The following is a 121,896-nucleotide window of genomic DNA, read 5'->3' as shown; positions in this document are numbered from 1 at the left end:
TTTTTTAACACAAGTAAGACACAGAGATGCCTTTATTTTTTTAAAGATTTATTTATTATTATGTGTACAGTGCTCTGCCTGCATTTATGCCACCCACCAGAAGAGATCATTAGATCACATTATAGATGGTTGTGAACCACCATGTGGTTGCTGGGAATTGAACTCAGAACCTCTGGAAGAGCACTCAGTGCCCTTAACTTCTGAGCCATCTCTCCAGCCCCCAGAGATGCCTTTATTAAGCAACATAGCTAATGAATTGATGGAATTCCCACTGCATGATGTCACACTTCTTTTTCTTTGTTTGTTTGTTTTTCAAGACAGGGTTTCTCTGTGTGGCCTTGGCTGTCCTGGACTTGCTTTGTAGACCAGGCTGGCCTTGAACTCACAGCAATCCACCTGCCTCTGCCTCCCAAGTGCTGGGATAAAAGGCGTATGCCACCACCGCTGGCTTGATGTCACACTTCTTAACTCTTGAGGTTCTTCCTGTGTATCCTTCCACTTTCATCAAACTCTTCTTTGGGCGGCTACATGGTTTCCTTGATTGATGACAACAATAAGTTCAAATGAAGTATTTGGGTGTATTCATGTGAAAATGGTGGTTGTTTTCATGATTGTGTCCTTCTTTGTAAGAGCCAAATCTGAAGAAGAAATAAGTGGCATGGGAAAACGATTCAGAAAGGAGGATGTTCTGCAGAAAACTTCAACCCCAAGTTTTTGTACTTTTACCTACTTATCACAAAATGAGTATTGAAAAGATCAACTTATAAAACAGCAAGTGATGAATCAAATGAAACAGAAATTTCAAAGAATTTATGGGAAAGGTAGGTTGAAATTTTAACTCCAAAGCTCTTTCCCTGGTTATCACAAAAGCCCAAGTGCTCAGGAATCATCAGTTGATAATGCTGCTGGGAAAATGTGTAAGTTTTCTCTCTGGTCCAGGGCTTAAATACTATCTACTTTACGGGTAAAGGAATCAAGGCACCTGAAGGTTTATCTATGTGGCTTGGTACCTATACACAATCTGTCTAGGCCCAGGGTTTCTGAATTACCCTAAGGTGTTCATGTGCCACAGGCTCCCTTTGTTTCCCTGAAGGATTACTAACCACACAGCCTTGGCCGATGGGATGCAATGCTCAAGGCACTGAGAGCTAAGACCACAGCAAACGAGGCCATGGACTTTCTTTAGTCCACTGGCAGCCATGATCACCTGCCAGTCTCTGTACTGTAGGTGACACCATCTCAAAGCAATAGTGAATAAAAAGTAATAGCTGAGCAGAACCTTTAATTCTGTTGTTCTTTATCTACAACTCAGAAAGAAAGAAAGAAAGAAAGAAAGAAAGAAAGAAAGAAAGAAAGAAAGAAAGTGTCCAAGGACATAAGAAAGAGCTCCTGGCTAGGTGGTAGTGGCACACGCCTTTGTTTCGAGCACTTGGGAGGTAGAGGCAAGTGGATCTATGCATATTTGAGGCCAGCCAGGTCTACAGAGTGAGTTCCAGGACAGCCAGGGCTTGGCTTGTTACACATGGAAACTCTGTCTTGAAAAACAACAACAACAACAAACAAAAAAGAAAGAAAGAAAAAGCTCCTAGAAGACAGGTTATGATAACAAAAGAATCAATGTGCAAAACCAACAAAACCGATCAACTAAATATAATACATCCATACAATGAATATTATTATGCAAACATGAAAATGATTCAAGGAAATTATTGTGGAAGAAAGTTTATAACATACTACTTGGATGAATAATACCAGATTCACAAATAGGATACACACATGCATATATGTGTGTTTATGTGTGTGTAAATATACATAGATCATAGATCACCATATATATTCAACATATGTAACATATTGTATATATAATATATTAAAAATATTGTGTATTTTTATACATTTGCTAGATTAGCATTATTGCATGGTATATACACAAGTGTGAGGTCAGCAGCAAAGTGAGGCTTTCCAATGCTCACACCCTCACAGAAACATCAGTTTAAACAACTATCCACATGCAAAAATACCTGTACAAAAGTTAAGGAATTCAGGTGAATGATAAAAGCACTAGAAAGAAGTATACATCTAATTATTTATTAACACATCTATGATACACAAGATATGTGAATTATTTCATCAATAAAATGGTTACTTCCATAGCACTCATACACTACTGTACTGATGGTTATATCTTGTGAGGCTGGTCATTATTATAGCTCACAGGGTTCACAGGCATGCAAGATTGTTGAATATTTTTCTCCTCCAGTAATGTAAATAGAACCTTCTGGCACAATGAAAGCTAGTCAGAAGGGCTGAAGCTCCCAGGTCACTACCAGCTTGATTTCTCCATGTCCCATGACTTAAGTATGTGGTGTCTTCTTCAACAAGGTCTTACCATCAACCTATAAAGGTTAACCAGGAGCAATGGTGATAGCCTGTGATGTTTGGGCATCTATGGGACCCTACTCACCAACAGCTCAAAAAGATGTAACCTATACCTGGCACTGGGCTTTTTATTTGACAGCCTACGGTGTTTGGAAGAGGCATTGTCCCACTGTGGTACAGTACATCTATTTAAGTGTATATTAGAAAGTGTCTTCAGTAGTAGGTTCCCTTAAGGCACTTTCAGAGGCCTTTAGTGTTAGTTGACAGCTTCTGGAGGAGGAAGAATATGTTTGGTTCAGGACTGAGATCCTTGAGAGGTTACCCTCCCCCCAGTGGATGATCCTCTGCCCACCCACATACAGGCAGCACTGAGTGGGCTCAGTGAGTTTAAAGACACAGAGAGAAAACATGAAATTGGGTGAGAGAATGATAAAGGATAGAAGTATTAAGGGGGAGGGGAAAGAGGTAAATATGGTCTTAGTCATGAGTTATGAGATGTTTTGCATAAGCCTCCCAGAACTACAAAGAAATATCTTCAGTAGATTAATCAAGTCCAAAGGGAAGGTATCAGGGGAGAAAGAACACAATAAAAGACCCACAATGCCATCAGGAAAAAAATTGTTTGATGGCAGCTATAAGTTCTTCCCTATCAATTACTTTAAATGTAAATGGATCAAATTCTCTACCCACGAAACAAATTGAAATCAAGTGAGTTTTGTTTTGTCTTGTTTTGTTTTTTAAGATCCAACTATAGGCTGCCTGTACAACTTAGTTTATCTTTTAATAGCTTACACAGGCAGAAAGTGAATGGTTGCGAAGACACTCCATTCAGCCAACAACCAAGAGAGAACAGGGTGCCTAGGCTTATAACAGAGTAAACAGGCTAAAAACTTGTCACGACCCTTCCAGTGGAGTCTGTGTGACAAACATTACTACAGAACCCAAGGTGACGACCCCTACCCAAGGGAGAGCCTCCTGGAATGGGTCTGGAGTTCCTGCCAGGAGTAAATGATTGCAGTTTTTCTTCTCACTCATTTGTTTTGGAATATCCTGTCTTTGTTTTTGTTCTTCTGACCTACTATCATGTCAAGAACTTTTCAAATGTAGCTGTGTTGCTAGGAGATGCCTTAACTTGAGACCGCAGCCAAGGGTCATCCAGATGGCTTTACCACCAAGTTCCATCCCACTTGTTAATAAAAACATGACTAAGGATTAATCATAGTTTATATTATGATTTATAAATAAAGCGTTTGAGAAAGCTCCAGACAGTGACGCAAGAGCTAAGGAAAATAAAAAACTGTCTTGACTCACAGATGTTTGGAATAATGAGAGAACACTGACCTTTGATAAAGAGGGCACATGCGTACTGATACCAATCCAATGACTTATGAATGATTATTCAAGATTGATGACAACTTTATTACTCTGCATCCTGTATTTTGAATTGTATGAAAAAATATATCCATGAAAACACACACACACTTCAAAAATGTATAAAAAACCTGGCTTGCTAGTCTGCAAAATACGTTCAGATTCAAACTCTACCCCTGGTTAGTCTCTGTTCGTCACCTGCCTATCTCTGCCCACTGACGCTTCAAAAGCTCTCGGTCCTAACAACCTGTACCAGACTAAGACAGCCCGTTACAAAAACTGTCACAAGAGACAAAGACAGTCATCATATATTGATAAAGGGCGTCGGCTCATCAATGCAGTGTAGCAGCCATGCGCCTATATGCATGTGACATCAAATCACCTAAGGATATAAAGGGAGATTACACGGGAAAGCAGTCATAGAAGAGGAATTCAAAGCCATTTCCAACAACACATGCAGCATGAAACAGATCCACCACAGCACTGTCGCAAAACGAACTCAACAGATGTACATAGAATATTTCATTACAGCAGCAGAGCAAACATCCTGTTCAAACTTGCACACGGAACACTCTCCAGAACTGGTCCTTTGTTATAATAAATTTAAGATTTTTATCTTGATAAATGTAAGATCACTAGAGCCATATCAGGTATCTTTTCTAAACACAGTAGTATGAAACTGGAAGTCAATAGCCAAAGGTCAAATTGCAGAATTCACAAATATGTAGAAACTAAGACAGCATTTTCACAAATGACCAATGACTCAAAAAAAAAAAAAAAACTAATAAGAAGGAAAAATTTTAAATATTAATATGAGTTTAAATGGAAATACAACACACCAAAACATACAGGCATCGTAAGATCAGTTTTAAGGGAGAAGCCTGTGGCGGCAACTGTCTGGATTAAGGGGGAGAGATTTAAAGAGCCAACTTTATGCCTTAGCAAGCTAGGGAGAGAAGAAACCAGAGTCAACAAGATCAGAGCAAATAAATGAGAGGACAGAAAAATAAAAGATCAAAGAGACTGAGGGTCAGCCTCTTAAAAAGATTTAAAAACTGAGAAGCCTCTAGCTACACTTACTAACAATAAAAAGAACCCTCAAATAAAATTATGAGTAAAAGATATCACAGAAATGCAAAAGATCTCCAGAGTCCTCCATGGGCAATTACACACCAGCAAACCAGATAGTCTAGAAATGGATTTGTTCACAGAAATATGCAACCTACCAGGACTAAATTGTGAAGAAATATAAAATATAAGCAATTTAGATATGAGTAAGAAGGTTGAGTCAGTTATCCACAGCCCCCCAAAAATCAGTTGGTGCCAGCCATCCTCAGACTCTCCTAAGAAATTGAAAAAGAAGGTACCCTTCAAATAAGCACATTTTATTAGGTCAGAATTTTGTGATCAGAGAAGTTGAAAGAAAAGCATGGGGGCTGACTAGACATTTCTCAAACAAACAAACAAACAGAAAAACCTCATTGTAAGAGCTGACAGTTATGTGGGGGAAGTGCTGCAGACCACTAAGCAAGGAAACACCGGTAGAATTACAAGGAAGGGCATGGTCCTGTAAGACAGACAGACGAGTGTTGCTTCTCTGTGACCTGGCTAAGGAGAGGAGTCAGCGTAAGGAATACACTCAGGCTGGGGTTCTAGAGTTCCTGCTTTCTATACCTAAGCCTTGGGCTGGGTACCAGTGCTTCACACACTTAGTGTGGGCCTGTAATTGTGGCCATGAAGAAGCAGATTCAGGACAATCAGGATGTCAAGTCATCTTTGGCCACATAGTGAAGTCTGGGCTATAGAACCCAAGAGAGGAGGGGAAGAGGAGGGAGGGAAAGAGAAAGAGAAAAAGAAAGGCAAGAAAGATAGGAACAGAGAAAAGGGGGGATGGGTATAGTCTTCCAAAGAGAGGATGAGCCTTGAAATTTCATAAAGACAGTGATAGGACAGCTGAAAATGACTGAGAGAAAGATGGTGACATGCTGAACCCACCTCCGCGTGGCTTTCCACAGGAGGAAGGGGAAATGGAAACCTCATGCCGAAGGGAAGCCAGGTGGCCCTGGTGAGCAGTGAATTGGCAATCTTGCCCTCAGCTCATGCCCGTGGTGCACACAAAACCTCAGATCTAGTTGGAGGCTTTGGTGACATGGTAGATCCTCTCAGCATCTAGATGGGTCAGCAGTGGAGAAGAGTCATGTTGTGCTCCTCCGTGTGATTGCGTGGGGTGGCGGTTGGTGTCATATTGAAGGGGACCTGCTGTTTGAAGCTAAGCCATCTTGAGCTGAGCGCCTGAGAACAAGTCAGAAGAAAGCTTGAATTTGACTGGACAGAGCTTCAGAGTGAGGGACAGACAGCCCTGGGGGCTGTTGTGGAAAACAGGGAGGGAGGCAGATGCTGGCAAGCCAAATATCACAGGTTCCAGGAAGCTCTGCTCAAGCAAGGGCACGCAGGAAGGGAGGCAGCACGCCCAGACGCTGGGAGCAGATGTCATGAACTCTGGACTTCGATGCTTCTGAGCCTTAGGTCAGCAGGTATACCGCTGGCAGTGGATGGGTGGGGGGGCTCCTGTCTGCTATTTACTACTGTAGAGTCCGGAACACTAGCAGGATAGGAGGGTATCTGACACCCACAGATGCGTTGCCTAGATGGCATGATCAGTTCTTGTGTGTTTTGGCAGTATGGAGATCTCAGTTCTGTGGTTGCTTGGCCCATTTCTGGTATACACCCAAGATGTCCTCAGTGAGAATACCTACCTCGGGAGGCTGTGTGTGTGTGTGTGTGTGTGTGTGTGTGTGTGTGTGTGTGTGTGTGTGTGTGTGTGTGATGGGGGAGTCTTGGAAGTGTCAGAGAACCTGCCCAATGTAGAGGAATTTTAATTCAGAACATGGCTGTTCTGGCAAGAGCTTACATCCAAAGACCTAGGTCTATGTGATCTGGCTAGAATGCAGACACACTGGGACGTGGAGGCACACACCTTTAATCTCAGGAGACAGATAAGCAGATCTCTGAGTTCAAGGCCAGCCTAGTATAGAGCAATTTTCAGGTAAAGAAAGTTTAGGTCCTGGCATGGTGCTACACGCCTTTAATACCAGACAATAAAGGCAAAGTTAGTTTGTAGAAGGAAGTACCCATGTTTGAAAGTCATGTCTAAACCAGCCTTTAATCCCAGCACTAGGGAGGCAGAGTGAGCAGGAGGATCGCTGTGAGTTCGAGGCCAGCCTGGTCTACACAATGAGTCCAGGACAGCCAAGGCTACACAGAGAGACCCTGTCTCGAAAACAAAGTGATGTCTAATTAAGTGGCAGAGAAAGTGACAAATCAGAGAAAGAGCTGACACAATAAGATATGCCTAACTTCACAAGAACAGAGAGGAAAGGGAAGCTACTTAAGGGAGCAACACAGAGAGTGAGGGAGAGAAAGGAGACATTTTTACCAGGATAGTTTTACAGAGAAGCTAAAGACTGAACAAGCTAGACAGAATTGAAGTCAGAGTGAGCCAGAGGATTCGAAGGAGCCAGAAGATTAGAGCATATTGCTAGAGTTAGTCTGAGGTCAAGAAGAGCAATTCCACCAGAAGATGAGAGAAGCCAGTTTGAATCAGTCAACTTGAAGACAAGTTTGAGCCAGAACAGCTGAGTTGAATCAGCCAGGTAGAGCTCAGGACAAGAAAGGGTGAGCTTATTAAGCAGTAACTCTCAAAGGCTGAAAGCATTCTAGGCCTAGATTAGATTGTATGGAGGCTAGGAGCTTCCAGGACTAGGCCCAGGTTAGCAGGAGGCAGTAAGCTTCAGACAATTAAATCAGGTGAATAGAAGTTACTTTTACAGCCTAGCCCACAGATAGCAAAGCTAAGTGTGGCCAGCAGCAGCCCCTCCCTGGTACTCAAGAGAAGCTATTTAAGTGCAGCAGCTCTGGCAGTTGGTAAACACATGTCCAAGACAAGCTCAGCATCTGTGTAAGCACAGGAGAGATGAGAGCCTCCAGGTTCAGCGGACAGAGCTACCGTGTTTGGAGCTCACAGTCCACAGTTTTTGAGAATCCACAAAGAAGCCAAGCCAACCCTGTCTTTTTTCTTGTGCTTCCACTTTCTTTGTACCGCACATCTTCACTTAGTTATAGTAAAAAAAAAAAAAATCTTTACAGGTCCTGAAAAGATGGTTCAGTAGTGAAGAGCATCTGTTGCTCTTACAGAGGACCTGGTTTCAATTTCCAGAACTCACGTGATGGTTCACAGCCATCCTTAACTCCAGTTCCAGAAGATCCTGTACCCTCATCCGACTTCCGCAGGCAACAAGCACATACATGGATCACACACACGTATGCAGGTGTGGTGGTTTGAATAGGTCTGGCCGTCTTAGACTCATGTGTGCGAATACTTGGCCCTGAGGGAGTAGCACTATTAGGAAGTGTGACCTTGTTGGAGTAGGTGTAGTCTTGTTGGAGGAAGTGTGTCACTGTGGGTGTGGGCATTGAGGTCTCTAATGCTCGAGCTATGCCCACTGTGGACACAGATCAAGATGCAGAGCTCTCAGCTCCATCTCCAGTACCATGTCTGACTGCATGCTGCCATGCTTCCTGCCATGATGATAAGGGACCGAGCCTCTGAAACTGTAAACCAGCCCCAACTAAACGTTTTCCTTTATAAGAGTTGTCTTGGCTACGGTGTCTCCTCACAGCAATAAAACCCTAAGACATCAGGCAAAACACTTATACATAAAAATATAATTAATAATTTTTTGTTATTTTTTTATTCCTTTCATACATTCACCTAATTTTGTTTGCACATTTTTTCATTATCAGGAAACCTTTAATTTTTTCTTTTTGTGTTCATTTATTATTTATTCTTCCCTCCTCACATCTTTTACCTTTTTCTCCTTCATTGGCACAGAAACTAACATTTAATCCAGGGGAGTAGAATAGAAGATGCAGCAATCAACCCACACAAGCTATAGCCACTTAATTGCCAACAAAGTGTCAAAAAGCACACACTGGGGAAAGATGGTCTCTTCAACAAGTGGTCCAAAAAAACTGAATTTCCACATCTGGAAGAATGAAACTAGGGCCTCATTTTGCTCCAGAATCAATTCAGAATCCACTGGAGGCCTGAAACTTTGAAATTGCCAGAAGAAAACATAGGCAAAACACTCAAGGACACAGGTGAGGCGATGAACCTCCTGACAAGGACCGCAGCAGTCCAGACAGGAGCCAGCAGACCTGGCAAGTGGGGCTGCCCAAAGCTTAAAGGTTCTGCACAGCAAATGAAACCATCACCAGAATACAGGGGGGGAAAAAACTCCAAAATTTGAAAACAAAAAAACAAAAAACAAAAAATAAAACATTGCCAGCTATACATCAGCCAGGTAATTAATGTCTAGTATATATGAAAGAACTGTAAAAAATAAATATAAAAAACCACCCAAGCAGTAAATTGAGCTAGTTAAATGAATATACAGTTCCCAAATGAAGAAACATGAAAAGCCAACAAAATATTTGAAAAAGTATCCAATACCCTCAATCGTATGGGAAATGAACATTAAAACGGCTTGGAGATTCCATCTTACTCCAATTAAAATGACTATCCTCAGGAAAATAAGTGACAATAAAGGCTGGTGAAGATATGGGGGAAGAGGATACTTCTGGTCTGCTGAAGGGGATGCAAACATGGGTAGTCACTATGGAAATCCGTGTGGAGGCTTTTCAAAAAGCTAAAAATGGAATTACCATATGGCTTATCCATAGCACACCTGGGTATACACCCAAAAGACCACAAATGGACATTCCACAGAGACCACCTGCACATGCACATGTATGACCTCTCTACCCACAATAGCCAAGAAATGGAACCTACCTCAGTGTGCAGAACCTATGAGTGGATGAAAAAAAAACATGTGGCATATACACACAATGGAATCTTACTCAGTCAAAGAGAAAAACTGAAATCATAATGTCTTCAGAAAGTAGATGCAACAGCAAATCATTATAATAAAATAAGCCAGACTCAAAAAGACAGGTACCACATGTTTAATGTGTGAAATAGAGATTGAAATGTGCACGTGTGTGTGTGTGTGTGTGTGTATGTGTGTGTGTCTGTGTGGGATGAACACTGTAAAGGGGAGTGTGGATGAGAGGAAGAGGAGGGCGAGGAGATGAGGAACAGACAGCAATGAATACTTGTGACGTGACTCCATCACGCCGCCTGGGAGAAGGAGAGCAGGAGGATGGCAGAGGGGAAGAGAATGAATAAGAACAGAAGGATACATTATGTTTGAAAATTCCGTAATGAAACCCGTGACTTTGTATGCTAACTTAAAAGTTGGATTTTAAAGGGGGGGTCCAGGGAGATAGCTCTGTCAGTAAAATGCTTGCTAGGTAACCATGGAGTTTGACTCCTAAGACCTACCTTTTATTTATTTATTTTTATTTAATTGATTTATTCAGATTACAGCTCAATTGTTTTCCCCTCACTTGTATCCTCCCCTTCCTCCCTCCCTCCCACTTTCACCCTATTCCCCTCCCCTAGGTCTGTGACCAAAGGGGACCTCCTCCCCCACCATATGGTCATAGGCTATCAAGTCTCATCTTGGTAGCCTGCTTATTCTTCCTCTGAGTGGCACGGGCCTCCCCACCAAGGGGAAGTAAGAGCCACATTTTAAAAGTCAGGTGTGGTGGCATGTTCTTGTCTTCCAAGTACTGGAGAGACAGGGACAGGCAGATCGAAGAGGAGTGCTGGCCCAGCCCATTTAGCCTAATCGGTGAACTCCAGGTAGTGTGAAACTATTTCAAACAACAAGAACAGCTCCTGAGGGATTAGGAGTGATGCATCCAAGGCTGACCTGTGACCACACACACTGGAATATTACTCAGCCGTTAAAAAGAAGCAAATTCCATCTTCTGCTGTACCATGGATGAACCTAGAGGCATTATGATCAGTGACCTAACCAGTCACCTGGAGCTCAGGCTGTCATCTCAGCACTTGGGAAACAGAGGCAGGAGAATTGCCAGTTCAAAGCCAGCCTGGATTAGATAGCAAGTTCAAGGTCATCCTGAACAACACAGGGAGACCCTGTTTCAAATAAAAATTTAAAAACAAAACAAGGACTTGAGGCACAGCTAGGTGGCTGAGTGCTTATCTAGCCTGTTTGAACTCCAGGAGAAAGGAGTTGGGGGAGAGAGAGTAGAAGCACAAGGGAGCATGTTTTCTCATGTAGAGCTTTTTAAAAGTTATACTTGCAGAAGCAGAGAGCATGGTAGCAGTGGTCACCTGAGGCTGGCTGGCAGAAGGCACAGGTCAAAGGATGTGACTTCAATTTTACAGGTAAGTAGTCTGTCTACGTCTAAGGCATTGTGACAAAAGTTAATAATGATACAGCAAATATTTAAGACTACTGAAATACTGTATCTCAAGAGCCCTGAGCAGGATTTAGTAACAGAGACAGGTCTTCCCCCCCCCCCCCCGCCATGCCTTCCTCACTCTTGTAACTGAGCAAGAAAATAGGTCTAGCTCAACCACAGCTGTTTTGGCTCAATCTGCAGTTGTGACTCACTAAAAATAGGTTTTGGGGGCTCTTGCCACACTCCTGGTATGTGAAAAATAAAGAAAAAAAAGACATTGTCTCTGCCCAAAAGTTTTATTTTCCACTTAGGAAGTCATCTCATTCAGCAAAAAGATGGAGCCCATGCTGGCTAGTTTTATATCAACTTGGTATGAACTAGAGTGATTTGAGAGATGGGAGCCTCAGTTGAGAAAATGCCTCCATAAGACTGAGCTACAAGCAAGCCTTTAGAGTATTTTCTTAATTAGTGATTCAAGCGGGAAGGCCTGGTCCATTGTAGTGGTGGTGGGGAGGTGACCTCTGTGGTGGTGGCCCTGGGTTCTATAAGAAAGCAGGCTGAACAAGCCATGAAGAGTAAGCCAGTACCCTGCATGGCCTCTGCATCAGCTCCTGCCTCCAGGGTCCTGCCCTGCTTGAGTTTCTGTCCTGACTTCCTTCGATGATGAACTGTGATGTGGAGGCATACATGGAATAAACCCTTTCCTCCCCAACTTGTTTTTGGTCTTGTTTTTTTCATCGTAGCAATAGAAGTTCTAACTAAGACATGTGTTCTAAAAGTGATCCGTGTTCAGTAGGAACTGCACTTTGAAGTTTAAACTTGTCCTGGGCTACTGACATGCAGTCCTGCCTGTCTTCTCCAGCAAGAACATGGAGGCTGACTCCACCAGCACTTACACGGCAGGAGAGAAATACAGTAGTAAAGCAAGGCTGGCTTTTCCCTCTCCTTACATTAATCACTACCCTCTGGTGCAGTCTCCTCCCGGGATGCACGAGGAAGCAACCAGATGAAATGAAGTGCAGTTTTGTCCCTGACAAAGTCTAAGAAACTGTTGCAGCTATGACCTAGTCACGTAGAAATGCCCAGTGATGAAAATGTCTAGGGCATGCTCAGTGCCGGGGTTGACATGAAAGTCCTGTCTCCCCATCCACTGTGGCAGAGAAAAGAGCACATACTCAGACCATATGCTTGACAACAGACAGATCTCTTGGACAACCACTATTAAAAACTAAGCAAAGTGAAATTCAGTACCTCTTTCATTGTAGAATGCCTGCAGCGTAAGAGAATCACCCCCGCGGTGTGAACTGCCCATTAGAATAACTTGGGGAGACTTTTTTTTTAAGTCCTCAAACCAAGCACCGCCACAGGGAGTGCTAACAAGTTGAGCTGGGGCAAGACTAAGCAGGACAGTCTTCAAATGCCCTCAGGCTGAGAGGAAGGTGCAGCCAGTGAGAAATCACAGCAAGCCCGTGGTGCCAATGGACTTGCTCTCTTGGGACTAGTCCTTTATGCGGAATGTAGCGATATTCCGCAGCCTGAACTGCCCCCTCTACAAGATGTTGGTAACAACAGTTAATGACCCAGTGAGTTAAGCTGAGGTAACACATAGAGAATCTAGAACAGAGCTGAGATCCGGGGACAGGATGCTCAAATAGTCACTGTCATGGTCATATGAATGGTGATGTTGATGATGATGATGATGATGGTGGTAACCGTGGTGATGACGATGGTGGTGATAGTGGTGGTGGCAGTAGTGGTGGTGATATGATGCTGTTGATGGTGGTAGCGCTGCTGGTGATGGTGACGATGATGATGGTGGTAGTGATTGATAGTGGTAATGACAATGGGACATTTTTCTTGAGGTTAGGGCTACAACCCATTTCTTCGTTCCAGAAAGCAAAGATTATGATTTCAACCCATGAGTCAGAATCTTTATCGTGGCTTCCTGTATTTGAAATAAGGGTCTAGAATCTACCACAATTTTGAGCTCACATGAGGGGCTATGCGGGCTCTGTTAGGGCACATGGCAGCTTGTATTTGCTGTCTACAGTAGAAAGGCGCTCGCTGAGGCCCTCACTCACCTGGGGTTGAATTGGATGCTCTTGGGAACTGCCCTGTAGTCTATGACCACGTTCTGGTTGTCTCTGTAATTGGCAGGGTCATCGGGGATCCTGAATTTGGCCATCTGAATCTCAGAGTCACTCAGCTCAGCATGAGAAATTCTTGCATAACCCAACCTGGAGCAGAATTAGAAATGGTTTGTAAAAAGTTTCATTATGAAAATACTCTGGTGAGTATAGCAAAGGCCCAACCAAAATCCAGAGAATGTAATGGCTAACACCTTCCGGATTAGGCTAGTTTCCTGTTTCTAATTTGGCTCTAAGTTGGTATCATGGTTAGAATTAACTTGACTTAATACCCTAAATATTAACAGAAATGGTAAATAAATAAGGAATGTGTGCACAGATTTAATTAACTCCACCTAGCAACCTTGCTCTACTTTTGTACTGGAATAAACACTCTAGGGACACAAACTGCTTTCCATATAATTATGCTTTGAGTTAATAACAGGATTCTTTCAGAATGACAGAAGTGCATGCGTAAATGTTCTTACCTTTCAAAATCCAAATATCTCATGTATATTTCTAGGCACATTTACTAGTCTAAAATCAAAGATTTTCTATGTCTGAAAAATTATTCTACATCCTGTTTGGGTTAGAGTTTTCGGCTCTCTGGAAAAGTCAAAACAACTTGTAGACATTATCCAAACAGTTCCTAGCAAAGTCCTCAGGCGGGAAAGTGGGGGACCTTGGCAAGAAGGAGTTTCTTGTCAATCATCTAGATTTGGTCTCTTCCAAAAAGGATATTTGCATAGTTTTCACTCGCTTAGGGATTTGATGAAGTAAAGTTGTGTCACGGTATTTTATGTTTTGGGAGGTAAGCAGGTAGTAAAATGAAGTCCTTGCTCTCACTGACCATAGGTTCTAGTTGGAGGACAAATTCAACAAGTGTGTGTGTACAAAATCTATCAGGTGGTGACTGACAAGCCCCGTGGGAAAGTCCAGGGAGTAAGGAGTGCTGATCGGCAGACATTGCTGCCTCACAGAGCATGCTCACAAAGCAGCTCTTTGAAAAGTAACCATGGAACAAGACACTGGATGATAAGGAGCATGCAAGACAGACGCTGGAGTGAGTGTAGGGGAAGGGATAAGTAAGACAAAGGCTCAGCGGTAGGTAGGAATGTGTGTGTGTGGGGGGGTGTGATCAGTTGCAGCAACAGTGAAGGGAGAATGTGAAAGGCAAAGAACTTGGGAGAGAGGGATGCAGATGGCAGAACCTTCCCTGCACACACCTGTGAAAAGAGAGGGATGCAGATGGTAGAACCCTCCCTGCACACACCTGTGAGGAGAGAGGGATGCAGATGGCAAAACCCTCCCTGCACACACCTGTGAGGAGAGAGGGATGCAGATGGCAAAACCCTCCCTGCACACACCTGTGAGGAGAGAGGGATGCAGATGGCAAAACCCTCCCTGCACACACCTGTGAGGAGAGAGGGATGCAGATGGCAGAAACCCTCCCTGCACACACCTATGAGGACTCAGATTCCTATGCCAGAGGGAGGGAGAGGAGGGAAATTGGAATCCACCAGATGGGTTGAGGCAGAGATCTGAGATGGCTCCTGTGTAGAGCACATGCCATGGAAAGATAAAAGAAAATGGGGCACCAGCCAGAGTGGGGGGACAGGAACGCTGATACTGGAAACCCTACGAGAAAGAAACAGCAAGCAGGAAGCAGGGTTGGGGAGGCAGCTCACCTTCCCATGACAAAGAGGGACAAGACCTGTGGCCATGTCAGATGGAGATCAAAGCTGTCACACAGGTTAAGGCTTTGGGCTAAGCTCAGGCACTGGAGCTCCGGTTAATTCTAAGTCACTATCTGACAAATCCAGGCTGTTTCTTTCCCAAATCTTTAAGATCAAAGTCTTAGCCTGTTTCATAGACATGACCTTCAACGATCTTCCTTAAGTCCTTTACGATAAGGAATAGGAATATGACTATATAAATAACTTCCTGAAGCAGGGAGGCTCCTCTTGTTGTTCGGGTATTATTATTATTTTAGTTAATTTATTTATTTTTTGAGTGCTCTATCTGCATATACACCCACATCAGATCACCTTGTAGATGGTTGTGAGGTACCATGTAGGTGCTGGGTATTGAACTCAGGACCTCTGGAAGAGCAGCCAGTGCTCTTAACCACTGAGCCATCTCTCCAACCCTGTTCAGCTGTTATTTATGACTACTAAGTGCAGGGCAGTGAACAGGGTGATTGAGAGACAACGCTTAAAAGGCATACAGCAAGGAGGGGCCATGGGATCCCTGGACAAGAAGGCAACCCTGTATCACCCAAAGGGAGAGCCCTCACCAGACACCAACCCTGATGCCTTGGTTGCACAGGTTCTAGAAAGGAGAGAGAGAGAGAGAGAGAGAGAGAGAGAGAGAGAGAGAGAGAGAGAGAGAGAGAGAGAGAGAGAGAGGGAGGGAGGGAGGGAGGGAGGGAGGGAGGGAGAGACCAATTATCATAAATATGCTGTGTCTGATGGCTTATCATTTTGGCAACTTGCAACTGCTACACCTATTTAGTCTACATCAGAGTTTATTTTCTAGAGTCCTGATGTCCTATGACAAACAAATACCTGAATGCAGAACGAAATAGAAACAGTGTTCTCAGTCTTCAATATGAAACACTTTATGGAGCATCTGGTTCTTCTACCATAGCTCTTTGGAAACATTGTGGCAGTAGTCAGGCTAGCTGTCCTGCAGCTCTCTGCCTGGGCCACTTAGGGTCTTTAAACCAGTGTTATAACCAGAATGACCTTTATTGCCCCAAAATGGTTCCCTGGACTTCCTTCAGTAAGTACACGAGCCAAGTAGGTGTGTGGTCCAAGGGCCAGTAAGGTCACCACCATGCTTCTACTTAAAGTCCTTCATAAGAGTCCATAGAACCTTTCTTGGTCTGCTCCCCTCCCTCCCTGACAATGTTAACTCCTCTTCCAACCCCAACACACACTAACACTTGTGTTAGGGCCTCTGCACTCTCTGGTCCCTGTACCTGGAAGGATCACCTCCCAGTGGTACCGTTCTTACTGTGAATTAGTCAAATACTACTGTATTAAATAGTTTACAATGCCCTTATGATATCATTAAAGTTGCTTATGTAGTTCTGCCTTCTTGAACTATTAGATGTCAAAACTGTTAAATAGTGTAACCAACAAAAATCAAGATTTATAAAGAACAGGAAAAAATTAATTGCTTCTATGACACCTTGCCTTCTAGAATTTATAGGCTTTTGTTTTGTTTATGCTGGTGCTCACCTGGTCAGGCCCCGGTACATGATGTACTCGCACCATCTGTCGCGATCTGAGCTGTCAATGTCCTATTCAAGAGCAGAGAGAACACTTAAAACATAGAAAACAATGCCCTACTTTGAATTACCTAAAAAGACAAAAAGAGAAGAAAAGAGGGGGAAAGAAAAGGAAGGAAGGAAGGTGAACTAAGGCGCAGATTATTTTCCCACCACCCTCCTACTGATCCTCCATGCGTGGATTATTCATTCTCTCTGGAGGTGGTTTTTGAGTAGTTACTATGCCCCCCTCTGTCTCTAAACTGATACCAGGAACACAGAGATTACACAGAAAGATGGGTAAGTCGGTGCTTACACTGTGATCTCCCCTCCTGCAGCTCTCCAAGTCTATAACTCCCAGTGGAACGGAGAGCCTTCATACCAATCCTCAGCCCTTCCAACCCGGCTCTGCACATCTGCTACACCCAGGAGCCACAGTGGCTTGTTTGAAAGGATGCACATTGGAAGGATGAGCAAAGCCCTGGTCCCTTCCCTTTTCCTTCCCTTGCCTCTGTGCAGAGGGGCTCACATCTACAGATCTCCAGTTGACTGGGGCTACTTAGCACAAAACCTGGTGTTTGGCTTTGGTCTGCGTTTCCTAAATTGAATCATGGACACATTCAGGAGCAATCAAGAGTCTTTTGATGTTGAGGGCTTGAAACCAGGCTCATTTTTCATCAGAAAAGAAGAGAGATTTACTTTTCTATGTATTGGAAAAAACTATAAATGTGGGCTTTGTGGATGAAAGAAAAAAATCTCTGCTTCCTTCTTTTTAAATAGCCTATAAATAAAAAATTTATATTCTTGACTCTTGACCACCTCTAAATTTCAACTATTAAAATTTAATTTAAAATATATTTTATATTACTAAAACTGCGCCACAATTTATGATTTTTATTTGCTACATGATACACAACTGGATGTTAATTGTATTGCTGTTTACATTACAGATAGCATTTGCATACAAAAGACAGCATAAATAAATCTTAGAAATTAGGTTTAAAATGTTAATAAATGTAAAAAGCAAATAAATAGAAGAAATAATGTTCTGTTTGTCTTAGGAAAGAGATAATAATTTAGTCATTTAGCTATAGATGCCAGGGCTCATCAGCTGTGAATGTGTTTAACTGTTATTTCACTTCATTAGGATTTTATACGATGTTGTAAAATTTTAAGACTAGAGAATTTAATTATTCATTTCTTAAGGAGAAAAATCTATTCATCCGAGCATATATGATTAAAATTCCTCTATACGTAACTTAATTCCCTTGTAGAAAAACAGTATCAGACTGCATTGCCAATCAAAATAGCATTTAACCATTAATACAGGAAACCAACAGCAGACCACATGAAAAGCAAGGCTTGCACCCATTTCTCAGAGGGAAAACTGATAAGCCCTAGGTTTTCCTTTGACTCTTTTGAGCTCTCCCAGGCTCTTTCCTGAGTTTGGTGCTTTCTCTTCCTCAACACGCCTTAATAGCTATCAGTTGGATAGGGTTTAAACACATCCCCCAAGGCATCATGGGATGGAAGCTTGCGCTCCATTAAGGCCACGTTGAGATGTGGAAACCCTGTAGGCCAGGGCCTAGTAGAAAGTGGTGAAGTCATGGGGCGCCTCCTTCAGAAGGGACTAACACTGGTCTCACAGGGGCAGCTACATCTAACTAGACCAGAGCCAGCTGTCACGAATGCAGCTACTCCCTGTGCCCCGCCCCCCTTCCTAGGGCCGTTTCCTTTTACCTTTCATCCAGTGTGTTATGATGTGGTGGGATAGCCTTCACCAGAGGCTGAATAGATTAGGGCTGCCCAATCCCATGATGCCAGCCTCCGAAACCATGAGGCAAACATGTTTTCTTCATAAACTACCCAGCACCAGGTGCACTGTGGCAACACAAGCTGGAGCCGCAGAGGCGCCTTTCTGTGTCCTCTTGCACTTCTTTTTTTTTTTTTTTTGACATGTAAATTATTATATATTGACCATGATATATATTATACATATTAATTATGTATAGCATATATGTGTATTGATATACAGCATATAGCTAATATTCACTACATGCATATGAATATGTACTCTATATATGATAGCATATACACTGTATATACTTACATATATATCATATATATAAAGTTTATTTTTCTGATCAGTTTTTTTTTTATTAATTTATTCTTGTTACAAGAAAATTTGCTCACCCATGTTCATAGCAGCCTTATTCGTAATAGCCAGAACCTGGAAACAGCCTAAGTGTCCCTCAGTAGAAGAGTGGATAAAGAAACTGTGGTACATTTACACTATGGAATACTACTCAGCTATTAAAAACAAGGAATTCCCGAAATTTGTGGATAAATGGATTGAGCTAGAAATGATCATAATGAGTGAGTTAACCCAGAAGCAGAAAGAATCAAATGGGATATACTCTTGCACTTCTTAAGCCCCTCAAGGAAGGGCGTCCACACTGGTGCCATGCAGGATTGCCTGTGTCCTTGACCCTTATCTCTAACCCTGATTAACCTCTCGTCCTTTGGATCTCTCCACTAGGCCACGCACACGCCCCAAACTCAGCCCAAAGCTGAGTTCATCCTCTTTGCAATACTATTTTCCTTCACATTGTTCTAAGGATAGTTAGAGTGGTAAAACTGGTCCCTTCTCTACAGATACATCTCCAGACACGAGGTTCAAAACAGAAAGGACAGAAGTCTCTGCTGAGCCTAACCAAACACAGCAACTGTGTTCTCACTATAAAGGAATGCGCATCGTATTCTGGTGCGCGGATCCGTCTCTTGGGTATTTGGCTTGTATATTATTTCCTGAGAGCTCGATGGTAAGGCCCTGTGTGCGTTGGAAGCCACTCTTTCTGATGCTCCCTCTCAGCTTTTACTCACATGCTTCCTTTTAACTAGCCTTGACAGTGTGTCAGATTTCATTTTCTAAGCACAGTTACAACAGCATCTCCCTGGGCACTTGTGCCACTTAGGAGGTCAAGTCCTAGAGGACAAAAGAGGGAGGAAGCCAGTCAGGCCAAGTGTAGAAGCCATGGTCCTGAGCCAAATGCTGTAGTACCCAAGAAACAGCTCACTGGCCCTGCGTAAAGCACTAAGCCTTGTCCACAGCACAGATAGTGAACCAGCCAGTGTGTTCTGTTCATTTAAAGCACGGGCTATGTAGAGAATATATGAAGTTGTCAGGGTGCTGGGAAGGTGACTCCATTGGAAAGGGGCTTGCCACACATCCCTGGGTTCAGATCCCCAGCACACATATAAAAATCTGGGCACAGCTGGAAGGCACTTGTGATGCCAGCCCTGGGAATCTAGGCACAGCTGGAACACACTTGTGATGCTAGCCCTGGGGATCTGGGCACAGCTGGAACACACTTGTGATGCCAGCCCTGGGAATCTGGGCACAGCTGGAACACACTTGTGATGCTAGCCCTGGGGATCTGGGCACAGCTGGAATGCACTTGTGATGCTAGGCCTGAGAATCTGGGCACAGCTGGAATGCACTTCTGATGCTAGCCCTGGGAAAGCATATATAAGCAGATCCCAGGGTCTATCCCATGAGCTCCAGGTTCAGTGAGAGACACTGTCTTAAAATAATGTGAAAAACAATGGAGGAAGACACTTGATGCTGGCCTCTGACCTCCAATTGTGTTCTCTCTCTCTCTCTCTCTCTCTCTCTCTCTCTCTCTCTCTCTCTCTCTCTCTCTCTCTCTGTGTGTGTGTGTGTGTGTGTGTGTGTGTGTGTGTGTGTGTGTGTGTGTGTGCTGGTCCCTTAAGTAGTTTCCCTTCCCTCTCTCTTCTCCTGAATATTGAGCATATCCTTTCTGTTAACACTTTCTCTGATTTGTCGCTTTGTCTGACACTCAATTAGACATCACTCTTTTTTCTTTTTCTTTTTCTTTTTTTCTTTTTTCTTTTTTTTTTTTTTTTTTTTTGAGACAGGGTTTCTCTGTAGCCTTGGCTGTCCTGGACTCACTTTGTAGACCAGTCTGGCCTCGAACTCACAGAGATCCACCTGCCTCTGCCTCCCTGAGTCTGGGATTACAGGTGTGTGCCACCACGCCCCGCTGGGTTGGATTTTTTTCTTTTAAGCGTACAGGAATAAAGAAGCATTTGACCTGACTAAACTTGTTGTACCTTCATGTTGCCATGATCTGTGAGCTGTAGGTAATCTCTGGAACCAGGCTCTGAAGTGATATAGCCCAGAAATATCACTTGGTTCGAGCAGTTTTTCAGTAGCTTTGAAACCGCAATAGCCTGTAGCTTCCTGTCGAGGTCATCTCTGAAACAATGCAAAAAGGGACTCCTTAATTACATGTAAAACAATTATATTATATGCAACTATATGTAAAACAATTTTTAAAAAGAACCGAGGGATCTGCTCAAACTACTGCACTAACCAAGGACAATACAAGCAGTAAACATCAAACCTCTACTCTGATCTACCCAATGGCCAGGAAATTCTCCACAGTTATGTGGAGAGAGGGGACTGACTCTGACATGAACTCTGGTGCACCACATTTGATCATCTCCTCTTGATGGGGAGGCCTGATGGCACTCAAAGAAAGGATAAGCAAGCTACCAAGATGAGACTTGATAGCCTATGACCATATAGTGGGGGAGGAGGTCCCCCTCAGTCTTAGAAGTAGGGGAGGGGAACAGGGTGAAAGCAAGAAGGAGGGAGGAATGAGAGGATACAAGTGATGGGATAACAATTTAGTTGTAATCTGAATAAATTAATTAAATAAAAAATTAATTAATAACAATTTGAAAAAATGAAATAAATAAAGTTGAACTGGTAAATATATATATTTTATATACACACACACACATATATATTATATATGAAAGTGAGCATGGTCAAGACAGTGAGTGATCAACTGTTTTGTATGTGTCCCTGAGTATGCCAATAAAGTTCCTTCATATTCCTTAAGAAATGAATAATAATTTAAAAAAATAAAAAGAACTGATAGCCAAATTCTCCCAAAATTGCCTCAAACAGGGTACAAAACTAGAGAGATTTCTGTTGGGAAAAAGGTCTGAAATTTTTACAATGAACAACACACAGACCAGCACTTCAAATTGGCCTGACAAACTCTTGACTATGAAAAACCTTTCTCCAGAAACCAGTGAGTCAAGTTGATTTAAAAATCTCTCTTGGTTGCCCACACAATGGCGGTGCAAACTTTTTAGTCCCAGAACTCGGCAGGCAGAGGCAGGCAAACCTTTGTGAGTTCGAGGTCAGCCTGCTCTACAGAGTGAGTTCTAGGACAGCTGGGCCTACACGTGAAACTCTGTCTCAAAAAAACACAAAGCAAAACAAAATCAAACAACAAAGACCAACAGCTCTCTTGGGCCTTAGCACTGAAGGGCACTTGCTGCTCTTGCTGAGGAATTGAATTTGCTCACAACCACCTTTGACTTCAGCATCCAGGCATCTGTTACACTCTCCTGGCCTCCTCAGGTACCTGCACTCATGTGCACATCCCCACTCACAGGCGCGCACACACACACACACACACACACACACACACACACACACACACACACTTGAACATAAAACAAATCCTTAAGTTTCTATTCCAACTACGGAATTTGTTCAACTTTTCTTTACTGTTACTGAACTACGGCAAGTGTGGGCTGTAGTTGAATGGTACACACTTGCCTCACATGCACCAAGGCTCTCTGTTTGCTCTCCAACATGGTCAGTAAATATAATACATACACAAGTAAAAGAAGAAAGTGTGACAGGGATGTGAGATCTGGCCACCGGCACCACAGCTAAAGAACTAATGGCCAAATAAAAGCTCTGGGGACACTGGTAAGAGGGAGAGCTGTGGCCCATAGAACAGCCCAGGCTTTTGTAATACACACCGTTACTTCAACGAAATGTTCTCTGAATGTCTCCTCTGCTCTCTTGCCCAAATATTGGCTGGGCACTTTGCCTTTAATATACTAATTACTGAGGGCATGAAACAGATAAACAGGCAAGTACATTAAGCTCCTGAGGGCCTTATTGTCTCAGAAAAAAGGGAACATCATGCTTGCTATGACCTATCAGGAGAATCCAGGCACCTCAGGAGTTTCGAACAAAGTGAGTTTAATATAGGGAATTGGGGGAATTGGTTACTTGGGAGATAAGAAGCCAATCAGGGACCAGTGACGCAATCAGGAGTGGGCAGCAATGAAACACTTAACACCATGCCTGCCGCTAGAGGATGGACAGGCAGAAGTGACACTACAGAGTCAGCATGAAGTCAACACTGGATAGAGGGAGACAATCCAGAGGCTTCCATGACGGAACTGGGGCCACCCAGGAAGGAACGGAACCCACAGAAGAGACGCGACTGCTGCCACAGATGTCAGGAAAAGCCCAGAGAAGGAGTGAGAAAAGCCCTGGCTTCTCTTTCTTCCTACCTAGCCTCTCATTGGCTAAATCCACCTAGAAACCAGAAGGGAAAGGACCTTGGGAAATGTGATTCCTTGTCGTGTACAGACATGGATGGGTGTAAGGGGCAGATCTATAACTAAGCAAGTAGGTGACAAAGACCAGGCATTTTCATAAAAGATTGATGAGTGCTACAGGGACAAAGTGAGATCAGGAAAGACCATCAGGGACCTAGAAGATTGGAGAAATCCAGCTGAAGGAGGCTGAAGACAGGGCTTAGCTGTGTAAATATGTGTAGATAGCCAGTGCTGCCTGCCTATCCCTTGTTTGTGAAAGCATGAGGAAAGAAAAGAATGTCGCTTAGTGCCCTCAGATCCCAGCAATACAGCTATTTGTGCCAATAACCCTGTAAGGAGAGAGGGTGTACATCTCAATTGTTATCTCATCCCTCGTATCCTCCCATTCCTCCCTCCCTCCCATTTTCCCCTTACTCCCCTCCCCTATGACTGTGATTGAGGGGGATTTCCTCCCATTGTATATGCTCATAGGGTATCAAGTCTCTTCTTGGTAGCCTGCTATCCTTCCAAAAATATGGAATGCTTCATGAATTTGCGTGTCATCCTTGTGCAGGGGCCATGCTAATCTTCTCTGTATCGTTCCAATTTTAGTATATGAGCTACCAAAGCGAGCACAACCCTAGTGTCTTCATCTATGAAATGATGCCGCTATGGCACTTTGCCTACACAACATGAAGATTAAACACAGCCACACATGTACGGAGAACTGCTACCCAGGTAGCTGTCATGGGCTTACATAGCCATCTGCATTTCATGCCTGTACAACCAGAAACACAGGGAAAATAACCAAAGATGCTTTTTTTTTTAAAGAGTAGGAAGAAAGGCTATTTCATTTTTTAAAAATCAAAGCAATATGTTAATAATACTTCCTGGCATTTTTATACTATTAGGTAAACCACAGAAACCCACTCATGATTCCCAAAGTGTGTCACCACGAAATCCACCAGTCTGTTGGAGACGTTTACTGTCAGGGTTATGGCTGGTGCGATCTCGCCCACTGGCGATGGAAGAAGGTGATGCTCCGATCTCACAATTGGATACCGTGACAGCACCATAATCCTGCATGAGAACGAGAAGAAACAGGACAGTATGGGTCTCAGCCTGTCACACGGCTGAGATGAAGGAAGTGCACTAAAAAAGTCATGTCCCATGGCAACATGGCAGGCACCCACTGAGGGGCACTCAGAGCAGGAATGTGGCAAGGACCTCTTCTATGGAAGTCGGCTTGCTAGTGCATTTCCCTCTGCCCACTTAGCCCATCTTGCTGTGTCACTAACCACAATTACGAAGTGTGTTTCAGCAAACGCCACAGAAACACGAGAAAGGCAGCATTGATAAAATGAAAAGCCCATTTTACCTTTGCTGTTGCGCTAGCAACCTCCATCGCCACTACCCATCTACACCCCCTCGCTCAGTAGCTTGTTTTCTTCGTGTGTAGCACACATCACAGTCTCAGATTGTCTAGTTTATTTCTTTGTGAACATGTTTATAGTTATCACTCAGCGTCTACAGAGGGCTGCCTCCAGGATGCCAATAAACACAGAAATGCTCAAATGATTTAAGTGTCTTATGTAAAATCGTGCCATATTTACATATGATCCATGCATGTCTTCGTGAGTGCATTAAGTCATCTCTAGGTCATTTATAGTATCTAACTCAATGTCCATACATCAGCTTATTTCTATTAATTCAATGTAGTACTTAATGGGTGGCAAACTCAAGTGTTACTTTATTTTGGAACTTTATGCTTTTAAAATACTTTATTATTCATGTTTGTGTGTGCATGTGTGTGCACGCCTATGTGTGTGCACCTGTCTGTGCTCACAGAGGCTGAGAGAGGGAGTCGGATCCCTCAGGACTGGAGTGCTGGTATTTGCAGAGATGCCCAGCTTGCTATGTGTATGGCCTGGCACTGATGCTTCCCTCTAGCCTTGAATGGCTGGTCTACATGAAGAACCAGTAACCATCCAGCCCCTAAGAAAATTCGTGACTACACATGGCGTTAGCGCCTCCCTTCCTCCCATGATGAGCCACTGTGCCACAGGGACAGCCTCAGCTTCCCACCCCAAGCCATTGCGGCTGCTGCTTCAGGACTCTGATCAGCATCAATTCCCAGGGTCTCCTCACCCCCAAGTGTGATCCCTGGTGCTCGGCCCAAAGTCTGTATAGAAGCCCAATTTCTCCCCCAGCCACATGGTTAAGTCGTTGTTCCCCATGTAGGGCTTAGAAGCATCACTCTCCAAAATGGTAATAAAATCTGCACCTGTTTGGGGAGAAAGGTCCAAAAGCAGACAGTGAGGAAACAGTATAAAAAGCAGTTAGCAAAAACTTTATGGATTTTGTTATTGCTTTGTTTTTGTTGAGGCAAGGGTCCATTTGGAGGTCAGGGCTGGCCTTGAACTCACGATCCTTCTACCTCTATCTGCCAAGTGCTGGGATTACAGATCTGTACTACCACTCCCAGCAGAGCGTTACTCCTGACCCTTGCCATTACTCATTAACCCCAAAATAAATAATTCTTATGAATCACAAGAGGAATGGACTCAAATCTGTGCTGGATGCTTAGAATTTAATTAAAGCATGGGACATCTTAAGATGGAGAAAAGTATGACTTTTCTACATTGTTAACTTTTTGTGTTTTTTTTTTTTTTTTCAAGAAAGGGTTGCTCTGTGTAACCCAAGATGTCCTGCACCTACTCTATAGACAAAGCTGGCCTTGAACTCAGAGATCTGCCTACCTCTGTCTCCTGAGTTCTGGGACCAAAGGGGTACACCTGCCTGGCTCATTGAAAAAATATTCTTGACACTTTTCCCCAAAGTTCAAATAATCTTCATGTCTTTAACAAATTCCCAGTTTATATTCAGAAACAGTAAAATAGTGCATATTGGCTTTTTATATTTTTTGAGACAGGGCCTTATGTAGCCTAGGTTGGCCTCTTAATGTAGCTAAGGATGAAGCTCTGTCCTGTCTTTACCTCCATAGTGCTGAGGTTACAGGTATGCACCATCTTGCCTAGTTTACTCAGTGATGGGGATTGAACCCAGGGTTCTGTGTGTGGTACGCAAGCACTCTGCCCACTAAGCTACAGCTCCAACCCACAGCGGCATCTCAGTCCAAGGCAAAAGCTCCATGGTATTGATATAAAATACGAGTTTATCAGCTTTTCTTGGACTCTGGACTGATGTGCCTGAGCCTTCTAATCACAACTAAAGAAAGCACTGTGCTTGTGGAGACCCCGGACACTCGTCAGGAGCTGTGCTTCAGATGAGGGGAAGCCAGAACCTTTATCCCTTTGCTGCCACGCTGCACACGCCATGCAGTGTGCAAACCTACACCCGCACACACTGTGGGATGCTTCATAACAAGGATCTCCTCAAGGTCACAGAGACAAATAAGATTGGCCCTGGAGCTTAGGAAAACAATTTTCTTTTTAATTTTATGTGCCTTAGCATTTTGCCTGTGTGTGTATGCATGTGTGAAGGTGTTGGATGCAACTGAAGTTACAGACAGGTGTGAGCTGCCTGGGTGCTGGGAATTGAACCTGGATCCTCTGGAAGAGCAGTCAGTGACCCTAACCACTCGGCCATCTCCCCAGCCCCTGAAAACAATTTTCATCACATTAAACTCCTTCTTCTTTGTAATCCAATAGTCTCCTGGTCGTCAACAGCAGGGTCCTCAAGTGGCAAGAGGGACCAGCAGGAACATCTCTAACAAGAGATGGATCTCCACAGTAGGAGGGGCTGTTCAGGACCAATGAGGTAATTTCTCCAAAAGACAGCCGTGGTGCAGAGCTACAAACCCGGGCTGACCACAGAGGGAAGCAAGCCGCTTTAGGGACTTAGCGCGCAGACAGCAAGCCTAAGACCTGGGGACTTGGCAAAAATAAAAAGGAACAACAGCAGTTTCTCAAAACCTGGAGCCAATTCCAGAAAGACTCACCTGTCTCCTTGAGCAGTTGAGCAGAACGCTCTAGATTTGACCAGCCCTGGTTGTCATAGCCAAACCTGAAAGGCCAGATGGCAGCTGAGACCACATTGGCTGGCGCCTGAGGGATTGTCAAAGTGATAATTTTGTATAACTGTGACCAGTGGAAGTTTGGAGCCCCCCAGCCTTCTCTGCCTCTCCCCTATCAAAACCCACACTTCAGCAAAGGAAATCCCATAGATTTAGTCATATTTAATTCATAAAAATGAGGTGCTCACCCTACGGTCCTCTCAAAGTAAATCTGTGAACTGCTAGCTTAAACTTGGCACCTCAAACAAGTGTTTGGGAAAACGTTTCTAAAAGGCATCGCTTATAATAAGAAAAATATAGAAAGAAGTGGCCTAGCTGCCCATACAGGGAAAAGAGTAGATGTGTTGCTACACAGACTAGAACAATATCTATCCCCCAATAAATTCATCCCACCACAGAAAAATATCATAAACACATGAAGTTAGACCCATACGGCTGAACCGTATACAGCCTTAACAGATGAAGTTGAGCTGTATGTTTCCATATGAGTGAATTAAAGTAAGTTGCAAGCAATTCAGATGGAACTAAAAACACAGACACAGCAATACTGTCTAGGGGGTTATTAATATGCAGTAACACTGCAGAAATCCATGAACATTTTTTACGATTTATTTATTATTATGTATACAGTGCATTTCCTCCATGTACACCTACAGGAGAGAGGAGGGTATCAGATCACATTATAGATGGCTGTGAGCCACCATGTGGCTGCTGGGAATTGAACTCAGGACCTTTGGAAGAGCAGCCAGTGCTCTTAACCTCTGAGACATCTCTCCAGTCCCTGTTTTTGTTTGTTTGGTTTTTAATGGCTTGGGATGGGGAGGTGGCTTAGCCATTAAAAACGTGCACTGAGTTCAGGTGCCAGCATGCATATTTTTTGGCTCACAACTGCCAGGAACTCTAGCTGCAGCGGATCCAACACCTCTGGCCTGCAAAGGTTCTAGCGCTCAATTGCACACATTCATTTGCAGGTACATGCACACATCATGAAATTAGAAACAAGATAAATTTCAAACAAACAAACAAGGAAAACCAGTGGTTACTCAACGTTATGGCCTAGGGCTCATGATCTCCAACACTTGAACCCCACATAGTGGTGCTACTTTGGGAAGCCGTGGGACATTTTGGACATAAGCTTTGTGGCAGGTGAAGGATTGAAGGGTTTATGAGTTTATGGCCCCTAATGTGCCCAGATGTAATAGGTCACCAGCCAAGCGCCCACCACCACATAACAAACCCGATAAAAGGCTTCAGTCCCAGCAGTTGGCAGAGGCAGGAGGATCTCTATGAGTTACCAGGTAGCCAAGGCTACATAGAGAGACTGTCTCAAATATGTGTGCACATATATATGTGGGTATGAATGCATATCGTGTATGTGTGCATGGACGTGTATATACATGTGTGTGCATGTGTGTGCATGAAGGTGTGCACATGAGTACGTGTGTGTTCATGTTTGTATGTATATATGTATACGTATGTATACATGTGTATGTACTAATGCATGTGTGTATATGTGTGAAAGTCTGTTCATTGGTGTATGTTTATATGTGTGTCCATGTTTGTACACATGTGTGTGATGTTTGTGTGTGCAGATATATACATTTATGTATGTATATGTGTGTGTGTGTATGCGTGGGTATGTGTGTATGCACATGTGTGTGTATATCTGCTAGAAAGAGTATGCATGAGTGTATTGAATATGTGTGTGAGCATGTTTGTATGTGAGTAAGTGTGTGTGTGTGTGTGTGTGTGTGTGTGTGTATGTATTCTAAATCTTTTTACTTCTCTGTATTACTTCACGTGAATCACCTGTGTCTTGGGCCTTGGAACACTGAAAAGCCTCCTACATTATTTTTTGCCTATAGCAGCCATGTTCACCTCTATCACTTCATCCTTCACAGACGTCTCACTGAGACGGTGAAGCCCTGTGTGATGAGGCGCTCCCTAGCCTGTATCATCCTTCACTCCATAAGACCTCAGCCATGCAGGCCACTCAGGTGCATATAAACACGATAAGCTGCCTCTCACTCAATCCTTTATACACATTGCCTGGCTCAATCACAGCTAACTGACTGTCTTTTTTTTTTTTTTTAGTCAACTTTCAAGTCTCATCTCAAACGTCAGAGAAGTCGTCCCTAACCACCCAGACACTAGCTTTCCACTTCACAATCTTGCTTCCTAAAAAGCCACCTGGTCCACAGCCAGAGCCTTTCTTCATTTGTTTTCATCAATACCATCTTTATCCAGTAGAATGCAAAGTGTGGGAGAGCAGAGATCCTGTCCAGCTTCTCCTATGTACCTCTGGCTCCAGGCACAGCAAGAGGCAGTCAATGAACACTTGCCAAATGAGTAAGTGAATGAATAAACAAACAATAAACCAAATTCAAACAACCTTTTAAAAAGAATTTCTGGCTGACATCAATAGTAACAATAATAACTAACATAGAAAAAGCAACCAAAAAGTGCTTATATTGATGGTTTATTACTATCCACTTAATAAGAAACAGTTACTGGGGTTGGTGCTGAGCACTACTTGGGGGAGGGGAAAAGACAGAGAGAGGAGAACCAGAGGAACATGGAACTAGTCTTCCTCCTTTGTATTCCTTTTTACTTAATATCAAGACATTTTCCCAGGTAGTACAGATTACTAAAATTCAGTGATAACTCTCAAACTTTATTTTATCTCAAACTGTAACTCTGGCTTCACTATGAAATACAATTATCTTTTTACCAGGACAGATGGAAAACATAGTATTGCAGTGACTTGTTCTTGCCTCTGTCTCTTTCTGGAAGAGAGGGGGAACATCTAAACATTTAAAATTACAAGACCCAAAGGACAATAAAATGTCCACAGTATGCCAATCTGTAAGATATACATAATTTACAAAAATCAAGATTTGTTTATCAGATGTTCCTTGAATCAAAGAATCTCATATTCATGTCGTCAGCAATCTCTATCAAATATAAAATACTCTTTTCTTTTATAATTTTATATTAAATCATTAGTGGAAAAATAACTCTACACCTCAAAAGCATGAGCAAGTTGCCATTATTACTTCCTAAACCTTTACATTCTGTGATCAGCCTAAAATAAAAGAGATGGGACCCAGGGTCTTAAAGTCACTACACCCAGGTCTAGCATTAAATGAAAATCATGATATATAAATAGCAACAAACAAACAGTGTGTTGAAGGCACAGCCCACACAACAGGAAAGAAGCTTTGTCAGCTATTCATCCGACACCAGACTAGTATTTATAATACATAGAGAACTCAAAACCATTTAAACAACCAGTTCCCAAATTGTCCCAGTAATAAACGGGTTAATGAAGCAAACCAACCATTCTCTTCAAAGGGATAAATGTAAATGGCTAATAAGCACAAGGAAAAGTGTCACATACCATTAGCCATCAGAAAAATACAAAGTAAAGCTGTGTTGTGAAGATGACCATTGTCCTGAGAACAAACGACAACAAATATGGAGACCGGGAACCCTTTAGGCTCTGCTCACTGGCATGTGAAGGAGCAGACCCACTGTGGAAGCCAGTATAGAGGTGGCTCAGAACACTAAAACCACAGGGCTGCAGAGATTGTTCAGGGGTTAAAAGAACATTTACTGTTCTTACATAGAACTTGGGTTTGATTCCCAGCACCCACATGTAGGCTCCAACCATCTGTAACTTCAGTTCCAGGGGATCTGATGCCCTGTTCTGGCCTCTGTGGGCACCAAGCACATACATGGTGTACAGACAACATGCAGGCAAAACACATACACAAAATAAAAGCAAATACATCTACAACAAAAACTGAACCACAAGCACCATACAGTCAGTCTATACCACGCCTGGATGCCTACCCAAAGGGGTCTAAGTTAACATACCACAGACATATTTGAACATCAATCCATGTTATTTGCTGTAGTATTCACAATAGCCAATTCTTGTAACTAACCAAGATGCCCATCCATAGATTAATGAGTAAAGAAAATGCAGCACAAATGCACAGTGGAGTTTTATTGAGCCATAAAGAAGAATGAAATTACCTTCTTCTCAGCACCTCATGGAACCTTCCAGAAAACTGGCCATATACATGCTCACAAAGCAAGTCTCCATAGGTACAAGAAAATTGAAATAACTCCCTGTATTTTATTAGACCACCATGGATTAAAGCTGGACTTCAGAAACAACAGAAAGCCTATAAACTTGTGGAAACTGAACAACTCTACTCAATGAAAAAATAAAGAAAGAAATTAAAGACTTCCTAGAATTGAATGAAACTGAAGGCACAGCATACCCAAACTTATGGGACACAAAGAAAGCAGTGCTAAGAGGAAACTTCATAGCACTAAGTGCCTTCATAAAGAAAGTAGTGAGATCTCATACTAGCAACTGAAGAGCTTACCTCAAAGCTCTAGAACAAAAGGAAGCAAACACGCCCAAAAGGAGTAGACAGCAGGAAATAACCACCCTCAGGGCTGAAATCAATAAAATAGAAACAAAGAGAGCAGTACAAAGAATCAACAAAACCAAGAGCTGGTTCTTTGAGAAAATCAATAAGATAGACAAACCTTTAGCCAAACTAACTAAAAGGCAGAGAGAGAATATCCAAATTAACAAAATAAAAAATGAAAAGGGGAAACTGGGACAGACGGGAAGGCATCCTATTGGGACTCTAAATGAGAGACGCATGGGAGAACAGCAAAATAAAAGGATCCAGAGGGTCCTAGAAATCTACAAGTAGAACAATGTGATAGGCAGATTTGGGCCCAGGGGTCCCGCTCAAACTAAGGCACCAGCCAAGGACAATACAGGAGGTAAACTTTAAACCCCTTCCCAGATCTAGCCAATGGTCAGAATATTCTCCACAGTTGAGTGGAGAGTGTGATACGACTTTCTCACATACTCTGGTGCCTCACATTTGACCATGTCCCCTGGAGGGGGAGACCTGGTGGCACTCAGAGGAAGGACAGCAAGTAGCCAAGAAGAGACTTGATATCCTATGAGAATATATAGGGGGACGTAATCCCCCTCAGGAACAGTCATAGGGGAGGGGAATAATGGGAAAATGGGGGGGGGGAGGAATGGGAGGATACAGGGGATGGGATAAACATTGAGATGTAACAAGAATAAATTAATAAAAAAAAATGCAAAAAAAAATGAAAAGGGGAAATAACAACAGACACCTAGGAAATCCAAAGGATCATTAAGTCTTATTTTAAAAACTTGTACTCCACAAAATTGAAAAAAAAAGGAAAATTGTTATAACCCCTAAGGAAATTGAAGCAGTCATTAAAAGTCTCCCACCCACCACCCAAAAAGCACAGGTGGTTTTAGTGCAGAATCCTACCAGACTTTCTATATTTGCTAATACCAATACTCTTCAAATTATTCCACAAAATAAAAACAGAAGGAACATTCCTTACTAAATCCATTTTATAAGGATACAGTCACCCTGATACCTAAACTACACAAAGACTCAACAGAGAAAGATAATTTCAGATCAATCTCTCTCATGAACATTGATGCAAAAATACTCAATAAAATACTCACAAAGTGAATCTAAAAACACCTCAAAAAGATCATCCTCCATGATCAAGTAGGCTTCATCCAAGAGATGTAGTGATGGTTCAACATATGAAAATCTATCAATGTAATCTACCACATAAACAAACTGAAAGAAAAATAAAACCACTTGACCATCTCATTAGATCCTGAAAAAGCCTCTGACAAAATCCCACACCCCTTCGTGATAGAGACCAAGGATACAGGGCACACACCTAAACAAAATAAAGGCAAAGGACAGCAAGCTGAACGCCAACATCACATTAAATGGAGAGAAACTTAAAGCAATTCTACTAAACTCACAGACAAGACAAGGCTGTCCACTCTGTACCTATTCAATATAATACTTGAAGTTCTAGCTAGAGCAATAAGACAGTTACAGGAGATCAAGAGAACACAAATTAGAAAGGAAGAAGTCAAAGTATCATCATTTGCAGATGTTATGATAGTATACATAACAGACCCCAAAAATTCTAGCAGGGAATTACTACAGCTGATAAACACCCTCAGCGAAGGGGCTAGATACAACATTAACTTTAAAACATCAGTATATAAAAACAATAAATGGGTTGAGAAAGAAATTAGGGAAACAACACCTTTCACAATAGCCTCAAATAATATAAAATATTTTGGTGTACATTTAACCAAACAAGTGGAAGCCCTGTATGACAAGAACTTCAAGTCTTTGAAGAAAGAAATTGAAGAAGAGTACTACAGAGCAATAGTAATAAAAACTTCATGGCATTGTAATAAAAATAGACAGGGTGACCAATTGAATCAAATTGAAGACCCAGAAATAAACCTAGACACCTATGGGCACTTGATTTTTTACAAAAAAAAAAAAAACAGATTTATGCAATGGGGGAAAATAAAGCATCTTCAACAAATGGTGCTGGTCTAACTGGATGTGTACATGTAGAAGAATGCAAATAGATCCATATTTATCATCCTGAACTCAAATCCCAAGTGGACCAAAGACTTCAACAGAAAAGCACACACACTAAACCTCATAGAAGAGAAGGTGGGAATAGCCTTGAATGCATTGGCACAGGAGACAACTTCCTGAACGGAGCACTAATCATGCAGGCTCTGAGATCAACAATTAATAAATGGAACCTCATGAAACTGAAAAGCTTCTGTAAGGCAAGGGACATTGTCAAAAGGACAAAATAGCAGCCTATGGACTGGCAAAAGAGCTTCACCAACTCCAAATCCAACAGAGGGCTGGTATTCAAAATATTTAAGAACTCAAGAAACTGTAAATTAACAAACCAAATAGCCCAGCTAAAAAAAAATGGAGTACAGGGAAATAGAGAGAGAGGGGGCTTAGCGATTAAGAGCATCAACTGTTCCTCCAGGGAACACAGGTTCAGTTCCCACATGGCAGCTCACAACTGTCTGTAAATCCAGTTCTAGAATATCTGACACCCTTACACAGACATCCATGCAGGCAAAATACCAACATACATGAGATGAAAATAAAATTTTTTAAATGGGGTACAGATCTAAACAGAGAATTCTCAACAGAGGAATCTCTAATGGCTGGGAAGCACTTAAAGAAATGTTTGACATCCTTAGTCATCAGGGAAACATAAACCAAACGACTCTGAGTTTCCATCCTAGCCCCTATCAGAATGGCTAAGATCAAAAACTCAAGTGACATCTTGCTCTGGTGAGAATGTGGGGCAAGAGGAGCACTCCTCTATTGCTGGGGGTCAGCGGGAGGTCAAACTTGTACTGCCACTTTGGAAATCAATTTGGTGGTTTCTCAGAAAATTGGGAATAGATCTACCTCAAGACCCAGCCACACCACTCTTGGGCGCTCTACTATACAACAAGGACATTTGCTCAACTATGTTCGTAGCAGCTTTATTCATAATAGCCAGAAACCGGAAACAAGCTATACGTCACTCAACTGAAGGATGGATAAAGAAAATGTGATACATTTGCACAATGGAGCATTACTCGGCTATTCAAAACAATGACATTATGGAATTTTCAGGCAAGTGTATAAATCTAGAAAAGTTCATCCTGAGTGAGGTAACCCAGACCCAAAAAACAAATATGGCATGTACTCACAAGTGGATATTAGTGCTAAAGTAAAGGATAACCATGCTACCATCAATAGACTGAAAGATGATATGTTACAAGGAGGGCTCAAGGCGAGATGTGGGAATCTCACTGAGTGGCAGGGGAATGGGGCACGGGAGCAGGAAAAATCAGGCAGGGAGGGAGTAGGGGAGTTAGTACTGGGAGAGACAACTGGAATGGTGAGGGGGGCATCTCTGGAACAAGCTAGAAACACAGGGTAATAGAAACTCCCAGGAATCTATGAGGGTGACCCTAGCTAAGAGTCCTAGCAATGGGGATACGGAGCCTGAACCAGTCATCGCCTGTAACCAGCAAAGACTTCCAATGGAGGAACTGGGACACCAACCCAGGGACAAAACGTACTGCAGCTTCAATCTACAATTTGTCCTGCCTGCAAGATTTGCACGAGTAAAGATAGACCAGAAATTGAGGGAATGGCCATCCAATGACTGTCCCAGCTTGAGACCCATGCGAGGAAACCTATAATTGACACTATCAACGATGCTCACGTCCCTTGCCAACAGGACCCAAGCAAAAACCCCCATCAGAAGAGCTTCACTCAGCCACTGATGGAATCGACTGCAGAGACACACGGCCAAACAGTAGGTGGAATATAGGGACTCCTGTAGGAGACAGAGAGGAAGGAGTGTAGGGGCCAGAGAGACCAACAGAATCAACTCTCTGGGTCCATAAAAGTTCACTGGAACTGAACCACCAACTAGAGGGCATGCATAGGATTGACCTAAGCCCTCCTCACATGTGTAACAGATGTGCAGCTTGGTCTTCCTGTGGGACTCCTAACAGCAGGAGGGGCTGTCTCTGACTTGTTGCCTGTCTTTTGGACCCTTTCTTCCTACTGGGTTGCCTCATCCAGCCTTAACAGGAGGAGATAAGGCTAGTCTTGCTGCAGCTTCATGTCAGAACTGGTTGATATCCAGGGGAGGCCTCCCCTTTCCTGAAGAGAAAAGAAGGAGAAGTGGGGGATGGGGCAGACGGGGACTCGGAGGACAGAAGGGAAAAGAAATTGCAGTTGAGATGGAAAGTTAATTAATTAATTAGCTAATTAATAAAAAGTGAAATTGTGTCATTTGCATGAAAATGGATACAACTAGAGACCATCAGCTAGATTCAAAAAATAAATATCATATTTCCCCTTATATTCATAATCTAGATATATGTAATATATATAAAGTCATATATATATTTGAACAATATAAAAGTAAAAGGGGGGCTGGAGAGATGGCTCACTGGTGAAGAGGACTGACTGCACTTCCAGAGGTCCTGAGTTCAATTCCTAGCAATCACATGGTGGCTCAAAACCATCTATAATGTGATCTGATGTCCTCTTCTGGCCTGCAGGGGTACATGCAGACAGCACTGTATACATGATAATAAATAAATAAAACTTTTGTTTTTAAAAGTAAAAGGGAAGACTATGTGAGGAGAAGAAGTTATCCAAAAGAAAAGACAGAGAGACAAAAATAAGTAATTGGAGTGAATATCTATAAGCATGCATGCAAATTTTATAATGAAACCTATTACTTTATATGCTAGGTGAAAAATTTAACAAAAAAGGAAAAAGAAAACACAGAGAAAGAAGACAGATTATTATATACATATACATATGTGTGTGTACATATATAAAAATATATAGTAAAATTCATTTCAAAAATATTAATTACTTACCCCTTGGCCTAACTTCCTCTCATAGGTTTTGTTTCGTAGTCCTAATCCCAATAACCCAACACCAACAAGCAGCCACAAAGCTAAGTAAAAAAAAAAAAAAAGAAAGAAAGAAAAATAAAGAAGAAACATTAAAAAGAAATTAAAATTTTTAAATAACCTTTTCAACATTATATCTATTGGCCAGGGAGTCTGTGTAGGACATATATACATAACCATACTTTATAAACCAAAGTTTTAAAGAACATTCCCTGAGACCATCTCAAGAGCAGTGAACATAAAGTAAAAATAAATTACAGAATACACAAGAAAAATTATTTTTGTGGGTACAAAAACAATAGGAAAAAACATGCTGAAGAGCCAAGCACACAAAGACGTTAGATGTCAGAAATTTAAGACTCAAGATATAAAGTGAATATGCCTAGTGTGTTTAAAAAGAAGAAGGCATGCCAAAGAGTGTCTGTGGAGTGTAAGGCTAAAAACAAAATAATCAGGGACATTTGTAAAGAAATAAAGCAGACTTTAAAAAAAAAAAATAGAGGTAGAGTGATGGTTCGGCAGTTAAGAGGTTTGATTCACAGTGTGAGAACCTACATCTGTCTATCACTCTAGTTCCAAGGGATCTGCTTCCATGGGCACCAGGCATGCATGTGGTGCACAAACATACATGCTGGTGAGCAATCACATACATAAAATAAAGTGAATGTTTTAAAAATAGAAATAAAAATATATAATTTAATGAATGAGAAAAACCCAATGGGCAATAGATAGACCATATTAGACAACGCTTCAAGGAGAATCAGGGCAGAAGCCAACAAAGAGGTAGAGGTACTTACTAAGTTTCATGTATTTTTCACTCCTTCTCAAAAGCACTTTAGGACTGTTTTTTGTTTGAAGAAGAAAGTCAAGGTTTCTTTTAGGTCCAAACAGCATACTCAATCCAATAATTACCATTATGGTCCCTGTTAAGAGAGAGGGGGGGGGGGGGAAAGAGGGAACCAATATAACCCAGTGCTAAAATGTGAGGCCAAAGTTTCAATACTCAGTATCATAAAAAATTAATAGATCTTAGAGAGAGGAAGAGAGAGAGAGAGAGAGAGAGAGAGAGAGAGAGAGAGAGAGCACGAAATTGGGAATAAAAAGACGGCTCAGTGATGAAGAGCACTTACTGTTTTGCAGAGGATAGCATGGGGGAAACCTAGCTGGCACTGAGCTGGAGGCTGAGAACGACACTAACAGCCTGCTGCAAGGTGTGTCCACGGATGTTAAGAGAGTCACCAACCATTTAGGTCCACTCAATAAAGTGAAGGCCATATCTGACACTTAGGCCAAGAACCTGACACTAGACAGGTCACGGGTCCTAGAGGAAAGCCTACTTCCACTACCCTGCTGGACGGTCATAGCAATAACATGACTCCTAACGATACACCGCTACACGTATAGATCCTACATGGTCATAGCAATAACATGACTCCTAACATGTATAGATAGTACCTCACTCACTCAACCCTCATGAGACGAGCTCCTTCTTGCAGAAGATGTTAACACAGAGACCCACAACCGAGCAATGCACAGAGAATGAGGGGCTTCACAGTGCTCAGCCCTAAAAGAGATGCCCTTTTTCACACTCCTCCACTCAAGGCTCAGGAGCTATGCAGAGAAGGGGGAAGAAATGCTGCAAACGGATGACTCCAAGGAAACAGCGCTTTCCAGACTCAATAGAATTGATTCCCAGATAAGCTCACAGAGACTGTGGAAGCATGCATAAGACCTGCACAGGTTCAAACCAGACAAAACCCCAGCACAGAGACTGGGAAGTAGGCACAATGTCCTTCCCCTAACCCAGAAGCGAGGAAAAGGAAAAGCAGTTTTTCTCAGTGGAGTGACACTTGGGTCTATGGAACACATCCAAGGCAGGCATCGTGCTTAATAGTGGCGGCCAACATAAATCAGACTCCATGATTTTTTGTGCGCACTGTTTGCTTGTCTTTTTATTATTATGTTTGTTTTAATAGAGAGAAAAAATGTAAAGTCGGGTAGGTAGAGAGGTAGGTCTTGGAGGAGTTAAGGGAGGAGAAAGAATATAATCAAAATATATGAAATTTGCAACAAAAAAACCTAACAACAAATAAGTCCATTTTTTAGAAAGCTACTCAGCATCACCAACTTTCCTTGCCTTGCTTCTATGGCACTCTTACTAAAGAAGGTTCTCATTTGTACAAAGCTGATATAAATCATGTTCTCATGGTCCTATGAGTAAGAACGACCTAGAAAAGCTCACCATTGACAGAGCTCCAAAGCATCAAAGTTAGGCACAGCACAGCTTTTACTTTCACTCTCATCCTCCACCTGGCAGCACCCTGAGCAAGCTGGGGGAAGGGAAAGGTAGGACACTGGAGAGAGCAGAGTCGGACAGAGTACACCCACCTGAAAGAAACCACAAGGGTTACCAAGTTTGCAAAGCCAGGCAGCTGCAGGGAAAATGCGGGAAAGTGTGCATAAAGTCCCACCTGCAACCAACAGACTGTTTGCAATTGCTATCTACTGGGAGAGGGAAAAGCCAGTTTCCCTCAACAGAGTGACACTGGGTATATCAGCCACACTCCAGGGTGAGTCGCATGCCCAGAGGGATTGGTCCACACAAATGGGACGCCATGCTTTTTCTGTGGGTTGTTTGTTTAGTAAAGAGAAATATTGTAAAGCTGGGTGAATAGGGAGGTGAGACGGTGGGAGGATTTGGGTCATGGCTATCTATTCCTCTAAGGAGTTGAGAGCTCTAGCCAAGACTAGACGAACTGGGGAATTTTCAAAAGCTTTCCCTCGAAGACCATGTTTCACTTAACAGTCAGTTTTCCAGAGCACCCTGTCCTGGCAGATGTCTAGCTCATGGGATAGGACGGTGGGTGTGAGATGCAGTGCTGGGAGAGTGGTGGGTGTGAGATACAGTGCTGGGAGAAGGTTGTGGGTGTGAGATGCAGCACTGGGGGAAGGTTGTGGGTGTGAGATGCAGTGCTGGGGGAAGGTTGTGGGTGTGAGATGCAGTGCTGGGAGAAGGTGGTAGAGCAGAGCTGGGAGAGTGGTGGGTGTGAGATGCAGTGCTGGGAGAAGGTGGTGGAGCAGTATTGGGAGGAGGTGGTGGAGCAGTGCTGGGAGGAGGTGGGGAGCAGTGCTGGGAGAAGGTGGTGGAGCAGTGCTGGGAGGAGGTGGGGAGCAGTGCTGGGAGAAGGTGGTGGAGCAGTGCTGGGAGAAGGTGGTGGAGCAGTGCTGGGAGAAGGTGGGTGGAGCAGTGCTGGGAGAAGGTGATAGAGCAGTGCTGAGAGAAGGTGATAGAGCAGTGCTGAGAGAAGGTGATAGAGCAGTGCTGGGAGAAGGTGGTGAGCAGTGCTGGGAGAAGGTGGTGAGCAGTGCTGGGAGAAGGTGATAGAGCAGTGCTGGGAGAAGGTGGTGGAGCAGTGCTGGGAGAAGGTGGTGGAGCAGTGCTGGGAGAAGGTGGGTGGAGCAGTGCTGGGAGAAGGTGATAGAGCAGTGCTGGGAGAAGGTGATAGAGCAGTGCTGGGAGAAGGTGGTAGAGCAGTGCTGGGAGAAGGTGGTGAGCAGTGCTGGGAGAAGGTGATAGAGCAGTGCTGAGAGAAGGTGATAGAGCAGTGCTGGGAGAAGGTGATAGAGCAGTGCTGGGAGAAGGTGGTAGAGCAGTGCTGGGAGAAGGTGGTGGAGCAGTGCTGGGAGAAGGTGTTGGAGCAGTGCTGGGAGAAGGTGGTGGAATGTGGGTGGAAGTCATGCCTCTCCCCCTGGAAATGTTCTGGTATCTGTTTTACCCATGTGTGGTCCCTTCCCCCATTCCAGCAAACTCTTTGGTACCAAGTGCTTTTCATTTCCAGACCCTGACACCATGCCAGGAGCATAGTGCATGCACAATACTTTTATGAGAATAAATGGGCAAATATAAAACTGAAAGCATGGGCAAGAAGAACTGAGCACAATGCCTCCCCGTTACCTAAGGTTTTACTGTCAAAGGCCTTGACAAGCTTTAATCCAATATTAAAGTGGTAGCCAGTTCTAATGGCTCACACCTGTAATCCCAGCATTTTGGAGGCTGAGACAGAAAAATTCACATGAGTTCAAGGGTAGCCTGATCAACAGAGTGAGTTCCAGGCCAGCCTAGGCTACAAAGTAAGCCTATGTCACAAAAAGAAGAAAGAGAGACTGACAGTGTTGATTTTCTGTATATCTGATATAAATGAGTAACTTCCTTTTTTCCAGGAAAGTAACTTTTAAAATATTAATGTGAAATAAGCTTATGAACATTTAATTTTGGTGAATTTATAACACTAAAATTTACACACAGGCTTTACTTTGGTTTAGACATTTTTTTTCCTCAACTGGTTGATTTTATTTGCTTGTTTATTTGAGGCACTATGTAACCCTAGCCAAACTGGAACTTAGTATAGAGACTAAGCCAGCCCAGAACTCACAGAGATCCACCTGTCTCTTGGGATTAAATGCATGTGCCACCATGTCTGGCAAACCAACTCAATTTAAAGGCCAGCAGAGGAATGAATGACTATTGTAGAAGTGCACTTAATTTGAGCAACAAATGATGGAACTTATTTTTTCATTACAATTTAGACATCCTTCCGGGTTTTCCTCAGCCAGAGTCCTCAGCCAGATGCTTCCAGCCATCATATAAGATGCTGAGTCCTGGCCAGGCTTAGGGAACTTGGCTCAGTCCCCTTAACCAGATCTGTTTCCCTGTACTCACCCAAAAGCACATCCGATCTTTCTCTAGCATAGACACCTCCAGGAACAAACTTGAAAGCTGTGCACCAGGCACAGAAAAATACTTCTAGAACATAAAGGCTCATGCCAGTGGCCATGGCTCCCCCAGGGCTTGTCCCTGAGTTCACAAGATGTCCAAGCACTTGAGGCCACATGGAGCCCGTGAAGACTGCTAGTACACATCCAGAAACAGCTGCTGCCCATGTGCGCAAGTAAAGGAGACCCATGGCCGAAGAGGCTCCTGGTTGTAAGGGGGGGGGGGGAGGGCGGAGAGGGAGAGAGAGAATATGAGTCAGGCAAGAGAACAGCACAGTTTGTGGCATGACCAGTATACAGCAGGTGACCAGAAGGCCACTCGACTCTCAACTCCCAAGCAAACCAAGGGACGGCAGCTCAATGTGGTCTGCTCAAAGTCACAGTGCGGCACTGGCACTCCTAGAAGTAGAACAGTCCAGCAAATCTCAGGCCAATGCTTGTCCTTTGGGAAGGGGTAGGAGTGGGCACAGCAGTTGCTAGCCTTACCATCTTTGCAAAACTGGAACCATGTTTATTAAATACAACCATCCAGATGCAAATCAGTAGGAAACACAGGATCCGCATGGTTTCTAGAATATTTCTGCTAAGGCGCTTCCTAAGTAACTTTTGCCCATCTTTTTATACATATTCAGTGCTACCCAGCAGTATACACACTGGCTTCTCCAACCACACCAACTCAAGAGACGGCACCATTAGGGTTCCAGAGACAGCTTCGCTGCTGGAGCAGGTCTGCACTCTGCTCACTGGTTCTCCAGAGCCTGCCGGGTCAGGACTGTGCATTCTACCTGGTCCATGGCAGGCAGTGACTTAGCCAATGTCGAGCCTACACTGAGGTCATGTAACTTCGTCCCAATTTCTGTGAAATCAACTTTGATCCATCCATATCTGGCCTTACATAAAATATATATGTACACACACACACACACACACACACACACACACACACACGTTTTGAGACAGCTTTTAGATGTCCTAGAGTTCACTCTGTACACTAGGCTGGCCTCAAACTCACAGAGCTCCACCTGCCTCTGCCTCCCAAGTGCTGGGATTAAAGGCGTGCGCCACCACTACCACCCAATGACAATATATCTTTCTGTTAGCATCCTTCAAGATATCCAAAGGAGACACTTCACTGTTTGGGGCGATGACAGTGTATCTGAAGGTGAGTCCCACATACCTGTCACCCACCAGGCTATCGCAGCATCATGAAGCCATGATGAGCCAGAAAGCATCAGTCCAGTTACCAGGCCCAGCAGAACCACACCTCTGTAAATAAGTGGAAATAAAAAACAAAATCAAGCAAGCATAGATGAGAAGTCTATCTGCCACCTCTCGCTACATCCACTTATATCACACTGTGGATATGAAACGACCGTCTAATGGGAGCCCCGGGAGCCAGTACACAGGACACTCAGGGAGCGCTGACGGGAGCCCCGGGAGCCAGTACACAGGACACTCAGGGAGGACTGACGTTCAGGCTCAGTGAAAGGGCATACGCCTAGCATGCAGGAGACTCTGGGCTCAATACCCAGTGCCAAAAATGAAATAAAGCAAAGTACAGCATGGTTGTAGCCACACAGCCAACAAATGACACCCGTAGTCTCTCTTGGTCCACGTAGGCACAACAATTGAATTTTCAGCTCTTACGTCACAACTCACAGCAGCCCCTGACATTTCAAACAGCTCTGCCAAAGACCAAAGCAAAAGTCACTGGTGGCATTTGTTCGGTTTCCCTCTTTTTCTACCTTTGTCCTATCTCACTGCTGCTTTTATGTAGTGTCTTCGTGGCTAAAATAAGTGACCGTTTGACAGGTTTTTTTTTTTTTTCCTAATTTTTAACTACCACAAGATATTTCATTGTTTTGCTAATTTTTTAAAAATAAAAACAGGAGGAAGAATTTAAAAGGTGGGCTGGAGATATGTCTCCGCGGTTAAGAAGACTCAACGCTCTCGCAGAGGACCAGGGTTTGGTTCCCAGGATCCACGTGGAGCCTCACAAACATCTCTAACTCCAGTTCCGAAGAATCAGACACCCTCTTGTGGCCCCCACCAGCTTCCGGCACACACGTGTTGCACAGATAGGCATGTGGGCAAAACATTCATATACATTAAAAATAAATAAATAAATGAAGTAAACTTGAGTGGAGACCCACAACAATGGGAGCTGCAACATAAGTAGCTGAAATCTGATTTCAAAGTCAGCACTTGCGACACACCAGGCACGGATTTAGGACTGTCGCCTGTGTTATCCTCTTAAGTTTGTGAAGAAAGCAATACCTTCTTGCCCATCTGCAGGAGAGACCATGGGAAAGAGTCCTGGCTCCTAGTGACACCGTGATCTGTCTAACAAGCACCCAGTGATGACACTGGAGGGACGGAAAAGAATGACCAGCAGACAGACGCCACGCCTTCCCCGCCACAGGCAAGGGATGCCTCACACCTCCCATCCGGGAACGTGGGGACTGATAGAGCCTTCAGCTTTCCCACAAGCCTCCAGTACAAAGCGGACACCCTGGTGGCTCCTCCTCACAGGGAATGGAGCCAAACTCACCCGAATGGGTTCGGATCAGGCCCTGGGTGGGGATGACCACTCACTGCCCATCTGGAAACAATAGAGACCTCTCCAAAGATCCAGTGAGTGAGGAACAGCAGGCTCCCGAAGGCAGCACCTGGCAACAGCCAACTGGATGGAGAGCCTGGGCCCTTGGCTACCTCACTGGGTTTCTTCCCCTCGGGGTTACCGTAGTCGCCACCTAGAATTTTTAAAAAAGGAAAGAGGGAAAGACGAAGGGCAAAGGGAGTGCAGCCTTTCTCTTTTTTACCGGACTCTTGGCGATTGGAAACGGCCCATGGCTTCAAGAAGCCCGCTGTAGGAGAGGGGAGATCACCAAGTAAGAAGGTGACTGTGCCCAAGCTATGCGATGGGAGGGATCACTTCTGCCTAGCTACGGAGTGGTGTAGAAGGGAGCAGGTAAAACTGTCAAGTAAAACTGCAGAAAGCTACAAAAAAAACGAGTGACAGAAGTATGGGCAGGAAAAGGTTCCGTGTATCTCCAGAGAACAAGCGATCGCCAACATCCTAGCGCAAAGACCTCATGAAAAGAACATTCTGGGAACCCAGATCATTGCGTGATGATTTGCCTCGGCCATGAGAGCCCCTATTCCTGTCCACGACTCTCCGCACTTTGACTGATTGTTTTGAGGTCTGCTCCATTACTAAGCCCATTTTACAGGGTAGAATGCAAGCCCAGAGAGATCAACTACCTGGCCCAAGACCACACGGTCAATAAAGAGAAACTGACATTGACATAAGGCAGTGTGCCTTCCTAACTAGGTGTCGTGAAGGCCTGATCCTGAGCACTTTTAGCAAGAGACTGGTCAAAGCCACAACTTCACATGCTAAATTGGGGCCATGGGAGGCAATGCTGGCAGGAGGATTCCTTTGTACTCACACAAGAGCTTACTGGAGAGACTTCCACGGGAGAAGGCTTCTATGGGACAGAAGGGCAACCCTGGGGTCTACCTGTGGGACTGGTGGCCTAATTTTACTGAGAAGAAGAAAGTTATTCTGACAAGAGCGAGGTCAGAGGAAGGAGTAGGCGGAAAGTTTGGGGAGGGGAAGAGGCAGGAGTGGGTTGATGAGGACAGAGAGAAATCAAGGACCTAAGGATCAAGCTGGGAGTCCAGAGAGAGGGCTCATCTAAGCTGTATGTATTGGATAAAATGCAGTGGGCTGTGCTAAGTGTTTCTAGCCCCTAGGACCCCATACAGATACATCTTCAAAGAGAAAGTCAAAGAACACCCGCTGTATTAGAGACGCGAAGGGTCTGAAGTCTGGACATACAGGATACAGAGAATGGAGACTCCCATCCTGTGCAGAGAAATGGGAAGAAACAGAGGCAAGCCGAGTTGAAGGACAGGATGTGCTTGAGTCCCCGATGGACACATGGGCACCTCACACCTGTGTCTTTGTGCCAGCCATGTCTGCCCTGGCAAGGAATGGGGCCCATCGTCTGTGTCTGCTCAACAGGAGGAAAGGTTGGAACGGAGCAACAGTGCAGAAAAGCAATTTTCACAACGTTAACTTAGTCTGTAGAGTGCTTGCCTAGCTTGCACGAGGTCCTGGTTCGATTCCCAGCACCAGTGAAGAGAAGAGCTCTTCTTCAGATGTGCTACTGCACAGGCTGGAGTCAGAAGCCGCCACCCTGGGTAAGCTGAGTCTGTCCTTACCTGTCCCGATGCAGTCAAACACAGCAATGGCACTCAATGCCAATATTACTCTGTTGGACATCTGAGAACTCCAAATTGGGTTTAACGATGTGTACCATATGCGGAGGACAAGGAGGAGAATGTGTCCCAAAATGAACCCCCAGATTCTGAGGTACCTGGAAGTGAAAATAGCTTATTAAAGACAAAGTGTGGACTCGACGTACTACACCCGCTGTGGATTGGTTACCCAGAATGTGGGTCTGCAGTTGCCTTGCTGGACATCTTCACTGATGCTCTTTACTTTAGAGTCCAGTGCCTATGCATCTTATAATACTTTTCCAAAAAAAAAATATATTTTATTAATTACTTGAGAATTTCATACAATGTACCCCGATCACACTTGCTTTCCATTCTTCACAGATCTACCCTCCCTCCTCACCCACACCCCCCAAAAAACCCATACCAAGTCCAATTTGTGTTGCCCATGAGACCAGAGAGATGCCTTAGCATGTTAAGGTACTTGCTGCCAAACCTGGCTACCTGAGTAGGATTCCTGGGACTCATGTAGTGAAAGGAGAGAACCCATTACAGCAAGCTGTCCTCTGAGCTCTACACATGCATGTACACTGCACACACACACACACACACACACACACACACACACACAAATAAAATCTTTAAAAAAATACATCTAATTTTTAAAATGTTTAAACTGTATTGGGGCTGGAAGTAGAGCAAAACAGCAGGAAGAATACTGAATATGCACAATGCCTCGGTTTGGCCCTTCATACCAAGAAAACAAAATGAGATCGACGGCAAGAATTTGAACCTTTGTTTTTTGAAAAGGAAACAAAACTTCTCCAAGGCCCCGTGAAAGGGAAAACTGCACTGAAACCAATGGTCAGAACATTCCCCCCGGGGACTGGTCGTACCTGTTTGTCTACAGGTACATACGACGTGAGTCATACCTTTGCAGTCCACTTCCTGACCACCAGGTCACAGCCTGCACTATCAGTGAAGAAGACACACCAAGTGCAAGGACCACCAGCCGCAGCTTGGCATTTGGAGCCTCAAAGGAGGCTATGCTGCCTACAAACAGAGAAAGGAGAGGTGAGCTGGCAAGCGTGCCCTGGCACCTGACAGTCTACACTTGATAAGTGTGTCTGGCACAATAGAGATAACATACAGCTGTACACATCCTTTGTTTTGCTGGGATTCTCACATAAGGTTCACCTTGTTAAAGCATACAACTTAATAGGTTTGCGGCACAGAGTTGTCAGCTAACACCACTAATTTCAGAACATTCTCTCCGCCCCAAAAGAATTCCCTTTCTCATTAGCATCGCTCCTCTCCCACCCACACACCCCTAGCAAACACTAGCCTTCGGTCTCCATGGATTTTTCCAGTCTGGAGAATTTCACATAAGTATAATCTCACAGTATGTGGCCCTGTGTGGTTGGCTTCTTTCCCTCAGCATAATGCTTTCAAGATATTTCCATATGGTAGCCTAGATGTAGGCCTTCATTCCTTTTTGACTAAATAATATCCCAACTGCATAAATAAACTGTGTTTTGTTTATCCATTTGTCAGCTGAAAGGCTTGGTTGTTTCTTCGTCTGAACTGAATGACGCTGCTAGGAACACCTATACAAGTTCCTGTACAAACATATGTTTGCATGTTTCTAGACAATACGACAAGGTGCAAGGCTCTGCCAAATGGTTTCCCAGAGCAGCCATGCCACTTTACATTTCTTACATATCAATTAACAACACATGGAAACTCTGTTGTTCCACATTTTCACCAGTACTTGGTATTGTCTGTCCTTTTTTTTTTTTTTTTTTGCTATCTGCATGAGTGAAGATATTTATGGTCAAAAATAATCTAGATTAATAAATATAAATTAGTTTTGTATAGTTAATTGCATGTTGATTAATTTAAATACTTGAGGTGTCTTGAGATGAGAGTACACGTAACAGTCAGGGGGTGAATACAGGGGGTTTCAAAGCAAATCATGGCCCAGCGCAGCCTCTGTAGAGCATCAGCTGTGCCCAGTAGTCACCAAGCACTTGGCAGAGATGGCCTCTTTGTCCTCCATCCTCAACTCTGACTTCTCCACGTACCCATTTCTTTTCTTTTTAAGATTTATTTATTTTTATGTGCATTGGTGTTCCGCCTGCATGTCTGTGTGAGGGTGTCAGATCCTCTTGAACTGGAGTTAAAGACAGTTGTGAGCTGCCATGTGGGTGCTGGGAATTGAACTTGAGTCCTCTGGAAGAGAAGACGGTGCTCTTAACCACTGAGCCATCTCTCCAGCCCACTGCCTACCCATTTCTGTAGCTCTTCTTCCACTCGGGGAGCTGGGTTTTCACGAAGGAAGGTGGTTAGGGGCAGCAACTCAGGGAGAGTCATCACTAGTGCCATGATGGGCAATACTGGTTGCCAAACCACAGGATCTACCGTGGCCTAAAAGACAAACTCCAGAGCACCTGTGAGGGAGCTTCTAGGGCGCATTCATTGTGTCGGTAAGACTCACTCACCTTCACCTAAACAGGTGTCTCACCTTCCTTGTCGTGATGGGTTGTATCCCTACACTGTGACAAGAAAGGCCACACAAAAACTATACCCATACTCCCCATGCATGGTGTCATAGAGAAAATCCTGCCATAAAAGCCAGTTATAAGGCAGAAACACAGCAATAAGAAAGGCCACACAAAGACTATACCCATACTCCCCATGCATGGTGTCATAGAGAAAATCCTGCCATAAAAGCCAGTTTGAAATGTAATAAGAAACCAGGTCTTACAAGGCCAAGGCCACATGACTCATACAGAGAAACCATAAGCCTGCTGCAGTTCCAACCAAGCAGGTCCTGCGGTCAGTACCAGGCAGACGGCTTCACTCCCATCACCTGGTGGACACCATCTTGGCAAAGAGAAGTTTCCAGGAGTCTCTCCCACTATTGCTTCTGAACCCTGGCTCTAAAAAAAAGTAAGAAGCTTGACGCCTTCACGGGAAATCTCAGAACTCGCTACTCTGTGCCCTGGTTTCTACAAGGACAGGGAGAGCAAGGGGCTGGTCTGCTTTCCTCGGGACTCCAAACACTGCTGCTAGAAATGTGACACATCAGCTTCCAGATGCATCTGCCCAGGCCAACTCACCAACAAATCCCTAAGAAAGGCCCAAAGAAGCCTGCCAGGGCTGCAGCAGGAAGGTGAAACATCTCGGCTTTCAGCTGAGCTCCAAGCAGTTTCGAGCTCACATTGCCCTCCCTTTTGAATTTATTAATAATACTCCCTCTCTGTAGCCACATAATTTTCCAAGACTCATAATTATCGATTATTTAATCCATCCTTTTAGAGATGACATTGGGGTCGTTTCTGTACTACCATTGTAAATAGCCCTGCAATGATTCATATATTCAACATATGTATATGTAGGTGAGTCTATAGGACCCAGTCCTTGTGGGGTTACTGAAGGAAAAACTTTGTATGGATGTGCAGTTTGGGTAAAATGCTGCTAAATTGGCCTCCATACAGTCGGTGCTGACTTAGATACCCACCAGACAGGCACAAGTACCTGTTTCCCACCCTTATAGTACAGTGTTATATGTTTTTTTTCTCTGCCAACCCATTTGTGAGGATATAACTATCCGTATATCATTAATGCCATGTTTTATTATTTTTACATTTTATTACATGTATTTGCTTGTTGTGTGTGCACACACATGTGAGTGTGTGAAGGTATGTCAGCTTGTGTGCGCGAACGCCTTGTGTAGAGGTGAAAGAACTTGTGGGCATCGGCTCTTGCTCTCTCTACCAGTTGGAAGCAGGGATAGAATGCAGGTGGTGAGGCTTGGCAGCAAACGCCCTGACCTACTACTGAGCCATTCTGATGGCTCCGTTTTATTGTACTTTAAGGACCTGATTATGTTTCCTTTCCAGGGACCACGCCCCGGGTTCTGCTAGCTTTCTCATGCATTTTGGTCTTTTAGTATTGCTTTATTGAAACCATGGGAATCAGCAACTGAGTAAACACAGTTCGAATAGCTTTCACCTGCTGTCTGTCCGAATGCTGTGATGTTTCTGAAACATAATTCTTATTTCTTATGCAGTTCCACGGAGCCATCTTTCTCGTCATTTCTAAGTCTTGGCACAGTTGCCCTGTTCTCCAAGCTACCTTTTTCCCTCCTTATTCCAGTGAATTTTAGATTTTTCCAGTCAGGCAGAGATGTTAAGAAAAAGAGACGCATTAACTCAGTATAGTTTTCCAATTTTGCTACTTTTTTTTTTCCTGAGGCAATAGTAAGGAAACTGGTGATTTTTTTTTTTTTTAAGTTAACCGTTTCTCATGCGATGAGCAGTCTACACTATTTTGCTTTTGACGAACAGAGGAATCTCAGACACTGAGACCTTACCAACAGTGATGATTCTCAGCAGAGAGAGCGTCCACTTCTTATTTACTAGTTTCCAGAACGGAGGAAGTGTTAGGAGTATCGGAGAGAGAAAGGCTATGCCGAACAGTTCCAGCCCGGTGAGTTCCAGCGTTTGCAGGGGAAAGTAATAGATCATGGGTCCCAGGCCGTGGTAGAGAGACCAAGAGACGTAGCCTGTGAAAAACGTTTAAGAGAGAATGTGACTCCAGTTTAGTTCCTAGCGGCAGCCCGCGGAGGTACACGCTCCGAATTTCCTGCCTCTGGCTTCAGCTGGGTGTTGGTAAGAGACTCCTCCCCTTTCCCTGCAGGCATGGTGGAGGAAAACTGTTGTGAGCTCGTTTGCATCTCTTGTTTGTTCCTGTAATTATGCAGTCTTGCAACCGTCCGTTTAGTAAGATGTCACAGGCTGGACCATCCGAGATGAAATTGGCTTTCTGTCACGATTCTAATTGATAATATACTCTCACCTATTTCAGCCCATACATATGCAGTGAGAAATATAAAACTAAAGAAGTAGCGCTCCCTCCACCTACCCCAACCTATAGACTCAAGCCCTGTAGTTAAGCAACAGACTTTTTCTTGTGGGTAGACAAATCTTAAGCCAGCCCTTACTGGGCAGGGCTGGGGAGTGAAACATCTGAAATCAGAGGCACTTTTGTGGCACAGGCTGTGTGACCTTAGACAGTAATGATAATTAAAGCTATGCCCGGCTAAGCTGGGTTTTAACCAAATATCTTATTCTTCATTCAACTCACAATCCTATGAGACCAATGTATACCCCTAAGGTGGTATACACCACCTTACCAAAGGTGAAACAGTTGGGGCCAAACAACACAAAGCCCCAGAACCTGAAAGCTCAGTGGTTGCCTGGCTCAGTGGTGCCCTAGCAGTAAGTGTCACAGAGAGTTTGGACCCCAGCAGCGCACTTTTACCTAAATCCCTCAGGCTACTAATCTGCAGGACTCTCCACTTCACGGGCTCTCAGATGAGATCAAGCCTCCGGGAGGAACTTGGTGTGAGTCACTTCACACCTCCCAATTTACAAGGCACCAGGAGAACAGAAGGAAAAAAAAAAAAAAAAAGAATTTCAATCTCTCCCTAGACAAGCTGCTCCCAGAAGCTCTCGTTCTGAGGAGAGCGCCCTCCACAGGCCAGAACGATGCTTGCTTCAAAATGAACCGCAGGACCTAGCCATTTCCCAAAAGTTTCCCTGAGAATTCAAGAGTTTGCGTATGCATCTCCCACAGAATTACTAAATCAGAATACTAAATCCTCGAGATTTCGTGGAAAAACGGCTTAAATGAGCCCACGAGACTAAAATCAGACGCGCACATTAGTAGTATACTCGAAGCTACTAAGACCACTCAAGCAGGGGGCCAAAGCCAAAGAAGTTTCCCATGGGTGCTCACCTACTGCCCCTGGGTTACACAGGTGCCCTTTCCTTGGGAAAGCTAAGTTCAGTACTAAGCTGTATTAAGATAGACTTGAAGATAGTCACGGTCCCGGGACTGCCCAGGATCTACGCAGACGCAGGAAGAGCCCTCCATGCTACCCCAAGACAGTAAAGGAGCTGCGGGCCTGGGAACTTCCATCTGGGTCTGGTCCCCTTCCCTTCCACGTAGCGCGCGATAAGCATCTCCATTCCCGGCCCTGCCAGGCCTCTTCTCCGGGCTCTGCCACCACCACCACCACCACCCACCGCCGTGAAGGAACAAACCCAGCCAGTGTGCACCAGGACAGCCTCGACTTACCCAGAAGGGTCTCCAAGGCAATTGCTCTCCACAAGCCTGGCATGGCTGCGGCCATCCGAAAGCCGCGAAGGCGATCCCCACTGCGCACCCCACGTTCCCTGCGGGGTCTACCCAGCTAGCCTCCTCGGTGTCACTTAGTGGCTCGCCGCCGGTCTGAGGCGGCCGAGGGAGTCCAGGCAGGGTGCAGCACTTTCTCCCTGACACACCTGCGCTCCGCCCCGCCCAACGCCACCTGTGCCTTCAGCGCTGCTGGAAACGGGCCACCCCAGTACAACCTGTACGTTCTAATGTCGGCTGGTCCCCATCCCAGACGCCCACACACACACACCTTCACGAGAGAACTCATAGATGGACCAGTTGCTGGGGCCCCGGAGGAAGGGAACAACCCAAATCGGTTGTTTAATCTAAACTCATCGGTACAGGATGCAGAGCGCTTGGTAGAGTACTTACCTCAAATGCACTCAACTTTGGGTTCATCCTCTGCACTGTGCAGACAGGGCTTGGTGGTGTATACCTGACACCCCAGCATTCAGGAGATGGGGACCGGGGTTCAAGGTCATCCTCTGCTCCAATTGGTGAGCAATTGGAGTCCAAAATGCTGTGTCTGGAATTTGAGAAGAGAGCTGCAGACTTACTCCCAAACAGTAATAGGCTCCATCCTCTTCCTATCGAATGACTGCACGTCAAACACCTGACATTATTTTTTATTATTATTATTATTATTATTATTATTATTATTATTATTATTATTATCACCATTATCATCATCATCATCATCATTTTTTTATTTTTAGCTTTGGTAGTAAACACAAGTCAAGAAATGTTAGTTGCATCCTGGACAAAAACTAAAGTGGGAGACATTCTAAATAATAGAGCAGGTGAACTACGCTAGGGTGCCCACCAATGCTTATTGTTACAAGTCCACGACCGCTTTGAACTAAGAGATAGCTGGGTATATTTACGGAATAAATTAAAACCACCAGAAAGCTTTCATCTGGCATCAAGAGAGTTTTCATAACCTTGACAAGACAGTTACCTGGGACATAGTTTTTCCAGCAAATGACCACAGGACAATTAACTACTCGAGTGGGAAAAGATAAAGCTGAACCCCTACTTCGTACCATGTACAAAAACCAACTCATACAGGCTCTAAGACTGTAGTTGTTTGAATAAGAATGTCCCCCACAGGCACAGGCATTTGAATACTTGATCCACCAGTTGGTGGCACTGTTTGGGAGATGGTGCAGCCTTACTGGAGGAAGCACAGGACTGGGAGTGGGCTTTAAGAGCTCATGGCCTCTCCCCAACTCCAGATGGCTCTCTCTACGTCATAATTTCTGTTGAAGATGTGATCTCTGTCTTTTCTACTCTGGCCTCCCTGCCATGCATCCTCCCCCATGGTGGGCTCTCACTCTGGAACTGTGGGCCCAAATAAAGTCTTCCTTGTAAGTTCCCATGGTAATGACGTCTCATTCAACAGAAATACAACTAATACAAAGACCAAAAAGTATGTCAAACCATAAATGCTTTTAAAGAGAAAAGAAAAAAGGAAGGGAAGCATGAAGGAAGGAAGGAAGGAGGGAGGGAAGCAGATCATCACAGTAGTATCTTAATAGAGTCTTGGTTCAGCATCAAAATCATAAGAGACAAGAGAGAGATGGTGCATATATTGATGTCCTCTGAGATTCAGAGCTTTAAGCCAGGAGCAGTCGTGTGAGCCTGTGGTGGGGAAGCAGCTAGGGCGGCTGAAGGGAAGATGATTAGCCCAGGAGGTCAAAGCCAGCCTTTGCAACAAAGCAAACCTTCACCCCAACAGTAAATAAAAATAAGCCAACAAAACATGGAAATATTTTTGCTTCAAAAGACTGAAAAGAGGGCTGCTGAAGGGGTTCAGTGGGAAAAGATTCTTGCCACTAGGTTTGACTTCCTGAGACCGTCATTGGGAACCACATCACAGAAGAAGAAAAGTGACTCTTCCAGGCGTTCATGATATGGCATAGGTGCTTTCCTAATCTCTCTCTCTCTCTCTCTCTCTCTCTCTCTCCCTCTCTCTCTCTCTCTCTCTCTGTCTCTCTCTCTGTGTGTCTCTGTCTCTCTCTCTCTGTCTCTCTCTCTCTCACACACACACACACATACACACACACCACATAATAAATACGATAAAACATCCTTGAAGAAAGTGAGAAGAGAGCTGCGTGAAACTCATTAATAAGACATGTCCTTGGCACACCACAGGCCCAGAGTTCAAATCCTAGCATGTACTCACAGAGACACAAGGGGGCAAGGGGAGAGACCACCAGGAAGGGAGAAAATGTCTCTAAGCTCTGCATGGTCCAGTCGTCTGGTTCCATCTCCGCTTGCAGAGATGCTTGCCCCGCTTCCTGCTGACTTACTGAAAGCACACGTGACTCTTCCTACTCTGGGTATGTTGCACAGTTAGACTCACACAGTGAGCATGTGGCCTTCCACCTCTGACCAGAAGTCCTTAAGCAGTGTAGTAAAAATACAATGCAGTTCTAGACAAGCTGTTGGTGGTATTGATTGCTTTTTTGGGCTAGGAAAAAACAGGGGAAATGAATGATCTCTTTCGCCCTTCCACAATGACTTCTTAAGAATCTGCAGAGATGGCTTCTCTTAGAAAACAGGCTATCCACTGGATGCAAGCATTCCTCAAGAGTGTGGCATGTGTGCTGCTGCAGGGCCTGTGGTCCCAGCACTCTGGAAAGCAGAGGCAGGAGGATCTCTGTGAATTGGAGGCCAGCCTGGTCTATAAAGTGAGTTCCAGGACAGGCAAAGCTACACAGAGAAACCTTGTCTTAAAAAAAAAAAAAAAAAAAAAAACACACGAAGAGTGATTCGTCAGTCTATAAATGTGCTGGATTCCAGGGCAGTGATTCTGAGTGAGCCTTTCCTCTGTCACAGAATGCACATGGCAAGGAAAGGCTGAACTGTGTCCCCTCCGCTCTGCCTCCAACCAGAGTGCTCTCAACGTCAGCCTCAAGTTCCTCCTCAGTAACGACTGGATTCATAGCCAGGCAGTGGAGTGTCAGTCAGTCATGAAAGGAAGCGAAGCACTGGCTGGCATGTGTTCCAACAAGGACGAGCCTGCAAAGGATCACACAGCATGTGAGAAGAAGGCAAACACCACAGGACACACGTAGTTGCCTGCACTCATTTACATGAACCACCTAGAGCAGAAACCCCTATCAAGGCAGAGAGCACTGTGGTGGTAACTGGGATCTAAGACAACGGAGAGACCAGGAAGTAACTGCTGAATACGTGAGGCTTTTCTTTTAGGGGGCGATGAAAATATTTTGGAGTCAGACTGTGGTGGCGGATACATAACAAATACACAGAGCCATTTGATTTCACCCTCTAAGAAGATAAATTTAATGGTACACTAATTTTACCTCAACTGAAAAAGGTCAGGCTCCTGGTGGCCTGCCTGTGTTTTCAAAGTGTTAGCAAGTTGTAGTGGCACATATTTGTAACCCAGGCAATTAGGAGGGTAGGGAGTTCAAGGTCACTCACAGCTACATAAAGAGCTAGAAGCCAAACTGAGAAACGTGAGACCTTAGATCTCAAGAGTTCAACAGCAATGATTTGAGATGAGCGAAGGGAATGAAAGAACTTTCCCCGGGGGGGGGGGGGGGGGGGGGCAGGGGGGGAGATACACAGGAGCTCAGTGAGCACAAATACTAAAGATAATTCCATGGGAGGAATCCACTTCACACACACTATGAGGTTCTGGTTTTAGAAAGTCAGATAGTGACTTTTGTTGACAAGGATGTGGAGACCATTCTATCGGTTCCTCAAACAATGGAATACAGAGGTACTACATGACCCAACCTCTTCACTCCAAAAGTGGCAGTGTACAAAACCCACGGACAGATGTTCATAGCAGCACTGCTTGTAACAGCCCCAAACAGGAGCTATCCAAGTGCACAGCCATTATAGAGATATGTCCATACAATAGAACACTATTTAACAATGAAAAGGTATTGCTATATATGATGGTATGGTTGAATCTTGAAACTGTGTTAAGAGAAAGAAGCCAGTAATTTTTTTAAATGTATAATCCCATTTATGAGAAATATTCTGAATAGGCAAATTGAGAGTGACTAAGAGCATCTTAGTGGTTGCTCCAGGATACTGAGATAGGTGGGGAAAGGAAGGGATTAGTGGGTGCAGTTTCTCATATAGTAGATTATATTGTTCTAAAATTAACCTGTGACCAGTAGCTCCACAACTGCCAGTGTGCTGACAGCACCTTCCTATTAAGCTAAGCGTGTGAATCACATTGTGGTGAGAATTACATCTTCAAAAGCGACTTTGATGTGTTTTAGATGCTCTGAATGCCAGGCATCCTCAGCAAATGAAGGGCCTTGGCAGTCAGGGACATCAGACCCTGCACTGTCCTGCCTTGGTGCCTCCCTGCTTTCTCTCTGTATTGATACTGTTTCTCACTGCTCTGGCAAATCCTGGCAAAAGCACCTGAAGAAAGGAAGGAAAGGCTTGCTGGGGCTCGTGATTTGAAGCTAAGGGTACCACCCATGATGCTGGGGAAGGCATGTCAATGTACCCACATTGCACCCATAGTCAGGAAGCAGAGAGGAGTGAAGGCTGGTGCCCTGCTCCCCTTCTCCTGGGGCTGGAGAGATGGCTCAACAGTTAAGAACTGATTGCTCTTCCAGAGGGCCTGAGTTCAATTCCCAGCAACCACATAGTGGCTCACAGACATCTATAATGTGATCAATGCCCTCTTCTGGCCTGTGGGTGTATATGCAGGCAGAGCACTGTATACATAATAATAAATGAATAAACCTTAAAAGTAAAAAAAAAGAGTAAAGCCCAAAGCCAGGCGCGAGGCCCATCCTTGTAATCACAGCAGGCAGAGGCAGGTAGATCTCTGTGAGTTCAAGGCCAGCCTGGTCTACAAAGAGAGTCTAGGACAGCCAAGGCTACACAGAGAAACCCTGTCTGGGAAAAAAGAAAAAAAGAATGAAGCCTAAGGGATGGTGCCACCCACATTTATGGCGGGTCTTCCCTCCCCAGTTATATCTCTGAAATACCCTCACAGACACACCTTAAAGCATGTTTCCTTGGTGGCTGTAAATCTAGTCAGGTTGACAGTGAAGATCAGTTTTCATACACACACACACACACACACACACACACACACACACACACACACACACCTAAATGAATGCTATGTGTCTGTGGGTGCTTTGCAAGTTCATCATAAAATTTGAGGTTTTTTCTTATTATCTAACTTTCTGTTGTTATTGGCCTTCTGTTTTATTTCATTCTCTTTAACACTTTGATGGAAGGTCACTCCAAGTGTGTCTAGAAAATGCATCTGTCTGTGAGCCCGGAAAGGGAGTGTGAAAGCCTGTCTCTGCCACAAAAGTCTATTTTGTAGAGATATTCTGAGGATTAAATAGATAAAAAAGCTAAGACCTGCGGTACAGCATCTGTGGTGTTCATAGAATTAGGTTATAGGAGATGACGGGGTATTTGTTAAGCCTCCAAGATGTTCAGCCTAGTGCAGGGGACATGTCTGGCGAGCTTATCGATGACATCTTCACCCTGAGAGAATTTTACCTGCCTTCTTGAGGCGTCATGTAAACAGGTTGGCATTCTTCCAACTGCAGATTCAACACCAGAATTCAGCAAGTACGGGGAAGTGTTTCATCATCGGCCCCCACCGGTCCCACTGTACCAATGTAGGCAGCTTTCTTTTGGATCTTCCAGCCTGTCTCTTCACAGCACATGGTGGGAAATGTCCTTGTGGCTCCCAAGGCTTTCCCATGTCCCTTTGATGTGTAGTCGAGGTACTATAGCCATAGCAGGTTAAATATGAAGCTGCTTCTAATTTCCTTGCTAGGTATCAAATGTTAAACAGAGGGCTCATATGAATTTTTCATTACCTGGCTCTCCACCTCGTCTTATTGCTATTTACCTATAGAGATTATGCAATGTTTACACCGAACATACAGGATATGAGTTGTTCTGATACTGATAACAGCCATGTTCGGCTTGACCTATGTGCACGCAATGATGTCAGCTTGCTGTTGCTGTTACTACCTTGATTTTCAGATTTATAATTGGTTTGGCTTACATTTAATTTCAAAGGCCTTAGTATCTCACTTTCCAGTGGAATCGCCTTTTCTTTACTCTAAAGCTGTTGCTTGCATTCTTATGTTACCTGGAAATGAGGAAATGAGTGAAGTCCCTCCCAGCCATGCCAGCTGCTTCCTCATCCACTAGTTTGTAAAGCGTGACCGACCACATGAAGTTCATCCAGAACACACTGAAATCATTTTTCTTTTTATCAGAAAACAAGGATCTCCGGCATGAGCTAACACTGTGCACTAAGACTAAGATCTGATCTCCTGGTGAGAATCAGAAATGTTCTTCTTTAAAGACATGCTGTGAGAAAAGCCCCACCACCACCACCACCATCACCATCACTACCACCACCACCATCACCACCATCACCATCACCACCACCATCACCACCACCACCACCATCACCATCACAATCACTACCACCATCACCACCACCATCACCACCATCACCACCATGTCTACCACCACCACCACCATTACCATCACCACCACCACCACCACCACCACCACCATCACCACCATGTCTACCACCACCACCACCACCACCACCACCACCACCACCACCCCATCACCACCACCATCACCACCACCACCATCACCACCACCATCACCACCACCACCATCACCACCACCACCATCACCACCACCACCATCACCATCACTACCACCACCACCATCACCACCACCACCATCACCACCACCATCACCACCACCACCACCACCACCACCATCACCATCACTACCACCACCACCATCACTACCACCACCACCACCATCACCATCACCACCACCACCACCACCACCACCACCACCATCACCATCACCACCACCACCACCACCACCATCACCACCACCACCACCACCACCACTACCACCATGGAGGTCCAGCCTCAATCAATTTGTAAAAATATCTACACTACCACAGGAAAAGATCAGTTCCTGCTTTGCAATGACTTATGTCTGTGTCTCCCTGATATCCTGTATCCACCCCAGGTCAGCACCATGAGACTCAGGTCCCCACTGCATGTCTCATGGAGGCACTGCAAGGTTTTTCCTCCTAGCCTACAAGGTGAGGAGGAGTGAGGGTGCAGCCAGTACACAGAACTGGTCCAGCATTCATTAAGGATAGGCATAGGAAAGGCGGAAGAAGAAGAAGAAAAGGGGAAAAGAAAAGAGGAGCAAGCAAACCCAGCCTACCCAAGCCCAGCATGGCTGCAGCTCTAGACGTGTCCTCTAAGAGGTAAAGGCCAGTGAGAGGGCCTGTAGTCATAGAGACACACCCTTAAAGAAAGTGTTGAGACTTACTGGGCGTGGTGGCACATGCCTTTAATCCCAGCACTGGGGAGGCAGAGGATGAGGGATCACTGTGAGTCCAAGGCCAGCCTGGTCTACAAAGTGAGTCCAGGACAGCCCAGGCTACACAGAGAAACTCTGACTTGGGAGGGGGTGGAGTGTTGAGACCTCAATATCTCCCATTTGTTCCTTCCCTCCAGCTACCTTGCATCCCAGCTGTCTCCCTACAAGCCTAAAAGCAAAGGTGTCACCAGAGTGTGGGCCCCACCCTCCAGAACAGTGATTCTTTCCAGTATTTGTTACAGTGTCAGAAGAAAGCTGACTCGGGCCCTGTCTACTCAAAGAGGCAGAAAATGTTTTGAAAAAGAACGGAATCCATGGCAGCTCTTTCTCTAAGCACTCACAGTGCCTCTTGCTATAGTTCATGACTGACTGAGTTACTCAATCATTAGCTTTAATTGCTTGCCTTTATTTGGCTGAAGGCTTTTTAACTGTTGTTTGCTTCCACTGTTTACCAAATATATTGAGAGTGCTTTCCCGTGGCAATGGATGATCCTTTTCCATATGATTTTTCGTTTGGTTTGGTTTGGTTTGGTTTGGTTGTTTTGTTTTGTTCTGAGACAGGGTTTCTCTGAGTACAGCTGGCTGTCCTGGACTCACTCTGGACCAGGCTGCCCTACAACTCACATAGATCTGCCTGTCTCTGCCTCCTAAGTGCTGAGATTAAAGGCGTGCACCACCACTGCCTTGCTTCTATATGATTTTTACTTCATGCAATAATTTCATGGCATAGTAACATATAATTTGCTCAATTACCCCTCCAGTTTGAAGTTTATTTACACAGTTTTATTTATGGTGATTCTCAAATAAGCAAACTTCCTAACTAGTAAACACTAACACACTCTTTTGTCACCATGCATGTCACTCAAATAAAAATTCACACGTCTCCCACCTCCACCACCAAATGAAGTTATGGAGGTGCATAATGGGTGAAATCAGTGACCATGCGAATGCTCCGACAGTCAGCGAGCGATGATTTGGAAAGGACTGTAGAAGAGAGTGTCAACATCCTGCTCAGTTTTTTTTTGAGAAAAAGAAAGGAAGGCTGGAGAGATGGCTCAGAGGGTAAGAGCACTGACTGCTCTCCCAGGGGTCCTGAGTTCAGTTCCCAACAACCGCATGGTGGCTCACAACCATCTATAATGTGATCTGATGCCCTTTTCTGGCGTGCAGTGAACATGCATGCAGAGCACTGTATACATAATAAATAAATAAATATTTGTTTATTTATTTATAATTTTAAAAAAGAAAGGAGGGGGCATTATTTGTTCTTCTGAGAAAGAAGTCGTTGCTGAGGCATGAATGCAAAAGCCATGGGTCCTCTTGTTCTAACTAAAGTTTTTTTTCAATGAGAAGATAAGAAATATAGGCACTATTTCCTAAGATGTTGTCATAACAACGAAAAGACTCAGTGGTACCCTCTCTGTGGTCTGGAATGCATAGTATCGATGTGTCAAGCTCTACTGAGCTCCAGGGTCCCACGGACCTTGCAGATGTGTGATCCGAATCTTTAGAAGAGGTTGTCATCAGGTGGTTGGAAAAAGCCTCTAAGAAACATGTCTACGCAGAGCCATGCATTAAATGGTTGTAGGGACAATCTTCTGATGGTGAGGAAGAAGATGAAGACGGATATATTGAGGGGCTATAGTTGAAGACTGCCACTGTCCCATAAGTTGAAATTGAAGTCTGACAACAGGGTGATGACATTGATATTGATGCCCTTTAAGAGGATTGATGCAACTTAGCTTAACAGTGTAATGCTGCAAAGTTTTCTCCACTGCCAGCCAAGGATGCGGCATGCATATACAAGAGTGCAAATGGCTGAGCATCATACTGAAAAGCCATTACTGTGACTGCTCTATAATTAAGCCCAGGGAGACATTAAGGGCATCCATACATATGAGTGAGCCGCTGTAGTTTGTTTGTTTATTGCATGTTTCTTTTGGAAAGACTAGTGATGAACACATTTGGGTCACATTTATACAGTTATAAAAAATAATAATAAAGGTTTGATTTTGGTCAATTTTTTTTCACATACCTCTGACAAGAAGGTAGAGATTCTGAAAGAAGATGGCTCCTGACTCAGCTTCAGTTAAAGTTGCAAACAAGCTTGAAGGCCTGGACCCCATACCCACAACCCACAAGGCAAAAACCAGCTCCTTCTGGTCATCCTCTGACCTCCACATCACATAGATAAATAAATGTAAGTTTTAAAGTGTTTTCTAAAGAAAGAGCATCCGGCCACAGCTGGTGTCAGAGCTACTCCAAGTGTTTGCGATCCATCCAGGGGGTTTCCAGCTTCCCCACTCAAAGAGTCCACTGCCAGATTCCCACCAGAGATTACATGTGACATCACCAGACTCTGAGAAGAACACTGGGCACGTTATGCAGCTGGTAAGACTGGAACCTTAGAGAAAACTGTGTTTGGAACCTGGCTTGACCAGTGATTGGCATCAGGCTACATTTCCAAAAACAGCAGCCAAGAACAAGGCTGTGTAACCCATCAGAGCAGAAATGTTCTCTGCATGGGGTGCCAGAGGCCATGCTCACACTGCTGCCATGCCTCGGCTGGGGACATACTTCTGTGCCAGCACCAAAGCCATTGTCCCCACGCCCTGCCCTTTAGTCACACCCTCTAGTTTCTCCTCTTTCCTCTCCCTCCTCTTCCTTGTCTCTCTGTTTTTTGCGACAGGGTCTCAGTATGTACTGATGGCCTAGAGCTCCTCATGTTGCCCTGACTAGCGTTGAACTTGCACCTCACCTTCCTCAGCCTTCCCAAAATACTGGGATTATGGGCATATGCCACCACACCATACCCAACTTCAGCAACCGTTCCTACCATCTCCTCCAGAAAGGGTGGGCCAAGTGTAGGTCCCTGGGGAAAAGAAACCAAGACCAAATTAGACGTGGACAAGACATGCCTGGCAAAAGTGAGGGGGGGGGGTGGCGGTCGTGTTGTGGCTCCAGCCATAACACTGAGCAACCGAACAGACTCGATGAAGGAAACACAGGGTAGGAAGAGGCCTAGACCTTCGTGACCTTTGCCAGTTCTTTGCAAGGAAGAACAGGAGAGGAGTGACTTCACTCTAGGAGGAGCCCCAGTGCCCTTTCACTGGGTAGCACTTTCTAGGCAGCAGGGAGACCTACAGTGGGTCTGAGGTGAGCTGGAGGCTGTAGGCGAATCTGAGTCTTGTGCATGACTTGAAGGCACATCAAGGGCACATTGTGGTGCTGGCCTCACTGGATGATGGGTACCCACAGAGCTCCCTAGCCCGTGACTGCATGAGGCATCCACAGAGAGGATGCCAATTGACTGCATACTGAACAAAGATCCAGGACACGGGACACTCCAAATGCATTTCTCCTGAGTCAGAATCAAAAGTGTCTTTGATTTCTGTGTTTCTCCATTTTCAGTATAAATTATTTCGGATACAAATCGCAGACCCAATAGAAACCTTTTAAAATGCAGCCAAACAACTCTCAAATACTCTTTGGCACTAAGATGGGGGTTGGGGAGTAGGAGAATAACCAAGAAGAACATTATAGTGAATACCACATTTATTGTCAACTCTGTATCGGGGAATACCTGAAATCCCGCAACTTAGAAACATAAGAACATTATTAGAGCAGTTAAGACAGAAGTGAAGATTTTGCACAGCCTCTCACAGTTTCAGAGAGGAGACACGTGTGCTCTTCTTCAGACTTGGTGTGGTGCAGTTCACAAGGAGTTGTTCTGGGGAGGGGGGGCCGCTGTCTTTGCTCCCAGCAGCGAGACACGGGGGCTAAGGGACTGCTGTTGGCACCTTAATATCTGATTCCTGAACTAAGAAGGAACCTCAGGGCCGTTCCTTTTGTGAGTATTGCTCAGGGTGTGCAGTCGTTCAACAGCAACGGCACAAACGTGGCCAGCACAGACGGCATCTATGAATTCACTGTAGGCTGCTCGAGGAAGCGCTGAATCAGCTTTTCCATCAACACTTACTTTCTTTGTCTGTTTTTACCACAGTTCTAAGTAACGAGCACTTCAAACGCTGGCCTGTGATCTTCCTACTGATAAGTTATATGCTGTTCTGTCTTAGTAATCAGGATCTTACAGAAAGCAGTGCTGTACATGCACCTACACTCATAAGGAAGCTCATGAACACCTACTGAAGACCAACTGAAATAATTAAAACTTTGTCATGGGCATCTTCAGTCACAGTGTTCAAGATGCTGAGGCAGGAGGATCATGAACTCAAGGCCAACCTGGACTACATAATGAATTCCAGACTTGCCTGAGCTACAAATTACCCAAAATAAGTAAATATAATATTTTAAAACAACTTTTCCTTTGGGGCTGGAGAGGTGGATCACTGGTTGAGAGTGCTGACTGCTCTTCTGGAAGACCTGGGTTCAATTCCCAGCACCCACATGGCAGTTCACAACTGTCTGTAACTCAAGTTCCAGGGAATCCCATGTCCTCAAACTGATATACACGCAGGCAGAGCATCAACATACATAAAATAAAAATAAACAAATCATTTTTAAAATGTTTTCTGGCCTCAGTTGCAAAGGACCCAAGTTCAGTTCCAACACCAATGTTAAGAGACTCAAAACCACCTGTAACTCCAGCTTTGGGTGATCTGATGCCCTCTTCTGGACTCTGATGGGACCTGCACTCACAATGTGCATACCCATGTACAGACACACATAAATAAGCATAACTTTAAAAATAAATCTTTAAGATAAGTTTGTAGTTATCACACAGAGAGGAAAATCACCATAGCAAACTGTACTTTGAGAACCTGCCCAGGACTGGCTCCTGCCTGTAGTATCTGATTTCAGTGTCACACATGAGAACAAAGCACCTTTCCCTAGCCTGTCCTGTCTCATCTTCTTCCCCACTATACAGAAACAACCAGTTCCTGGGTTGTTCCTTCAATGTTTAGTTCTATATTAACCTTTTCTTGACTTTTAAATCTTTTGAAAGTATTGATTCTTTATCATATGAGATTTTAAACCCCCAACTCATATACTAGTGGCCATTATACACATATGCATAAATAGTATATACTTTTTACCATTTAATATAGTTTTTCGCTAATTTCACATACACATATAAAATATTTCTATGACATTTTGAAGTTAAAAATCAGTGATATGTTACTACATTGAACATGTGTCCCTGTGAAGCAGAGATGATTTCCAGTTCCCACATTTGAGTCTTTCCTCACTTATACCAACAGTATTCTGAAAAGGAATGCATAGGCAGCCGTGCGTGCTTGCTGGCTTGCTTTAACTTTATGAGTCTGCAAATGTCAACACCTTGCCATGTGATTTTTAAGAAGAACCCATTCGGACTGATAAATCAGTGAGCTGGGAAAGCCCTTATCACAACCATTCATTGTCAGCTTTGGCTAAGTGTAAAAGAATGGCCTCCTCCTGTAACTCCGCCTCCCAGGGATCTCACGCCCTCTCCTGGACTCGGTGAGTGGCTGTACTCTCGTATGCAAATAACCACACACAGATATATACACACTCATATTTAAGATAGATTCTTTTTTAAAAAGTATCACGAGTCTACTATGAGCTGAGTGCACAGTGCATGTGACATTTTAGGGTAAGACATCTGAACCAAGTCGCACTGTCATGTCTGGGTGGAAACCTATCTATCTGCCACAGCAGTCCGTGCCTGCGCAATTGGGCATATAAAACCCAGTGTTCACCCTATTCTCCTCCCCTAGGTCTAAGATCGAGGGGGACCTCCTCCTCCACTATATGGTCATAGGCTATCAAGTCTCATCTTGGTAGCCTGCTTATTCTTCCTTTGAGTGCCACCAGGCCTGCCCACCAAGGGGAAGTGGCCAAATATGAAGCACCAGAGTTCATGTCCGAGTCAGTCCCCACTCTCCAATCCTTTGCCCTGTGTGAGGCTATTGGGATGAGACCTGATGGGTGGGGGAGGAGGTCCCCTTTTGTCACAGGTCTAGAGGAGAGGAATGGGGTGAGAGAAGGGGGGAGTGGGGGAACAGGAAGATACAAGTGAGGAGATAACAATTGAGATGTAATCTGAATAAAGTATTTAAAAAATAAAAATTAAAGAAAAAAGAAAACTTAAAAAAAAAAAAAAAAACAGCATGGCTAGTCCTCACAGCCCAGCAGGATCTCCCACAATCTTGGGAGAGGCTGGACAGCCCTGAGGGGTCAGGACAGAGGTCTGACCTGCGGCCACAACTCAGAGGGACTGAACTGCCAAAGGTGCACTATCTAGACTGGCTCAGGCAGGAACCTGACTGCAGGACACAGCAGTCCAGGCCTGCGCAACTGGGTAGATAAAGCCTGGCCTGGCCAGTCTACATGGCCCAGCAGGGTCTCCCACAATCTTGGGAAAGGCTGGACATCCCTGAAGGGTCAGGACAGAAAATTAAACAGCGGCCCCAACACAGCCGGTCCCACCTCTTCTCACTAGCCTCTCATTCTCCCCTTCGGTCTCATCCCTCTAATTTAGACCCAGAAAGAATCAGTCAGGCAACTCTCCCCACACCCTGGCTTCAGTACTGTAGGGAAGTGTGTGCTGACTCACCAGAGGGTGGGTAGCTCCTGCTGGGTGGAAGCCGAGGTCGCCCCACTACCCAGCGTTTGATGGGTTACCTATGGGCAAGCACAGTAAAAGCACTGGACCAGGTCACTCCATAGATGGGGGTGGGGTGGGGAGGGAATTTACTGGTGACAAATCGCTGGGCTGCCTCTTGAGAGTAGCGAGCAGAGGCTTGGCTGGAAAGCAGCTGGGTTTTATATGATGGTTATCAAGGTGGGGTCTGTAAGCTGACATGGGCTGTTGGAGTTAATGGGGAACTAGGGGTGGAGAGGGAAGTAGCTGATTTTCTGTCCAACAGAAACCTGCACCACAGGGTTCCTGAAGGACGCTTATTTTAGGTTTATGTTCACCTGGTTAAAAAAAAAAAAAAAACCCTTCTGTGTGTCTGCTTAGAATCCAGCCTGTTTGGGGCCCAGGCTAACATCTCAGGAACTCTGTCTGGAGCAGTACATAATGGGGCCCACTTTGTGACCTAGCATTACCATTAGAAGTGTGTAGGTCCTGAGGCGCTAGTTGCTAGACTGTCCCTTCACTGTGGGAATTAATTACCTAGAGTAACTTGGTTCCCTGTGTCTGGCACCCAGTCTTTGAACCAAGGAAGAAATATAGAGGAATCAAATACATGGTATACAAGAATTTAACCCTTTGGGCTAGGGAGATGGTTCGGTGGACTTGAGTTTGGTTCCCTGTCTGAGTTACTTTTTTATTGCTGTGAAGAGACACCATGACCAAGGCAACTTATTAAAAAGAAAACATTTAATGGGGTTTGTTTACAGTGTCATAGGTGAGTCCATGACCATCAGGGCAGGGAGGACAGCAGCAGACAGGCAGGCATGGCACTGGAGAAGGAGATGAGAGCTTTTGATCAATTTGATTCATAAGCACCGGCCAGAGAAAGTGAAAGATGCCACACCTCCTAATCCTTCCAAAACAGTTCTACCAACTGCGAACCAAATATTCAAATGAGTATATAGGGACCGGTCTCATTCAGATCACGATCCCCAACACCTAAGAAGAGCAGCCCTGTTCCAAAATCCTAGTGTTGGGGAATCAGAGACAGGAGGGTTCATGGCTTGCTGGCCAAGCAGTCTTGCTGTGTGGGAACTGGACAAGGGCTAGTTCCCTGAACAGAAGCCCCCTCCCTGGCCTATGCTTAGTCAGCTTGAAGTCAACTTCCCTGGGAACTAGACAAATGTCTCACTTCCCTGAGATTCAAACAAAAGCTCACCTTATCAGGTCAGGGCCAGTTTCCCCTTACCCAATTGTATGGGAGACCCCCGCAATGTAATAGCAACAGCAGTTGAAAAATTTAGATGAGAGTCCCCCTGCAGCATGGCTCAAAGCTCCTCTGCCCTGTACCTTATCAGTTAAGGCCAACTTCCCCTAAGCCCCTTACCCAATTATGTGATGCCAAGGCTGGGAAAGTCCCGCTTGCAGTTTCTGCCTTTAAAATCTTGTATTAGAAGGAGTCAAGGCCACTCACCTTCCTCAACCTCTGGGGAACAGATGGTTCTTGCTCCGGAGCAAGATCATTAAAAAAGACCCTGTGTACATTACATCTGACTGGTCTCTGGTAGTCTGTGAGGTTTCATGAGGGGCATTTCAGCTGAATAAGAGAACTCCAGGTTCAGTGAGAGATGCTTTCTCAAGAAACAAAAACAAAACTCAAGGAGGAGATGCGGTGGCAAAATGGTGGATCAGCCAAAGGTGCAAACCCAGCAACCTGAGTTTGGTTCCTGGAACCCACAAGAAGCTGAAAGGAAAGAACTAAGTCCACTAAGTTATCTTCTGACCTCCACACAGGCTCCATGGGACACAACCACATACACACACACACACACACACGCACACGCACACACATTGTACATGCACATCCACACACTAATAAAATAAAATTGAAAAATAAGGAAAAAATGAAAGAAAATACTCATTGTTGACCTGTGACCTCTACAATACGCATAAAGGGACACATACAACACACACACACACACACACACACACACACACACACACACACACACACGAACTTAGCCCTTAATGACATCTGAAAGTTGAATGGGAGCATGTAACTTCGATACACAGTAATGGGTGCCCAAATTGCTGAATGCAGCATTAGGCAGGCACCACCATTAGCCCCTATCCTAAAACACTGCAAACTGGGTGTTCACCCATTGGCCCGTTAGTAGGGCTACCTGCAACAAGAGGCTCATTGAAAGGGAGGGGCTCTGACTAACCCAACTGGTGGAATGTGTGAGTAGAACTTCTCATCGGTGCAAACTCCTTTGCTCTGCTCCTCCAGTCCCGGGTGTGTTGTCCTGGCACACTGAAAGAAGACAACATAGTATGGCAGAGGGACTCTTGGCACACTTTCCTCCAGAGAGCTCTGAGATGCAAAGCAGGCTCCGCAGAGGCAGGGATGGGTTTGCATAAGAGCCCAGGGCTTCCTTCAAGAGGAAGAGGGGGGTGGGAAACAGCACCTGCTCTTAGAGAGCTGGAGCTCAGAACTGGCCGGTGGCAGCGTAGTATTTTCTGGGAGACAATGATATTTGAGAACGCAAAGCAGGTCATAACAAAAAGAAAGCCTTTTAATTTAAAAATAAATGGAAGGTGACAAGTTTTCAACAATAAGAAAACCCAACGATGGGCAGATGTTTGTGCCCATGCAGTATTAATCAGATGATACTAAGTCAGTGATGATGACCATGGAGCAAAGCTGTGAGGAAACTATAAGCTACAACCAAAGAGTGTAAAGTTCTAGGCCAGTTAGTAATGGACACGAAGCTGGGTATGGTGGTAGACTCCTGTAACGCAGCATCTGTAAGGCTAACATCAGGAAGACCGAAAGTTCAAAGCCAGCCTGGGCTACAGAGTGAGACAAAACCAAACTAAGTGAGTGACAGTCGTGGTCCAGCAAGCACTTAGGCCATTCAACTAAGAACTAAAATTTCCAAACTTTCCAAGACAGTAATAGACATGTTAAAGTGATCACATTGGTTACAAATAATTTTGACAAAGCTTGTGTTTTAAAGCCCTAGTGTGATTTCTCCCGGCTTCAGTTTAGAGCAATGTTTCTCAGCCTTCCTAATGTTTTAACCCTTTAATACAGTCCCTCGTGTTGTGCTGACCTCCAACCACAAAATTGCTTTTGCTGCTACTTCACAACTGTAATTTCTCCACTGTTATGAATCATAATATAAAAATCTGTGCGTTTTTTTCTGATGGGTTTAGGTGAGCCCTGTGAAAGGGTCACTTGCCCCCCAAAAGGGGTCGCAACCCACAGTTTGAGAGCTACTAGTTCAGAGTATGCACCATACATAAGAGTCACAGTGTTGTGTTTAAATAGCACCTTAGAAATTTACTAATTAAGCTGGGCGTGGTGGCGCACGCCTTTAATCCCAGTACTTGGGAGGCAGAGGCAGGTGGATCACTGTGAGTTCGAGGCCAGCCTGGTCTACAAAACATGTCCAGGACAGCAAAGGCTATACAGAGAAACCCTGTTTCAAAAAAACAAAAAACAAAAATTACTAATTAGATGTTTCATTTATCTAATGCCCCAGGCTTCTTGATGTACCCAGGATTAAATCATTACCTTGCAAAACTACGCCAGTATCTTATTTTCTAGTTCATACTATAGAATGGACATTTGGGGGAAAAAATCCTGATCCCGAGTTGCTCTCTGTGTGTGCTAAGCTGCCTTTCCATTGCTGAGTCTAAATTAAAGCATGTTCCAAACAGACAGGGTACTGGAAGTCCCCAGACCCCAGCATCTCGGCAAACAGAGGAATTGCAGGGGCCTGTGGCAGACCTTCATGGCGTGAAAGACCCTTCTGAAATCACAGGGCCGTGTATTTACACGGGGTTTTCAAAGATACAGTATTTTAACCACAGCTGGTTCAGATAGCAACTTCCCTTCATTCCCCCTCATGGCAAAGCTGTTGGAGTAATTGTATACAGTCCTGAGATGCTTAGAAAAAGAAACTGATTGAAGAATGCTTTAACTATAATTTGGAAATTTTGAGGGGGAGGGGCATATAATGTCTCATCACTTCACTCAAGAGCTGAGATTGGATATCAGGCAGAATGATTTCTATGAAAAAATCATTAAGGCGTGAACAGTCAGGAGCAATTAGCCTGACACTAAGAAGCAAGTTGTAAGTGAAATTTTTTCAGATCATCTCCAAGGCAATAATTAACCAAGGAGAAAATAAGTTTCAAATGGAGGTAACACACATAGAGTTTTTGGACTGTTTGATAATCCCATTAATGCAGAACCATGAATCAACAGAACACTGAGAGGATATTTAAATTTCATGCTAATTTTACATGGTTCGGTAGAGAGAGTCGCCTGCCTCTGAGCCTGACATCCCAGAGCCCACAGGGTGGAAAGCGCTGACGACCCCCCCTCCCCCTGCCCCCTGCAGGTGTGCCATGGTCTCTGTCTCCCCGTGCACATGCTCTCCCCACTTCTCAGAATTTAAATAAATAAGTAAAAATAACAATTTTTAAACACTAGTACATAAATTCTGCCACAAGGTAGACACTGGCATGGACTGCTGAGAGGTACAGTTGGCTCGCTGTTTAGGGTTAGTTACTTCAGCCAGAAGACTAGGTAACCTCCCAGGGCCACACAGGAATGACAGCCATGTCCTCACAGTTGACCACAAACCTCCAAACACACATACTACCAGTAAATGATTAATCTGGGCAGAGATTCTTTTCAACTTTAAGCAGCAAACAAGTGTTGATGGACCAGATCAAAATTGACAGATTTCTTATTCTTGCTATAAAAAAAATGTTGCCATATCCCTTTTTGAAGATTTATTTTATCAGCCAGGCATGGTGACACACGCCTGTAATCCCAGCACTCGGGAGGCAGAGGCAGGCGGATCTCTCTGAGTTGGAGGCCAGCCTGGTCTACAAAGCGAGTCCAGAACAGCCAAAGCTACACAGAGAAACCCTGTCTCGAAAAAAATAATTGTTTTATTTTTATTTATGTGAATATGTGTGGATATGTGTGAGTAGGTCCCCGAAGTGCAAGTGCCAGCAGAAGACATAACCAATCCTCCTGAGCTGGAGTTACAGGCAGTTATGAGTCCAACGTGGGTTCTGGGAACTGAGCCATCTCGCTAGCCCGCTTATCATTTTTAAATGAAGAGACACATAACCTTTAATATGGAATGAAGATTGCTAGAAGACGTGTTGTGAGGCAGTTAATTATTTTAAATGGTCTTTCTGTGTGACCTATTTGCTATCAGTCTTTGGAAATGTGTAATTTACTGTAATTCCTTTCCTTGTTTTAAAATGTTTCCTCCATGCCTGATTTTGTATTTGCGTGTGTGTGTGTGTGTGTGTGTGTGTGTGTGTGTGTGTGTGTGTGTGTGTGTGTTTAGTTTTAAAGAGAGTCCTTAGAACTGCGTAAGCCACAGGTTCCACAAAGCCTGAACCTGCCCGGAGGTATCAGTGGCCCTGAATCTCCTTAATAGGAAGAGATTGCTGTGGTCTCTGGGACATACGCTGTACTGAATGTTTGCCAGCAGGTGGCAGTGTGGTACAGAAATTCCAAATAACAGCCAGCATTTGCCAAGGAAAACACCAAGACTGTATATGTGTATGTATTATTTTTGAGGTGTGGTTTCTTCTATGTAGTTCTAGTTGTTCTAGAACTCACTGTGTAAGCCTTCAACTCACAGAGATCCCCCTGCCTCTGCCTCCCAAGTGCTAAGGTTAAAGGCATGCACCATTACACCCAGTGAAAGGTTATTACTTAATACTGCCTTGTACCAAATGTTTCCTTCCGGCTTTGGGTATATTTTAGAAAAGATGTGAGCTGTGCCTATAGCTCCTTTGTACAGTTAGGATGCTGTGTTCACGGAGCAGCACGCAGATTTTCAGCCATGTTCTATCAGCTGCCTTTACCAGTGCACATGCTTGGCTTTGGAGTTGTATGGCATTAAAGGGGATTCCAAAACGAATACTTTTTCCTTAGACGCAATAACACTTGCATCTAATTTCAAAAGCAAATGTTCATTTGCAGGATCTGTCACGTACAAAACTAAAAGCACGGCCTGGTGATAAACAGCCAAAGCCGTAACAACAGCGACATGTACAACGAACAACAGTGCAAAGGTCATCCCCAGGTAACACCCCTGATCCTTCTCAACACGAGCTCCCAAGGATCCAAAGAGAACAAAGCATCAATAATAAAAGCCTACGTGTCCGCGGGGCTGGCTCTGTGCTGGTCTGTGTTCCACACTCTGTGCACCAGTGACGCGTGAAGTGACGTTATTTCCTGTCTCGTGTGCAAGTGAAGAAACTGGATCACAGCTAATACATAACTTCCTGGTACTGCCTGGACCCTAGATGCCCTTCAAGGGTTGGTGTGGTTAAAAAGCCAGACCGTGACACTGTTGGGAGATGGGAAACTGGGGTCTGATGGGAGGAAACTATGTTACTGTGGTGTGCTGTATAAGTCTCTCTCTCTCTCTCTCTCTCTCTCTCTCTCTCTCTCTCTCTCTCTCTCTCTCTCTCTCTCTCTCTCTCTCTCTCCTTTCCCTGACAATGAGGTGAGCAGCTTGCTCTGCCATCCCCCTTCCCCCTGCTTCCACCTTCACTCTCTTCTGCCACTGCCTCACCAGAAGCTCAGAATCAACACGCTTGGGCTGGTAAGATCAGTCAGTAAAGCGTGTGCCATGTAACCGTGGGGACCTGAGTTCAAATCCCCAGCACCCAAGTTAAAAAAGAAAGGTGGCCTGAATGCTTATTATCCCAATACTGGGAAGTGAGAGACAGGAAGATCTTGAGGCATCTGATTTACTAAAAATCCTTGTCTCCAAAAATAAGGTGGAAAGCAATTGAGGAACACACACACACACACACACACACACACACACCACACACCAACACACACACCAACACACACACCAACACACACACCAACACAGACCAACCAATCATGGACTGAAACAAACAAAAACAAACCTGTAACTTCTCTATGGAAGCTGCTTATTTTAGATGCCTGTCACAGGCTGGAAACCTGAAGTCACAGTGTCAGTGACACAGCCAGGCTCAGCAGCCTGTCTGTCACGCGGCTGTCAGGCTATTCTGCCTTCTGCCACAAGTCTAGTCGGCTTCCTCCCCTCACAAGAGCGCATCACTCTGAAATAATCAGTAGGCTGTCCCCAAGAATAAAAGCTTTGCAACAACCTCATCTTTAACAACGGGGGACAAACAGGGCTGTTTTCACTGTGCCCACCCACTGAGAGTGCTGCACTGCCCCAGAAAAAGAGCTCTACTTCCCGGTACTAGAGGCGGATCAGGGCAGCAGCCAGCGCTGGACCTCTGCGGCTTCTTTCCCGCTGTTCCTCTTGAGTCAGCCTCTCCTTGGCAAGCTCTCTGAGAACATGGCAGGCATTCGTTCCCACCCACTGCAGGCCTCACTGAAGCTTCGGCCCTTCAGCTCCCAGGAAGCCTGTCTCCGGGAGGCCCCATCCCCCCCACACCCACACCCCCCCACCCCCCCACCCCCGCCACCTCCCTCTCACCAGACCTCCTCTCTCTTGCCTGAGCTTTACAGTGCTTCTCCCCACCAACAGTGCTTCTCCCCACCAACAGTGCTTCTCCCTCCCAAGTCCCCATCCTTTTCAAACACTCCTTCCTCTTGTCTCTCTCCTCCTTAGGTTACTCCGTTCATCTTGCTAGCTTCAACTGCTCCCCAGAGCCTGGGGACTCCATCCCTGCCCTGTTGTAATTTCTCTTCTTAGCCCAGCTCACCTCCCCTGCACTTCAGCATGCACTCATCTCTCTTTCATGTCTTGACTCACTAAGTCCGAAATCCCTCCTACTCACCAGCTACCTTCCCTGTTTGATTTTGCTCACTTTGGTGATGGCGGTGCCATGCACCAGAGCTGAAAGGCACTGCAGCATCTATGGCCACCCCTTCGCTGGAAACCACGTCATCGGCAAGAGGTGGGGACATTTCCCCCACTGTTCCCAGCCTTGTCCTCTTAGCTTGCATTCACCGCCAGTCTTCTAAATCAACCTCAGGGTCCTCTACATTAGCTCTGGGCGCCTTTTCTTGTCTTCCAGCCTTTCATCCCACTACTCCACCTGCCCCCAACATCCTCCCCACCACACTGCTCTTCCTAAAACACAGACAGAGTTGTCTGTCTCTGACTCTAAGATCTTAGGTGGTGCCGGGTGTGGTGGTGCACACCTTTACTCCCAGCACTCAGGAGGCAGAGGCAGGTGGGTCATTGTGAGTTCAAGGCCAGCCTGGTCTACAAAGTGAGTCCAGGACAGCCAAGGCTACACAGAGAAACCCTGTCTCAAAAAAAAACAAAACAAAACAAAACAAAACAAAAAAAATCAAAAAAGAAAGAAAGAAAAAGAAAAAATATCTTAGGTGGCTTCTCTGGCTGTGTATCTTATTCTGGCAATACTGTCATTTGAAAAGTGCCAAGGCATCATTGCTCCTAAGTTTACCTTTACGTAGTGTCCGCTCTCTTCCTTCTCTCAGACTCTAAATACTTTGGCCACACAGAGGTACTTTTGCCCCCAGCTAGACAGTGAGGAGGATGTCAGCCTGTTAGTGACTGGACCTACAGGCCCGTACCTTACTCTACCAACAACTGTTTACTCTCCCTGTGCTTTGCTTCCTTGGCCTGTGAAATGGCTGCAACATCCTTTCCTGAAGGAAGATTAGCCACTGCACAAATACTTAGAGAGCATCTCCCAATGCACGGAGCTTTGCTCTCGGGACTCATCTTAGCTCCTTTGCGCCGACTTTTCCACACCTCCTTCCCCTCACCTTCTTAAAAGCAACTCCTTCTACTTGAGCAAAGCAACACACGCCTCAAAAACAAGCCTTCAAAGGAGGTTTAAAAGTTAGTGGTGACATTACAGAAGCCTGCCCGGCCCCCAAGGCCAGGCTCAGCACTTCCTCACTCAGTACTTGGTACTTGGTACTCAGTACTTGGCACACAGAACTTTTTTTTAACCTTCCTGCTGGATCTGTTACCTCTGGTGGAGTGGAACATTGTCAGAGTAGACAAAGTAGTTGGGAGGCTGAGGCAGGGGCATTCTAAGTCCTATGTTAGCCTGGGCTACATTCTGTGCAAGGAAGAGAGAGAGAAAGGGAGGGTAATGTCTTATGTATTTTTGCATCTTAGGCAACTAATTGTGTGCGTAAATCCATTGAAGAGAAAAACAAGTCTATTTACCTACTGTTACCAAGACTCTCCAACTCTTAGCAGGATCACTGGAAACTATTACTGTGCTTGGTGTCAAAGTGTCCTGGACATTTTCATAATGTGCTAGATAATTGCCTACCTTGACATAATAGAACATTTTTAACTCCATCCTCCTCTAGAGAAGGTAGTATTGAAACCCAGTCTTAGAGTTTGTAACATTTGTAAGGAGTCTAGTTGAGGCAGCTCGCTGGAAGTAGTCATTGTCTAGGCTGGTTCGTTATTTTAACAAAGTTTCAAAGGAAGGTGGTAAGTCAAGCTAGTTTCTCCTGAGGCCACATTCATCCCTGTTTCTTTCTCTCTGTGGGTCTCCCCTCAGTACAGTGCAAAGTCCAAAAGTCTCACATCATGTCTGACTTACTCACTTCTGTGGTACCAAAGTCTGAAGTAGCATTTAACGCTTGCTGCCTAGGGGTTAGAGAGATGGCTCAGGGCTTAAGAGCAGCAACTGTTCTTCAAGCTGGCCAGAGGTTAATTTTCATCACCCACATGATGTCTTACAACCATCTTTAATTCCAGTTCCTTTTTTAAAAAAGTATACTTATTTTTAAATATAGGAGTGCTCTGTTTGCAATACACCTACATGCCAGAAGAGGGCACCAGATCCCTTTTAGATGGTCATAAGTCGCTGTATGGTTGCTGAGAAATGAATTTAGGACCTCTGGAAGAGCAGCTGGTATTCTTAACCACTGAGCCATCTCACCAACCTGACAGATGCTGTCTTTTAATATTTAGTAGACTGTAAGTCGTGGAAACATCATGCTTACCAAGATAGGTAAGAAATTGATGGAAATGTAACTTGGTGTTCTAGTATTTACTCATAGCTCCACCTTTGTGACCCACCAGTTACCCGGGTCCTCGGGTCACGTGTCTGCTTGAGCTTCTAAACCTCACTCTGCACTTCTGCAGCCTGCCTGGACCGGAGTCCACCTTCTCCTTCCTTGCTTGAAGATGTTGCCTCTGAGTCCTGGGGAGAAGCGAGCAGGCTGGACACTACCCTCCTCGATGCTTCCTTCCTGTTTGAGAGTTCACCAGACTTCTTGCTGTCCCGTCCCTCGCAGTGCAGCAAGGCTGCACGTTCTCCTTTCTAGAATGTTCTTTTCAGCTTGTGCCTGAGCTCCTAGCACAGATAACATCCTTCCGGGAAACCTTCTTGACTCCATCCTTCATACAACCTTCCCTGGCATCACCTTCGGCGCACTCTTTTTAGGTGAGCCTAATGAAAGTAGGGCAGACCGTGTGCAAAGCGTGAAGGGTGGAACTGAGTGTGCGTGTGCTGTCTTGAAGCAATGTCACTCTGTGCACAATTGTAAAGACATACTACTTAAGAGTGTGTCACTCCATTTTAGAACATAAACGGCTGAGGCAGCCGTGTTTTCTCACCTTTATATTCCATGGGCCATCTTACAGTTCTGAGGCCAAGCAGAAGTAAGTATGTTTCAGGGTCATTTCAGAACACACGCACATGCACACGCACATGCACATGTGCGAACTTACCTTCCCTTCACATAGCATCGCCCCAAGGACACCTTCAACCTTCGTTTCCAGAACAAGATCAGTTTCCCTGTGAGCAGTCAGCAGAGGCAGACAAGAAAGCTGTGTGCTAAAAAAAAGCGACAGCTCCTTCTTGGAGTTTTTTATTTTTTATTTTTTAAGTTAGCCCAGAAGGAGAAGGGGGAAAGAGGTGAAGATTGAGAAAGGTAAAATGTGTTGAAATCTGAAGAAGGCAGAGCAGACTGGTGGTCATTTTTCATAAGGCTGAAGAAAGGGTTTCCAAAAGAACCTATTGTCACTGCGCCCTGTCCGAGTCATGATAAAGCCATCTTAGTTTTCAGCGAAGGGAATGAACGGTTATTTTCCAACCACTCTCCTAGTCCCATGAACTGCGGTACGGGCACATCTAGAGACATCTCACTAAGTGAAAGAAGTCAGGCACAGTTCCCTTTCATCTTGAAATTCTATTTACAGTTAATGAAATGGCCAGAGCAGGCAAAGCCAGAGAGGAAAAGTAGTAGACTTGGACTATCATAGGGGATGGCCAGTAGCTGGTAGGAAGTATCTTCCCTTTAAGGTTGCTGTTATAGTTACATTGCCGTGTGGATACAGAGAGAGAGAGAGAGAGAGAGAGAGAGAGAGAGAGGGCAGAGGCAGACAGAGACAGAGACAGCAACAGAGATGAAAGATAGCCTGAGCTGGGCTGAGGGCAGTCTGGACCACAAAAAGAAGAAGAAGAAGAAGAAGAAGAAGAAGAAGAAGAAGAAGAAGAAGAAGAAGAAGAAGAAGAAGAAGAAGAAGAAGAAGAGAAAGAAGAAGAATTGTGTACTTAAGATGAATCTTATTTTATGAAAATTCTATCTCAATAGATCTGTGTTTCTTTTGTATTACTATTCAGAGTACATAAGAAGTGAGGGGATCTCTATAAAACTAGGAATTTGTATAGGCGTGGCCTATAGATTGTTTTCTCAGGGAATTTATAACTGATGAGATAATGAATAATCTATTCATATACAAAATGCTAAGGGACATGCAAGTTACCACATTCGGAAGATGACAGAAATGCACCAGGAAAAGCTCTCCATTCTTGTGGGAACCGCTCCTAACATTTTTATTATCATACAAAACACTAGGTACAACTTAAAAGCCCAATATAAAAAGTGATCAAATTATGACACACCCTTCTGTGTGGAAAGAAGTGTTGGTGGGAATTTGAAATAACAGGGGAAACAATAGTGATATTGCTGTAATGGTCCAAGTGGACAGGTAAGACAGAGGTGGGGGCGCTTAGCCTGATCTAACATTGTCGAGCATACCCATGTGCAAGTTCGGGAAAGACTAGAGGCAAATGCTCAGGGTATTACTATAGGGAGCACACCAGGCCGAGTGGGAATAATTTAAGAAATACCAGTGGCATCAAAGGCCTATGTGGCTCAGTGGGTAGAGGGCTTGCCTAGCACACATGAAGCCCTAGGTTCAATCCTCAGTCCTGGGGGGGAAAAGTTCAAGGTCATCCATGGCTATGTAAGGACTTAGAGGGCAGTACGGATTGCAGGGGACCGTGTGTCAAAATTAAAATAAATAAAAACAAAAGGTACCCATGGGCATATAGTCAAATAAACTGTTCTCGTCCCCATTAGCGTCTCTTAGTTCTTGGTTCTCTTGTCCCAGAGGCCACCAGGCACATGCTAGGAAAGTCAGCAAGCACGCCGCGGCAGGAGGCCTCCGGGACCCAATGGCTAGAATTGTTTTCCTGGGTCAGCAACTGTCCCAGGACAGACAGGAACAAAAATGCTGCTTCTAGAAGCCTCTCCTCTCAAGCAGTCTGTCCTACAGAATCATAGCACATGCCTTCCCTAGCACGAGATCCACACTGGTATGCCGGGGCCCCTTTGATCCCCTAAGTTTTTTTCCACTTTTCTCCCTAATCCCAAAATCGCTTTAACTGGAACTTTTCATGCGTCACTGAAGATAAAAGGCTGCAAATGCCAGCACCAGCACCGGGTGAGCTGGACATGAAAAATTTGTTGCACTCAGGGCGAGACTGGTCGCAATCTGCCACTGCCAGGCTGACTTTGGGGTCTGAGCTTATCCACATGCTGGGTTCCCCTCTAAATGAACCAACTTTCTTCTTTGTAAATATATCTTGAGAGGAAATCTTTCTGTTTCCTTTTGCTGTGATTTTGTTTGTGATGCTGGAAATCATACTTGGTACCCAGAGACTCACACATGCCACGTAAGCTCTACCGCTGATGGACAACCCCAGCCTGTGAGTTGTGTTTGTCTGACTTTTTAGATTTGAATATAACACTTGATGTTTAAAAATATGTCCATGTCCTTCAGGGCCATTTGAAGCACTGAACAAGACAGTGTAAATGAGGAAGCCTGAGTGACAACTGGGTCCCCCGACTCAGTCCCCAAGCACCAACTGCACATGGCCACCGCACTCACCCTGTGTGTCCATGAGTGCACTCGTCATTTTCCAGGAGCCACCCATAGTCCCACCTACCTTTGGATTGATAAACTAGTCTCCCTAAAATACAAATCTGGTATTTTACTCTCCTGGTAAACTTTTCGTTCACTGCTCACTGGCCTATATCTGTTGGCAGAAAGACATCTGAACTCCTTTAATTTGGCGCTCAGACTTTTGTGACGCGACTACAACCCGTCTTTTCCTTAACCATTATTGATCTGTTCAACATCCGTTATGAGTTTTTCACAGCGTGGCTGTCCATTTTTGCCTGGAACACATCCTAAGCCCGTCAGGCCTCGACACCCAATCCAGCTGATCTCTGCCCTAGCTCTGCCCCTTTGGCCACACTTCTCCATTCCTCCCTCTGGCCGCACAGCTCCTATCCAGCCACGCCACCTCAATCAGTCAACATAACACATGTGCTGCAACTCAAATGCCTAGTCTCCCACAAAGCCATCTCACATCCTTTTGGACCAAAGTGTCCCCATCCATCTTAGGCCCCCTTGTAGCCTTTAAAATCCTAACAGAGCCTTAGGGGATATAGCAGTCAGGCCCATCTTCACACCTTTGTAAATTGAGTGTGATCCCGCCTGGCCAGCCTCCCCAACCCTATCCAACACCCAGCTCAATCCTTCCCATCATATGATGATGTTTCTCGGACTTGGTATTTAAACCGTATCCTAGCAACAGCCTACCCATTCTGCACTAGCTCAAATTTTAAAACACAAGTTAGCGAGCCAGCCCTGTCCTTAGTTCCTCTCTCTGTACCACCCGTTCCACGACAGCCAAGATGACGTGTGGCGGGCCATCCGCCACAATGCCGGCCACGGCCGAGACGCAGGAGATCGCTGACAAGGTGACGCACCAGCTGGAAGAGAAAGAAAATCAGAAGTTCAGTGTCTATAAAGCCATATCCTTCAAGACACAGGTGGTGGCCGGTCGCAACTTATTCATCAAGGTTGATGTTGGTGATGATAAATATGTGCACTTGAGGGTGTTCGAACCCCTCCCGCATGAAAACAAGCCTTTGACCTTGTCTTCCTACCAGACCAACAAAGAAAAACACGATGAGCTGACCTACTTCTGAGTCTGCAGCCGCTTTGCCAAATGCTTCATCTTTCCGATCTGTGTTTGGGTCCACGAAGTAAATACCCCTCTGTGATTGAGGCGGTGGGGTGGGGTTAAGCAGTTTCTTTAGTGATTCCCGAACTACATTGTGTTTTGTTTTCTTCCAAATAATTGTTTTCAGAAAGCTGTATATGATCTCTCTAAATATATATTTTTTTAGAGACTATAAAAAAAAAAAAAAAAAAAAAAACCACAAGTTAGCTCCAGGAACATACATATGTTGGGCTGTCTGTCCCTCATCCGGGAGTACCTGTATGGAGAAGTTTTCCAAGTTGGTCCATCTCCAAGACCCCTGCTGTGTTATTCCATCCAACCACATAAGGAGCCCTGAGGGATTCTATCCGAAGACAGGGGAAGGAAATCGCGGAGAATTGAAAATGCATACATTTTATCTGTGCCAACTAGTTAAAACTCACGCTTGGAGTGAAAGATGCCAAGAGGCAGAGTCTGTGAGTTAACGCAGAGCTCATGAAAATAAGGGAAACCTTTCCAGACATCCCAGGAGAGATGGCACACCGTTCTTAGCGACAGAGAGGCCTTGAAGTCCTTTGCAAACTTATTTCTTGAGCTCTTAGGTCTTAGCTCAAGAAGTTCAACTTCTACTCTTTGTATTTGCTTCTCAATTGAAAGCTGTGCGACTCCACCAGGAGAGATGGCTCGGTAGAAGAGAGTGTTTACTGTGCTCCCGATCCAGAGGACCAATTGGTTTCCCTGCATCCACAGCCTGCTCACAGCTACCTGCCACTCTAGCTGCTGGTGCCCTCTTCTGACGTCTGATGGCACATACACACATACACATGAGTAAAAATGATGAACATTAATCTTAAAGAACATTATAACTCGGCTCTAATTGGGCCTCGGTAAGATGACATCACATTTACTCAGAGCTCTCTACAAGTGTGCCTCCCTCCTCCTCTCCCACCTCCCCCTCTCCCTCTTTCCCCTCTCCCCCCTCCCTCCCTCCATCCCTCCCTCCTTCCATCCCTCCCTCTCTCCCTCCTTTCTTTTTTTTTAAGAAAAGCTCTCACTATGTACCACTAAGTAGCTCAGGTTGGCCTCCAGCTTACAATCCCCCTGCCTCACCCTCCACAGTGCTGAGATTACAGTTTGCACCAACATGCTCACCAATGTCCTCATCCTTATTAAATGACAGACAGAGACCAGCTTCAACATCAACTGGGGAAACTGAGGCAGGGCATAGATCCTGCAACTGGCTGGTGACCGTGCAGACTTTCTCCTAGGGCAACTTTCCAAGCCAGAACTGATTGTTCCTGGCAATGGCTTCCACTGATAGTGGCGGACTGAGGGCCCAGAATTAAATTGCTGGCAGTAGGCCAGTGCTGATAGCTTCCTGGCCTGGGCTTACAGCTGCCACATAAGTGGAAGATAGGCCCGATGGCTCCTAGCAGAGGCTTCCACTGCTAGTGGCAAAGCATCTAAAAAAGAAAGGAAAAGGAGAGAAAAGAACCAAGCACACACACACACACACACACACACACACACACACACACACACTTATACTTACACTTGATGATGAAGTAAGACAGACTCTAGAAGGTAGGTTCCAACAAGCGTCTTTCAAACTACTCTTCCTTTTCACATTCACATACGTACATACATACATACATACATACATACGTACATACATACATACATACGTACACATACATACGTACATATATACATACATACGTACATACATAGTACATACGTACATACATACATACATACGTACATACATGCCTACATATATACATACATACGGACATACGGACATGCATACATACATACATACGCACATTCACATATTGAATGGATGGAAATGGGTTCCTACAACCTTACATACATACATATACACATGCACACATCTTGGTGGATGGAACAAACTCCAAAGAGCAAGTTCCAACAATGTTATTATTTCTCCCACAGCTTATATACCCCAGAAAGATCTTTCAAGCAGTACAAAGATCACAGTGTGGTTACATCCTATTTTTCTTTAAGTGAAGGATTACCATGAGTATGTGTAAGAAAAACATGTTCCCCAATACATGATCAAATGTCTTACGTATTGTGGGTGAGAAATAAACATGAAAAACAAGCTATTTCCAAGAACCCACATACATTTGTAACTAAACAACTTGTTATATATTAACAGAGGGTGAGCAAGCAAGGTGATTTCTCAGCCAGCTTTTCTTTACTGGCAGGCTGCAATTTGGGGTTACAAAAAAAGAATCAATTATCTGAAAAAGCAATCTTATAAAAAAAATCTTTCTTTTTTGTTTTTTGTTTGTTTTGTTTGTTTGGTTTTTGGTTTTTCAAGACAGGGTTTCTCTGTGTAGCCTTGGCTGTCCTGAACTCACTTTGTAGACCAGCTGGCCTCAAGCCCACAGAGATCCTCCTGCCTCTTCCTCCCTAGTGCTGGGATTAAAGGCGTTGCCACCATGCCCAGCTCTTATAAAACTATTAAAACAATCATAAATCTAAACTTCTATATTTAAAAAAAACCCAGCCATTCCTACCTTAAATCCTACTGGCGCTCATCTACTCATTAGTAATAGCTATTAAATCATATCAGGAAGCTGAGGGCAAAAATAAATATAAGAAATTAGTCACCAAAAAAAAAGAAGAAAGAAAGAAATTAGTCACCTTGAAATCCAGATTCAGTGACAGGGAATCATGTCAGCTGGTGGTAATTGGGCTCACCAACCCCAAAAAGTCCCTCCCTTTTACTATTAAGAATGTGCTTTTTCTTAACTTCCAATTGTTCCCTGAGATTTTTCTGCATCAGAGTCAATAGCAAAAACATCTTTACCTGACCTTGCTGAACAATCTATTTTTCCAAATTCTTTCTAAGGGTAATGGTCATTGTTAGTAATGTATGTATGTAGATTCTTCTCAAGGGCAGTGGTTGAATCATTAGTCTGCTCCAGCAGCAATGCCTGAAAGAGATCAAGCACTGTGATTGTGAATGCCAGTGCTATTGCCCAGGGAGGGGCTGGGAGCACTCCTTATAGTCCTCACGCAGTTCGTATATTAGGAGGATCATGAGGACCGCATGGGTAACAAGCAGAGCTATGCTCCACAACAGCATGATGTCCTCAGGACATGTAGTTCTCAGGGTTATGCTCGCCAAGACACGCCCATCATTGGTTTGCTAACCAGTGGGCCATATATTTCATGAGTTCTGTAGCTAGCTGTTTTGCTGTTTCTCCTGCATGGCTCCTGACACAAACTCTTGGAAAGGGAATCCCTGAGTGGTCAGCCACCAAGTCTCACTTTCCTTCAGGCTCTCCCCCCTCAACAGTTCCTTAAGCTTGCTCCTTTGGTACAGATGCAGTTTGTGCATAGACAGGGGCCCTTTCCTTCCTCCTTAACATGGGTGAAACAGTAGAATTTCCTACGAGAATACAGGACACACAGTGGATGGAAACTACAACAGGTAAGAAACAAATTCATGCAGCACGCCTTCACTCTGGCCCTTCTGGTACACACTCGGCAGTCAGTGCCCGGGGACATCTCTGCCAAACTGGAAAGGGACTGTGGAGAAACTTTGAGTGGAGACTGCTGGTCCCTTGGCTGTGGCTCCTGCAGCACTGGCCTTCCTGCCTTCCTGAATGCTCTCTGTAGCAGGAACTGTTTGTTATTAACCAACAAGTTATTAAGAGGTGATGGAGTCAGAATCCCCGGTCAGCTTATTTGGTTGCCCAACCTGAGGTCCAGTCCCAGACTACTCTAATTGCCATTTGAAATCACTCCGGTTCCAAGGGGTTGGTTGGGACGTCCTCTTTCTTGGCTCTTAGTCTGTCCTCACACGGAGGGTGACGTTTGCCGACTTCCATCCCTCAGTCTCTAGCCCTCTTTGTATCTGTGATAGAGTCCAAGAAAACGGAAGGCACCCACCCTTTTCCCACCTGATGCTGACACAGAGAGAGTTTGCCTGGCTGAGAATACATGAGCTACCCCACCCCCATGTGGACCTATTCATCACGTGTATCTACCCAAAGCACAGCGCTCACCTCAGTGGGGAATAAGACAGAGTTCATTCTGCAGTCAGATATGAGTGACCGGCGCCCAGGAATGTGCATTCAGGTTGCCCCCAAGCAACATGTTCCAGTGTGGGAAATGTGTAACGGTACAGATCTATACACAGAAATGCGTATAGGTACAGAACAAGAGGCCCTTGATTGTCTATCAAAGTGCTTCTCAGCTGCACTATGGGAGGTATCAGGTAGACAGATTCTATGGAACAAGGTGAGGAAATCTGTCATCGTCTTTAGATGCTGTCTGATGACAGTCTTTCCTTTTCAACTGGTGGCAGTTAGTGACTTGTGGATGCATTTAGAGGTTTCAGCTAAGAAGGACAGGGACGCTAAGTTTGACGCAGAGGTGGGCAATGGATGGCTAGTAACAAATCTAAAGATATCCTGAGACAATTTGGCTTTGTATCTGCATCATTTTGACTGTCTGTAGTCACAAATTTCTAATCAGCACCTTTAACGAAAGTGCCACACCTGGGAACTTCAGTTCATGCATGGATCTGTGGCTCTATCTTTACATCCAACAGCATAAATGCACCTTATACAAAAATGCCTTTATAACATCCACAGAACACGCAGTGCATCGCAAGTTGTTCAGGTGCAAGGCGTACCTCACAGCCATGGTTCTAACAGCTGAGGAACCGTGACCCATGTATTGTCACCAATAGATAAAGTAAGTCTTGGAGCCAGGCTTGGCTCTGAGCAAGATCACACACACACACACACACACAAACACCAACAAACAGCAATTACAGTGAACTGTAGTTACTACAATCTCTGGCATTATGGCCTAAGTTCTGAGACAATCGGGCCAGCAATGTCAAAAATTGCTCCCACAGTCGTGGATACCTGAGGTTTCAAAGGCAAGATGCAAATCCAAATCTAGTTTCCCTTCCTAGGAAATGCCAGGAGACATTTGTAAAGTTCAGACACCATTGTCTCTCCTGGCCCAGACTGGGTAGCACAAATCCTGCATTCCATCAAGGGCACAGGCAGGAGGGAACGGGAGAGGAGGAGCAAGCAATGACTCATGTCTCCCTGTGCTCCTCCAGCAAATGCATGCAGTCACTTACATGGGCACAAACTTGCTTCAAGCATCCAAGATTGCATCTGCAGGCGGGAGCGGGAGGCCTCCTCCCACGTGGACTCACATCTGCTATCCCGCTGTCAGCACAGGGCTGTAATGCATGGCTGGGAGATCAGAAGATAAAGATGTAAATGTTCCTAAATTACGACCAGACTCAGACAACAGAAGGCATTCAAATGTCAGACAAGAGGAGGAAATGAAAGAATATAGAACCAAATCTGCCACCGGGGGAGACTCCCCAAAAAATCCTTTACAAATGTCGCAAAAAATAAGATGGGGAGGTGGCCGTAAGTAAAGTGTTTGCTGTGCAAGCTCAAGGACCTGAGTTCGAGACCCTGAATTCATATGAAAAGGGAGTACATAGGCTTGTAATCCCAGTGCTTGGGAGGCAGAAGCAGGAGGTTCCCAGGGCTCTGTTTCAAAATGTAAGGTGGAAAGCTAGGAAGATGCCTTATGGATAAAGGCAACTGTCCCCAAGCCTGGTGAACTGAGTTCCTTCCCCAGAACTCACATGGAGTGAGAGGACCAACTCTGACCTCTAAACATAGGTACCAAGACATGTACACACACACACACACACACACACACACACACACACACACACACACACACAGAGCTATGAGAATGGGCAGCATGCTTATCTGAGGTACAGTCACATGGAACCCCCAAGTCAGCCCTTCTCTAAATCTTGATAACACTGCAGTCATGAGGACGGAACCCCGCCCCACGTGGCATGCCTCCCAGTGATGGATAAGTTCCTCCAACTCTGAGAAATTCAAATAAATAGAAATGAAGAAGCAAAGGAAAGGGTCACGAGCTAATAGCTTTTTATTCTCTTGAGGCATCAGCTTTGTATGCACCAGGACTGTCTACACGTTTAATACACAGGGAGAAAAGATGGCAGATTAGAAAATCAGGTGGATTAAACTTGTCACTTAAGTTTGAAAGGTACCATCTGACCTGCGGTTTTAAGTTGCAAAGCATGAGCAGCATTGAACAAGAGTTTAACCAGCACTAAAGTGTCTGAGAGAACACAAAGGTAGCATTTATAACGCTGGCTGATGTCCAGCGCGAGCTGAGTGGGTATTCAGGAAGGCTCCACTCTGTAGGCTATAAATTTGATTGTCAAGCACTAAAAGCACTTAAGAAAATTAACTATGTCTTATGCATAAATTAAGTTGAAAATGTTTTGGGGGCTTTAATTAAATTTGTGAGTGGGACCAATGTCCAAGGGAATTTAGTCTGCTCAAATGGGCATAACACATCTCTAAAGACAATGAAGGCAACGGCTCATATTCCATCAGCTTCATAAAAAGTCTAGCAAGATGTCTAAATTTATCATAACAGCCTGAAAAATCAGATTTTTGTTTGAAAATTAAATATTCATATCTTTAAATATGTCAAGATCCTCTATAAATAAGTATTTACAAATAAAGAGCTTCCTCTTCAAGCATTGAAAAACATCGCGGTGACAGGTCATGTGACTAGGGATGGTTCTCAGATGTGTGTTTATGGCAGATGTCAATGCTGGATATCTTCTTGAATATCTCTTCACTTTATTAAGATTTTATTTTTACGTTATGTAAATGGGTCTTTTGCCTGTGTCTTAGTTGCTTTTCTATTTCTGTAATTAGACACCATGACAAGGCCAACTTATAAAGGAAAAACTTTTAATTTGGGGCTCATGGTCACAGCGGATTAGTGCTTGTGACCATCATGGCAGGAGCACAGCAGCAGGCAGACATGACACTGGAGAGATACCTGAGAGCTTACACCTTGAGATGTAAGCAGAGAAAGCTAACTGGAATGCCACAGGCTTTTGAAACTTCAAACCCTGCCCTCAGTGACATATATCCTCCAACAAGGCCACACCCCTAATCCTTCCCAAATAGTTCCTCCTACTATGGACCAGTTATGGGCCTGTGAGGACTATACTTGTTCTAACCACTGCAGCTTGTGTGCCTGTATGTGTGCCACATACACATGTGGATGTCTGGTGCCTGAGAAGCCAGGAAAGGGCATTAGATCCCCTGGGGCTGGAGTTATAGGAGATTGTGAGCCACTATGTGGGTACTGAAAACTGAACCCTGCATCCCTACGAGATCACCAGGTACATGTATCACCTCAGCCGTCTCTCCATCCTCAGCCATCTTACCAGCTTCTATATCTATTTTCTGAAACAGGACTCAACGAAGGATAACTTTACAGTATCTGGTGATTTGAATGATAACGGCCCCATAGGCTAAAATATTTGCGTGCTTAGTCCCTGGTTGATGATCTTTTTGGAAGGACTGGGAGGCATAGCCTTGTTGGAGAAGGTGTGTCACTAAGATCAAAAGCCCTTGGCAGACCCAGCCAATCCTCTCTTTCTCTCTCTCTCTCTCTCTCTCTCTCTCTCTCTCTCTCTCTCTCTCTCTCTCTCTCTCTCACCCCACCCCACTGCCCATTGGTCAGGATGTACCACTCTCAGCTACTGTTCTAGCACTCTGTGTGCTTTCCGCCATAACGATAAAGGACTAACCTTCTAAAAGCGCATACAAGCTCCCAATTAAATGTTTTCTTTCATAAAATGGCTTTAGTCACAGTATCCCTTCACAGCAATAGAATGATAACAACTTTAGAGTGACTTTTAATATACATGTATGTCTGACTATGTAGCTCCAGCTGGCCTGGAACTCCCTATGTAGATCAGGCTGGCCTTGAACTCACAGGTAGCTTGCCTCTTGTCTTCCCAGTGCTGAGATTAAGTCTCAAGGAAGAAGGAAGGAAAGGAAGGAAGGAAGATCCAACTTACTATTTGAATAGTCAGAATGCTTCAGACCCCAAAAGGATTTCCAAGGAGTCAATTGTCAGCCTCATATACTCTTTATGGAAGAAAATACCAGAACTGATACACACACAGTGATTTCTCCTAAACTATATGACTACATTCACCATCAATTTAAAGGGGGGGGGGGAGGGAAAGAAAGGGAAAGGAGAGAGAGAGAAAGAGAGAGAGAGAGAGACAGCGCGCACTGAAAAGAACTGTGTTTTGGCCAATGGATGGCAAGAAGGAACTCCCACAGCCTGTATGTGAATGCAGCAACCTCAGGCTGGTCCGTGTGTTGCGGAACATGCATGAGCACACGGCCCACTCCTCCCACCCAGCAGCAAACAACAGAAGTTCACATCTTTCTCAAGGACCCATTCCTTCTCCTGGTGCCAATATCAGCTTGAAAACCATAAAAGTTATTGGAACCAGTAGCCAAGAAAGAAATGCTTGAGAGAAATGGCCTCTGCAAATGGACTTTGGCACCGAGCAGCCAGTACTGTCGCCTTCAGGGAACAACTGTTTCCAGCATAGTGTAAAATGTTCTAGAAGGCAGAAAGGAACTTCCCAATTTGCTTTATGGAATGACACGACTGATTGCTCACCCTGACACAGCCAGAATAAAAGGAGAAAACTGGAACAGAGCATTTTCTCTGGAGGACTTTTTGGCACTACTTAGCCAGAATAAACACGCAGGTGCCCTCTGACTCAGCTACACATTGCTGAGCACAGACCCTGGGGTCCACACCGTCCCAGGAAGGAAATGTCCTCTGCAGCTGGGAGGGTGATCAGCTAACGTTTGCCCAGGCATAGCATTTTGCAGCAGGTAGAAGAGGGGTTGCAGCAGGTAGAAGCCACACATATATAACTTCAAATGTGTTCTTAATAACAAACAAGAAATATAAAAGTATTGCTATGCTACATTTAGTTCACCGAGGTCTCATGAGGCCCCAGTTTTGAAGGTTTGGCCCCCAGGTAGGCACTATTGGAAGATGGTGGAAACCTCTAAGGGGTAGAGCCTTGTGGGAAGACTCAGGTCACAGAGGGCTGACACTTGAAGGGGATAGTGGGAACCCAGTGCCTTCTTCCCACTCCCTTTTGCATCTGAGCTATTGAGGCTTTACTGGTGTGCTTGGCATCCCCACTAGATCAGCACTGTGTGCAGTGGATTAGGATCTCTCGAGGAGCCTTAGGAGGCACTGACCCCTCACTCACCGTTCTCTATGGGCCTCCACTCTCACTTTGATAAGTTCCCACCATTCACTTCACCTGCCATGATGTGTCCCCTTTCCAGGATAGCTTGAGACTGAAGCTTCCAAAACTACGAGCCTAGATTAACTCTTCGTCTTTGTAAGTTGATTGTCTCAGACATGTGTTACAGTAATGGAAAGCTGACTCATACGAACATAAAATATAGTCTCGTTTAATGAAAAAAAATAATACATTACTCAAACCAACAATCTATACTTTTCAAAGACACAGACAAATATAAACAACCATGTACATTACCAACGTTCATGACTGGGAGCATGTCTATGTCACTGTTTTGCTGCTGTAAAAAGACATCATGAGGGGGCTAGAGAGATGGCTCAGAGGTAAGAGCCCTGCCTGCTCTTCCCAAAGGTCCTGAGTTCAATTCCCAGCAACATTATGATAGCTCACAACCATCTATAATGAGATCTGGTACCCTCTTCTGGCATTCAGGCATACATGCAGGCAAAACACTGTATATTTAATAAATAATTTTTTTTTTAAAGACACCATGACCCAGGCAATCACTTAGCTAGGGGGTTGCTCAAAGTTTCAGACGCTTAGTTCATTACGGCAGGGAGTATGGCGGCAATCATGGCCCTGGAGCAGAGGCTGAAAGATACATCCTGATCCAAGGGTCACAGGAGAACAGAGAACTGGATCCAGGATGGAATTTTGAAACCTCAAAGGCCCCCTCCTGTGACACAGTTCCTCCAACAAGGCCACACCTCCCAAATAGTGCTACTTTTTGATGGCTAAGTATTCAAATATATGAGCTTATTGGCTTACTGGTCTTACTGAGGTGGTCAGCCTAGGATGTGGATTTTGTGCTTAAAATCCCACCCTGAGAAAGGCTTGGATGGGGTAACCATGGTGATCAGCAGATCAAGGTTATTCCTGACTATGTATGGTGTTCAACCTGCCTCAAAACAGCAATAGCAAAAACAAATCTTGAAACATTTATAATCATGTTGGCATAAAGGCAAATAAACATATTAATTTTGCAGAGTAAACATCTTTAATCTGAAGTACACTTTTACTTAAGGCTTAGGAGACATTGGGTTATTTTGTAGGATCCTGTTTCTAATGCTGTGACAAAACACTATGATCAAGAGGATTTGGGGGTATTTGTCTTAGGTCAGGAGCTAGGCCCAGCCCAAGACTTTCCAGAGGGCCTGATGAAAGGACAAACGGAATGCTAGTTCTGTCTCCTTGTCCAGGAGCAGACTTAGCAAGGCCCAGCCTGGCTTGGGAACAGAGACTCAAAGGAGTTAAGGTTTTAGGACCTAAGAACCCAGCTTTCTCCTCTGAAGGTCTGTGGCTATCAGTCCTAAGGCAGCTATGTCTAAGTATCTTGTATCCCCTTTGCTGACATTGTCTGATTTAGTGTTCTGCTGACCTTGCCCACTTCCCCACACACACCAGCCCCCACAACAGTAGATAATGCACTGTACTACTTGACTAACCTGCTTGGCATAAGACAGCAGCTTGTGCAAGACCTCCTGGTCCCAGCTATCCATCTTCTTTATTTTCTCATCCCAGGTCCTCCCCATCAACGCTTTGTCATGTGGGACCCTTATCCCTGTGGGTTGGGATCAAGATTACATATCCCAAGTCACAGTCAGTTGAAGAAAGCCAAGCCAGAACTCAAGGCAGGGACCTGCAGGCAGTAGCCATAGCAGAAGCCGCAGAGGGGTGCTGCTCACTGGTGCCTCCCCATAGTGTGTTCACTCTACTTTCTTATAGGATACAGCACTACCCATAGTGAACTGGGCTTTCCACATCGGTCTCTAATCAAGAAAATGCTCTAAATCAGTGGCTCTCAACCATCCTAATGCTGCGACCCTTTAACACAGCTCCTCTTGTTACGGTGACCCACAACCATAAAATTATTTTTGTTGCTACTGTAATTTGGCCACTGTTAGGAATTATAGATATCTATGTGTTTTCCACTGGTTTTAGGTGACCCTGTGGAAGCTGAGATGGTGCGAACCACTACTTTACAGGCAGGCCAGTCTAATGAAAACATGTTTTCACTTTGAAGTCCTTTCTTCCCAGATGCCCGCCGGCTTAGGTTGTTAACCAAAAGTCTAACCAAGACAGACCCTAAAGCTGTCCTGAGTCTTAGTGCATTGTGCCCACTGCAATGATGGGTAAATTAAATAAACACGTGAAGTAATGGAGAGAGATGTCTTGTGTGAACCATAGATAATGTGCCATGAGCAGAGGCATGTTTTTTTTTTTTCCTGTCATCTACATCTGAGGTTTAAAAAATGTCCCCAAGGCAGCAATTCGTAAGCGAGCTGAAGAGCTCAAGTACTGAAGTTGTTCTGGAGTCTGAGGAGTTAAAGAAAGGTTCCCCCAACCAGACATTCCAATAAAAAAGGGGGGGAGCAGAGATTTTGCCTATACAGTCTGTCAGGACCTTTCCTAATTTACCGTGATACAGATGCTGAGTCCCTTAAGTGAAGGGCAGAGAGCCAGTCTGTGGGGTTTCCCAGAGCAGTTGGCCAGTGGAATCCTGCTTCTACGGTGTGAGCACTGAGAATCCCCAAGGAAGGGCTGCCATGTCAGTTTCTGGCCCAGGCACAGGCGTGTGGATTCACCCACAGTAGCCTGAGCCCACACCCTCTCCTTACCTGGCCAGCCCAGCAGATCAGAGCCACCCGTGTGCCTGGTGGCAGGAGCCAAAAAGGCAGGGCAAGATTTCCTCAGTCTCTAGCCATCAGGACAACAGTCGGAGAGTACGCCGACCATATTGAAAACAAGAGCAAGCCTGTGGGATGGCTGGTTACAATTCCTGAGTCTTTAGACATGAAGCGTGTGGGCCTTCCATTCGTATTATGTCTGGGGTGGTCCTCAAATGTGGGCAGTCCTGGCCTTGTGATTATTTTGGGGACAAACACTGAATTCGTTCCATATGGTGATTCTCCAAATGAAAGCCATCCACTTTCCCAAGAGCCTTTTCCCGGGGGCCATTCAAGCCTCTCAACGCCCAGGAAGGATGGGTTTGTGTATTCACTGCCTTAAGGACTCAGAACCCTCACATGTGATTTTTTTATTTCCTCAGCCCTAGAAGCGCCTTTCCTTATTGGTCCTGCCATGGCTTCAGAGAACACGCAGAGACCATATTATATACAGAGTCAAGGAGCAAATTGGTCTTCACAAAAACCAGAGCTCTAGCTGAGTGACGCTGCTCCCAGACTGGAATCCAAGTCTCTGTATTTACTGCCACCTCTTAGACCAGCAAATCCATTCTCTGACTCTTCCTGTGTGTCCCAGGAAGCTGACCCTGGGAACCACCACTAGGAAGCACCCTTGTCTAAGCAAGACTTCAGCTTCAGGAAGATTGCACAGAGAAGGGAAAGCCAGATGATGCCCACACCCTGGGATGGATGAGGCTTTCATGGTGACAGTGCACTTGGCATGTAACACAGAGGGGTATTTCTCTGCTCCTGATGAAGACACCAGAAAAGACTGGATCTTCACTGTTTCCCCCTTCAGAGCCCTTGATGGGAAGAGGTTAAAATATGCCCATGTGGACCAGGCTTCTGATGTTCTATAGGAGGTTATCTGAGACTAAGTTATCCATATGGCCACTGTAGTTCATCCACCATAGAACACAAAGCTGGGCCATTCTCCCGTAGAAGATCTCCCTTGTAGGGAATGAACAGTTCAAGCTCTGACTCATTCAAGCAAGAGGTTATCTTGAGCAAGCACAGACAGAAGTGAGGGAGAAAACATCCTTTTCTTGATAGGGCCGGGGGACAGTTGGCACAAATGCAATATATTTGGAACCTTTCAGTAGCAAGTGAGCTGCAGCCTGGTGAAGGAAGACCTTTAGAAAACCATCCTTCAAATATATACATGTTGGGAAGTAAGAGTCCAGAGTTTAAGCTACAGTGGTAGCAATGGGATCAATTAGGGGACATGACAGAGAAGCATCTCACGGGATCAGTTACTGACAAGGCCACAGCCAGAGGCCCAGGTCATAGGTCAGCAAAGCACCTGGAGATCATGTGGACATCACTAAGTAACAGCCTGAGCGAGACTGATTCCCAGTAACGATGATTTCACTTAAAGATTGTGTATAGCAACAGAAATGGGCACTATATAAAGCAAAGAGTTTTATTTAGCTCTCAACATTTGAGGCAGAAAATCCAAGGTCAGTCAACCTCTATGGCAAATGGCATCATGGCTTGAGTGGGTGTAAAAAGAAAAGATCACGTAGTAGAAAGGAGTCAGAGAGCAGCATAAGAGTCTAGTGCCTTCTTTTCTAACAGCTCACTCTCACAGGAACAAAGACGGTCCAAGGACAACTACCTTAATTTATTCTGAGGACAGAGACACCCAGTAACCTAACATCCTTGGGGGACAAGCCACATCCAACCATAGCACTCAGGGGATGTCAGCTTGGGTGATGGACAAGGAGGCATGTCCACCTAACATCCTGGGGGACAAGCCACATCCAACCACAGCAGTCAGAGGATGCCAGCTTGGGTGATGGAGAAGGGGGCATCTCTGATCTTAAACTACTTACTCAGTTAACTTCAAAATTCACCTTCAGATAACATCACTGTCAATCACACTGTCATCTTTCAGGCAAGGCTCAGCTAGTATGATTCTAAAATATGGGGAGGGGACACTTAAAAAGTCTGTTCCCTGCACTGGGTATGGTGGAGCACGCCTTTAATCCCAGCACTCAGGAGGCAGAGGCAGGTAGATCACTGTGAGTCCAAGGCCAGCCTGGTCTACAAAGCGAGTCTAGGACAGCCAAGGCTACACAGAGAAACCCTGTCTCAAAAAACAAAAACAAAAATGTCTGCTCCCATTTTTGAAAAGTAGAGTAGTCAATACCCCCAACAGCCGGTTTGAAGCTGTTTTATAAATAGAAAATGGCTCTCTCCTCAAGGATCTCTCTAGCTTTATCTTGTGTTCTCAAGACAATAGTCAAGTGCAAGTCTGTACTTGATCAATGGTCTTGGCTTACAATACTCCTTTCATGGCTCATTCTGGCCAACTGTTAAGTACGAGTAACGAATCATCTATCTGCATAGAATAGGAGACCAGTAATTGCTTCAGGCAATAAAGGTGAGAAACAATCAGTCATTAGACTTGGGAAGCTATTTCTGCAGCCTCAAACTAAAGGATTTGTGTGACACATTCAGACCACTCATGGATAGGCAGCACTGGTGGGGGTCAGTGCCCGGCAAACACCCAACCAACGCCTATCAAATTTCTTCATCTCCGTGGGATTCTGAGTCGATAATTTCTAAGTTTCCAGCTCCAGTTTCTCCTTATAACAGATGCAAAATTCATTCACTGCTTGGGAACAAAAAAAAAAAAAATCAAAACAAACAAACAATTTCTAGACGCTGTCATAGGCTTCGCATTAAACACAACTTGTGATGCCCATGAGAACTTGTTAGGGATGCAGATGTCCCTACTGCAGGACCACTGATTCTGATGCTATAGCTCTGATGGGGGCCACAGGCAATGCGATAGTTCCCAAGGGACTCTGGTGGGCCCTGAAGTGTGACTATTTGGAATGACGAGCAGTTATTGGGAGGGGCTGAAAAGAGCAGCAGAGCCCAGAAGATGACTCGGGGGATACAAGCGTTTGCCACACAAGCCTGGTGGCCTGAATTTGGTTCCTATGACTAACATGGTGGAAGGAGAGACCAACTCCCACAAGTCCTCTGTCTTCCACATGTATGCTATGTCCTTAACATACTCACACACAAATATACACATGCACATAGAATAAATAAATAATTTTTAAAATGTGTGCATAATCTCATAAGCTAATTTCCTTCACTGATTCTTACCCAGCTAAGATAAATAATTGTATCCATTTTTTCCATAAATTGCTTTCTTCTTCGGTGGTTGTTATAAGAAATATTCGGGGGCTGGAGAGATGGCTCAGTGGTTAAGAGCACTGCCTGCTCTTCCAAAGGACCCAGGTTCAATTCCCAGCACCCACATGGCAGCTCACAACTGTCTGTAATTTCAAGATCTGACACCCTCACACCAATGCACATAAATTGAAATTTGAATAAAATATTAAAAAAATATTCATTAGATTTAAACTAATTTCTTTTAGTACAGTTATCATGCAAATTATATACCTTTGTTAGGGAAGCTATTGAAGTAGGGTGATAAATAAAGAGAAATAAATTCAACTACTTAAGCATAGTATACAGGCATTATATGTAAGATAATAGATACAAAAAATTAGTACCATCCATGAATAAATAAGAATGTGTCCGCACATAATCCCATTGTACACTTCACCTTATATATGTCAACCAACATGCCAAAAGATGATTTACCTAGCTATGATAGAAAATTAGAGCCTCTTCCATCCTATAAATAAGCTCTCTCTTAAATAATGTTTGTAGTTTTCTTCCTTTGATGTGCCAAGTGCAAGAAAATTTTTTCTTTACATTCTTTATTTTTATTTTAGTCACTGTGTATTAATGTTTTGCCTACATCTGTGTCTCTGCATTGTGTGCTTGCCTCGGGGCATTGGGTTCTCTGGGACTGGAGTTACAGATGATTGTGAACCACCATATAGATGCTGTGAATCCAACCCAGGTCTTCTGGAAGAGTACTCAGTGCTCTTAAGCACTAAGCCATCTCTCCAACCCCCAAGGAAAGGCTTCTTTAAAAGTTTAAACCCCTACCAAGAAGAGACTTGATACCCTATGAGCATATAAAGGGGGAGGAAGTTCCCCTCAGGCACAGTCATAGGGGAGGGGAGTAAGGGGAAAATGGGAGGGTGGGAAGAATGGGAGGATACAAGGGATGGGATAACCATTGAGATGTAACAAGAATAAATTAATAATTAAAAAAAGAAAAAAAATATTTAATTTAATCACTGCTTGGAACTTCTCAAAAGCCTTCAGATTTCCCACCTAATAAAAATACCAGATTACCCAGATTATTTCACAGCAAAACATAACTGAAAGTTTGATAGTCAGATAATAAAAACGGAGCCAGGGGTGGTGGCGCACGCCTTTAATCCCAGCACTCAGGAGGCAGAGGCAGGCGGATCGCTGTGAGTTCGAGGCCATCCTGGTCTACAAAGTGAGTCCAGGATGGCCAAGGCTACACAGAGAAACCCTGTCTCGAAAAAAACAACAACAACAAAATAATAATAATAATAATAAAAATGATTTATAACAAAAAAAAGAGTTTAAACCTCAAAACCATTTCACTCTTGGACTCATTGGCAGCTGTGGTTGCCTGCATAAGACCTGCTCAAAATCAGCCAGTCAGTCAACCTTCCAGCATGGACAGGGGAGGGACATAAAGAATAATTGACAGTTGATGGCGGCTAGGGAAGAGGGGGCAGTTTTCTTTAGAGACATGGTCCCTGATAGGTTGTCCATGCTCCAGTGCATGCCCTTACACTCATTCATATATAGGTAGCACTTGCTGGACTCTCTGGGTTATTAGGGAGAGAGAGAGAGAGAAACAGAGACAGAGACAGAGACAGAGACAGAGACACAGAGACACACACACACACACAGAGAGAGAGAGAGAAAATGAAAACAAGAAGGAAACATGGAAAGGGATTTGGAGGTGGAGAGTGGGTATGATTTAAAGCTGTATGCATATGTTAAATTACCAAAGAATAAATTGAAAATACTGTTTTAATTTTTTAAAATAAAAATCTTTCAAATTCCAGGCTTCTCGGATGCGTTCCCAGATTACAGACCCAAATACCACTGCTGAGGGTTGGGGGGGGGGGGGGGGGGGGGAACGGTGCGTTCACTTTCAATCTGCATTCCTTAATCTGGAGAAAGTGTGCTGTCAGGAGGTCGCACAGGCTAGCTAGCATTTGAGGAGACCTCGACACCCCAGCAGTGTATGAAACACCAAGGAAAGAAAACATCACAGGCAACATGGAATTTGACCTTTGGAAGGGCGAGGTGAATGGAAACACACCCAATCTTTATTTTCAGTATACTTTCTGATCTGACATCATTTTGTTCAGGGCCATAAAAACCCAATTCTGAGTAGCCTAACTGGCTGACCAAATTAACTTGTGATACCTTGCAATTTTTTTTTTGAGTTAGATTTATTTGTATATTTACAAATATGTCAGCTAAGTGTTTTCAGTATGCAAACGTGTTCCCAACTGCAGGGTTCCTGATGAAATCTAACATTTTTAGCTTTTGCTGAAAGGGGGCAGGGATCTGTGAGAGAAACTGATGTGGGGAGTCGCACCTTGGCACGTCTACTGTAAGCAGATCTGTGTGCAGATCATCTGCTTCATCTTAGCTGGATCCCTGACCTGTGGGATTCTTGGCTCACTCTGCAGGTGAGGAAGACAAGGAGTCCAGTAAGCCACTCAAATGGGAGGTGACAAAGCAAGAGTAGGGCCCTATCAAAGAACGCGGTCTTCTGTCATTTAGACGGCTGGGGGACCACCAGTGGATGGGGCTGCAGAACAGCCTGTTTCTCCGCTGCCCACACACATCATCTGGAGTGCTGAAGAAGTGTCCTTAAGCAGTGAACACATCCTGAGTTCTTGGTGTGCCGTTCTATTTAGGGGATTCTCTGTTGGGTGGGGGGTGGGGTAGGAGAAAAAGCTCCCGAGCCCAGGACGGTTCCTCAACCCAAACGGTCTGTTCGAACAGCATGGAGTGGTGTGTGCATTGTAGCTCTGCTAGCTAGGAGTGAAAACCCTCACAAACGCGACCCTTCCCAACATGCTCGTGCCAGGTGTGGCACATGGGAAGTGTCAAGCTACCACCCCCAGTGGTGTGTCCTCGTTCAAGTGGTTCCAATTCCCTTTTTACAGTTTGCCAATGTAGCTCACTGATTACAAGGGCAGGGTTGTGACATGGGTGTGGTCAACCGTGGGACCTTTTCCCTGGGCGCAGTACATGAGCCCAGAGCGGAGCCAAAGCTGAGGTCTATTCTGGAGCCTAAAGCATGATTGATGGGAGAAATCCCAAATTGGGAGGATGTGTCAGGCAGGCTGCAGGCTGCCATCTTACTGGAACAAGCCTGTCTGCCAAATGCAGCCAGAAATGAGAATCAGACTGGAGATCCAGCTGGTTGTTGAAGCACCAGTGACAGGTTTAGGTTATCAGAGGCCACTCCCGCCTCGCCCCAGGAAGTCTCAAGGGGCGGGACCCCAAGTATTTGCCTTTGGCTTTAAGCCGCTTGCCTCTCTGTCTCTTGGCATCCACAAGACTTTGATAAGCACTCTTGATTAGTGTTGCTAGGGACTGAGAATTCCTTAGGTTTCAACGGAGACTCCAGGAAATCTACGCCTGATTTAGTTTACAACTTCCCGCAGTAAGCGGCTTGAACGTGACCCATAGTGCCACTCATTAGAGCCATCTATTGACTCATAAAGAAATAAAGCACCCTGAAGGACAGTGTTCTGATAAAGACATTTAGAGGTAGTGATTAAGTGTGCGTACACAGGGAGCCCTGGATGCAGTCCAGTGACGGAGTGCTCGGCTAGTGTGTGCAAGGTCCTGGCTTCTATCCCAGCTAGAGTCCACATTCAGAAGAACAAATGTGTGCCTGGGCAGGATCTCATTGCCTGGTTCCAGGAATAGCAACATGTATGCGTCCCTGCGTTTACAGAACATGAGCTGACCGCTGAGTCGGCAGGTGCGTTTGCAGAGTCCTCCAGGCCAGCACTGTGGGTATCTTGCTTTGGGGACCTTGCTATGTAAGGTAGGATGCTGCGCTGGCCTCCAACTGGTGCGTGCCAGCAACACCTCTCTCTGTTAGTGACTATCCAAAAGGTCTCCTGGCATTGCCAACCAGTCCCTACTGCACACATTGTCTATTACACCAATCACTGAGTTTGGCCATTTGGTCCTTTGGCCTCTGCCTAGTGCCCTCAAAAATCACTTGCTGGGTCTCCGTATTTAGAACTGATAACAATAAGAACACTTCTTTAGTAACTGCTGAAGCTGAGCTGCTGTGTTAGACAATCTTCAGTAACTCATATTTATGTACACACATGGAGAGAGAGAGGGGAGAGAGAGAGAGAGAGAGAGAGAGAGAGAGAGAGCGCGCTTTGTGTTAAGGCTCTTTGGGAGCCTTCATTCATTTCCACAATCCCTCTGATTAGACTATGCCACATTTTGTAATTGTCTCAATCATGGTCAATAGAACAAAGGCATCAATCAAGATCTGACTCAATGGCCATCTCTCCCCAAGACCGGCCTTGCCTGCTCTCATGTCTGTCCCGTGAGGTCCAGCACTGAAGCTCTCAGCACAAGCTCATCTGCTTCAGGTTGCCAGATTTAGCAAATAAAAATCAGGAAACATTCAGTTAAACCTGAATTTCCAATAACCACAAGAAGTCACTCACTATGACACACAAGACAGGCCCAGCAACAACAACAACAACAAAAAATCCTACAGGCCATATTATATTATATTATATTACATTATATTATATTATATTATATTCTCCATCTTCAACTGGAGATCCTGCCTCTGAGTCTACTCAGCCTTAAGGCCTGATGGCTTAAGTTTCACTAGACTTCCCTCTCACAGACTACTTAAACCTACAAGGATGCTCCCTGGTCCAGAGTTGCCCCTGTGGGCGGAATTGATCAGATTCTGTGTTTCTCAGTGTTTCAGCCAGAGTCCAACCAGGAACGCGGAGAACTAAGGCATTAAATATGGATATTTTCTACATAAAGTACACCTCTCAAGGAGTATATGAAGATGACTGGCTCTGAGCAAACCAAAGGTAGTTTTTGTCACTGAACAAAAGTAACTTTAGATTTATAAGGTATTCAAAATATAAACAGGTCACATATTCAATCCTTGGCCAAATTCTCTCCCCGCCCCCCCCTTATCTAAAAATTCTTTCAGTTTCCCTTTGTTTCAAAGAAATTCCAGTGAGCTTCCACTGTCAGCTTACTTAGCCTGTTAACCAGGGGGAAGTCAGTGCAAGTTTGTTGAACTGGGCCCCCTGGTCTTAGAGACTGGGGCGTGAGGGGTGTGGCAGCTTTCTGACAGTAGGAAGGAAGATGGCTACCTGAGTTTCTAAAGCACAATTCTGTCCTTGTGTGCTTGTGCCTTCAGTCATAGAAACTAATGCTAACCGTTTGTAGCCTTGAGTTACCCAGTCCAAGGTGTGCCGCCAAGCATTTGCCCTCTTTTTTTTTTAGATGTACTACTTGTGTTTTGTGTCTACAGATATTTTGCCTGCATATGCGTCTGTGTACCTCTGTTCTCAGAGGGCAGAAGTAGACACTGGATCGCCTGGAGCCAGAGTTATAGACAGTTATGAGCCATTACATGGGTGCTAGAAACTGACCTCCAGTCTCATGCAAGAACAGCCAGAGCTTTTAACTTCCGGACCATCACTTCTACAGCCCCACGCAGGGCCTAGTCATGGAACTCTCGCCATGTCAGCCCAAACCAGTACTCACCTGCTTTATGATGCTGCCTCTCTTGCCATCCTAAGTTTTCAGCCCAAGCTAACTTTTTACTTACCAATGTGTTCTGAGCACTCACAACACAGGCATAAGACACTAAAAATATATTAAGATGACATAGATATTTTTGCGTTTGTATTGACAGATAATAAAATAACTGTACATATCTGAGGGGACAGAGTCATAATTTAATGTATTACACAGTGCCCAATTGGAAGTTAGCATTTCTCTCCTTAAGCGTTTATCATTTCTTTGTAGTAGGAACCTTCAAACTCCCCTCTTCTAGTCCCGTTTTATTCAAATTGAAATTTTTTTACTTTTCATTATTGTGTGCGTGTATGTGTGTATGATGTGTGCGTAATTGCAGGTACATGTGTGCCATGAGGCATATATGGAGAGTAGAGAACTGTTTTTAGGTGTTGCTGCTTGCCTTTCGCCTTGTTGGGCGAGGACTTCTCCTACTGATTCACCTGCAGTGCTACTTTAAGGCAGATGGGCTGAGCACTTTCAGCAGGTCACCTGCCTCTGCTCCCCTCCCACTGCAGGAATGCTGGCTTTAACGATGCACGCTGCAGAATCTAGATTTTTCTGTGGGTTCCGGGTCATCAGGTAAGTATGGCAAGTGCGTTTAGCTGCTGAGTCCTCTCATCAGCCTCTCTCGTATGGTTTTTTGTTTTTTAATTTTAAAATATAGCTAATTTGTGTAATCATTAGAACTCAGCAGGGTGTAACTCCATGGAGGAGTGTTTGCCTATCACACACAAGGCCCTGGGTTCTATCTGCAGCATTGCAATAAAACAACAATAAAGGCCTATTTCTGTGTGACTGTACTTTGTACCCATTCCACCCTGCCTCCCAACACCCTTCCTTCTTGCTGGTAAGAACAGATAACACTGCAGTACCTCATGAAAGCAACTTGAAGATAAGTGTTAGTTTTCCTGCCTTGCTATTCATGATAGCATTGTACTACATTAATTTATATTTGAGGTAAAATCTGCCCTGAAGGGGACTCTCTTCATTCATGGTAGGGGATACAAATGCAGTTGCACAGCAGAGACTTCTGGATAATTTAAAACATTTTACCAGACCTCTTATCAAATTGATTTAATCCTTACTGTTTTTACCTTTTAATGTGGCTAGCAAGGAAATGGATCAGGCACACCCGGGCCTGCTCTATGATTTTGTTGTCTGTTTGCACACATGTTATTAGTTTTGCTTCATGGTTTCTTTATAGGAAGTCTTCTAAGGTCATTCATTTTATGGGAGCTAAATTAATTAAAGCCAGAGGATATTATGGAAAAAATAATTATGCTACTATCATCTGAGCACTGTTCGAAAAGCACAAAACAAGAATAAAGAAGCTATCATCAACCCTACTGTGTTCTGGAATACTCTCTATTCTCAGGATGCTCCGGCATGCAATAGGAAAGCCTCACAGAGCCACGTGACCTGCAGATCCAGTGGGGAGGTTCCCATGTTGATCTGGTATCTGCTGTCATCCTTCCCCAGGGACGCACAAACTATGCTGTGAATACATCTAATACAAAACAGCTTTAAAACAAATACAAAGCCCCTTTTGTTATTGTTGTTTTAGTGCTGAAGATTGAACCCAGAGAGAGCCTTGAGCTCTGCCCCTGAGCTGCACCCCAGCATCTCACCTCTCAAGGGCTTTTACAAGAACAGCAAATTCAGACACGTGCAGATGACCTATCTGCTCCAACTCATCACTATTGTGACACAAATCACAGAGCAACTGCAGCACAGAGCGGAAATGACTTGCCCTAATCCCACAGAAGATGCTTAGCCCCGAGGACCAGACATCAGACAGACTCATGTTGGCTCTGTTTCTTATCAATTAAACTTTATTATACAACCCAACTAACTTACACAAAAGGGAAAAAAGGTTAAAGGAAAGCAAGAGTGAACCTTCCGGTATCCATTCCATAGGATGGATGGGTTCCTAGGTGTCTCTGGCCTGCGCGCTGGTCCGGCCTGTTGACTGATCCTCTTCCCGATCCTCATGCACTCAAGCCTGGTCTGAACCTGCTGCTCCCCTCTCTCCTCTCTGCCTGCCTGTCTCTCACGTGCAAGGAGTGGGCTCCCTCTCCCATTGAGGGTCAATTAGAAACAATAGTCCAGGTGGGGTCCCCTTGTCCCCTTCCTGAATTCCAGGCCCAGGATGGCTCCACCCAGTCTATCTCAAGGTTAATCTCAGGGAGTATCTATGGCGTGTCCAAGGGCAAAGCCCGCCAAGACTGCTTTCACCTGTGACAAAGTTTACAATCCTTCCCACAGACTCAGCCAGCACTCAGTCTGTGACACCATGAGATTATAAAATGAGTAGACATGATGATTTTTTAAGATATGTTTACTATTTATACAATGTTCTGCCTGTGTGTGCACCTGCACGCCAGAAGGGGGCACCAGATCTCATTATAGACGGTTGTGAGCAACCATGTGGTTGCTGGGAATTGAACTCAGGACCTTTGGAAGCGCAGATGGTGCTCTTAACCTCTGAGCCATCTCTCCAGCCCAACATGATGATTTCAAGACAGGGTTGAGTCCTGATGTCTTCCCTGCCCAGCGCTGTGATGAGGGGAAAGGCTCAATCCAAGATCAGAAAGAAGAGAACGGAAGGTGGCAGGCTCAGCCTTGACCATGGCCGAGGATTTCCAGTTTTCTACACATATGATGGGGAGACTGCCTTTCCACTGTGCTTCTCCTAGCAGTACGTCCTGATGAAATGGATTTTTAGATTGATTCCTCAAGCAGCCCCTGGAAGAATCCCTCTAGACTGTCTCTGCCAGACATTCAAGGGCATTTTACTCATTGTGACAGAATTATGCTGATACACGTAGATTATATTCAAGGACAGCCAGTCAGAAAGGTGCCTGGTGGGACAATCTGTGGGGAATGATAAAGTGTCTCTGGAAATGTGCTGAGATGAAGGTAATTACAGCTCCCTCCCACAGCAGTGCAGTGCAATCAGGGGAGAGAGCACGCCAGGAGCACTGAGAATTCTAAATCATAGAGTTGTGCCTTACAAAACGTAGTGCTGAGGCAGAAAAGATCCCAGAAGCACCAGAGAAAAGCCCTGGCCCTCCCGGATGAAAATCAGTTGTTGGAGCTTGTTGGATGCTAGGTCAAAAAGGAACCATGGGAGCTGAAGCAGTAGCTTGTCCAGCGTGTACAAAGCCATGGGTTCAATCTCAGCACTGTAGAAACTGGACATCCCCCTGCAATTCCAGTTTCGGTGAGGTGGAGGCCAGAGGTGAGGTGGAGGCTCAGGGACATCTTCCAGTACATAGTGAGTTTGACCCTGTCTAGAAGAAGAAGAAGAAGGAGGAGGAGGAGGAGGACGAGGAGGAGGAGGAAGAGGAGGAGGAGGAGAAGGAGAAGAAGAAGAAGAGGATCTACCACGAGGGCAGTGTAGAAAGTTCTGGAAGGCTGCCAGGCTCTTTGCAGCCTCCACCTGTGTGAGCTCACTGTAAAATGCTCTCTCTCCTAGGGCAGCTCATTCACGGTGGTCTGGATCATAGCTGTTCTGTGGGGCAGGTAAGAGGAAGATGGAGTTGTGGGCACCGTTCAGTGCCTCATCCAATGATTGCGCCATGTGTGTCACGGCTTCATTCTACCCCTCAAGCGCACCTCTACTCCCGAGGGTTTTCTTGAGGTAACCATATTCCTGGTCAAACTGCTCCCTTTTGAAGCTTTAAATGCTTCTTCCAGAACTTATGTTGAAATGTAATTGCATTATGTCTATGTTAAGGGTGGCAGCTTTAAGAAGTGTTTACGGCATAATGGGCACCGCCATGATGAACCATGAGACCGTTGTCGTGGGCATGGGTTGATTACCGCAGTTAATAAAAATGAGCCAGGTATTAAAATAAAAGTGAATGTGGCTGGATGTCCTTTCAGTGATGCAACCCCTTGCTCTTAGACTCCTCTAACTGCCCACCCCCCAGCCTCTAGAACTGTAACTCTAATAAGCTCATATTATTTATTATTTTCCCAGTGACAGAAAACTCACTATGGCACTCCCCTGCTTGGGTGACTGCAAGCCAACTTCCAAATTAGCTGAGTGGACATTGTGCAGAGTCTTCCAAGCTCCCCACAGAGACAGAGGGTGTGTGGCTGGACACAGTGCTTTGCTAAGCACTGTAGAATAGATGGTAGGATGCCCAGGTACAGCGGGTGACTGCTGTGCTGTCTTCTAAGTCTATATCGCTGCTGGTTTTGGTAGTTATTTTTAGCACTTCTACGCTGTGTGGAAACATGGCTACTTTGTCCCGACCTGAACTGCAAAGGACAGGGGAGGTTGGGAGGCAGACAGGGACCCCTGGCTGGACTCCTTCATGCTTTTGCCTGTGGCAGGGACCAGCTTTCCCACAAGGAGACTTAGAATTGCTTATGGAACCCGGATTTGAGGAGAACTCAGCCATCACTTTGGAACTGAGTCATCCTTTGGGCAGCAAGCTCACTGTGGAGAATTTTGGCCTGACTACTTACCAACTGTAGGGACTTATACAGCTCTATGCTTGTGTAAAACTCTGTGTTCACAAGCGTTCCTTGCAATATGAACAAAAAACTGAGGACAGCCTTCACGTTGGTCTGTGGGGGCCTGGTAAACGGAGTGAGACATTGGGTGAAACTCAGAAAAGATGATCAAGGAAGTTTGCTGTGTGCATATGTGGGGAAATGCTGAACAAAAGAGAAAGTTGGTGGTGTGGAAGAGAGGGAGGAAGATGAGAAGAAATTGGGGAGGGGAGAGAAAAGAAAGAAAAAGTAGGAAGGAAGGACCAAGGAGGGGAGGGAGGGAGGGGAGGAGGGAGAGAGACAGAGGCAGGACAGTCCAGTTTACTAGGCTTTGTACAAGACAAGGAGGGAAAGAATTACATATATCTCATTTTGCTCAGATAAACGTTGGAAGCAAACAAGAAACTATTATGGGTTGTGGTGGTTTGAATGAGAATAACCTCCATGGGCTCATGTATTTGAATGTTGGGCCCCCCAGCTAGTGGACTTTTTAGGAAGGATTAGGAGGTGTGACCTTGTTAGAGGAGATGTGTTACCAGGGTTGGGCCTCAGGGTTTCAAAAGCCTGGGTCAGGCTGGGTGCCTCTCCCTGCCTGCAGCTTCTGGGTCTGGATGTCAGATGTCAGCTACTGCTTTCGAGTCATGCCTGCCTGCCTGCCTCTGTGCTCCCTGAGATGCTCATGGACTCACCCTCTGAAACTGTAAACAAACCCCCAATTGAATCTTTTTTTTTTTTTTTAATATAAGTTGCCTTAGTCATGGTATCTTTGCACAGAACAAGAACAGTAGCTAAGACATGGGGGAAATGACGGGAATATGGTGGGTAAGATTGAGAATATGAATATACAGCTTGTGCCAGATTAATCTGGTACCTATTCAAAATAAACAAATAAAAACTTGGGTCTGAAAAACTGGCTTATCCTCATGCCTGACAACCTGAATGGTATCGGCATTCCCATGGTAGAAGAACAGTGCCAGTTCCCAGTAGATGCCCCTTGGCTTCTACATGCACACTGTGGCACATATGTGCACGTGCACACACACACACACACACACACACACACACACACACACACACACACACACACCCCGCATCCAAATAAGTAAAACATAACCAAAAGAAGATTTTTTTTTAATTAACTTAATTCTGTTTACATTTAAGCAGATGAAGAAGAGGAGGTCAGACGTGGTACATGTCTAAAACATCGGCACTCAGGAAATTGAGGCAAGGGGATTATGGGTTCAAGGACAACCTGGGCAATGGAGTAAGACCCCACGCCCTCCACCACCACAATAATAAATGGAAGGAAGAAGGGAGGTAGGATTTGGGGAAATAGCAAAATATCAACTGCATTAGCTACTCCTAGTCACTCTGATAAAATATCTGTCTAAAGCAGCTTAAGGGAATAAAGTCTTTTGGTCCCCAGTTTAAGGAGGACAGTCCATCTTGGTGAGAGGCATAATAGCAGGAGGGGCCTGTGCAGCAGAGCCTGTGCACATGAGGACGCATCAGTAAACAGAAATGGACGGGAAGCAGGGCCTGGCTGTGAATGTCAAGGCTGGCTCTCCAGTGATCCACTATATCAGACAGACCCCACTTCCCAAAGATGTCACCATGTCCCCAAACAACATGCCCACCTGGACATCACAGGTTCAAGCACGTCTGTCTGCCTGCGGGAGTTGTTTATTCCTAGTCTCTGCAGGCTCGTGACCATCACATCACGCCAGGAAGCTGCTCAGGCACCATGCTAGCCCACTGAGAGATTTTTATGCACCCTGTTTCAGAAGTCCAGGTGACTACATGAAGACAGCTGGGACTCTGCGCTGGCCTGCTGCCAGATGCACTCTTAGTGTATCCAGCTTCCAAGCTTTGCAACTGTGATGTAAAACATGTCTATGAGTCCCCAAAAAGACGCCACTCCATTATTGTTTGTCTCCTATAGTGGACACTTGTGCTTTTCCTGGATCCTAATGTGTCACCCCCAGCTGTTGCCAGTAAATCAAGCCGCCCTGTCTCTCAGGAACTATATTAGCAAACAAGAGCTATCTTGTCTGGTGTCTCCCTGCAAAGGATCAGTTGGTGTAAGAGTGCTTTGTGAGCCGGACGAGGACGCCTTTAGTTGCAGCATTCAGGGAGGCAGAGGCAGGTGGATCACTGTGAGTTCAAGGCCAGCCTGGTCTACAAAGCGAGTCCAGGATAGCCAAGGCTACACAGAAAAACCCTGTCTCGAAAGTAACAACAAAAACAAACAAACAAAAAGAGTTATTTGTGGTATAATTCTTCAGAGGCCTCTAATAACTAGGCTGTATCAGCTCAAGTCGTAGCCTTATTTTTCCCTTCCTACCACTCTCTTCTGTCTTCTTTCCCTTTCACTTGGGAGCACACCTTCAATGAGCCACATGTATCTGAATTCCTGTCTTGGACTCTGCTTCTAAGGAAGCCCAAGTACATAACCCAGCTCTACCAACTGTGGCTTCTCTCTCTAGCCACACTGGTCTGTTGCTATTTCTAGGACCCAAGCAAGTACCAGAATTGGAACCACTGTTTGTCTTCTCACTCCAGAACCTTCATCAATCATATTGTTTTCCAGCTTGTGTCAAACTGGTGCAGTTTCAGGAAACGACAGCAAATAAGCCCTGGCTGAGAACAACAATGAGTAAAAGTGCAAGGCTGAAAGGGGGAGGAAGAGGCAGAGATGTACAAGACGGAAGAAGCTGTCTCTTGGTGACACTGAATGAAGACTTTGTCCCCATTAGCATGCCTTTTGCAGTGGGCTGCCTTTGAAATGCCCCATCAGTTAAGTCTGTTGGGAGCACAAAGGTCCTTGTGCTCATAGTTAGCGCTACAGAAACCAGGAATGTTAAACACATGGGGTTGTCTTTTCAAAGAAAAATATGTATACGCTGTTTTCCACCCCCAAAGGCTGGGAACGGAGGGGCCAAATGGCCTAGATGATGCTTGTTCTTTCTGTAAGGCCAGGCCATACCAACCTCCCACAAGGCAGACTGGATCGTGGCTGATAGTCTCGGTGATCTTTGCACTATCTATATAGCCAGGACCAGAGCTAATAGCCCAGATGACCTGTGTGGTATCTGTATGCAAGACCACACCAGATCCTCCCAGACTGTAAAGGTAACACAGGTAGCTTACCTCTAGAACCCGTCTTCATGGAAAAAGTGACGTGCACTTTGAGAAGAGAGTTGATGTAATTATGCCTCTTGTGTACAAGAGGTTGTGTTATGCCAGGAAACATTTTTTTTTCTTCAAATTGTACTGCGCTTAAATATGCCTACATAGACTGCCTGGTGTCAGATTCTAGAAGTTTGAACCAACACCAGCTGTTGAGCGGTGTTGAATAAGATTCCCTTCTTGCCTCATATGGACTGACACTCCGCCAGCCCTAAAGGTTGCAGATAGCCCCCTCCACGCTAAATCCATGGCGTCATGCTGGCTAACCTTAGACCAGAAGAATTAGCTTTTTTAAAAAAATCTCAATAATTCTCCCTCTTTCCATTCCCTCTCTCTTTTATTTTACATCCTTTAAGATAGGCTCTCCCTTATACAGCAGAGTAACCATCCTTGAACCCAGGCTCCTCCTGCCACTCAAGTGCTGGGATTACACATGCCGACTGCCACTGCTGTCTTAGCTAAGATTGTATTGCTATGAAGAGACACCATGACCACGGTAACTTGATAACTGGGGTCGGCTTGTAGTTCAGAGGTTTAGCCCATTATAGTCACGGCGGGAAGCATGGCAGTATGAAGGCAGCTATGGTGCTGGAGAAGGAACGGAGAGCTCTGCTAGATTGCCAGGCAGCAGGAAGTGGATGCCACACTAGGTGTGGCTTGAGCATCTGAGACCTCAAAGCCCGCCCCCAGTGACCACTTCCTTCATCCAAGCCACACCTCCTTATGGTACCATTCCTTATGGGCCTATAGGGGCCATTTTCATTCAAACCACCACAACATCCCACCTGATAGTTTTCTATATAAGTAGGAACGATGGTATCTTAATGATGTCTATGTAACGTATGCATAGCTCAACTATCCTAGCATTAACTTTTCCATAAGTTCTGTATTGCTATGAATCATATCACAGCCTTTTCTCAGGTAATGACTGAGTCATGAGTGCAACTTAAACCTCGGATAAATCTCACTTCAAGATCCCTTCACTTCCTCTAATGCAGTATGTGTGTACAAAGTTTTTAAAATAGGACTCACCCTAGAATCACTGGGTTTGGAAACTAAAATAAAGCATTTATACAGTATAAATGTGCAGCACAGTCATGAATTTTGTTTTTATTCTCTATGGTCATGGTTACTGTTGAAGTTGAGACCTCAAAGCTATCGATTAAGTAAGTTCTACTTATTGTCTATCTCAATGATTTACAATTATAAACTATAGAAAGTTTGGGTGGGGACAGACACTGCCTATAGGGAAACGTCAAACAGTCAACATCCCTTATAGAGAACTACCTGGATAACCAGGTAGTTGGATATCCAATCCTGAGCAGTGAATTGTGGGTTGGTTCCCATCTTGGTTTGTTTTGCTCTGTTGACACAGGGTGTCCCTACAAAGCCTGCGCTGTATTTAAAATGATAATCCTCCTGCCTCAGCCTCCTGAGTGCTATGATTAAAGGAATTCACAACCATGACATCCTTGTAAATTTCCATATAAGTACAAACTCCAGCATCCTGTTACTTAAACATAGCTCAAACCTCCTAAGCACTGATTTTTTTTTCTCTTTTAAATCCTACATTACTACCTCATGCGCTTCTGTGTGCTCCCTGGGGCCCCCCAAGTAGGTCAGGCCATTGTAGGGATGCATTGGACCAAAGAAGTCAGAGTGGTTGCCAAGGGGATGGGAGTCAGGCCTGTGAACTGCAGACACCAGCAGTGCTCAGGTCATTTTATTAGGAAGTCCTTCTGAGTGTTCTTTTCGGTGGCATGTATGAAAATTGTTGTGGGTTCTATAGTAGCAAAGGGAATTGCAGCTCAGCAGGCTGGACAAGCCCAAATTGTCAAATGTACGCTCTTTTGTTTAGGAATTTCCCATTGAATGGATGATACTTTGAAAAGATTCGGGTGGGGGGGGAGATCTCTGTCTCTCTATATCTATCTATCTATCTATGTATCTATCTATCTATCTATCTATCTACACACACACACACTCACACACACACATCTTTCTATCTGTGTATTGTTCTTGTTTGGTTGTTTGGTTTCGGTTTTTGTTTTTCAAGACAGGGTTTCTCTGTGTAGCCTTGGTTGGTATAGACTCTCTTTGTAGACCAGGCTGGCCTCAAACTCACAGAGATCAGCCTACCTCTGCCTCCCAAGTGCTGGGATGTGTGTTGTTTGTTTTAAGTAAATAGTTTCCTCAAAGACAGTGCTCTTTTTATTTCCTAATTTAGAGCCAAAAGTTCCACTCCTCCAGGACTGACGATCTGTTTGGAGACCCTTTTCTGTTTCTGTTTTTGTTTTTCGAGACAGCATTTCTCTATGTATAGTTGGCTGTCCTGGACTCACTTTGTAGACCAGACTGGCCTCAAACTCACAGATATCCACCTGCCTCTGCCTCCCAAGTGCTGGGATTAAAGGCATGTGCCACCATGCCCAGCTGGAGACCCTTTTCTTTGTATAAATAAATAAATAAATAAATCTGTTTGAGGATGACCTTCTAAGCCAATACGCTTGAATGTGCCTGACCTTAGTAGAAGGCTTTGGTCTGACTGCTCATGTCCTCACTGTGTTTCCTATGTCCACAGCAAGGCTTAGTGCTTTGCTACTTTCATTATCCTCGACTCTAGACCTGAGTCCAGCATCTTGTATGTGTCCAGGAAGTGCTGGTAGCCAAAGAATCAATCACAGATCCAAGTTCTGATCCAGCCTTATTCCATCACGGAACATTAGAAATAAAACCATCTGGACCACTAAGCAAACATAACAAAATTGCTAGTGAGGACAAGGACAACAACAGACTTGGTACACAGCTGGTGGGAATGTAAACTGATCCACCCACGATGGAACTCAGTACTGAGGTTCCTCAAAACACTAACAACCCATTTACCGTATGACCCAGACACGTAAACTTGGATGTTTACCCAAAGGACTTCAAATCAATGTATCATAGAGACACTTGTACACAGTGCTCACTACAGCACAATAGGTAACTCATGGTGCAACCAAGTGCCATCAACAGAGGAACGGACAAAGAAAATGGAATATATGTATATTGGGTGTGGCAGTACAGCCTGTAATCCCAGGACTTGGGAAGGAGAGGTATGGGGGATCAGGAGTTCAAGGTCATCCTTGGCTGAAGTGAATTGAAGGCCAGCCTGGGCTAGAGACCTTGTCAAAACACAACAAAGCAGACTGTGGCATATATGCTCAATGGAGTTATTTTCAGCCATAAAGAACAAAGTAGAAAAACGGATGCAACTGGACATGGATTATTTTAAGTGAACAAAGACAGTCTCAGAAAGACAAATATGGTTTATTTCATTTGTACTTCCTATATTTTATATATTAATAGAGGTATCAAATCATATATGTACATGACATGAAAAGAGAAGAAAAGATGTCTAGGGGAACAAAGGAGACTGACAAGAGGGAGGAGGGAGAACAAAGGATAGAGTAAGGGTGTAAGGGGATGTCCTCAGAGTACACGTCATACCTGTGTGAAAGTGTCATCCAACACAGCACAGTGTACATCTATATCCAATGCAAATTAAAAGAATGCCGCATTTGACATGAAGTGCATGGAATCAAGATTATGCCATTCATTTTACTGAGGCTCTTAGACAAAATATTTTTAACTGTGCCTGTTTCTACATCCCAGCATGCTCTTCACCTCTGACCTGTAGAAAAGTAGTCAGAGAGACACAGACACAGAGAGAAAGAGAATTTTATCTTACTTTTAGTTATGTGTATGTCTCTGTGTGAGTATGTGCACGTGAAAGTATTTGCCATTGGCGGCCAGATGAGGGCACTAGATTCCTGTGGAACTAGAGTTACAAGTAGCTGTGAGCTACCTGACTTGGGTATTGGGAACAGAACTTGGGTCTTCAGCAAGAACAATACATGTTCTTAACCTCCAAGCTATCTCAGCCCCTGGAAAAGCAGTCTTTTGAGATAACTGGGTTAATCAATAAGTATCTAATGTGATCAGATATTCAACTCTCCCATTTTCCCCCCTGAGATAACAGAGTCTCACTATGTAGCCAAAGCTATCCTTGAACTCATGACCGTCCTGCCATGGTCTCCTGGGTACTGAGATTAGAAGCATTCATCCCCCCCATTTTGAGCTTTTCCGATTTTATTCTTTTACATTCTCTTTGATTTTGACGCTGATGTACTTGGCAATTTCAAATGTCATGACATTCATTTCTAAGTACTTAAGTATGCAATAAAAAGAAAGAAAGGAAAGATACAGCCTACATAACGAAAATATATACTGCCATGCCTAAGGAGCTATGATCATGGTAATGAGTTTTATACCATTTATAACTCAACCCATAGTCCACTTTCCCTCATTGCTCCCAAAATATCATAGCTACTAAAACTAGAGAAGCTGAGGTCTAAGGAGGCAGCAGGTTGCATCAAGTGGTTGAGTGTCTTTGATTCTCTTTTCTTAAAGACTTGTTTTATGCGAGTGTGGGTGGGTGGGTGTGGCTGTGTGCATGCTCACCAGCATGCAGGTGCCCAGGGTACCTTCTCATGCCTGGAGCTGGAGTTACAGGCAGCTGTGAGCCATCTAATGTGGCTGCTGAGATCAGAGCATCCTGTGGAAATGCAGTAAATGTTCTCAACCACTAAGCTCCATTCTTTAATTCTTTTTTTTTTTTTTTTTTTTTTGGTTTTTCGAGACAGGGTTTCTCTGTGTAGCCTTGGCCATCCTGGACTCACTTTGTAGACCAGGCTGGCCTCGAACTCACAGCGATCTGCCTCTGTCTCCCCAGTGCTGGGATTAAAGGCGTGCGCCACCACGCCCGGCTCCACTCTTTAATTCTTTTACTCTGAGAAGGACATTGTTTCTATGATGCTAATTTGCCAAGAGCCCAAGGGTTGTCTCTTGGAAAGCCTCGCCTTCTGGGTTTGCTTTTTGGCTTGGCCATGTGCTTGTCTGTGCTTCATTATCTACCCTTCAGGAGCCTTTTTGTACCTAGTTTTTTTTTTTTTTTTTTTTTTTAAACACACAAAGCTACATCTACAGGGCACAATTAATCTGTAAAAGGATTGATCAAATGGACTTTGTTAAAACTAGAAATGCCTTCTCCACAATGATCCCATCAAGAGAGTGAACAACATGACACAAACAGGAAGGAAGTATCTGCAAGGCACATCTGATAAGGGAGCATTATTTTTTAAAAGTTTACCAAGAGCCAGACGTGGTGATGGACACAAAGCTCAGCACTCAGGAGGCAAAGGCAGGCAGATCTCTGTGAACTGGGATCAGCCTGGGCTACACAGGGAGTTTCAGGCTGTGCAGGGCTACATAATGAGACACCGTCTCAAAATTTTTAAAAACTCAGCCATGATGAAACAAGAAGGGCCGAGTTGGGAGTGAACGTTCAAGGGTTAGGTGTTTTCTCAGCACATCTGAGGCCCTGGGTTCTATCTCTTATATCCTTTAAAAGGGTAAAAAGAACCACAGACAGGCACTGAAGGACGGAAACAGAAAATCTGTGAAGGGAGTGAAACACTAAACAATGAGATGCCAGTGGACACACTAGGAAAGCCAGAACTCAAAACACTGACATCAAATGCTGCCTAAGATGTGACTCAAAAGGAGACTCCACGTGTCGTGGGTGCAGCTGTAACTGGTCAGCCGCTCTGAATTCCTCTTAAAGCTCAACAGGCCCAGCAGTTCCTTCGTCTTTACCCAAAGGAAGTGAAAACGTACATCCACATCAGAACTACAAGAAGGTTAATAGCCGCTCTACTTAGAGTTACCTCAAGCTAGAAGCAATTATGATGTTCTTCAACAAGCAGGCGATGGACAAGTAAACTGTGTACATCTAGAGAAAGGATTACTACTCAAGGTGTGTGTGTGTGTGTGTTTGTGTGTGTGTGTGTACACATATACACATATGCATATGTATGTGTCTGTGTGTCATCTGTGTGCCTCTGTGAACTATTGAGGAAGACACCTGACATTGACCTCTAACCTCCTATACATGCATACGGGTACACAGGCGTCTGTATGAGCATTTAAACACATAAAGAGGAAACGAAGATCTGCTGTAAACAACGCAAGTTTGGGCACCAGAAGCCATGTAAAATGGCCAGATTTAGTGATGGGCATCAATCAGTGACCCCCATTCACCATAAACAAATTGAGAGATGTCAAGATGAATTCTTGGGGCTTTGGGGGGGAAAGGTCAGTCAACCAAACCCACAAAGTAGGAAAGGCAGCCTAGAAAAAAACAAGTCTGTGCTGATCAGAAAGGAGAACAGACAGCGACCGATGACTAAGGAACATTCTCCAGGCATCTCTGGAGCTAATTCATTTGAGTATCTCTTGTATAAATAACAAGTAACTGAGATCAGACCAAAAATAACAGCTGCAATGAATTCCACCCCTAGAGAACCGGGGTAGTGGCAGCAGACAGCTTTGTGAAGCAGACTCCACCTTACAAAGCTGAATTTCTGTTTTTGTCTCAAGGCTTTGTGACATAAGGTGGGACTTAATGACACACGCTCTGATTGGAGGACCCAGTCTAGCCACAGTTGAGGCATATCAAAGCAGGGCTTAGTTGCTCTGGCAACCAGCAACACAAGACCCATGAATCATCAGGCTTGTTCCTAACTTGCAGTCATGAAAGGCTTTTGAATCTTTGAAGCCAATGAACCTAAATGTGCCATGGATGCTCAGGATATGGTCCTGCAGAGAAGCTCTTTCTCAACATAACCAAATACTAAATGTTCCTACAGAATTATTGAAGTGGACTTGATAACCAAAAGGCCCCTCCAGTAGCCTACACATTAAATATTCTCCATTCCTACCTTTGCAGGGACCATTGCAACTGGGGAGTTTCTGTTCGCTAGGGTTTTAAGAAAGGCAGGGTTTTTGTATGTCTCTAAAGGAAGAGACATGTTCAGAGGCCCCACCCAGAAATTCGATCTCAAAACTGTGATGGAAGAAACAGGGAAGGATGACAGACATTTTCCATAATGCCTAAAAAGAGGGAGTCAGGATGGGCCTCACAGGGGATTGGATAGGGTGACGAAGAGTCTAGAAAATTCCTTCTAAAAGCAAGTCTTAGGACCAGGTAGATGGCTCAGCAGGCAAAAGCACTTGTAAGGCACACTATCTGAGTTCAGTCCCCAGAAGCCATGTAAAAAGGCCAAGTGTGGTGACTGGTTTCTGATCCCAGCATTCCTACAGGGATAGGGGAGGTCAGTCTGCTGGAACTCTGAGAGCCAATGCGCTTGAAGAAGAGAGAGGTCCTGCCTCAAAAACAAGATGGAAGGAGAAAACCAATTCAAAGTTGTCTGATTTCCACACCCACTCCATGGCACACACACACACACACACACACACTAATAAATACAATTGCCATTAATTTGTTTAAAGTAAAAATAGGTTTTCCCCCAAGCCTTTGCTCACCCGGGTTACTAAAGCTATCTTTTAACACAGACTTATGGCCTGGGGGAAGGTCTCAGTCCAAGGCTCAACTAACTTCACACTTTGCTGTGAGGAATCATCACCAGAAAAGCAAATTCCTTCTTCCTGCTCTAACCCAAGGCAGGTGGGAAGGAAGCTAGGATGAGATTTGGAAGAGACAGCAAGATGTAAAGATGAGGTAAAAATCTGCCGGGCTGTGTCAGCACCCCTGCTGGACCACGCACTCCCTCTGCCACCCCAGGAGCATTTTGGCTTTTCACAGACCAAGGAAAGCAGCTTTGGGATAGTAAAGCCATTTGCTGTGAGGATGTCTATTTCAGCTTCTGGAGGGGACAAGCAGCAAACAATGACTTGGCACCCAAATAAGTCGGCATTCACTCATCTTTATATTGCAGACACATCCCATTTGGGCCAAAGTTATGTTCTTTGGGGGAGGTCTGCTTTGTGTCTTGCTTGAAGTTAGCACATCAAATCTAGATGCCGCTCACACAGCCAGACACCACCCCAACCCCAGCCCCTACCCCCATCCCATGGATGGCTCCATAGTCGGTTCAGTGTTGGCATCAGACCTGGGCTGGCAGCCAGGCCAGTCCACTGGGGAAGAACAGACCCCCGAGTCTATCTCTGTGTGGCACCTCACAGAAATGGGCAGATCTGAGTGTGTGAAACTTGACCCTATTTATTCCTCAGAGAAGCAATGACTGACTCATAAGACCCTGTGACTCGTAGAACTTCTTACAGAGCTGGGCGGGTGGCAAATGGAGAGCTGGGACAGGGAAAGCCATGGCAGGATGAAGGCTGCCTCTGCCACTTCAAACATGCCCAGCATGCCTTGCAAGCACACCTCGGCAGGAACCGGCTAGACCACCCTTCCCCTTACAGAGAGAAAAGAGGTGATTCAGGGAGCTCTGGTACATTCTCACTAATGCCGTTAAACTTTTTTTTTTTTTTTTAAACATTATTTATTGGAGGAGAGACTTGCATGCCATGATGCAGACATAGAGATCAGGGGATGACTTGCAGGAATCAGTTTTCTCCTTCCACTGTATGGTTTCCAGGGATCAACTCAGATTGTCAGGCCTGGGACAAGCACTTTTATCTATCTCTCTGGTCCCCTCCTGCATTTTGCTGTTATCTGTTTCCATAGTAGGGCCTGTGTAAGCATCTGCCGCCCTCTCAAGCTCCTGGGCTAGGCTCCTGCCCACCCTTTGCTGCTGAGGTCTCTATACATACATTTCACTGTGTACCAGCCTGTCTCAGCCTCCCAAGGCTGCTGTGGTCTGTGGACACAACACACACCATACAGATTAAGAACTAAATGCACACTCGGGAGGCAGAGGCAGGTGGATCACTGTGAGTTCGAGGCCAGCCTGGTCTACAAAGTGAGTCCAGGATGGCCAAGGCTACACAGAGAAACCCTGTCTCAAAAAACCAAAAAAAAAAAAAAAAAAAAAGGAACCAAATGCAGTTCAGATCTTATCACTGCCACTCTTCAGACATGACCTTCCTCATGTTGCTTGTGTTTCCTGTACGCATGATCCTCGAGCCCTGCATGATGCTAAAGACGAACCGGGACTCCATTCCTCATGTCAGGAATGGAGTTTTATTCTAATTCTTTGTTAAAGGTCGCTCCTTTTTTGAGACAGAGTTTCTCTATGTAGTCTTGACTGTCCTGGACTCACAGAGATCCGCCCGCCTCTGCCTCCCCGAGTGCTGGGATTACAGGCATGTGCCACGGTGCCTGGCTGCTAAGGGCCTCTCCTGTCTTGTCACTCTGAACATGCTTGCACATAGATGCACCAGAGTAATCAAACAAGTATCGTTTGAGGAGCTCTCGCTGCACGCATTACTTAGGGTAATGTCTAGCTATTTAGAGAAGTGTACTGGGACATTCCGCTGGGAAGTGGAGGCGTAAACGAGGCATGCACACTTCTACACTCGCTGTGGCAAGGCGGTGAAGGGTAAACGCCACTTAGGGTTTGTGCGGCGAAAAGGGGAGACAGCGTGTCTACATCACAGGAGCACTTAGAAAAGCTCAGCCCTGAAGGCTACAGTACCGCAGAGGCTTACGTCTGCCTTCTGGTAACGAGTATAAAATTAGCAGGCCTATATCCCCTTTAATCTGAGAGTAAAACTGGGTCAAGGAAAAATGGAACACCGCAGGGAGAGAGAAGCCATTGGGTCTTGGGGAGGTGGGGATGATAACAATGTCTTTAAAAAGAAACCAAAACATTAATTTTATTCGTGTGTATGTGTGCGAGTGCTCCCATCTGCCCACAGGCCAGAGGAAGGAGTCATGGCCACGGAGAGGAGTTGCAGGCTGTTTCAAGCCTGACTCCAGTCCTCTGGAAGAGCAGCATGTGTTCTTAACCCCTGAGCCATCTCTCCAGCCCCGCAGGGTGGGGCAGGTATAATCAATCTCCTATAGCCAATTTCAGAGAAACAATCCTTAAATGATTAACACATCTGCGTGGAGAGTTAAGCAGAAACCTGATCCAGAAGGCCAGGGTCAGCAACATGACTTTCCGAAACGGTGATTTAAGATGTATTTATTTATTATGTATACAGTGTTTTACCTGACTGTAACGCCTGCTGGCCAGAAGAGGGCACCAGATCTCATTGTAGATGGTTGTGAGCCATCATGTGGTTGCTGGGAATTGAACTCAGGACCTTTGGAAGAGCAGGCAGTGCTCTTAGCCTCTGAGCCATCTCTCCAGCCTGGTTTTCTTTTCTTTTTTAAGTCAACTAAAAGCAAGTGCAGACAATGCTCTCTCCCTTGTACATTTTCTCAGTGGATTATGACCATGACAAGTGTTGGAAGAAGAAATAGCTCTTTCCTGAGTGTGAAAGGGACACAGGTAGGTAAGGCAGGGGAGGGACTGGAGAGATCCTGGGCAGTCACAAGCACCTGCTGATCTTGCAGAGGATGTAAGTCAGGTTTTCCCCTCACAGGCATCTGTTAGCCCAATTCCAGGGAATCTGATGTCCTCCTCTGTCTGACCTCTGTGGGCAGCAGACAAGCAAATGTTTTTTGGGTTTTCGTTTTGTTTTGTTTTGTTTGTTCTAAAACAAGGTTTCTCTGTATAGCCTTGGCTGTCCTAGAACTCATTCTATAGACCAGGCTGGCCTTGAACTCAGACATACAACTCCCTCTGCCTCCCAAGTCTTGGGCCTTAAAGCATGCACCACCACTGCCTGGCTGGCATGCACATGTTAGTCATGGAGTGTTATTTTTGACAGAGAGATAGGTAGGAAATGGTTGTCTGGGCGCTAAAGCTTGATTAGCTAATTAGCCTCTGGACCTACAGTACTCAAATCTCTTCACAGCACCGCAATTTTAATCCGTCTCTCCATACACACAGCTTCTTCCAAGGAATACACACACACACACACGCACACACACACACACACACATTTACACAGATACACACTCACACATTTATACATTCATACACCACCAGCACTTACATACACACTCACACATTTCCTTGCTCCCACACACCATCACATGTACTGGCACACGTACATATACACATACGCTCAGTCACACACAATCACAAAGACACACATCATACATACATACATGCTCACATATATATGCTCACATACATACACTCACATATATGGGCATACGTTTATACTCACACATTCTAAGATACACACACACACACACACACACACACACACACACACACACACACACACACACACACTTCAGCACCTTCCCCCCACAGGTCAGCGATTGGGAGGGGGAAAGCTTGGCAAGGGAAGGCTATGAACCAAGGTGCAGCTCACTCCCTGGGTTGGGGACCCTAGCCAGCTGTCAACAGCGTTGCTCCAAAGAGAATGCTTAAGTCTGGCTCCGGGAGGGGATTCAGAGAAACAACAGTCATGCCGGTTTTGTCAGGAGGATTGAGTCACGTGAAAGACAATGAAATGGACCCGCCAGGTGTCAGGAAGGGACTGGGAAGTGGGGGCTTCTAGAAAATGCTGGATTCTCCCTTCCAGTATCACCGACTGAGAAAGAGACTGCAAGTGGGGGCGGGCTGCAGCTAGCGACGCGCAGAAGTGCGGGGCGGAGCGAGAGCAGGAAGGAGGAGGAAGGAGGGAAGAAAGGAAAGATCGCGCAGAAAGGTGAGGAGGACAGGAGAGGGGACCCGGGGCTCACGTTGAGGTTGTGTGCGTGACCGCGGCGGCGGTAGGGGTGGGGTGGGGGTCTGCAGTCGCCGGGTGTGCATGGGGTGGGGGGGGAGCACCCACCTGCCCCGCACAGGTGAGCACACGGGGGGGTGGGTGACGGCGGCGGGAGAGGTGGCCTGGGTCAGTGTCTTTTTCTGCTGGCTTTCCTTCCCGGGTCTTGGAGACTTGGGCAGACACCAGGGAGGCCTTTCACAGGCTGCGCCGCTCCGCTCTGCTCCACGGTGGCCCAATCTCTAATTCTTCCCTGCGGGGTTCCTCTTCAGGTGCCACCAGTTCCTACCACCCCAAGCTGGGGTGCTGGCTAGGAGGAGTTCTGCAGGCGGCCTTCTTAGATGGGCCTAGCCTTGAATCCAGCTAGCTGATTCTGGGTCAACCTCCCCTCCCCCGCCTCAGGCTGGGTCGTGCTGCTGTTGCACCCTTAGTCCCGCCCCTCCCCACCCCCAGCCCCTGTGTGTGTGTGTGTGTGTGTGTGTGTGTGTGTGTGTGTGTGTGTGTGTGTGTGTGTGTGTGTTTGTAGCTGCACCCAGAAGGCAAGGCTTGCTCGTGTGTGTGTGTGTGTGTGTGTGTGTGTGTGTGTGTGTGTGTGTGTGTGTGTGTAGCTGCACCCAGAAGGCAAGGCATGCTCCAAGAGCGCAACTGGGTTCTGGAAGGCCCAGCCCACCAACACTGAGGTGTGTGTGTTTGCTTGCTTCCTGATTCTTGGGATGGCCCTGGATCTGACTGGGGGGGGGGGGGGGGGATAATTTGGCTGCAGGTGGCAAATATTTCCTAGAGTCTTACTTTAAAAAAAAATCCATGGCTACTCTGACAACTGCTTCCCTACTGCTCACACACCCACTGTGCCCTGGTCCTGTGCTTTCATCCCTCACTCCCGTCCTTGCACAGCTCAAGACTGTTATGCCCAACTAACAGGTGACAAAGCCGAGGCCCAGATACTTGGTGTTCCTTGTTCCAGTGCCCAGGACTGGCAAGGGAAGTCAGAATTAAGACTGGCGTGTTGCAGGAGATTGTTCCAGACACTTTTTTTGTTTGTTTGTTTTGTTTTGTTGTTTTTCGAGACAGGGTTTCTCTGTGTAGCCTTGGCTGTCCTGGACTAACTTTGTAGACCAGGCTGGCTTCGAACTCAGAGTGATCCACCTGCCTCTGCCTCCTGGGTGCTGGCATTAAAGGCGTGCGCCAACACTTTTCACACAGCACTCTGATGGCAGAAGCCGACAGATCTCTGTGAGTTTGAGGCCAGCCTAGCTTGCATGGAGAGTTCGAGGACAACCCGGGCGACATAGTGAGACTATCTCAAGGGGGGCAGGGCACACAGTCAGGCTGTTATAACCATCTTTAATATGCACCACTGCAGGGCAACTTGTTACTCCACAGCAACACCAGGCACCCAAGATGCAGTGTACAGTGAAGGGCCCTGGACTTCTAGTTCTTGGCATTGAGTCACTGACACAGGAAAAGATATCCTGTATGAGCTGTCCATTTAGTCGGAGAGGCAATGGGGCTCAGCGCTAAGGTGGGGAGTGTGGCTCATGGTCCACCTGGAGCATGCCCAGCTGATCAGCAATTCCCTGGTGGCTGCTTCAGCTCTTTCGTCATAGTCCTTTCCTTGACCTATGGTCCTTTTATTTGCTTATCAATACTCCTTTGGGTTCAAAGTTCACATTTTCCAGTACTCTCTGTAGAGGAAAGTGTTCCTTGCTTATTTAACAATCCTCTCTAGGATGGCAGTTTTCAAATGCATCACTCCAGCTCACCCTTAATCTGAAATTCCAGGCCCAGATCCTCAGGTATTTTAGTCTTCACTGGCTAATTCCAGGGTCTGCACCCCGCCCCATTTCCCAGCCCCCTACCCCAGCACCTAAATCCAATCTTTCCAAACCCAATTTTTCATCTTCACTCTTCCTGATGAAGTCTCAATTTGAGTCTTTGTTTTCTTACCTAACTAATTTAATCACTGTGTAAACTAGCTGTTCTGCCCTGGGACTCCCCTGTCCCACCCTTATGCTCTCA

The 121,896-nt window shown here is 45.0% G+C and overlaps 2 protein-coding genes and 1 non-coding gene across 3 annotated transcripts; 1 reads left to right on the top strand and 2 right to left on the bottom strand.

The window, feature by feature from the left end:
• Window positions 1-454: 454 nt before the first annotated feature.
• On the bottom strand, window positions 455-51,575 carry Cwh43 (cell wall biogenesis 43 C-terminal homolog). Its single transcript, XM_051170645.1, has 16 exons — window positions 51,501-51,575; window positions 49,732-49,923; window positions 46,286-46,406; window positions 45,339-45,493; window positions 43,660-43,861; window positions 42,286-42,374; window positions 41,056-41,313; window positions 37,133-37,258; window positions 36,300-36,379; window positions 26,888-26,993; window positions 25,075-25,210; window positions 23,857-24,006; window positions 20,620-20,764; window positions 16,457-16,518; window positions 13,167-13,322; window positions 455-638 (listed from the first exon to the last, which is right to left on the bottom strand). Exons 1-16 carry the CDS (start codon window positions 51,553-51,555, stop codon window positions 560-562), a joined length of 2,112 nt encoding a protein of 703 aa, XP_051026602.1. The 5' UTR covers window positions 51,556-51,575; the 3' UTR covers window positions 455-559.
• LOC127211088 (U6 spliceosomal RNA) lies at window positions 23,456-23,562 on the bottom strand. Its single transcript, XR_007833372.1, has one exon. It is a non-coding gene; the product is annotated as a U6 spliceosomal RNA (small nuclear RNA).
• Window positions 51,576-79,515: 27,940 nt separating the features above from the next.
• LOC127210604 (cystatin-B-like) lies at window positions 79,516-80,024 on the top strand. Its single transcript, XM_051170301.1, has one exon. The coding sequence runs from the start codon at window positions 79,565-79,567 to the stop codon at window positions 79,859-79,861; it is 297 nt and encodes a 98-aa protein (XP_051026258.1). The 5' UTR covers window positions 79,516-79,564; the 3' UTR covers window positions 79,862-80,024.
• Window positions 80,025-121,896: the final 41,872 nt, after the last annotated feature.

This window comes from Acomys russatus, chromosome 28 (genome assembly GCF_903995435.1).
Source record: "Acomys russatus chromosome 28, mAcoRus1.1, whole genome shotgun sequence".
In the NCBI taxonomy this organism is placed as follows: Eukaryota; Metazoa; Chordata; class Mammalia; order Rodentia; family Muridae; genus Acomys; species Acomys russatus.
This window is presented reverse-complemented; position numbering and strand designations above follow the sequence as displayed.

Excerpts from the sequence above, each read along its gene's own strand:
- Cwh43 (XM_051170645.1), bottom strand. The coding sequence starts at position 51,555 with ATGGCCGCAGCCATGCCAGGCTTGTGGAGAGCAATTGCCTTGGAGACC. Across the intron at positions 45,494-46,285 it reads TCAGGAAGTGGACTGCAAAG|GTACCTCAGAATCTGGGGGT; the intron begins GTATGACTCACG and ends TTTCACTTCCAG. Across the intron at positions 37,259-41,055 it reads AAGATCGGATGTGCTTTTGG|GGACCATAATGGTAATTATT; the intron begins GTGAGTACAGGG and ends CTCTCTTAACAG.
- LOC127210604 (XM_051170301.1), top strand. The coding sequence starts at position 79,565 with ATGACGTGTGGCGGGCCATCCGCCACAATGCCGGCCACGGCCGAGACG.